General features: G+C 41.4%; 2 protein-coding genes across 3 annotated transcripts; both read right to left on the bottom strand.

The window, feature by feature from the left end:
• Positions 1 to 18,923: 18,923 nt before the first annotated feature.
• Positions 18,924 to 65,733, bottom strand: LOC140726737 (interleukin-1 receptor type 1-like). The gene is made up of 11 exons (XM_073043511.1): positions 65,659 to 65,733; positions 55,927 to 55,994; positions 48,170 to 48,416; positions 47,612 to 47,792; positions 36,567 to 36,735; positions 35,833 to 35,895; positions 34,114 to 34,243; positions 30,907 to 31,055; positions 29,049 to 29,192; positions 25,499 to 25,666; positions 18,924 to 19,752 (listed from the first exon to the last, which is right to left on the bottom strand). Exons 2-11 carry the CDS (start codon positions 55,985 to 55,987, stop codon positions 19,406 to 19,408), a joined length of 1,659 nt encoding a protein of 552 aa, XP_072899612.1. The 5' UTR covers positions 55,988 to 55,994; positions 65,659 to 65,733; the 3' UTR covers positions 18,924 to 19,405.
• Positions 65,734 to 83,699: 17,966 nt separating this feature from the next.
• On the bottom strand, positions 83,700 to 143,679 carry LOC140726736 (interleukin-1 receptor type 1-like). 2 transcript variants are annotated; one of them, XM_073043510.1, is made up of 12 exons: positions 143,527 to 143,679; positions 118,667 to 118,739; positions 115,860 to 115,945; positions 110,890 to 111,154; positions 108,545 to 108,731; positions 97,862 to 98,036; positions 93,596 to 93,661; positions 89,887 to 90,016; positions 89,640 to 89,788; positions 87,429 to 87,572; positions 87,127 to 87,285; positions 83,700 to 84,638 (listed from the first exon to the last, which is right to left on the bottom strand). In XM_073043510.1, exons 3-12 carry the CDS (start codon positions 115,939 to 115,941, stop codon positions 84,262 to 84,264), a joined length of 1,734 nt encoding a protein of 577 aa, XP_072899611.1. In that variant the 5' UTR covers positions 115,942 to 115,945; positions 118,667 to 118,739; positions 143,527 to 143,679; the 3' UTR covers positions 83,700 to 84,261. The 2 variants fall into 2 exon arrangements, with proteins under 2 accessions (XP_072899611.1, XP_072899610.1); XM_073043509.1 differs by having other exon boundaries at positions 118,667 to 118,728; positions 143,527 to 143,677.
• Between the last annotated feature and the right edge of the window lie 500 nt (positions 143,680 to 144,179).

Raw genomic sequence — 144,179 nt, 5'->3', positions numbered from 1 at the left:
ACTGCATTCCTTTTCAACTGAATCAAATACCTCAGACTTTTTCTGAGCTCCATTACTAGGTTCAGTACCACGTGCATCCACATCTTGAACACACTCAAACGGGACATCTGCCTCTTCCCGGCTTTCAATACCCGTACCCTTTTCAAATTCTAAGTTCCCCTGATCCTCCCAGTTTCTCTCTGGGCAACTCCCTTCCGGAGTAAACTCAACCTCGCGGGCTGAAACAACCTCATCTGCCAACCCAGCAGACTTCTTCAAGGTAATGGCATCCTTTTCATCTAGGACTGCCCTCACTTCATTATTGGGAACACATTTAAAATTTTCAACTTCTTCAAACAGTTCTGCCAAACTAGACAGATCATCCATGTCCAACCCTGGACCTTTTAACAGCCTTATCTGTTTCTCATTTTTACTCCGTGCCTCTATAAATTTCTTCCTGGCTAAGGGCAGGACTATCTCCTTCCCTTACTCTTTTTCACCTTCCTATTCTCCGTTTTACCACCCTCTAACCCCTCTTGGTACAGGGTCGGTAAAAACGTCTCGGCCAAATCGATACTGGCCGGATTTAAACTGGTCTCATTCTCCGCTGCCTTTCTCGACATGCTGCGAGTGATCGCGCATGCGGGATAGATCTTGGAATCTAGGGGCGGGTCCTCAACACTTACAGGCTGGCTCGTTGGCTCCATGGCCGACCAAACGTCACCACCAGCTAAATCGTTACCCAGAAGGATGTCTACGTCAGTTCTCGGGAATTCGGATCGCACCCCTATTTCAACTCGTCCAGATACCAGCTCACAATTTATAATGATCCTATGCAAGGGCACCACTTCTGTCTCTTTTCCTATGCCTCTCAAAGCTACCTCTCCAGTCTTGCGACCAAAATTTAGTACCGTACTGCAAATCAATGACAGCTCAGCTCCTGTGTCTCTCCAGATCCGCACTGGAACTGGTATGTCTCCCTCTCACAGACACGGTTCCTTCTGAAATACATTTCTCAGGCCCCTCTCATATTCTGTCTACCTGGGGCTTTCGTGTTGATTTACTGATCACCACAATACATCCTGTAGGGACTGCTGCTCTCCCTTTTCCTGACTCCTTCCTCGGAGCAAGGCATTTAGATGCAATATGACCCACCTTTCCACAATTAAAACAGGTCAAGCCAGGACCTCTCCTGCCGTCTTGCCTTTCCTCCTCCTCAATCTTACCACTAGCTCCCAGCAGGATCTCTGGTAACTTTTATTTGAGGAAAACTTTGTCTTGTGGGTTAGGGCATATTCATCTACGAACCTAGCAAATTCGGAGATGGACTTATTTGGCTTCTCATTCAAATACATCCGGATATCATCCGAAACACAACCTTTAAATTCCTCAATCAGAATTAACTCCCTGAGACACCAAAAATCTTCTTCCACTATTTCTGCTGCACACCAGCGATCCAAGAGCATACCCTTCTCATAGGCAAACTCTGCATACGTCTGATTCCACCCTTTCTTTATATTTCTGAACTTTTGTCTATACGCTTCAGGTACCAATTCATAGGTCCGAAGAATGGCCTCCTTTACTTTCTCATAATTCTCAGACTCCTCCTCCTCCATGGACAACGCCGCATATGCCCGTTGTGCCTTCCCTTTTAACACACTTTGTAACAACGCCACCCACTGATCTTTGGGCCACTTCTGACTCACTGCCACCTTTTCAAAATGCAAGAAATAACTATCAACATCCGTCTCCTCAAACGGAGGTACTAACCTAAACTCTCTACTAACATTATATCTTTCCTCTCGGTCTGGCCCTTGAGCTCTTCACTCTTGCCTTAACTTCTCCATGTCCAAGTCATGTTGCCTCTGTTTCTCCTCCTCCTCATACTCCCTATCCTTTTCGGCTCTCTCCTTCTCTTTTTCCTTTTCGGCTCTTTCTTTCTCCTTTTCGACTCTTTCTTTTTCTTTTTCAGCTGTTTCCAGCTGTTTTAACTTAATTTCATGTTCCAACCTTAATTTCTCCAACTCTAACTGAGCCGTCCCACTGACTGGTACCTTTTCAGGGATATTTTCCAATACCTCAGCCGAAAACACATTCTTCACAATATAATACTGAGTTATGGCCCTCAGCACCTCCCGCTTTTTCATCGACAACCTCACCTCTGCGAGATTTAGTCCTTTCGCATTTTTTGATCAAGTCTGACTTTGTGGCCGCCTCTAGCGTCTCCAGAGTTGGGTTTTCTATAAATTCGTCAACGTCCACCTTTGCTGGTTTCCCGTCTGGTTACCCGCGCAACCAGACCCACGTTTGGACTTAAAAGCCCGATTTACTGGCCATCCAATTTGGTATCAAATCTCGAGACGAGGCCCCCAAGTTGTTACGAACCCCGTAACTGGGTCACTTACCAGCAAAGATAGAGAGGTCCGTTGAAGTCTGATGGTACTATTTTTAACAGTATTTGTTAGCAAAAATACACAAAAATAATATCAATGCAAATATACAGATAATATACGTCGCCAATACTAAATCTAAAAGTGCGGGTATAATAATAATCAATAAGAAATAAGCTCTATCGTTGTCTAGGGGATAATGTATTGTCCGATGGAAATATAAAGTTCACTCAGTTCATGCAGGCTGCAGCCTTTGGGGACCGCTGGGTTTGCAATGGTTGGAGAGAGAGAGAGTTTTGGGAGAAAAACTTGCCGGCTTTCCTTTTATGATTTCGATCCGTCAGGAGTCTCGTTGATGATGGCCATTCACTTGTGGCCTCTTCTTTAGCTAAACCGTTCTTCCGTGATGAGCCTGCCACCCTGGCAAGGGAGGACGCACATGAGCCCCACCGGCTTTTGCTATAAAACGCTGTCACTGGATTTCCAGCGTTTCTCCTGGTGCGTCTGAAGGGGGTGTTCCCCAGACCCCTCTTTTATCCTTACTCACGGGGTCTCAGATGTCAATCAGGTTGGGATGATGCAATCCCTCAACCAGCCCACTCTGGTCATCCCCTGAGGGGCTTCGATGAATAGTACAGTACTCAATACACAATTCCGTCTCCAAGAGACAATAGCCATTATCAGGGGTTTTGTTTCACTGAGGCCAGGACACATTCCAAACCTTGTGGATTCTGTGTGTCTCTCTCTCATTTCCTGGGTCCCAGACCCGAATTAATAGCGATCTTGCAATTCTCAAAAAGGAGGGGGCGACTTTGTACCCTTCGGCCCCTCAGAGTTGCGGCACATTCATAACAACATCGAGACTAAGTAGTGAACAGAGAGGAAGAATATCATAACTTACAGCGGGATCTGGACAATGGTAAATAGCAGAGTGAATTTAATGCAGACAAGTGCGAGATGTTGCCCTTTGGTAGGCCCATCCAGGGTAGGTCTTTCACTGAGAACAGTCGGCATTGAGGAGTGTGGTAGAACAAAGGGACCTGGGAATACAGGTCCATGATGAATTGAAAGTGGCGTCACAGGTAGACAGGGTCATAATGAAAGCTTTTGGCACATTGGCCTTCATAAATTAAAGTATTGAGTACAGGAGATGGGATGTTATGTGGAAGTTGTGTAAGAAGTTGGTGATGCCTAATTTGGTGCATTGTATGTAGTTTTGGTCACCTATGTATGGGAACATGTAAGTAAGGTTGAAAGAGTGGAGAGAAAATTTACAAGAATGTTGCTGTGTCTGGAGCACCTCTGTTATAAGGAAAGATTGAATGGTTAGGACTTTATTCCTTGGAGTGTAGAAGACTGAGCAGAGTTTTGGTAGAAGTATACAAAATTAATAGGGGGCCAGCTGGTGGTGTAGTGGCATCAGCACTGGACTTCAAGGCAGATGGTCTTGAGTTCAAACCCAGCCCAGTCCCAACCTGGGCAGCGGTAGTACCTGCGCGGAAGAAAGACCTGGCAATCTACTTCCATATCTGCCATGAAAACCCAATGGACCCTATGGTCAATGATGTCACGAAGAGCCAGACACGACTAAATGACTGAAGAACAATAGATAAGGTAAATACAAGCAGGCTTTTTCCACTGAGGTTGGGTGGGGCTACAACTGGAGGTCATGGCTTCAAGTCTGAAAGATGAATTGTTTAAGCGGAACACAAGGAGAAACTTTGGTAGGACCAAGTTTCATGAGGTCAGAGGTAATGAGCTTGTGGAATGAGCTGCCAGTGCGAGTGGTGCATATGAGCTGGATTTCAAAGTGTCAGAGTAGCTTGGATAGGCACATGGATGGTAGGGGTATGGAGGGCTGTGGTCCTGGTGCAGGTCGATGGGAGTAAGTTGTTTAAATGGTTTGGCATGAGCCAAATGGCTTGTTTCTGTGCTGTACTTTTAGACCATAAGATATAGGAGTAGAATTAGGCTATTTGGCCCACTGAGTCTACTCTGCCATTTCATCGTGGCTGATTCATTTCCCCTCTCAGCCCCAATCTCCTGTCTTCACCCCAAATCCCTTCATGCCCTGACTAATCAAGAATCCATCAACCTCTGCCGTAAATAGACCCAACGACTTGCCACAGCCGCCTGTGGCAATGAATTCCTATGACTCCTAACAGTAAAACTGCAAGAAATGAAATGCAGTGTTTGATTGCATCGCATTTCTCTCTGTCCTTAACTACACAAATACAGTGTGATCTTCATGATGTGCCATGTCTGCAGCATGTGGGAGCAGAGTGACCTCCAAACCTGCTTGTAGTAAGTGTTTGTTACTTGAGCAGCTTTGGCGGGGTTATTGAGCTGAAGACTGAGCTGCAAACACTGTGGCACATCGGAGGCTAAAAGGGTGCCAGGCTGCTTTGTCCCAAGTGGTGGTCAAACCCCATGGGATAGTGTTTTCTGAGTTAGTCAGTGGTTAAGGACAACTGACTAGCTTGAGTGTAAATGTAAGTGCTTTCCCCTTGATCTCCATTGACTTCAGTCTTGCCAGGATTCCTTGATATCAAACAGCATTTCATTGAGGGTGACCTTAAGGGCAGTTACTTGTTCCTCACCTCCAGAACTTAGCTTTATAGCCTGTGTTTGTGCGAAAAGCTTGATGAAGCCCGATGATGAAATGCTGAATGAGCATTGTTGAGGAGGTTACAGAAGATCGGGTGCTACTTAATGGAAGTGATAACAGCACAGTCCATCACTGAGGATAGACAGTGTGTCCTTCCCAGCTTATGAACACCTGATCTACGGACAGTCCATACATATGAAATCTTTTTGGGAGCCTGGTGGGGTGGATGTCACTGGCTTTTGTGGTGCAGTAGGTATTCTCTTCCGCCTGGGAACATGGTGCACAGACACATTTCTGACTTGCGAACCAGTCAGGTTATGAACCGGTCACAGTAACAGAAGGCTGCTGTAACCTGATGAGGACCTGTACATTTCTGCTTCTATTAATGATCCAAGGTGCCTCACAAATTTCCTGTTTGCTGCCGGTAAATCCAATCTGAGTCTACCTTATTTACAACAGAAGATGAATCGGGTGTGAAAATGTAACATCATCTTCACAAAAGCCATTTGGTGGTCATTTCTATTAAGGCTGTATTCTGCATTAATTGGTAGAGACAAACCAATGTGGTTTTCTGCTTATAGTACTCTTTCAGTTAATTTTCCATTGGAGATTGGAAAAAGGAGCAGGGTTCACTTCTTTAGAACAAAGCATAGCTAGCTGGGTTAGGTAGGTCCTTTCAAATCTTTGTTGCAAATAGATGATCATGAACACATTCTTGTAACATAATAGAAAGAACACAGCACTCTTTCTACAAGCCTCGTTTCAACTGGCTGGAGTGTTTATGGACATCTTTAAACTCTCATTTCAGCAGTCTGAAGTACCCAACTGCTTCAACCATACTGGTGTCCAAGAAGATTGTGGTGACCTGCTTCTTTCCAGGCCATGATGCAAACAGTTGGGATGCACTTCATTGTGCACCTATAGAAGTTTGTCAAAGCTTTAAATGACATGCAGACTCTATGCAAGTTATATAACAATTAACAATTACAGCATGGAAACAGGCCTTCTCGGCCCTTCTAATCCGCGCCGAAACTAGTTATTTAGAAACTAGATGTGCAGTCGTGCCTTCTTAGTGATGGCACTTGCATGCTGGCCCGAGAGAAGATCCACTGATATGATAACACCAAGGAATTTAAAGTTACTGATCCTGTCTACCACTGATCTCCAAATGAACACTGGCTCATAGACTCTGACTTCATCCTCCTGTGGAAGATAATCAGCTCTTGGGTTTTGCTGAAGTAATTTATCTTATTTTGCACTTTGGTTGTTTGTTGGTCTTTGTTCGTGTATTTCTTTATTTTCCTATAAATGTCTGAAAGAGAAGAAACCTCAAGGTATGACAATACATTTGTACATTGATAATTTCACTCTGACTTTCACAAAGAGTTCACTACATGGGAGATTCACCGGCTCTGATATCTGTACCTACCTCAGCACATTATATTTAACAGTAAACACAGGTCATCAACAGTTCAGGGAAACATTTAGAATGTCAGCATTTCATAGCTATATACATCAGGTCAGCACCTAAAAATATACATTCTGCATGTCAGCACTTCAAGAACACATTGAAATATGTTAGCATACCATCTAGAAATTATAGTAGGTCAGCACATCAGAAAAATATTATGGTGATTGGTGGTAGGATTATACTAGAGCTGGAGGCAATGGTAGAGAAGCTGGTGGGACTAAAGTTGAGGACCAAGGGAATTCTATTGTTATTCTGCCTGAAGAGAATGGTAGGATGGGGCAGGATCAGATCAGATGTGTGAGAAATGGAGGAAATACTTGTGAGACATCCATTAACTATGTCACATTTCAGAAGGAGAGTATTATAGAACTTCAAGAACAGAAGAACTCATCTTGAGAACAGATGCAGCAGAGATGGAGAAAGTAACGAAAATGAATTTCATCCATTCAGGTAGCAGTATTTTGAGGGAGTTGTGGGTGTCAGTGGTTTTAAGGGAAAATGTCAGTGGTAAGTCTGAAACAGAGAGAGTGAAATCTAGAAGGGAAGTGAAGTCTCAGAGAAACATGAGACTTCAAATCCTGAAGTCTGCAGCAACACACAAGGTCCAAATCCAGATAAATGGTCTCGGCCTGAAATATCAAGTGTTCATTTCTTTCCTGACCTGCTGTGTGCCTCTAGCACTTTGTAAGTGAAATGTCAGGCAAGGTCTGGATGAATTTATGGGTAGAGTGGTGGTTGATGGCGAGGGTGATATAGTGCAGGATGTAGTCATTCAATTTAGTGGAGGAAGAACTGAGGACTTAGGTGAGAATTGTCTAGGCAAAAGGACCATTCCACCGAACCAACAAAAAATCAGGATTATACAGGGCTCACATAAGTATCTACGGCAACCCCGAATAATCTGTAGAAAGTGGAGAGATCAAAAGAGATGGTGTTGAAGGGAAGGACAAGTTTTTGATGGTGACAACTCTGAGAGGGCAGCAGACTCTTGCTTTGTGTCTTGTCACACAGTGTGATACTTGTCAATTCTTGGAAAACCATCAATTTCTCCATTCCTAGGCCCTATGTTTCTGAGAACTCCACTTAATAGTTGTTTGCAGTTGAGCAAGACTTTGATAGAAGTCATTATTTTTTAATCAACCACTACATTATGTATGTAATAGTATCAGATAATACAATCAATCCAGTCACAAACATTGTCAACCAAAAATATTAATATTGATATAAATGTTACTTTAATCCTTTTGTACTTGATAATCTGGTAAAGATCTAAAAGCGACCTGGAAAATTGAATCAGCAAAGTTTTCATTTTGGAAGAACCAAACATTACAAGGAGCTACTATTTGGTGAACTATTTCATCATAGTGGAACTATCAATGATGGGAAGAGAACTTTAAAATAAACCTCCATTGTCATAATTGCTAATAGGAATAGAGGACAGCTGAGGAAAAAATCTATTCATCCAGGACTTGTAGGATGGAAAAAGTGAGTCAAAGAGAACGTTTTTTTGAATTTCAAAAGTACTTGGTTAGTTACATGAAGAGCTGTGCACTGCAGGATTATCTCTTTTCTGACTGAACATTAACAGTTGGCTAAAGGCCTCCTTTTTGTGTCATAACTGTCCAATATTATGATAGAACATAGAACAATAGACCACAGGAACAGGAAGAATCTTGCCCTTCAACATCATCTCATCACATTTGACCTATCAAGATGCAACACTTCACATTTGGCCAGGTTAAACTCCATCTGCCATTTCTCAGCTAAAATCGGCAATTGATCTATATCCTGCTGCATTTTTTGCCAGTTATTAACGTTATCTACAATACCATCTATCTTCATATCGTTTGCAAACTTACTAACCCACCTATCTACATTTTCATTCAGGATATGTATATACCTCACAAACAGCAGAGGTCCCAGTACAGATCCCTGAGGAACACCACTAATCACAGACCTCCAGCTAGAATAAGTCCCTTCAAACACTACTGTCTGTCTTCCATGAGCAAGCCTGTTTTGATTCCAAACAGCCAATTGACCATGGAGCCCTTACATCTTAATCTTTTGGATGAACCTCCCAGGAGGGACCTTGTCAAACGCCTTACAAAAATCCATGTAAACAACATCCACAGTACCTTCATTAATCTCACTCATCACCTCAACAGAAACCTCAATCAAGTTAGTAAGACAAGTCTTGCCCTGCACAAAGCTATGCTGGTTCTCCCAATGTAGGCCATTGTTTTCCAAATGCTCATAATTCCTACTCCTAACAATTCTCTCTAGTAACTTCAATTCCACTGACATGAAACTCACTAGTCTATTGTTTCCTGAATTACCACTGGTTCCCTTCTTCTATAATGGAACATTAGTTACTCACCAGTCCTCGGGGACTTAGCATGTGGCTAGAGATGTCAGAAAGATATTAGTCAAGGCCCAAATAATCTCTTCTTATGTCTCTCTTAATAACCTGAGGTATATCCAATCAGGCCTGGGATATCCACTTTAATGCTCTTTAGGAGACCCAACACAATCTCATCCTTTACTTTGAAATGTCCAAGCATATTAATACTTGACGCACTGATCTCCTTATTCTCCAAGTCCTTCTCCTTCATAAATACTGATGTATAGTACTCATTAAAGACTTCACCGACATCCTCCACGTCCAAAAAAATTCCCCTCCACCCTTTGTAATGAAACCTTTCATTAAATATGAAACTGATTTCCTTTCTACTTGGCCTAGATTTTCAGAATCAGTGACAGAATGAGAAATCAGTTTTTTATCACTGACATATCTCATGGAATTTATTGTTTTGTGACAGCTGTACAGTGCAATCCAAAGAATATACTATGAAATACAATAAGAAATATATGTTAAAATAGTAAAAAAAAAGTTCAGTATGTTACAAACCCTGTAACTGGGTCACTTACCAGCAAAGATGGAGACGTCCATTGAAGTCTGATGATACTATTTTTAACAGTATTTATTAGTAAAAATACACAAAAATAATATCAATGCAAATATACAGATAATATACGTCGTCAATACTAAATCTAAAAGTGCGGGTATAATAATAATCAATAAGAAATAAGCTCTATCATTGTCCAGGGGATAATGTATTGTCCGATGGAAATATATAGTTCACTCAGATCATGCAGGCTGCAGCCTGTGTTGCAATGGTTGGAGAGAGAGAGAGATTTGGAGAAAAACTTGCCAGCTTTCCTTTTATGATTTTGATCCGTCAGGAGTCTCGTTGTCGTGGCCGTTCAAGTGTGACCTCTCCTTTAGCTAAGCCGTTCTTCCGTGGTGAGCCCGCCACCCTGGCAAGGGAGGATGCACACGAGCCCCCACCGGCTTTTGCTATAAAATGCTGTCGTTGGATTTCCAGCGTTTCTCCTGGTGCATCTAAAGGGGTTGTTCCCCAGACCCTCTTTTATTCTTACTCACGGGGTCTCAGATGTCAATCAGGTTGGGATAATGCAATCCTTCAACCAGACCACTCTGGTTGTCCCCTGAGGGGTTTCAATGAATAGTACAGCACTCAATACACAATTCCATCTCCAAGAGACAATGGCAGTAATCAGTGGTTCCGTTTCGCTGAGGTCAGGACACATTCCAAACTTTGTGTATTCTGGATGTCTCTGTCTCATTTCCTGAGTCTCAGACCCGAAATAATAGCGATCTTGCGATTTTCAAAAAGGAGGGGTCAACTTTGTACCCTTCAGCCCCTCAGAGTTGCAGCACATTCATAACACTCCCTTCCTTCTAAGATTTTTGCCACAGGTAAAAATTAATTAATATAGAGTCTTACAGGGTTTCAGAATCTAACACAATACAAAAGAGTTTTTTTTCACTACAGTGTAATACAGTTATACATTCAATTCAGCATCTAAACAGTTAGCGATTACATTGTCACTGCCTTTAATATCTTAAGATCCTGTACCTTAATAAAATTCTTGTAGCATCAGACTCCAATTTAATAACCACCTATTTTTATTCCTTTTCTTCAGCAAATGAAAGTAAAGAGTTGTGATCTTAGTTTACGTGTATAGTACAAAAGTTCATGCAAATACTAATCTTTATTTTGCTTTCAAACTTAACAATCTTCCATGGGGCTGTCTTTATTAGTTACCTGCTTTGTCGAAATCCCTTAAAACTGGATCCTGTTATTTAATGTGGCATCCCGTCAACCCTCACCCCTTTTCCAGTTAACTCCCACGTGGTTAGCTTGTATACCAGTGTGGAATAGGCTTTTGCATGCTCCTTTCACAGGAGTTATTTTATCAACAATGTTTTCCAAACGTAGCCCATTGGCTGAATCTCCACACAATTCTTTATTTTTAAGCAAGTTGTTAGTTTTATCTTCAGGACCCTTCATTCTATTGGCTTTCAGTTTAAGATCTGCAAGCGATCCCTCTTTGTCCAAACAGCATTTCAAATTCTGCCTCTTCACAGCACACTCTTGAATAACAATAGCGCGGGGGGCACCTTTACATTCCAAATCAACCTGTAATTGATTCGCAGGCACCGTGTTAACAAGCCATTGTCCCTTCAGCCTGGTTACTGCTTCTGACACCAATCCAGACTTTAAATTTTCTTCATTCAATTCAGGAACTACACTTTTCCCTTTCCCTTCGATAATAATATTCACCTCACCACCTTTTTTCTCCTCACTAACTTTTAACACACCTTTGAACACAAACAACTGGGAATTCTCACTTCCCACTAGTACCAAGGTTAACCCTTTCTTCACTGAACCAAGTCCATCTGACCCACAAGGACTGCATTCCTTTTCAACTGAATCAAATACCTCAGACTTTTTCTGAATTCCATTACTAGGTTCAGTACCATGTGCATCCACATCTTGAACACACTCAAATGGGACATCTGCCTCTTCCAGGCTTTCAATACCCATCCCCTTTTCAAATTCTAAGTTCCCTTGATTCTCCCAGTTCCTCTCTGGGCAACTCCCTTCCGGAGTAAACTCAACCCCGCGGGCTGAAACAACCTCATCTGCCAACCCAGCAGACTTCTTCAAGGTAATGGCATCCTTTTCATCTAAGACTGCCCTCACTTCATTATTGGGAACACCTTTAAAATTTTCAACTTCTTCAAACAGTTCTGTCAAATCAGACAGATCATCCATGTCCAACCCTGGACCTTCTAACAGCCTTATCTGTTTCTCATTTTTACTCTGTGCCTCTATAAATTTCCTCCTGGCTAAGGGCAGGTCTACCTCCTCTCCCTTACTCTCTTTCACCTCCCTATTCTCCATTTTACCACCCTCTAACCCCTCTTGGTACAGGGTCGGTAAAAACATCTCGGCCAAATCAATACTGGCCTGATTTAAACTGGTCTCTTTCTCAGCTGCCTTTTCCGACATGCTGCGAGTGGTCGCGCATGCGGGATAGATCTTGGAATCTAGGGGTGGGTCCTCAACACTTACAGGCTGGCTCGGCAGCTCCATGGCCGACCAAACTTCACCACCAGCTAAATCGTTACCCAGAAGGAGGTCTACGTCAGTTCTCGGAAATTCTGATCGCACCCCTATTTCAACTGGTCCAGATACCAGCTCACAATTTATAATGATCCTATGTAAAGGCACAGCTTCTGTCCCTTTTCCTATGCCTCTCAAAGCTACCTCTCCCGTCTCGGGACCAAAATCTAGTACCGTACTGCGAATCAATGACAGCTCAGCTCCAATGTCTCTCCAGATCCGCACTGGAACTGGTGTGTCTCCCTCTTTCACAGACACGGTTCCTTCTGAAATAAATTTCTCAGGCCCCTCTCGTATTCTGTCTACCTGGGGCTTTCTCGTCGATTTACTGATCACCACAATACATCCTGCAGGGACTGTTGCTTTCCCTTTTCCTGTCTCCTTCCTCGGAGCAAGGCAATTAAATGCAATATGACCCACCTTTCCACAATTAAAACAGGTCAAGCCAGGACCTCTCCTGTCGTCTTGCCTTTCTCCTCATTTTTACCACTAGCTCCCGGCTGGATCTCTGCCTCAGCCGGCGGGCTTTCTCTAACATTCCCACGGTCTCTCTGGTAACTTTTATTCGAGGAAAACTTTGTCTTGTGGGTTAGGGCATATTCATCTGCGAACCTAGCAAATTCGGATATGGACTTAATCAGCTTCTCGTTCAAATACATCCGGATATCATCCAAAACACAACCTTTAAATTCCTGAATCAGAATTAACTCCCTGAGTAGCCAAAAATCCTCTTCCACTATTTCTGCTGCACACCAGCGATCCAAGAGCACACCCTTCTCATAGGCAAACTCTGCATACGTCTGATTCCATCCTTCCTTTAAATTTCTGAACTTTTGTCTCTAGGACTCAGGTACCAATTAGTAGGTCCGAAGAATGGCCTCCTTTACTTTCTCATAATTCTCAGACTCCTCCTCCATGGACAACGCCGCATATGCCCGTTGTGCCTTCCCTTTTAACACACTTTGTAACAACGCCACCCACTGATCTCTGGGCCACTTCTGACTCACTGCCACCTTTTCAAAATGCAAGAAATAACTATCAACATCCGTCTCCTTGAACGGAGGTACTAACCTAAACTCTCTACTAACATAATATCTTTCCTCTCGGTCTGGCCCTTGAGCTCTTCGCTCTTGCCTGAACTTCTCCATGTCCAACTCATGTTGCCTCTGTTTCTCCTTCTCCTCATACTCCCTCTCCTTTTCGGCTCTCTCCTTCTCTTTTTCGGCCCTCTCCTTCTCTTTTTCAGCTGCTTCCAGCTGTTTTAACTTAATTTCATGCTCCCTCTGCTTCTCAGTTCTTTCCTGCTCCTTTTCAGCTCTTTCCTTCTCCCTTTTCACCTCTAACTCCTTTAGCTGGAGCTCATGCTCCCTCTTCTTTTCTGCTCTTTCTTTTTCTTTTTTAGCTGCTTCCAGCTGTTTTAACTTAATTTCATGTTCCAACCTTAATTTCTCCAACTCTAACTGAGCCATCCCACTGGCTGGTACCTTTTCAGGGATATTTTCCAATACCTCAGCCGGAAACACACTCTTCACAATACTGAGTTATGGCCCTCCGCACTTCCCGCTTTTTCATCGACAACCTCACCTCTGCGAGGTTTAGTCCTTACACAATATTTATCAAGTCCGACTTTGTGGCAGCCTCTAGTGCCTCCAGATAGATAGATAGATAGATACTTTATTCATCCCCATGGGGAAATCCAACTTTTTTTTCCAATGTCCCATACACTTGTTGTAGCAAAACTAATTACATACAATACTTAACTCAGTAAAAAATATGATATGCATCTAAATCACTATCTCAAAAAGCATTAATAATAGCTTTTAAAAAGTTCTTAAGTCCTGGCGGTAGAATTGTAAAGCCTAATGGCATTGGGGAGTATTGACCTCTTCATCCTGTCTGAGGATTTTCTATAAATTCGTCTTTGCTGGTTTCCCGTCTGGTTACCCGCGCAACCAGATCCAAGTTTGGACTTAAAAGCCGGATTTACTGGCCCTCCAATTTGGTATCAAATCTCAAGACGAGGCCCCACATTGTTACGAACCCCGTAACTGGGTCACTTACCAGCAAAGATAGAGACATCCGTTGAAGTCTGATGATACTATTTTTAACAGTATTTATTAGTAAAAATACACAAAAATAGTATCAATGCAAATATACAGATAATATACGTCGTCAATACTAAATCTAAAAGTGCGGGTATAATAATAATCAATAAGAAATAAGCTCTATCGTTGTCTAGGGGATAATGTATTGTCCGATGGAAATATATAGTTCACTCAGATCATGCAGGCTGCAGCCTGTGTTGCAATGGTTGGAGAGAGAGAGAGATTTGGAGAAAAACTTGCCAGCTTTCCTTTTATGATTTTGATCCGTCAGGAGTCTCGTTGTCGTGGCCGTTCAAGTGTGACCTCTCCTTTAGCTAAGCCGTTCTTCCGTGGTGAGCCCGCCACCCTGGCAAGGGAGGATGCACACGAGCCCCCACCGGCTTTTGCTATAAAATGCTGTCGTTGGATTTCCAGCGTTTCTCCTGGTGCATCTAAAGGGGTTGTTCCCCAGACCCTTTTATCCTTACTCACAGGGTCTCAGATGTCAATCAGGTTGGGATGATGCAATCCCTCAACCAGACCACTCTGGTTGTTCCCTGAGGGGTTTCAATGAATAGTACAGTACTCAATACACAATTCCGTCTCCAAGAGACGATAGCCGTTATCAGTGGTTCCGTTTCGCTGAGGTCAGGACACATTCCAAACCTTGTGTATTCTGGACGTCTCTCTCTCATTTCCTGGGTCTCAGACCTGAAATAATAGCGATCTTGCGATTCTCAAAAAGGAGGGGGCGACTTTGTACCCTGCGGCCCCTCAGAGTTGCTTCACATTCATAACAAGTAAGAGAGTCAGAACAGTTAGTAGAGAGGTTGTGGAGACAGATGTTGGTAAGACCTCAGACAAAGTCAGCAAACAAAAGGTTTAGCCTAGTACGACTAGCATCCTGAGCTGCATATATTTCAATACAAGCAGTATCATAGGAAAGGAGGATGAGCACAGGGCATGGATCTACACCAGGAATTATGATATTGTAGCCATTAGTGAGACTTGGTTGCAGGAAGGACAGGACTGGCAGTTCAATATTCTGGTGTTCCATTGCTTTAGACATAACAGAGCAGGAGGGATTAAAGGAGAGGGGTGGCATTGCTAGTCAGGGAAAATGTCACAGCAGTGCTCCATCAAGACAGACTGGAGAACTCGACTACTGAAGCATTATGGGTGGAACTGAGAAATAAAGAAGGTATGACCATGCTAATGGAGCTATATTACAGACCAACCAACAGTTCTAGGGATTTAGAGGAACAAATTTGTAGAGAGATCACAGACTGTTGCAAGAAACACGAGGTTGTCTAATAGGTGATTTTAAACTTCCACATATTGACTGGGAATCCCAGACTGCAAAAGAACAAGATGGGATAGAATTTGTCAAATGTGGTCAGGGAAGTTTCCTTAATCAGCACATAGAAGTCCCAATGAGAGAATGTGTGATACTGGATCTGCTATTAGGGAATAAGATAGGACAGGTGACAGAAATTTGTTATGGGGAACACATTGCATCTAATGACCACAATGCCACCTTTTTTCCTAAAAGTAAATATGCAAAAATATGAGACTGATCAATAGGTTGAGATTCTAAATTAGAGAAAAGCCATTTTTGATGTATCAGAAAGGATCTGGCAAGTTTGGATTGGGAAGGGTCATTTTCTGGCAAAGGTGTGGCAGGCCTTCAAAAGCAAAATTTCGAGAGTATAAAGCTTATATGTGCCTGTCAGAATAAAAGGTAAAGATAACAAGTGTAGGAAACCTTGGTATTCAAGAGATATTGAGGTCCTGGTTAAAAGAAAAAAAAGGAGGTGCATAGCAGGTATAGGCAGATAGGAACAAATGAAGTGCTTATGGAGTACAAGAAATGCAAGAAAACACTTGAGAAAGAAATCAAGAGGGCTAAGAGAAGGCATGAAGTTGCCCTGGCAGACAAGGTGAAGGAGAATCCTAAACAATTCTACTGATACGTTAAGAGCAAAAGGATTGTAAGTGTCAAAATTGGTCCTCTGGAAGACCAGAATGGTAATCCAGGTGGACCCTGTACAGATTACAGAGGAGGGGGTATCTGCTACCTTGAGGAAAATCAGGGTGGATAAATCACCAGGGCCTGACAAGGTGTTCCCTCGGACCCTGTGGGAGCCAAGTGCAGAAGCTGCTGAGGCCCTAGCAGAGATATTTAAGCCCTCCTTAGCGACAGGAGAAGTACCAGAGGATTGGAAGACAGCTAATATTCTTCTTCTGTTTAAGAAACTTTCAAAACATAAACCAGGAAATTATAGCCTGGCAAATCTGACATCAGTAGTGGGAAAGTTATTGGTAGTTATTCTAAGGGACTGGATATATTAAGTATTTGGATAGACATGGACTGATTAAGGACTGTCGACATGGCTTTGTGCATGGTAGGTTATGTCTACCAATATTATAGAGTTTTTTGAGGAAGTTACCAGGAAAGTGGATGAAGGCAAGGCAGGATGTTGTCTGCATGAACTTTAGCAAGGTATTTGGCAAGGTCCCACATGGAGGTTGCTTAAGAAGATTCAGTCACTCTGCATTCAAGATGAGGTAGTAAATTGATTAGACATTGGCTTTGTGGGAGAAGCCAGAGAGTGGTAATAAATGGCTGCGTCTCTGACTAGATGCCTGTGATTAGTGGAGTGCCACAGGGATTGGTGCTAGGTCTGATTTTTTGTCATCTGTATCAAAGATATGGCTGATAAAGTGGTTAACTGGATCAGCAAATTTACTGATTTGGTGTCATTCTTTACCAGAAGAGACATGCTAGCCCTTCTACCTATCTTCCTATCGCTCCAATACAATGTGTAACCTTGGACATTTAGCTCCCAACTACAACATCGTACCTGACAATCTGTAATAACGCAACAAGATCATCCACCGTATTTTGTATACTCCATGCACTGAGGTATAACACTTTGAGTACGTACTCTATTTGTTACCCTTTTTGATTTTGCTTCTCTAATGCACTGATACTCACCCTGCCAGCTGCTTTTGTGTCCTATCATCTGCCTACCCTTCCTGACAGTCTGACTGCACACTATCTTTGCTTTTTTACCATCCATCCCATTCTGAGCCCAAACACTCCCAACAGCTCTAACAAACCTGCCCACGAGAATATTGGTACCCCTCAGGTTCAGGTGCAACCCATCACTTTTGTACAGGTCATACCTTTTCCCAGAAGAGATCCCAATGATCCAAGAACCTGAAGCCCTGTGCATTGCACCAGCTTCTCAACCATGCACTAATTTGCCAAATCATCTTTTTTCTACCCTCATTGGCATGTGGCACAGTCAATAACACAGAAATTACTATCCAGTTAGTCCTGCTTCTCAGCTTTCTGCCTAGCTCTCCAAATTCTCTTTTCAGGACCTCTTTGCTTTTACTTCCTATGTAATTTGTACCAACATGTTTTAAAACATCTTGCTGCTCTCCCTCCCTCTCCAAAATACTGCCAATGTGATCCGAGACGTCCCTGACCCTGGCACTTAGGAAGCAGCATACCATTCGGTTGTCCCATTCATATCCACAGAATCTCCTGTCTGTTCCCCTCACTATGGAGTCCTCAATCACTACCACTCACCTCTTCTCATCTCTTTCCCTTCTTCACCATGGATCTATGTTCAATGCCAGTAATCTGGTTTCTATGGCATTCCCCTGGGAGGTCATCCCCCATAACCGTATCCAAAATGGTATACTTATTGAGGGGAATGGCCACAGTTGTGCTCTGTGCTGTCTATTCATATTTCCATTTCTCCTGACAGAAACCAAGCTACTCGTCTCCTGCAACTTTGGGGTCACTACTTCCCTGTACCCGATCGATTATCTCCTCACTCTCCTGTACAAGCCAAAGGTCATCCAGCTACAGCTCCAGATCCCCAACATGGTTTTCAAGGAGCTGCAGCTGGATGCACTTCATGCAGATATAGTTCTCTCTGGATCTCCCTGGACTCCAACATCCAGCATGAAGTACACACAATGGCCATTTACTACACTAGGTACAGTAAGAGAGAAAAAAAGGAACCTTAACAGAAGCTTACCCAGACCCAATGACTCTTCTGAGCTGAAGCATCCTTTGAACTAAAGCCTGACACCTCTACTCTCACCATTGGCCTCCTCCCAACAATGGCCACCCTGCTTGTCCCTTCTGTACTTTTAAACAAGTGTTGCCGACCTGCGAGAAACCTCGTTGCTGTGACCTGTTCCTGCCACTGATTGGGCTGTCGGAATGTCTCCTCCTTGTTTCTGTTATTAACTTATAACACTTGCACAAATAGAGTCGGTCAAAACTGTGAAGAAATCAGCCGGTAGTCACCACTTCATTTCTGGTCATGTGGATACTATAGGGAGAGTGCAGAGTAGATTTACAGGGATGCTGCCTGGATTGGAGGGCGTACCTTATGAGAATAGGTTGAGTGAACTTGACTTCCTCCTTGGAGTGACAGTGGATGAGAGGTGACCTGATAGAGGTGTATAAGATGAAGAGGGCCTTAAAATCGTGAGGATAGACAGAGGCTTTTTCCCAAGACTGAAATGGCTAACATGAGGGGGCATAGTTTTAAGGTGCTTGGAAATAGGTAGCAAGGGGATGTCAGGAGTAAGTTTTTCCACATAAAGAATGGTGTGAGCATGGAATGCACGGCTAGCAGTGGATACAATAGGGTTTTCTTAGAGCCTCTTAGATAGGTACATGGAGCTTTGAGAAATAGAGGGCTATGTGCTAGGGAAATTCTAGGCAGTTTCTAGAGTAGGTTACATGGTCAGCACAACATTGTGGGCCAAAGGGCCTGTAACATGCTGTAGATTTCTATGTTCTATGTTCTAGTCAATGCAGAGGATCTCTCAAACTATATTTTATAAAATAAAACTAAAACCAAGAACTTTTACATAATTTTAGTTTAGACTGAAAGAATCAATGGTTATATCATAAACAAGATCTTGAAGAATTGAAATGCAATGATAGTGGCCAAACTTTTCAATTTACATATCCTTGCTACAAATATATGGGACACTGCACACAGAGTCCACAGATCTGGAATCATTAATGTCACCAGACTAGAAAATAACAGGACAGGTGCAAGTCTTTTTCCAACAAATGGCTCTGATGGGTAAGGATCCCCATTAAAAATCCAACTGACAAATGTTTACCTTTCCATATGTCATCATAACAATGTAGAGAAGGACAGTTTAAAAACTGCAAAAAATGCATAAATCCTATCTCCAAAGTTAATGTAACACTGTTGGAAATTGGGAACATTAGAAGTTGCAAACACTGAAGTCCATATCAGTTCAATTAGTAGGGCATAAAACTAAGAATAAAACACAGACTGTGTTTTTCCTTCATTTTGTGCCTTGTAGAATCAAACAGATCCAGCCAGCGTCTTCTTTCTTGCTGGCATTTTGTATCTCACTTGCTTCCAAAATCTCGAGCAAACTGCATCAAGTTTATTTGTTTCATCTGATTTCCATTTAACGGTACCATTTCTTTGAATGAGGTGTCTTATGGATTCTGGAAAGCCACTCAAGCATTCAAATTTCTCAAACTCAATTAGAATTACTTTAATTTCATTCTCAATTAAAGCCTTATATAATCCAATTTGGCGTTCAAATCCAGAGTATGCCTGGTCATCAGCTGAAGTCATTTGAGTCAAAATGATAATCAGTCTCCTGCTGCTCCGTATATTATTTTCAATCACTTCAGTTGCAGCTGTAAATATAAAACATAGATAAAAGTTATTATAAAAGACTATGAGCTTCAAGTGAACAGATTGTTACTTGACGGTACACAGAATCTATCGGGGAAACTTGACCCTTTTCATCATAATGGTTCTAAATTCCCATGGGCGATAAATTGTCCAATCAATTTTGATACAACATGTGGGTTATGACCAAAGAAAAATGGCTGGAGTTGCTTAGAACTTTCATGCAAGGTTGTTTATTAGCTGCGTCAAAAAACTAACTTGCAAAAATGAGTGAAAATAGCAAAAAAAACTGCTAATATTTACAAAACGATATCTACTGAAAGACACCAATTATAGCTATGTAGTATTTTGCCCAGTGTGAACAACTGGCAGCTCAATCTCTCTGCCTAACAAGCATATTACAAAATAAACAGATCTACCTTAAATACAGTGTACAAACAACATTTACACATCTCCATTACTAAAGAAATGGAATATTCCACCGTGTATGGCAGGAAAGGCACCATAAATCCATATGCTTTAGCGCCCATTGAAGTGCATACACTCAGCACAACAGCAGCAGAATAACAAGGGGGGGAGGGAGCGAGAGAGAGAGAGAGAGAGTGTGTGTGTGTACAATGTGTGTTTACTGAACACTCTCCGTCAGAAGTTTCCCACGCCTTACTTCATCCTTCACTATTCCACAAAAATGGAATGACGCGCAGGTGAATTGAAGTCACAGTCAAAACAGACATCACAGGCGTCCCTTACAACATGAACTGACTGACCTGTTCTCCACTCAGTTCCTACATCTCTTCTTGTAGTCTAACCGACTGTGTTCTGTGGTACAACAGAAGGGTCTGAAATGGTTAATAACTTTTATTTTGTTACTTTAGTACAGATTGAGAAGGAACTGAAATGGTCTCTCTCGCTCCACTTTAAGCAGTGAACTGCTACTGGCAAAGGCACATTCCCCTTCCTCCAGTTCATTCCACTTCATCAATCAGCCGCTGCAGTTTGCAGACATCAGAGAAATGACACCCATCATCTATTTCGATGCATGTTTTATGCCAATTTTGGAGTTATCTTTTGGATGCTAATATTCAGTGTTCTTCCAGTTCTTTCTCTTACCAACTGCTGCAAGTTAATTAAATGTTCTTTGGGATATAACCAGCTTGGTCAGTGGAGTTGCTTGATCAGCAGAAACTTTCTTCACGTCAATTCTAACTCAGAAAGTATTCCATGCCCTGTTTATTCAACACAGGTGAACATTGACTCACCAGCTAAGGAAAAACTATGTGATTTCTGTGTGATGGAAGATTTAAGAGAGAAGAGTTCTACAACTGCAAGTACACAAATCACCAAAAGTAACAAAACCAATCAAGAAGTCCCTGTTTTTAAAAAAGGCAAGCAAGGTTCCAAGTGCAATTTCTAGAATTGAAAAGTAACATTTTATTTGTGACAAGGCTTGCATGGAGTACCATGATCACTGTTCTCAAAAATTTAAAGGCATTGATGATAATGGAAAAATAGATTCATGGAAATAATATCAGAATGTTATATTTGCAAGAAGAATCAGATCGGGGCTATTTCCTCAAAAAAAAGCTGAGGGAATAACTTAACGCATCTTCCCTCAGTTTCTTCTTCTGACTTTCAATGGTGGTTGGCAGTCCAACAAAAGGTCTATTACCACCACCAGCTGGAGTGGAATGGCGTGTGGAGAATTGGTAAATCGTCTAAAACCCGTACCAATTCTTTATCAAATTAATATTAAATTATTTCTAAAAGCCCTATAGATTGTAACTAATGAATGACAATATTGTGAATGAAATTTAAGTTACTTCCATAACTTAAAAGTTTTTAAATGAAAACTAAGAAATCCCAAAGACTGTAGTGAAACCTGCATCTGATTTCTTTCAACCTAATATGCTTCACACTGTAACAGAACATGTTCAACTGTTTCATAGTGATAGCAAGACATACACAACCCAGAGTGGTGTTTTCCAACAAGATACAAAGAATAATTAAGCATAGTCTGGCCAGATCAATGTAAACCCTTCCCTTCTTGTTTTATCCCCTTCTCCCATCAAGCCAACAGTTCTATGTATTCTGTAAAGGTGTCTCCCTTATGCCCATTATCCCACAAGTCTTGCCCTTAATTCTTAACCCCACCCCTTTGCTTCTGATTTGCTAAGTGGAAGGTCTATTTCCACAGCTGAACTTTTAACAGCTTTTTTTTTGCTAAACAATTAACCTGGTCATCCCCCTCAACAGCTCTACATGCAAGAATCCTTAAGAAATAGACACGTAAACCAATAATTTGAATATGAATTGAAGTTTGAAGAGCTTCCAGCGGTAAATCTGACCAACTGCTAGGCCTACCTGTTTTAAGTCTCATCAAAACAGCAAAAGAATTTGAACAACTTACAACTCAGCAAGGACAAATTTCCTCCACCCACTGCAAGTTCAAAATGAAGGCATTAAGTCTGCTCTATATACTGATACACGATTAGTAAGATGTTTCTTTATTGTTACCTGTAATTAGAGAATCATAGAGCACCACAGCACAGAAACAGGCCCTTCAGCCCTTTTAGTCTATGCTGAACTATTATTCTACTTAGTCCCATCAACCCACAGCTGGATCATAGCCCTCCAACACCTCCTATCCATGTACCAATCAAAGCTTCTCTTAAATGTTGCAGTCAATCCCATATCCACCGCCTCTGCTGGCAGCTCATTCCACACTTGCACCACCGTTGGAGTGAAGAGGTTCTGCCTCATTCTGCCTTTAAGTATTTCACGTTTCACCCGTACCCTATGGCCTCTAGTTTAGTCTCTCACAACCTCAGTGAAATACCTGCTTTAAAGGAGACCCTTCTGCATGGTTCTTAGGTATGATGGTACATCAAAGCATTTACATAGCACCCTTCATTCAGGCACAAAACAGCAACACTCTTTGAAGGAAATGAGAGGAGCCAAAGGAGAAATTATTAAGAGTGAGGACAAGTTCCACTAGACAGAGGAGAGTGGTGGTGGAGGGGAGCTGGTTGGGTCTGGTTATGAGTTGGAAATGAGGGGCAAGCGACACCTGACAGCTGGGTGGAGACTGGGAGGAGCCTGCATGTGCAGATCCAACCAGAAGTCGTCTGCCAGAAGAAGAGGGATCTCCCAGTGGCCATCCATTTAAATTCCACTTCCTATTCCCATGCCGATATGTCAATCCGTGGCCTCCTTCACTGTCGTAATGAGCCCACACGCAGGTTGGAGGAACAACACCTTATATTCTGTCTGGGTAGCCTCCAACCTGATGACATGAGCATCAATTTCTCAAACTTCTGGGAATGCCCCCCCTTCTTCACCATTCCCCATTTCACCTTACCTCTTTGCCTGCCCATTGCCTCACTCTCATGTTCCTCCCCCCCTTTCTTCCATGCTCTCCCATCAGACTCCCCTTCTCCAGCCTGTATCTCTCTCACCAGTCAACTTCCCTGCTCCTTACTTCATCCCTCCCCATCCCGGTTTCAACTATCACCTTGTATTTCTCTCTCCCTGCCTCCACCTTTTAAATCTACTCCTCATCTTTTTTCTCTAGTCCCGCCGAAGGGTCTCAGCCGAAACATTAACTGTAGGTTTTTCCATAGATGCCGCCTGGCCTGCTGAGTTCCTGCAGCATTTTGTGTGGGTTGCTTGGATTTCCAGCGTCTGTAGATTTTCTCTTGTTTGTGATTCCCTATAGGAAGTCCTTCGTCAACTTGAGCACACAAGCCAGAAGCAGTGGGAAACCATTGACCACATGCTCACTGCTCTCAATTAACTCTCAATCTTGATACAGCAATCCCACACCAGTCTACCCCCTCCCTCACAACCCTAGATTCCGGTGCCCCAACACTTCGGCAGATCCTCAATCCAATGCTACTCTTCCCGTTCCAGTGCATCTTACCAAGAGCACCTGTATGTTATAGACCAAGCCAAGATTGCCTTTAATATTCCTCTCTAGACTGAATGAGCTCTTAACTAGATTACCACTAAATGGGACAATGTACCTACCATTTGCAATCAGTATGAGGGTTTCACCGCTGAGATCCACCAGGTTTCCAACTATTTGGGAAGTGGATGAGAGGCAGTGGATCGGATTCTTCTCCTGCATCAAGGTTCACGCTCCGTGCTGGATTACACCACGAAATTCAAGACCCTCACAGCGGGGTTTGGCTGGAATGTGGAAGCACTGCTAGCCTATTAACTTAACAGCTTCTTGGAGTGCTTGAAATATTTGCTGTCTACCCAGGAGATGCCCACCAACCTCGAAAGTTTCGTCACTCTGGCCCTCTGTGTTGATGAGTGTCTTATGGAATGACCTGCGAGATCATCAGCCAGAACTTCAGTTTTTCCCAGAACCATTGGAGGCTGCAAGACCCCCTCAGCAATTCAGTTAGGGAGAGCTCCCTTATTCCCCCAAGGGCATGAGTGTCAGTGGAGAAACAACTTGTGCGCTTACTGTGGAGCAGCTGAACACCCACGCATCAAATACTCACGGCGCCCAGGAAAACGGCGCCACCAGATAGAGACAAGGGGCCTTCAATCTGGTAAGGTTCCCCTAGTCCCTCTTTCCAGCACCATAGACAAACACACTCCCCCTGTCCTCCTCCACACCCTGACAGCTCTACACACAGGGACCTCTGGTGGATTTCCAACACAGCAGGCGACTTTCTGGACCTGACTCTGTGTGCAGCTCGGACTCCCTACCGAGCCTATCCCTCAACCCCTTCAGCATCACAGCTATTGATGAGTGTCCCTTGGGAATCCCAGAAGGTCAGTATGTACGCACAGCAGTGTCTGAAAGGACTATGTGATATTGACAGATAACCAATTTTAACTCTGCTTCATGACAGAAAAATATTGGCAAGGCCAATAACGATAATTGTATCAATAGATTAGATAGTTTGAAGTCTCTTTGAAGTTATTTCAAACAGTGTATTCAGTGCAGCAGCCTAGAAATTTAAATACAAATGCAACAGGAATCCACAAACCTCCAAATATGAGGTAATGGCATCTGACTAAAGGATGCAGTGAGGAGAATGTAAACAGGCAACTCAACGACAATTATCCAACTAATGACAAAAAAATTGAAGTACAAAATAGTGCATTAAGAAATTGTTCTTTATGTATATTTCTGAAATAGATATGAATAAAGTTTAAAGAAGTTTATGCACCTTTCTAAATTCAATACACTGATAATTCTGAGCACATATAAAAAAGGCAATTGAACTGTTACTACTGTATATATCCAGAAATAGAGAATACCAGACAGAAAAAGATAGAAGCAAACAATACAGAGCTTTGCACATTCAACACTCTGAGGACCTGACCCAAGTCAAGTTGTTTAAAATAAGTGAAACATTCAAGATCTAGGGCTTCTGAGGGAAATCTGCCCAATATTTTTTTCTATTCAGTTCATCACTGTGTAACCTGTGTGTTATATTTTGAAGAGGATGCAGTTGACTTGATTGGTCTGTCCCACATCACTTTAATCATTTTACTGTGATTTAAGCAATCAGTGCTATTTGTAGATTTAGATAAATAGGTTTTAGTACAATGTAAATTTAAATCAAAGTTTCTATTTTTCATTGTTATTTTGATTCAGTTAATGGCTAGAATACATTTTTCTTTAATACAACTGACTAGAAAGAAAACCTGACAACATTCTCTTCCTTACAAGTAAAATTCAGATACTTTAACTACATTGTTAGTCATTCCCAATGTTAGGTTTCTTACCCTGGCCGGGGAGATCATCTCTGCCATAAATAAACAGTTTGTATCCATATTTTTCTTCAAGTACTTTTGGTAAAATGTGAACAGCAAAGTACTTTGCTTTATAGTTTTCTTTTTGACCTTTGCTCGCAGATCTGGGATAGATTACATATGCGTCAAACTTCTTACCATCTGTAGGGGTATGAGCAAGCAGAGAACAGAGGGATTTAAGATTAAGATTAGTTTTATTTGTCACATGCACATCGAAACATAAAATGAGATGTATCATTTGATACAAATCAGATCAGCAAGCATTGTGCTGAGCAGCCTACAACTCACCAGCCCTAACCATACATCTTTGGAATGTGGGAGGAAAGCAGAGTCCCCAGAGGAAACCCATACAGTCACAGGGAGACGTACAAACTCCTTTGGAATGTGGGAGGAAAGCAGAGTCCCCAGAGGAAACCCATGCGGTCACAGGGAGACGTACAAACTCCTTTGGAATGTGGGAGGAAAGCAGAGTCCCCAGAGGAAACCCAGACAGTCACAGGGAGAAGTACAAACTCCTTACAAACACTGATGGGATCTCGAACCCCAATCTTACAGCGAGAACAGCAAAGCAATGCACTATCTGCCATACTACTGTGCTGCCCCCTGTAGACCATGTACCTGTAATGTGCAGTTCAAATTGACATCATGGTCACCACAGACATTGTGAGCTGAAAGATTTTATCCTGGATTGCTCTATGTTCGATGTACAATAAGTCAAAATTTATATAAAACTACTTATTCTATATTATCCTAAACTCAGGCTATACTAGCCATTGAATAAACGAATCAGTGATGTTAGACACAAATGAGTTAGTCCCTAAACCCAAGTGATATTGTATAATTGGAGCAAAAGAAAAGAACAGTTGCTGCAAATCTAAAACTAAAGCAGAGAAAGCTGAAAACACTCAGCAGGTCGCGCAGCATGAGTGCAGAGAGAAACTGAATCAACAACTTGGGATCAAGCCTTTTCAGCAAAAGTACAGAAGTGAGAAAATGAGCATTTTGTTAATTGCTTGTGTGATGCCCTGCCTGGTTCATATCTTTACTGTTATGCTGTAGGTATTTCATTTAGCAGCCCTGTTCTTCTGTCAGCCTGTTTGGGTTATTGTTGAAGATAAGGGATGATGTGCAAAGTGTGCCATCAATTAGCGGGAGGTTTTTCTAGGTGAGGGACAATAAGGTTGGTCTTGAGCTTTTGTTCAAGAGGAGATGAAGAGAGGAGACGCTGGGGAGAACCGGACATAGCATACGATCTGATGGTAGGCCCGTTTGTTCGAGATGGATTGCGAGTGATGTTCCAAAGGTGATGCGGGTGTTCACGCTGACTGAGGGCCCAGCACACGACTGACAGAAGTTCAAGATGAGCTCCAACTTGTGCACATTTGACTGTTTAATTAAAATGGGCCCTTTTCTTTTTGTTATTCTTTACTAACCCTTTAGTTAAGATTCATAAATACAATTCCTTTAATCGTATGCAGTGTACTGTCTGTTATTTGTGGCATTAATTTGTAACAGGGTAGCAAATTACACAGCTTCCACACAAACCGGGGTTTGGGTTGGGACGAGTTGTCTCAATCTCACGAGTTTGGCAGGACTTGAGAGTGTCTTCCCTAGACTTACACAGCCAAGGAAAGTGGCTGTTTCATTTGATTAACATGCTAATTTGAGGTGCTGTTCCTTGAGCTTACATTGGGCATCACTGGAGCAAAAAGGAAGCAATAGACAGCAAAGTCAGTGGAAATAGGATGGAGACTTAAAGTGACAAGCACTTGAATTGTGAAGGTTGCCGTCATCCCAACTGCCACCCACCCCCATTGAGTGAAGGTGCTCTGGAAAGTATTCACTAAATCTCTAGTTCCTCCAATGAAATAAATGCAATATTTTTATATTAAACATAGTATGAGTGAAATGCTGGCCATAAAGTAGATATAACTGAGACTACATAACATCGTGTAATATGGCATGATACTTAATATGCAGAATTTATGTTTATTACCATTATGTTTAATGTTAAGGTTAGATCAGCGTTTTCATAAAGAAACCTACCTGAAGTGATTATATTCATTTACATGAAGAGAGTACTGGTATCAAGACCAGCACGTGTTTCAGTATGTAGTGATGAATCACCCTTTTGATCTACTGCAGGCTTTTTGATTAAAATAATCCCATCATGCTGCTTGGTTCCACAGTCACTTTTCCACACCTTCTATGATATTTAGACTAACTTGTTTCTGTTTTTCTGTTCTGATGAAGAGACCCAGACCTGAAACAATTACTGCTTGTCATGCCTGAGATATACTTGGCCTGCTGAGGTATTCAAGTATTTCAGATTCAGATTCAGTTTATTGTCATTTATAAACCACAAATACAATGCAGTTTAAAAATGAGACAATGTTCTCCGGAATGATATCACGAAAAAGCACAAAACAGACCACACAAGAAAAACCCCATAACATTTGGTAATCCCCAATCCAGAGTCCGGAGAGGCTGCTGCGTATCGATATCGCACTACCATCTTAGCATGTTTCCCGGAAAGGAACTACAAACCCAACAGACAAACCTAAAGCTACAAGACCTACACAAAATCACAAAGTTACATATAGTTTCAACAGTGCAGACAATACTATAATTGATAAAAGACTAACTGACAAAGACCACATAATTATAACACATAGTTTCAACAGTGCAAAGCAATACCGTAATCTGATAAAGAGCAGTCCATGGCACGGTTTAAAAGAAAGGTCTCAAAGTCCCGACAGCCCATCATCTCACGCAGACGGTAGAAGGAAGAAAAACTCTTCCTGCCATGAACCTCCAGCGCCGCAGCTTGCCGATACAGCACTCTGGGAGATCCGACCACAGCCAACTCCGAGTCCGTCCGAAAACTTCAAGCCTCTGACCAGTCCTCCGACACCGAGCACCATCTCTGCCAAGCGCTTTGACCCCGGCCGCCAAGCAACAGGCAAAGCCAAGGATTCGGGGCCTTCCTCCAGGAGGTTTTTCCGATCGCACAGTAGCAGCGGCAGCGAAACAGGCATTTCAAAAGTTTCACCAAATGTTCCTCCGTGCTTCACACGTCAGTCTCCATCAAATCAGGATTGTACACGGCCCCTACTTACAGATAACAGATATTCATTCCTGGAGTGGCCGCTGCGTGCTGCGTCGCGCCGCCATCTTGCATAGATGTTTTTACTCCATATCTGGCTGGGGAACTGTGTTCACGGAAATGGAGTGATAATTCCCCGACTATTTTGTTGGTTCCCTGGTAAGAAGCTGGGAGACGAGCTAACAATCCGTTCACATAAAAAATTAATATAGTTATAAAATAACCAATGGATAATCTACTGGATATAACTGAATGGAAAAGATAGGAATGTCAATAAAATGGTAGTAGTAAAGGGAAACAGCATGATATTCTGTGTTAGATGTATAATGCCTCTTAATTTCTCATACTTATGACATTTTCACTGTTTAAAATCTGAAGTGAACAAAGAAGGTAAATAAAAAATAATATTGTACTTACCATTAATGACTTTATGGGATTCAAATGAATCTCTGTACCAAAGGACAATATCAACCTTGAAAATAACATATACTGTTGCACAGGCTAGAAACCCAAATATCAGTGGAATTAAGATTTTAATTGCATCAGATATCCAATCTGCTGCTAGAAAAAGAAAGAAAGAATTTAACTGTCAGAGTATTTGAATAATACATTAAATTTCCTTACTTGGGCCAGAGACTAAGAAAGCTGTTTAGCCTAATATCAGTAAATAGAAAACTTCCAGCCTATTGTATAGGATGTGATGGAATTAGACAAAGTCACTATGGATTTACGAAAGGGAAATCATGTTTGGAAAATTCAGAGTTTTTTGGGGAAGTAAAGGAGAACGTGATGGTACATTTGAATTATCAAAAATCCTTTGAATAAATCTCAAGTACGATGATAGTGTATGAAATAAAATCATGTTGGATCGGGGGTAAAATACTTGCTTGGACTGACAATTAGTTGACAGATAGAAAGTAAGGAAATACACATCTATAATCACCTTCTAGTGAGGTTCGGCAAAGATAACTAATTAAACTATTTAAAAGATATGCCAAAGAATCGGATAACAGAACAGGAAGTAACATTTCTAAGTTTTCTAACAGTACAACTGAGGTGGAATTGTAAATCATAAGAAGATGCAAAGAGGTTTCAGGTACATAGATTTGTTGAATGGGTGAACAAATATTTGAAATATAAAGCCTACTTTGCGTGTGGGTTGATGATGATAGATTAGGAACTGTTGATGTGGAAAATCTGGGTGTCAATTTACATCTTTACATCAAACATTGAAATTAAACGTGCAAGTTAAGCACGCAATCAGTGTATTGGTCTTGATTGCAACGTTTTCAGTACAGAAGTGAGCAAGTTGCTACAATATTCAGGATTCTGGTGAGAGATAACTAGCTACAAATGTAGTTGCTATCGTAACATAAAGCAGGAACAACCTGCTCGGAGAAACAAGATATACCACCAGCTAATCTATTTTAATGATAGTGATGATGATTAAAAACAGTTAGGATGCCTTCCTGCTCATTTTCAAGTGGTGGCATGGAATATTTTACAGACGCCCCACTAGAAACAGCAGCACTTCTGATAATGCACCATTGTATGATTTATCACCCTAGTTAACAGGCTCAGATTTCTGGAGCAGAACTTAACCTAATGAATTCTGACTCAAAAGGCGCCAGCCAGAATTGAGCAATGCAGAGACACGCTAGGACTACTTTTGATTGATGTAACAGGTTCTGGATGGGATTGAATATAGAGGAAATCTAGTTACGCAAAACAAACCAATTCAGCAACAGAGATGCTGCCACTGACTCATTTGTCAATGCTGGTTTAACAGAAAAGGATCAATACTAACAATAGGAATTCAGCATTGAGCAATGTGCAGAGAATGTACTCCTTCAGAATACTTAAAGAAGCTTCAAAATAATACATGGAGAGAATTGAATAAAATTCAGCTAATCAATAAAGCTATCCAAAAAATTCCATGTTACTTCAATTACTTCAGTCACCACTTCAACTTAATGTCTTTTTAACAATAATTGATTTTGGCAAGACACTGAGGACATAAGATAAGCCAAATAGAACAACAGACACGGTTGACGTTTGTTTCACAAGCAAAAATGAATTAAATTCCTTTTGAGTTAATAGAGTATCTGTTTTTGGACCACTCAACAGATATTAATCTCTACGCAAGAAGCTCTCAATAAATAAAAGCAGACCTTAATAGTGTCCCAAGACTTAAATGTCACATATGCAAATACTATTTGCTTCATTCATTAACAAAATATTGCAAATTATTCTTATTTTAAAAGAAAGTTCTTACATTGGCGTGAAATTTTTACAAAAGCCCCTCTCTTTCCTTGTAGATTGCTTGCAAAACAATCAAATTTTGTTTGAAAGTCTTCTTCAGTGATCTTGGAAATAAACAGGGTTCTCATCACAACTACCTCATGACCAGTTCCTTCTTTACGGCTGTGAAAACAATACAATTAAAGTAAGGATTTTGTCAAGGCAAATTACAACTTCCCTTTGCTGTTAGGAAACCCAACTAATCTAACTTTTGGTGTTTGTTGTTTTAAAAATAACATTGTATTTGAATTGCAATGTTACCTTTGAATTGTTCTACACAGTACATGAAAACTACAGCAAACGGTCAAGACAGTAGAAAAGATCGTTAGCTGCAATCTACCATCACTGTACATGTCCAGGACAAAGAAATTGGCAGGCAGAATCAATGTGGACAATACCCACCCAGCAAACTACTTTTTCCAGTAGCTCCCTTCCAGAAAGCACTCTCAGCCTATTAAAACAAATTTTTCACTCTCTGAAAAGTTTCTTCCCCCCCAGGCAGTTCATCTGATTAACCATTCTAGCTTCCCTTCCCTCCCTCAACACCCCTTTATCTATTATCTCAGTCACTACACCGCATTATAAACACTTTAAACCACTTTTTATAATGCTGCTTATGTTGTAAATACATGCTGGTATTTATGCACATTTTATTCCATGTCTGTACTGCTAACTTTATTTTTATATAACTCTTTATTCTGTATAACTGTTGAATATTATTATTTTCCATTGCAAGTGGTGCCAACACACAACAGCAATTTCCGAATATATCTGAATTTATATGGCAAATAATGTTGATCTTCTCCTTCATAAGTTGATGGGATGGTGTAGAAGGCATGTGGAATGTTGGCTTACACTGGTCAGGTTCGAGAGTTGGAATATAATGTTGCAAATTTACTGAACGCTGGTTGTGCTGCATTTGGAGTATGATGTGCTTTACTGGTTACACACGAAAGGAAGGATCCAACTGTACTGGAGAGAGTGCAGAACAGAACTACTAGGATGTTGCCTGGGTTGAGGACCTTAGTTAAAGGGGGAGTCTGTGTGGGCAGAATTTGTTTTCCCTTGAGTGGAGGAGGCTGAGAGATGGACATAAATAGGGTAGATGGTTCAAATCTTTTCCACATTGCAGGGATATCAAAAACCGGAGAGCATAGGTTTATGGAGATGGGTAAGAGTTTTAAAAGGGATCTGAGGATAAAGGTTTTTTTTACATGGAAATGTTTTGATATCTGGAATGCACTGCCAGAAGAAGTGGTGAAATAAGATATGGATACATTTAAGAGGCATTTCAACTGACACATAAATAATCAATCTGTAAAAGGATATAGACATGATCTGGGTAAATAGGATTAATGTAGACAGGTAAAAAGATCAGCATGGAGGCATTGGGCCATGAGGCCTATTTCGGCGCTGTACAGTTCCCTGACTGTATGACTCTAAACAAAATAGAATTTCAGCTGATGCAATAAAACAGTAGTTTTAACCGCTAATACATTCTCAGGATGCCTAAAGATGCCAAGATGAAAGTGGTAACCTGCCTCAATAACTATCATCCAGTAGTACTTACATCATCCATTGTGATGAAGTAAGTTGAAAGGTTGCTCAGGAAGTATATCAACTCCTGCCTGGGGAGCAACTGGGATCTGCTCCAATTTACCTGTGATCACAACAGGTCAACAGCAGGTGCCATTTCGTGATCTCTTCAATCAACTCTGGAATAATTACACAGTGAAGATGCTTGCACCAGGTTGCTCTTCATTGATTACACCTCAGCATTTAACACTATCACCCTCTCAAGACTAATCAATAAGCTCCTAGACCTTGGCCTTGGCACCTTCTTGTGCAACTGGATCCTCAATTTCCTCAGTTGCAGACCTCAGTTAGTACAGATTGGCGACTCAACTCCTCCACAATCACCATCAGCACAGGTGCAGCACAAGACTATGTCACTTTATACTTATGACTATGAGGCAACATTCAGGTCCAATACCATATTTAAATTAGTTGGACAGTGTCATATTACAGGATCTGTCCTGGCTATTTAAAAGAAAGCATGGCAGCATCTCTACTTTATTAGCAGTTTGCACAGATTTGGCATATCATCAAAAACTTTGACAAACTTCTATGAATGCACAGTGGAGAGTATCCTAACTTATTGCAACATGGCCTAAAATGGAAACACCAGTGCCCAAGGCGGATTAGTCTACAAAAAATTGATGGATACAGACCAGTTCATCATATGAAAAGCCCTCCCCACCACTAAGCACATCTAGAATGTGCAATACCACAGGGATGCCGCATCCATCTTCAAGAACCACCACCATCTAGGCCATGCTCTCTTCTCACTGCTACCATCGAGAAGGAGGCACAGGAGGTTTAGGTTCCATACATCAGTTTCAGCAATAGTTATTCACATTGAACCGGCAGGCTCCTGAACCACAGTAGACAACTTCATTCACCACAAAACTGATCATTGAACACAACCAACGTGCTCTCTTTCGAGAGCTTTACAACTGTATTGTTTATTTTTTTTATTCTCTATTTGCACAGTTTGTATTCTTTTGCAGATTGGTTTCTTGTCAGTCTTTGTTTCAGTGCAGTCATTCATGGGTTCTATTGTATTTCTTTGCTCTTCTGTGAATGACTACAAGAAAACAAACCTTGGGGTATATGGTGACATAGACATACTTTGATAATAAATTTACTTTGAATTTCAAATTATTTTTAATGTCTGCCTGCCAAGATAGAACTGTGTTTACACTTTAAACTGGAATGTTTCCTAAAGGCACTGCCCTGTACATGACACATCCAGAGGGTGAAGGGAAGCACAACTTTCCAAGGCTCTGATTGCCAATTCAAGCCAAAAGATCATCTCAACTTCCAGCAGGGCAATCCAACCTCTGTTGTCTCTTAGATCCCATTTAGACGTAGCCCTGCCTGGAAACTCTATCTGTATGGCTAAGGAGAGAAAAGAACCTTAATTATTTATTTGGCATTAATTTATACCTTTTTATTACTTTGTTGCATGAATGGATACAGGAGAAATCAATCAGAGTATGGCATAAATTCAGCAATGTATTTTTATGATAAGGAAATGAATAGACAAATATTTTAAAATGTTTTGGTATCCACTTTCATCAAACTTTCATATTAGCCAACTATTGAAAGTTAAACTCACAATATATGCCCTTGCTTAATTCTGGATTCATCTGTGGGAATCTTCATCGTATTCACTCGCCAGAAAAGCTTAGTAAATTGCAGTCTACCAGATCCCAAATAAGCTTCACAGGTCACTTCCAGCTCTGAACCTGTACAACAAATCATAAAACCAAACAGTATGAAGGAAAATAACTCAGAAAAGCATTTTCCAGTTTCAGCTTTAAGAGGTAACTCCCAAATATCACTGCATGTGTGATATTTCTTCGGTAAGTTTGCTAAAACTGCAAGTTTTATCAATAATATCTTAAGGATATGATGGTAAAAATTTTGACAATTACTTTTGGATGATGAAAACAACATAAGTTTAATTAATCACATACTAATGCAGATTAATAAATGCTATTACTTAAACAGTTGCCATCAATAATCTTTTTTCTTAAATACGAAATTGACACCTAAAATTGCAAATTATGCAGTACTAAAGTGATTGTTTCTGAAGACAACACCTACATTGCAATTTCAGTATAGGATACACAATTAATAGTTAATTCCTTTTAAATATTTACCAGCTGCCACTTTGGACTTTTTAAAGCCATGAGTTTAAATACTTCCAACCAGGTTGGGTAGCCTTTTTATGCCATAACTTCACAGGCTACTTCCATTTTATCAATAATTCAATGATTTTCAAGAGGGAATTAGAGCAATACACTGTGTAAGAAAAAAAAATCAAGGTACAGAGAAGGGGCCCATTGGGTAGGATTATGGCTGATTTATACTTGTGCATACTGGCGATGCCACAGCCTACGCTGTAACCCTGATTTCCACTTCTGCGTCGCTCGATGCCGTAGCGAGCATGCGTGGGTGTGCGCCAAAATGCTACTTGGCGGTGAGGTTTCTATGCCACTGTGCTGAGTTTCTTCGTGAGAGACATGGACGAGGAAATGCATTCAAACATTTTCGCATGTCGGCAGGTAGATTTGACGATTTGGTTCATCTATTTCGCACCGGTGTACGCGCAGCCTACAGACATGGCGGAGAAGAAGCAACCGGAAATGCGTAGGAGGAACTGTGATGCTACCAAGCGGACCAATCACAGTTGTTGCGGTCTGCATCGCCGCGACACGTGAGTAACTTTTCTGCAGAGGTGAACGTCACCATACGGCGTCGATGCGACGCACAAGTATAAATCAGCCTTTAGGGAGTTGTTCTGGTGAAGAGCTAACATAGATATGATGGGTCAAATAGTTTCTTCTTGTATTACAGCGATTGGATAATTCTATAATTTATTTCCCGTTTATTATTTTTGTTTATCCTGTATGGCCTCCAAAAGTTGTCACTTGGAGTGACCAAAGTTTAACTGTTAAACGACAATGTTGTTCAAAGTTATAAGTTACAGTGTAATACAACATTGACCACAAGCCCTTCAGCCACACTCATGCATGCTGACCAAAGTGCCCATCCAAGTTAGTTCCGTTTGCCATTGATTTGTATGTATTCCTCCAAGCATTTCCCCTCCATGTCGACTGTCTTTTAAATAGTATTATTTTATGAGAGTGTAGTATTACCCTACACAGATGATCAGATACTGTTGTTGGTTTTTTTGTTGTATTTTAATCAAATTATCTCTGGGGTGAAAAGTTAGTGATTTTTTTATAATCAGTTTTAAAATTTATGTAGAAGCACCGTAAGGAATATTTGTTACAAAAAAAAATCACTGAGAATAAACTTATTTTCTTACCAAGCCTTGCTTCAATTGTATTATTTTTCGGACTTATCAAGTCTGGATATATCACTTTAACTGCTGAAATAACCAATTCGAAATGTTAGGATCATGGTCTGAAATGTACAACATAAATCCTCAGATGTACAGAGCAAGCCATAAAAGATCTAGATAAGGCACAAATTTAATTTACAATATAGGCTATGGATCATTCTTCTGCTTATAAAGATTTTTTGGAATCACGCATCCTCAGATCTGTCTACATTTTAATCCATCTACAAGTGCACTGTGCTCTTTCTCATAAGTTTAGATAAGTATATAAATATTGTTCATTACTTTAGGGTACATATGTGGAATCTTAAAATACAAGTCTTAGGAATTGGGCACTAACACAAAGACATTGAATATAGTGCGCAAGGCACATAATTAACAGGAAACAAAAAATAGCTATACAACTAGTTACACACCTTCCGAGTTATACGCCCATGAGGTTTGGAAAGTAAATTGATAGCTTTCTATTAAGTGAACTCATCCATATGATAAATCATTTCATGTGCCATATTTTTCTTCAATTCTCTCATGCCATTCTATACTTAAGTGCAGGCATTGTCCTTATATGCTTAACAATAAAAGTTCTCATCCCAAATATTTACAAATATTTCCTAAATATTGAGACCCTGGGGGTCTCAAATTGAAAATGTGTGTGTTTTGCATGACTGGATGAAGAGTTGTAAGTTTAACAATTGACTTACGACTTATTTTCAATTCTGTTGTCTTTGTTACTTTATACTTCCTGCCAAGGTAAACAAATTCAAGTTCACATGTGTACATTCCATCATCTTCTTGGCTTGCATCTTTAATGAGCAGTTTTTCAGAAAGACTGTAGTAGTTCTGATCGTCAATTTTAATAGGATTACAATCCTGAAGAAGGAATCAATACTTAAAATATATATTGCCCCTTTTTTTCCAGTATCCAAAACTCATTTTGGTCTGCAACTTTTATATTCCAGTTCACATGCAACATGCTGACAATGGGATTTTAAGCCATTTAATCAGCAAAACATTAAGCTTATAGCAAAGTTTTCAAATTATTATCATTTACAAACTAGTCAAAATGATGATGAAACAGATATTTAAAAATATTCCAATTAGAAAGTTCATATTTATAGAATCAGAAAAGAACCTAATAGCAGAGAAAATAAGCAGAGCCTCCCTCCTGTGGAATACAGTTCATCATCTATGTTAGAGTGGGCAGGCCTTACTGAGAACAGGCAGAAGCAAACAGAGCTGAGTCGTTTGGATTCGTTTCGTTGATTGTAGAATTTAAGCTTAAGAAGTTAGAGCCAAAGGTATAATGAGCACAGGTAGGATGATTGTTAACGCAGTGGAATGCTTCTTCTATAAAATGAAGGACTGCAAGATACCTAACAGTTTCCCTGATGACCACAACTGCAGGAAGTGCACCCACCCTCAGCTCCTGACCAACCAGGCCAAGGAACTGGAGCTGGAGCTAGATTTACCCAGGAGCATCCGGGAGGCTAAAAAACTGAGACTTTTACCGAGGGTGACTCTGCACCCAAAAGTGCAGGCTTCAGATACTAGATGGGTGACCACCAGGTGGAGTAAGGTGAGTAAGCAGTTGGTGTAGGGTTACCTGTGCTCGATCTCCTCAGTAACAAGTATAACCCTTTGGATATTACTAGGGGTATGACCTATCAGGGCACAACAGCAGCAGCCTGGCAGGTAACGTTGTGACTGGCTGTGAGTTTCAGCAGGGAAGGGTAAAGTCAGCTAGAGCAATAGAGATACTAATGCTGCTCCACTGTTGGAGAAAGGCTCTAAGAATAAACCAGGGCATTAAAGGCCGTTGAGCTTCATATCAGTAGTAGGAAAGTTATTGGAAGGTATGCTAAGGAAGAAGATATATGAGTATTTGATTAGACTGAGACTGATTAGGAGTAGTTGGCATAGCTTTGTGCATGGTAGGTCATGTTTAACCAATCGTAGAGTTTTTCAAGGAAATTACCAGGGAAGTTGAAAAAGGCAAGTTAGTGGATGCTATCAACATGGACTTCAGCAAGACATTTGACAAGTTTCTGCATAGGAGTTGGACAAGAAGGTTCAGTTGCTTGGCATTCAAGATGAGGTGGTCAATTGGCTTTGTGGGAGAAGACAGAGAGTGGTAGTAGGTCATTGCCACTCTGACTGGAGGCCTATGACTAGTGGTGTGCTGCAGGGATTGGTGCTGGGTCCATTGTTGTTGTCATTTATATCAACAATCTGGACGGTAATGTGGTTAACTGTTTCAGCAAATTGGCAGATGACACCAAGATTGCGGGAGAAGTGGACAGTGAGGAAGACTATCAAAGCTTGCAATGGGATCTGGGCCGGCGGAATAAAGGGCTGAGAAATGGCAGATGGAATTTAATGCAGGCAAGTGTAAAGTGTTGCACTTTGGGAGGACCAACCAGAGTGAATGGTAGGGCTCTGAGGAGTTTGGTAGAACAAAAGGATCCGGGAATACAGGTCCATAATTCACTGAAAGTGGCATCACAGGTAGACTGAGTCGTAAAGAAAGCTTTTGGCACCTTGACCTTCATAAACAATGTATTGAGTACAGGAGCTGGGATACTATTTTGATGTTGTATAAGACATTAGCGAGGCCTAATTTGAAGTAATGTGTGCAGTTTTGGCCACCTACCTACAGAAAAGATGTAAAGAAGATCGAAAGAATACAGAGAAAGTTTACAAGGATGTTGCCAGGATTGGAGGAACTAAGCTACAAGGGAAGATTAAATAGGTTAGAACTTTATTCTCTAGGATATAAAAGATTGAGGGGAAATTTGATAAATGTACATGAAATTATGAGAGGTATAAATAGGGTAAATGCAAGCAGGCTTTTTCCACTGAGGTTGGATGAGACTACAATTAGAGGTTATGGGTTAAGGGTGAATGGTGAAATGTTTAAGGCAAATATGAGGGGAAACTTCTTCGCTCAGAGGGCAGTAAGAATGTGGAACAAGTCGCCAGTGGAAGTGCTGGGTGCAAATTTGATTTCATCGTTTAAGAGAAGTTTGGATAAGTACATGGATGAGAGGGGTATGGAGAGCTATAGTCAGGTGCAGATCCATGGGACTGGGCAGTCTCAATGGTTCAGCAATGGGCCAAGTAGCCTGTTGCTGTGCTGTAGTTTTATATGACTATGACTCTAAGGCTCGATAGTTAGGGGAAGAGACGGGAGATGTTGCAGACACAAAAGAGACACCAGAATGATATGTTACTTCCCAGATGCTAGGAACAAGTATTTCTCAGAGCAGTTGCAGAATATTCTCCAGAGGGTGAGCAGCTAGAGGTTGTGGTGAACATTGGCACCAGTGACATAGGTAGAAATGGGGAAGAGGTCCTGCACAGTGTGTATAGGGAGTTAGCAAAGCAGCAGAAGAGCAGGATCTTCTTGTAATCTCCTGATTATTCCCATTACCATTTTCTAATCAGGGCAGGAATAAGATGATAGCATGGATGAATTAATGGCTCAGGAAGTGGTGCAGGGAGTAGGGCTTCAGATTTCTGGATCATTGGGATCCTTTCTGGGGAAGGTATGACCTGTACAAAAAGGATGGGTTACACCTGAACCTGAGGGGACAGGTTCTCTAGAGCTTCTGGAGAGAGTTTAAACAAGTTTGGCAGAAGGATGGTAACTGGAATGATAGGACTGAGGATGGAGCAGTTGGTGTACAAATAGCTGGAGGTGTGTAGAGAGTCAATGAGGAAGGACAGGCAGGTAAAGGGCAAAATCGCAGATGGTGGGATGATTTAAATTGTAACATGGGGGCAAAATCAAAAAGGATGATGAATACAGGACTGGAGGTGTCTAATTTGAATGAACACTGTATACAGAATAAGGTAGATGATCCTGTAGCAAAATAAACAATTAACAGACATGACTGTGGGCATCACTTAGTCATGGCTGAGAAAAGATCATAGTTGGGAGCTTAACATCCAAGGATCCACGTTGTATCAAAAAGTATGCGGGGTGGGATTGCTCTGTTGGTAAAAAAAAATGAAATTAAATCCTTAGAAAGAGGTGACATAGGATTGGAAAATGTATAATCCTTGTGGGTAGAGCTAAGGAACTGCAGGGGTTAAAAGACCCTGTTGGGAGTTAAATACAAACCTCCAAACAGTAGCCAGGATGTAGGATATAAATGTCAAAAGGACAATGTTACAATAGTCATGAGGGATTTCAATATGCAGGTAGGTAGGGAAAATCAGGTTGGTGCTTGATCCCAATAAATGGAATTTGCAGATTGCCTATGAGATGGCTTTTTAGAGCAGCTTGTGGTTGAGCCCACTTGGGGAAAGGCAATTCTGGATTGGGTATTGTGTAAAGAACCAGATTTGATTAGAGACCCTAAGGAACCCCTCGTGATCATAATATAATAGAATTCACCCTGCAGTTTAAGATGGAGAATACAAAAATCAGGGGCATCAGTATTACAGTAGAGTGAAGGGAATTACAGAGGCATGAGAGAGGAGCTGGCCAAAATTGATTTGAAGGGGTCACTATCATAGATGATAGCAGAACAGCAATGGCTGGATTTTTTGGGAGCATTTCAGAAGGCATGTGATAGATACATTTCAAAGATGAAGAAGTAGTCTAAAGGGAGGATGAGCCAATAGTGGCTGACAGGGGAAGTCGAAGGCAGTATAAAAGCAAAAGAGAATGCATATAATATACAAAAATTAGTGGGAAGTTAGAGAAATAAGAACATTTGCAATCCAACAGAAGGCAATGAGAAAAGCCATAAGGACAAAAAAGATGAAATAGGAAAGTAAGCTAGCTAATAGTATAATAGAGAATACCAGAAGTTTTCAGATCTATGAAGAGTATAAAGGCAGATGAGAGTGGGTATCGGAACACTGGAAATGATGCTGAAGAGGTGGCAATAAGGCCATTAGCCATAGGGGCAGAATTCGGCCATTTGGCCCATCGAGTCTGCTTTGCATTTCAAGCATGGTTCAGCCCCACTCCCAGTCTTCTCCCCAGAACCCTCGAAACCATGGCCAATCAAAAACTTATCAAGCTGCACCTTAAATACACCCAACATCTTCTCAGCCACTGACGTCAGGCTAACTGATCTATAATTTCCTTCCTGCTGCCTTCCTCCTTTCTTAAAGAGTGAAGTAACATTTGCAATTTTTCCGTCCTCTGGGACCCTGCCAGAGTCCAATGATTCTTGAAAGATCATTACTAATGCCTCCACACTCTCTATTGCTGCTTCTTTCAAAACCCTAGGATGCAGTTCTTCTGATCCGGGTAACTAATGTGACTTTAGGTCGTTCAGCTTTTTGAGCACCTTCTCCCTTCAACAGTAACTGCACCCACTTCTCTTCCCTCACACCCTTCAACACCTGGCACACTGCTAGTCTCTTCCACAGTGAAGACCGATGCAAAATACACATTTAGTTCAACTACCATCTCCTTGTCCCCCATTAGTATTTCTCCAGCCTCATTTACTAGTGGTCCTATAATCCACTGTCATCTCTCTTTTATTTTCTTTATATATTTGAAAAGCATTTCCAATCCAGCTTAATATTATTTCAGCAGTTCCCTCCTAATGATTTTTTCAGTTACTTTCTGTAGGCTTTTAAAAGCTTCCTAATCTTCTACCTTCCCGCTAACTTTTGCTTTGTTGTATGCTTTCCCTTTTGCTTTTATATTTGCCTTGACGTCGCTTGTCAGCTACGGTTGTACTATTTTGTCATTAGAGTATTACTTTGTTTTTGGAATACATCTATCCTGCACCTTCCTCACTTTTCCCAGAAACACACGCCATTACTCCAATTCACCCTGGCCAACTCCTTTTTCATACCACTGTAATTTCCATTACTCCACTGAAATACTGCTACATCAGACTTTACTTTCTCCCTATCAAATCTCAAGCTGAACTCCATCATATTGTGATCACTGCCTCCCAAGGGTTCTTTTACCTTCAGCTCCTTAATTGCCTCTGGATCATTACATAACACCCAATCCAGTATAGCTGATCCCCTAGTAGGCTCAACAACAAACTGCTCTAAAAAGCTATCTTGCAGGCATTCTTCAAATTCATTCTCTTGAAATCCATTACCAACTTGATATTCCCAATTTACCTCCATGTTAAAATCTCCCATGACTGTCGTAGCACTGCCCTTTTGACACAACTTTTCTATTTCCCATTGTAATCTGTAGTCCTCATCCCAGCTACTGTTTGGAGGCCTGTATAAAACTGCTTTCAGGGTCCTTTTACCCTTGTGGTTTCTTAACTCAACTCACAAGGATTCAACATCTTCCAAACCTATGTCAAATCTTTCTAATGATTTGATGCCATTCTTTACTAGCAGCACCATGCAAGCCCTCTGCCTGTCTTCCTATCCCCCAATACAACGTGTATCCTCGGACATTTAACTCCCAACTACAACCATCCTCTAGCGATGATTCAGTGATGGCCAAACCATCATACCCAACAGTCTATAGAAGTGCAACAAGATCATCCACCTTATTTCTTACATTCCATGCACTGAGATATAACACTTTGAGTACTGTATTTGCTACCCTTTTTGATTCTGCATCCCTAATGCACTGATCCTCACCCTGCTGGCTGCAATTTTGTCCTATCCTCAAACTTTCCTGACAGTCTGACTGCATGCTATCTTTGCTTTTTTACCATCTGTCCTATCCTGAAGTCCCTTCATTCCAGTTCCCATCCCTCTGCCAAGTTAGTTTAAACCCTACCCAACAGTTCTAACAAACCTCTCCACAAGAATATTGGTCCCCCTCTGGTTCACGTGCAACCCGTCCCTTCTGTGCAGGTCACCCCTCCCCCAGAAAATATCCCAGTGATCCAAGAACCTGAAGCCCTGTACCAGTTTCTCAGCCACACATCTGCCAAATAATGTGGGACAAAGAAATAGTGGACAAACTGAATAAGCATTTTGCATCTGTCTTCACTGTGGGGGACACAAGCAGTGTGCTAGAAACTCAAGAGAGTCAGGGAGCATAAGTGAGTGTAGTTGCTATTACTAAGGAGAAGGTGATGCACCATCAATAACTCACGCTGAGACTTAGGAAGTGAGATATCGGCTTTTATTGACTGGAAGAATAAACAGCACTACATCCTGGGTAAAATGAGGGAGAGCAGCAGCCCACAGTCGCCTTTATACAGGGGTCTGTGGGAGGAGCCACAGGAGCAGTCAGCAGGGTCTGTGGGAGGAGCCACAGGAGCAGTCAGACAGGTATATCTAGTTCACCACAGAAGGTACTCAAGAGGCTGAAATGTCTGAAGGTAGCCAGTTCACCTGGACCAGATGGAATGCACCCCAGGGTGGCTGAAGAGATTGTGGAGTCATTAGTAATGAACTTCCAAAAATCATTGGATTCTGAAATGGTTCCAGAGGACTGTAAAATTGTAAATATCACTCCAATTTTTAAAGAAGAGGAGAAGGCAGTAAAAAGGAAATTATATGCCAGTTAGCCTGACTTCAGTAGTTCAGAAGATGTTGGAGTCCTTTACTAAGGATAAAGTTTCAGGGTACTTGGATAATGAAGAACAAAGTCAGCATGGTTTCCTCAGGGGAAATGTTGCCTGACAAATCTGCTGGAATTCTTTGTGGAATTTACAGGCAAGATAAACAAAGTTGAGTCAGTGAGTAGTGTTTACCTGGATTTTCAGAAGGCCTTTGACAAGGAGATGCATGAGGCTGCTTAACAAGATAAAAGCCCACAGAATGACAGGAAAGAATCTATCCTGGATAGAAGATTGGCTGATTGGCAGGAGGCACGGAGTGAGAGTAAAGGGGGCCTTTTCTGATTGGCTGCTAGTGACTAGTTGTGTTCCAAAGGGTTCAACGTTGGAACTGCTTCTTTGTCAATGATTTGTATGATGGCTTGTCACCAAACTTGTTGAAAGATACAAGGATTGGTGGAAGGCTGGGTAGTGTTGAAGAAGCAGGGTGTATGCAAAAATACTTAGACAGTTTGGGAGAACGGGCAAAGAAATGGCAGATGGAATATAGTGCAGGAAAGTGTATGGTCTTGCACTTTGGTAGAATGGATAAAGGTGCAGCATATTTTCTAAATGGGGAGAGAATTTAAAAATCAGAGGTGCAAAGGGACTTGACAGTCCTCGTGCAGGATCCCTTAAAGGTTAACTTTCACGCTACGTCAGTGGTAAGGAAGACAAATGTAATGTAATGTTAGCATTCATTTCGAGAGGTCAAGAATATAAGAGCAAGGATGTAATGCTGGTCAGACCATACTTGGAATATTGTAAGCGGATTTGGGCTCATATTCTAAGAAGAGACGTGCTGCCATTGGAGTTTAGAGGAGGTTCACAAGAATGATTCTGGGAACAAAAGGTTTAATATGTGAGGTGTGTTTGAAGACTCTCACTGTACTTTCTGGAGTTTAGAAGATTGAGTGGAGGGGAGATCTCATTGAAACCTATCGATTATTGAAAGGCCTAGCTAGAGTGGATATGGAGAGGATGTTTCCTATACTGGGGGAGTCTAGGACCAGAAGTCACAGTCTCAGAATAGAGGGACATCCATTTAGAACAGAGATGAGGAAGAATTTCTTTGGACAGAGGATGATGAAACTGTGGAATTCACTGCCAAGGACGGCAGTGAATTGGACAGTGTTGAGTCCAAGTTACTGAGTATATTTAAAGGCTCTTGATTAGTCAGGTTGTTAAGAAGTCAGGAGAATGGAATTGAGACAGATAATAAATCAGTCATGATGAAATGCTGGAGCACACTGGATGGACCAAATGGCCTAATTTTGCTCCTATGTTTTATGGTCTTATCATTTGGTACAAATTTGTGTTCTAACCATTCTGGGGTGTTGTTTACTGGAACAACGACTATTGTATTTTACACCCAAAAAAATCAGTATAATGACAGAAAATACTTCCACTTAAAGAATTAAAGGGATTTTATGAAATATTGAAGAAGAAAATGCTCTGCTTTGTTTTAAGGGCAGCAATGGCTGCACCACTGCTTTGTTTGTGGACATCTGCAGGAATCAACAGGCAGCCATTTGTCTCTGAGTAGCCAACCACTTCACCTGCTTACAGAAGGGAATAAACTGCTGAAGGAGAATGGCTCAAGATAATGCAGGCATGGCAGTTCTGACAAAGTTCTGAAATGTCAGCTTTGTTTTTCTTCCTACCGATGTGGCCTGCAGAGAATTTCTAGCACTTTCAGTTTCTATTTTAGATTTCCAGCATTTTTTATTTCACCCATCTGCAGGAAATCATCAGCACCATTAAATGTAGGAGCCTTGTCGTTCAGCCTGCTCCCAGGTTTGCTGAAAGTGTTTTGTACAGCAGCTCTTGCAGCCTGTTATCCAATTGATACTTAAGTGTTCAGCCAACTGAAAAACGCAGCATATGTCACCTATGGATATTTAAATGGCTTGGAATCGTAGATAAGAAGGCCTATTTTAATTTTAACAGGCATGAAGCAGAGCATATCTACCTAAATCAGCAAGCACCAGACCTTGTACCACTGGAGTGATAGTCTAGAATTGCTGAGGTAACATTCTTCTGAGCATGTCTGTATAAATCTACATTACAGCAAAACTGATTGCTCTGACTGTGCGTGTGGGTGCTGCTGTATTGTTGAAAGATCAGCACCCTTTTAGCATCATGGCTAACCACATAAGCAACATGATTGACCTTCCAATCACACTGAGCTCAAGCTGCCATTTTTCCCTGTGCTCAAACTGCTTCCAAATATCCCTGCTGATCAGATGTTAAAAATAATAATTACCGGTATTAATTTTAAAAAGTAATAAGTTTAACATCAAAGAAACAGTAATTAAACAACATAAATATATATCAACTCCAGAAGAAGAAGAACTACCTAAACTTAACTTAACTTACAAGTGAATATCTAGAATGCCATTCAAGTGAACAGGTCCACAATGGATATACACGTTGTGGCTGGCGTAAAGCTGAGGGTTGAGATACAAAGAGTATCCCGCTCCACCATTAAGGAATTTACTGACCACCTCTGAATTCAGTGGTGTGGCCATGGGAAGAGCCAGAGGTCAATAAAGTGCCTCCAGCATGTCATCAACCTCCACTCTGCAGAGTGCAGACACAGAGACCAAAAATATGCTGCCTTTAGCAGCCACTAGCACTGCAAGTGTATTCTGGCCTAACAACTCTATTCCTTCCAAAACTTCCTTCAAAGTTTATTAAGGATATAAACAACACAGTTCCTGTGATCAATCTTTTTCCTCAGCATCACTTTGAAGGACTGTACGAAGCTGAAATATTTATGGTGAATTCACATTCTCTGCTATTCATCGTCCAGTCACTACTAATTTCAGTTGGAGAGAGCTGGGGAAACTCTGGGAAAATCCCCAAATATTTCATTGAAATATTCTTAATAAAGTATCATGTTTCCAAACCACCGATTATTTTTGTGTTTTAACCCTTCCACTGCCTGCAAAGCCTTTCCATTAACATTCTATCCCTTGCCTATGTTTTTCACTCCGCAGATACTGCCTGGCTTCTTGGGTTTTTCCTCATATTCTTACGAGGGCTGATTGATAAGTTTGTGGCCTAAGGTGGAAGGAGTCAATTTTAGAAAACCTAACACATTTATTTTTCAACATAGTCCCCTCCTACATTTATACACTTAGTCCAGCAGTCGTGGAGCATACGGATCTCGGACCTCCATAAAGAGTCCACAGATGGGTGATTGATAAGTTTGTAAGGGTAGAAGGAGATGAGTTATACAGCTCTCGTTACATGCACATGCAGGTCAACTCATTGAGTGATTATGCAGAAAGTTTGAAGTTAATAACTCATCAGGGGTGATTGATAAGTTAGTGGCCTAAGGTAGAAGGAGATGAGTTATACAGCTCTCGTTACATGCTCATGCAGGTCAACTCATTGAGTGATTATGCAGGAAGTTTGAAGTTAATAACTCATCAGGGGTGATTGATAAGTTTGTGGCCTAAGGTAGAAGGAGATGAGTTATTAACTCATTTACAGTGACAATGCTTTTATAAAACATTTTAGATTAAGGGTAAAGGTATCACAAGGAAAATTTAGCACTCTATCATCTTATTTATGGGAATATATGAGATTCATGACCAAGAAGAAACTGAATTTTATTTCATACAATATAATTACATAAAACTAAGGACGACAAATAATCTTGAGAATCTTTTCTACTTGATTCTCCATATATATTGAAAACCAAGAACTCTCTGGAACAAAGTAAAGAAAGCATGCTTGGGTAACTTCAAAGACCATAACAGTATACTATTTTTTCTTTCATTATAAGCATAATCAGATTGTTTTAGAAAATGTTAAAATGCCAAAATAATTAAACACATGGAGACAAGTCAGTTTATAAATTGGATTCATTTGTTGTTTCGTCAACAGGCATAATTTGTAAATTATGAATAAACAAACCTACTCATGTGATCTCATTCACCATTCTAACTTACTTAGTGGTTACAGCCATGAATACAGTCTGCCACACTTCAACACTCCTTGCCAATGCTTATAGTATATAACCACAAGTCACACACATTTTGAAAGAGAAAAATCAACTGTCAAATTATTGTCCCATTCTGGCTACACTTGTACTTGCAATGGTCTGTGTCAGCTGCACAATCTTGCCAAGTACACCACATAGTTCCGTGAAATCAGTTTGTGGTTTCAACAATGAATCTGTGATATTGAATGTTTTAGAAGCATTCATTTTTTTCCATTTTAGCTTTGCATTTTGTACTAACCTTGTACCACTGTAGATCAAAAGGTTTCTGTGAAAATTCAGCTAAACCAGTACAGTAAACATATACAGAAGCAGGTGGTTCTTCCAAAGTTGGTTGGAGGCAATCATGATGAAAGCACTGGTTTGGAGGCAGTTCAAGTACTCGTATTTGAATAATCTCCTTTATACAAAAAGTTTTATTCCTGTAATATCAATATTGATCATAACAAATTAATAAAATCTTGATAAAAATCTACACTGCTCCCCTCAAATATCAATGGCATTAAAATAATCCAAACACCACCCATTTCATTAAGAACCTGAGTGGCCATAAGAAATGATACTATAGTTCTATGACACATGTCTCATCTCCAGACTTTCCAAAGCTTTCCCAGCATTAACAAAGCACACATCAAGAGTACAATGAACTCATTCAGCATTCTGTATTCATTCAACCATTTTTAGGTACTTACTTGTACAACATTGATCATTACTAATGCAGATTAAGGCAATTGTCTTTAGTTCCGTAACTTAACAATTCAGTTTGTGTCTTACTCATATGCAGAAAAAAAGAACTTACCTCAAGTAACAGGCGTAATTCCCAGAATCTGTTACCAATGCAGGCAAAAACCAAAGAGAAATGCCTTTTAAATGAACACGCTGTCCTTGATCAGTGGTTATAATCTCAAAACCATTCTTGTAGCATTGAAATACAAGGGGATCATTATTTTTTACTTTTAGTAATTCATCATCAAAACATTTTAATGTAGATGCCTCCTGTTGAAGAATGGTTTTTTGTATTTTATTGTTCAAATTAGTGCAGTTATCTGAAAATGTAGAAAGAAAACCATTTTTAATTTGGGAAAATGGGTGTAATATTCTGTTTCATTCAAAATTAGTTAATTATGACTTTAATCAGAAAATATATATTGAGAAGATAGAGTCAGCCTGGTTTCAGAAAAGTACCTATGTCAGAGAAATTAACCTAGAAGGTATAATTCTCCCACTCCCTAATAATACTCTGTTCAGGAAGACTATTTCTACTCAATAATTAGAATATTTTTTTCAGATATTTACAGACGATGCAGCCCAGAACCTCTGGGGGAATTGGTAGCTTCCTTACCCAGGTCAATCTTGTTACAATGATGAACTAATAATAAATGTCAAGTAGAAAATATTATATGCAAATAAATGTTGATGAATTGCAGAATTTCTGTACTAGGCAGGTAGCTTTCAAGTTGCTCTTTACCCTCACAACTTTCATGCTCAATAATCATATGTATAACTGGAACAGAATGTGGAATGGTGCTGAGGAAGGGGAAGACAAAACTTATATTTGTGCAACTTCTGTGGATGATCAACATGCCTAAGAAGTTTTCTTGTCTGCAGGCTGTACAGATGTTTCTGGCCTACAGTCTACAAGTGCAGAAGTTCTCAAGTGTGACCTGGGATTAATTGGTGTCGGTCATCTCCACTGAAGGCCCCATACAGGGCTGACAGCTACAATAACTTTCAATTTATAGAAGCAGATAGTGGAAACCCAGAATATAAACAACAACAGCCATGAATGAATGGCAGAGCAGACTTCATTTTTCATTTTTAGAATCTTTTTATTAGAACAGACTTGATCGGCTGAATGGCCTAATTCTGCTCCTATTTCCTATGGCTGTAATATTTAATGTGTTAAATATCCAAAATAGATAAGACAGCTTCTATACTGAGAGAGAAGCCATTGCTTCAGAACTTTGAGAACTCAGCAAAATTCGTGGAAGGGGAAGTATAGTTAACATAACAGATCCTCAAATATTCAACATAACTAGATTGGTGAGTGGTCACGGATCTAATGCTTTAATATAACAACAACAGAACACCTGAAATATGAAGTCATGAGGACAGGAAAGGAGAACAGGCCCTGGTAAAGAGGTGTCACATCAGTTAGGGCTTGGTGGACCAGGAGTGTAGCTATGGAGCAATGCACCCTCTAAAGTGTATACAGGTGCACTGGTGCACAAAGAAATTGAAACTGCGCACAAAAGATTGTCACCCTCTAGCTCATTGGCATGCTGAGTATATTTCATGATCACACACATTCACCTTTTCCGGCTTCTGTTGCAGACAGTGTTGACAACGTGGAGTTTGCAATGATTTTAGAACTGGCTTACTTATACTGTTTTTAATTGAAGAAATTATTGATTCACTGTGTCGAATTCCAAAGAAGCAAAGGGTGTGAAGTGCAAAAGAGCTGCTAGTTCATTTAAAACAGAATGGCTTATTATCTGTAGAGTGGCTTCAGGTTTACTTCCACTTAAAAATTCAGTGTGCACATGTTGTTGTCACAGGACAAAAAAATTACACAAGATTTTTGTGAACACAAGTCATTATAAATTAGAGGAAACATTCCTGCAGGCTCATCTCAGGAACTTGGGGGAGGGAGGAGATTTGTGTTGGTGCATAAAATGGTTAACACCTTTCCATTTGCTGAAAGTGTGTTTTAATTGTATAGCACAGCAATAAATTGTACTGCAAGGTCCCGTATTTGGTTACTCTTCAGACTGCATTCCTGATACAACTTTCAAAATGTAAAAATGTTCCTTGGTAAAAATTGTTACCAACTATACAACCTATAGTTGAGTGGGGGTTTTCAATATGAAAAGTATCTCATCAGTATCATTAGAATCACTTTTGATGCCAAGTCACAGAAGAAGCCATGACAAATGACCAAACCCATTGTCAAAATGGTGTGTTGTGAGGAATATAATAAATGTGATGTAGAAGTAGGGAAATAGAGAGAAATTTCAGTTTATGAAGTGTCGAACCTGAAAGTACAGCCATTTACATTAATAAATGTGCAGTTACCAGAAGGAACCAAGTGCAGAGGTACCACAGGCTTGTAAGGCTGGAGGAGGCTACAGAGATACTACGGGATATGAAGGCATGCAGGTACAATCAGATTGAAACCCTCTGTAGATCAGATAAAAACAGAACTGAAATGGAATATGGACTGGGTTAAATATATGCAATGAAATTTTGGAAGGTTTATGTAGACAGAAAGATGAGAGCCTGGCCTGTAGAATATTGGAACTGTTTTTCCTTCCACTGATGCTGTCAGACCTGCCGAGTGTTTCCAGTGTTCTCTGCTTTTATTTCAGATTTCTAGCATCTGCAGTGTTTTGATTTTCTCTTGCTCTTGGACTGTCAAGCCTGGAGATATAAAATAGTGTGGCTGTGGTCTTCAGCTACAGCTGAGGTTTGATCAATGCCAGGTACACTGCCTTGTTCATTAAAGGTTCAAAGATTTGTTCATTATCAAAGAATGTATCCATATACAACTCTGAAATTTGTCTTCTCCAGCTAGCCACGAAACAAAGAAAGAAAATGAAAGTTATTCAGAGAGAAAAATCAGACCCTACACCCCTCATAAAAAAGAATGGCCTCTCGATCATCAACCTCCAAATCCCCTCCCCGGTAAAAAATGGATCAAGAACATCAACCCTAAACACCCTCCCCTGCACAACAAAATGGAAAGAAATGGGTGAAAAAAAAACACAGAATATAAAAGCTGCTGTAGTTAGAAGTTCTCAAGTTAACTGCCACATCAGCCCAACCTGAGAGAGTGAGCAGGAAACTGAGTTTATGACAGGCACTGGCTTCAAACATCCCTGTGTTAGGTTGGAGGAAATTTCCTCTCATCTGCTTTTAGATCTTCAACAAGAACTAAGGAATCCATAGATCTAGTGATGAAATAGAGCTGAGAATCATTAGCTAGTTTGCAGAATGAGTTATATTTGTGTTAATGATTGTATGAATACTGTCAGAGGACCTGCCAGAGAATGAGCCAGGTACAACAACACTTAAAAGATATTTGAATCATTCCATTGATAGCAAAAGATTTAGAGGTATATGGGCCAAATGTGGATAAATAGGACTGGCTTACATGGACATCTTGGCCAGCGTGAACTGGTTGGGACATAGAGCTTGTTTCTGTGTGGTACTACTCTGTGATCATGAAGGTATAGAATAGAAGGGGAATGAGGATATTGTGGCGACCCACTTTCTGCGCAGGCGAACCGGCTCACGAATAGCCAGCGCGCAGGGAGAGACTTTGGTAATGCACCTCTGACGTCATTTCCACCCGGAGAGGGCGGGCGCTAGGGATTGAAATCCCAGCTCTGCGAAGTTTGAATAAACTAGTCTCGAAACGACTTACCGATTGCGTGTCGTTATTTCAGCGCTGTGTGTAGCACATCACTACATTGGTGACCCCAACGGTCCAAACGGGATTTGGACCAAAGATGACTGACTCTTCATCTGTTCACGCAGTTTCGCTACAACTGCCAACTTTCTGGACGCTGCGACCACGCGTATGGGTTAGCCAAGCAGAAGCCCAGTTCCAGATTCAGCAGATATCCTCTGATTCCATGCGTTACTACCACATGGTGAGCGCCCTTGACCAGGAGACGGCCGCCCAGGTTGCGGATTTCATACAGTCGCCCCCGGAAGAAGGCAAATATGAAGCATTCAAGGCGCTGCTCATTGGGACCTTTGGCCTCTCACGGCATGAGCGGGGTGCCCGCCTGCTTCACCTGGACGGTTTGGGAGACAGACTGCCATCAGCATTGATGAACGAGATGCTGTCCCTGGCTGACGGACACAAGCCCTGTCTCATTTTCGAGCAAGCGTTCCTAGAACAACTGCCCGAGGACATACATCTGCTGCTGGCCGACGCAGATTTCAGCAACCCCTGGAAGGTGGCGGCCCGGGCAGACGTGCTGTGGAAAGCCAAGAGGGAGAGCGTGGCGTCCGTTGGTCAGATTACCAGGCCATGCGCCCAACAGCAGACCAGACCAGGCCCGGCAGGGGGGCACACACAACACAGAGGCAAGAGTGAGGAGGCCAGTGAACAGTGGTGTTTCTACCACCAGCGATGGGGCACAAAAGCCCGCCGTTGTCACCCGCCCTGCCAGGGCCAGGGCCAGCTGCCGCTAATGACTATGGCGGCTGGTCACCAGGACTGCCTCTTGTACGTCTGGGACAAACAGTCGGGACGCCGCTTCTTGGTCGACACTGGAGCGGAGATCAGCGTCTTGCCCCCGACGGGGTACGACACCCGCAACAGGAAGCCAGGACCCACCCTGAGGGCTGCAAACGGCAGCACGATACGGACCTACGGCACCCGCACAGTGCAGCTGCAGATCGACGCCAGCCAGTTCACGTGGGACTTCACACTGGCCGCCGTGGCCCAACCACTCCTGGGGGCGGACTTCTTGCGAGCTCACAGCCTGCTGGTCGACTTGCAAGGGAAAAGACTGGTACATGCCAAGACTTTCCAGACGTTCTCCCTGGGTGAAGCCCAGTTGCCGGCCCCACACCTGGACTCCATCACGCTGTCGGACAACAAATTCACCAGAATCCTGGTGGGCTTCCCATCGATTCTGACACCGCAGTTCACGGCGGCCATGCCCAGACACGGGGTACAGCACCACATTCCGACCCAGGCACCACCCCTCCACGCCTGCGCACAAAGGCTCCCCCCGGAAAAGCCTGGTGAAGGAGAAATTCAAGCGGATGGAGGAATTGGGGATCATACGGCGGTCCAACAGCCCATGGGCCTCCCCCCTGCACATGGTGCCCAAAGCAACAGGGGGCTGGAGATCAAGCGGCGACTACCGCAGGCTGAACGAGGCTACAACACCGGACCGCTACCCTGTGCCGCACATTCAGGACTTTGCAGCAAACCTGCACAGCGCACGGATCTTCTCCAAGGTGGACCTCGTCTGGGGATACCATCAAATCCCGATGCATCCGGACGACGTCCCCAAAACGGCACTCATCACCCCGTTCGGCCTTTTTGAGTTCCTCCGCATGCCGTTCGGCCTAAAGAATGCCGCACAGACGTTTCAGCGGTTAATGGACGCGGTGGGACGCGACCTGGACTTCGCTTTCATCTATTTGGATGACATCCTCATAGCCAGCAACAGTGATCAGGAGCATCTGTCCCACCTCCGTCAACTCTACGCCCGACTGAGTGAATACGGCCTGACAATCAACCTGGCCAAATGCCAGTTCGGGCTCGACACCATCGACTTCCTGGGCCACAGGATTACTAAAGACGGGGCAACCCCTCTGCCCGCTAAGGTAGACGCAGTCCGCCATTTCCCCCAACCCAACACAATCAAAGGCCTTCAGGAATTCGTGGGTATGGTAAACTTCTACCACCGCTTCCTCCCTTCAGCTGCCCGGATCATGCGCCCCCGTTCCCCTTGCTGTCCGGTCCGGGCAAGGACATTACCTGGGACGAGGAGTCCGCCGCCGCTTTCATTCAAACGAAGGATGCCTTGGCGAACGCCGCGATGCTAGTGCACCCCAGAATGGACGTCCCTACTGCCCTCACAGTGGACGCATCTAACACGGCAGTCGGTGGGGTACTGGAGCAGCTCATCGCGGGCCGCTGGCAACCCCTGGCGTTTTTCAGCAAACACCTGCGACCACCCGAGCTCAAATACAGTGCTTTTGACCGGGAGCTGCTGGCGCTATACCTGGCAATCCGGCATTTCAGGTACTTCTTAGAAGGCAGGCCCTTCACCGCGTTCACGGACCACAAACCGTTGACCTTCGCCTTCACGAAGGTGTCCAATCCCTGGTCGGCTCGCCAGCAGCGACATCTGTCCTACATCTCGGAGTACACGACGGACATCCAGCATGTCTCGGGAAAGGACAACGTCGTGGCAGACGCACTCTCCAGACCAGCTGTCCAGGCCCTGTCCCTGGGGGTGGACTATGCAGCACTGGCGGAGGCGCAGCAGGCAGACAACGAGATGCCCAGCTACAGGACCGCAGTCTCGGGTTTGCAGCTGCAGGACTTTCTCGTAGGCCCAGGTGAGAGGACCCTCCTGTGCGACGTGGCTACCGGCCAACCTCGCCCCATCGTCCCGGCAGCCTGGAGGCGGCGGGTTTTCGACTCCATACACAGTTTGGTGCACCTATCTATCAGGACAACTGTCCGGCTGGTCTCCAGCAAGTTTGCGTGGCACGGACTTCGCAAGCAGGTTAGTGAATGGGCCAGAACGTGCGCGCAGTGCCAAACAGCCAAGGTGCAGCGGCACACTTACGCCCCGCCACAGCAGTTTGAACCCACCCACCGGAGGTTCGACCACATTCACGTGGATATCGTGGGCCCCCTACCAGTGTCCCGAGGAGCGCGGTACCTCCTAACTATGGTAGACCGGTTCACGAGGTGGCCAGAGGCGGTCCTGCTCACCGACACATCTGCCGATTCCTGCGCCTGAGCACTGATTGCAACCTGGGTAGCACGCTTCGGGGTACCGGCCCACATTACCTCCGACAGAGGCGCCCAGTTCACCTCCAGCCTGTGGTCGGCTGTGGCCAGCCTGTTGGGAACACAGCTGCACCACACAACTGCCTACCACCCACAGTCGAACGGACTAGTGGAACACTTCCACCACCACTTGAAGTCGGCTCTCATGGCCCGCCTGCGAGGAGCTAACTGGGCGGACGAGCTTCCCTGGGTCCTACTCGGCGTCCACATGGCGCCCAAAGACGATCTGCACGCTTCGTTGGCCGAGTTGGTTTACGGCGCGCCCCTGGTCGTTCCCGGGAGAGTTCATACCAGCCCCAAGGGGGCAAGAGGAAGAACCCGCAGCAGTCCTGGACAGACTACGTGAAAGGCTCGGCAACCTGGCCCTCGTACCAACTTCACATCATGGACGGACCCCGGCCCATGTACCCAAAGACCTGCAAAACTGTAAGTTTGTGTTTGTACAAAGGGGTGGACACCGGGCGCCGCTACAGTGGCCGTATGAGGGGCCATTCAGGGTGATCAACAACAACGGGTCCACGTACGTTCTGGACATTGGGGGGAAAGAGGAGGTTTTCACGGTGGACCGACTCAAAGCAGCCCATGTGGACGGCGCAGCCGGTCGAGGTTCAGGCACCGCGGCACAGAGGCAGACCTCCCAAACAGAGGCTGATCCAGACTGTGGACATTGGGGGGTGTATTGCCGGTTCTGGGGGTGGGGTTATGTGGCAACCCATTTTCTGCGCAGGTGAACCAGCTCACAAATAGCCAGCGCGCGGGGGGAGACTTTGGTAATGCACCTCTGACGTCATTTCCGCCCGGAGATGGCGGGCGCTAGGGATTAAATGCCAGCGCCGCGAAGTTTGAATAAACTAGTCTCCAAACGACTTACCGACTGCGTGTCGTTATTTCAGCGCTGTGTGTAGCACTTCGCTACAACATACCCTTTGGGATGTTCCAGAGGGGCAATATAATTTTATTCGTCAGTAATTCAAGTTAAACTGTTCTATTGAACAACTTACCTGGTTCAGTTTCAATTTGATGGATCAGTGCAGCAATAATTATTGACAGTAAAGTTGCCATTCCACTTCTGTAAAAAGGAGAAAATCTTTAAATCTCTATGTCTTTCTAAATCACATATTATACATAAAAAGTAACAAAGTATGGCAGTACTTTAATAAAACTACTGCACATTTTATTAATGCAATCCTTCTGCTAGCATGGTAAATGAAATTTTCAAATTAAAATGGATACAAGCTATTTTTTTTTACCTGAAGCACAGGACAATGTAAAACATAAAATACCTTTGCATATCTTGATTATAGAATATGTATCAATAATTAACTATTTCTCACAATACTTAAACTGAACTTTTCATCTGTTCTATTCTAAGGATTATTCTAATTACAGACAATTCTCAGCAAGCTTCTGATCTGAACTGTTATTATCACTCTGCAGATATGATCTGAAGTTGCTAAATCCATAATTTTCTGTTCAGTAAATTTTATTGCTTAATAATTGCAACCCTTAAAGGGGACATTTGGTTTCTAGAATTTGCAACTTTTCCATTATCCCTTTCTACTCCAGCTTTGACTGAACTGTCCGGTTGGCAGAAAACAATGTGGCTTCAGCTGATCTAGCACAGCTCACAGACAAGCTGCCACAACCAAATCCTGACCTGACTACCAATTGCAAACTCCATATATCACTCCTACCACCTTGACCAACTGGTCCTCCATCCTCATGATAACTGTGGCCAGACCTGCAGCAGAAATGAGGAGTGGAACATGCGCAGACAAACTTAGCCATCTTACTTTGCTTATCACAAGATTAAAAAGGCACAGGATAGCTAAACCAACAGAACTGGAGACCTAGAAGACCACTCATCAGAGCCATGATTTGATTAAAGCTTACTTTAGTTCTCTCTCTCTGGCTATCCATCCTATAGGATGATGATGGCTCCTTTCAGTCAGTTAGTGGGGTTTGATATGTGCATCCTGGAGTGGCACTGCTTGCCACGTACTTGCCAGGTGAGGCCTGGGCGGCAGCAGGGGCAGAAGCTCTGTTGTGGCGCTTCCTGTGCCTTTCCTCTGTTGCCTCCATGAGCTTGTTCTCAGCAGCGTCCACACCTCTTCTGATGGTGTCCCTCCACTGTGAGCGATCTTGAGCCAGATCCTCCCATGTTGATGGGGCAATGTCAGCTTTCTTGAGGCTTCAGTGCAGAACATCCTTGTACCGTAGTCGCTGGCCTCCTCGTTTTCGGGTACCACTGGACAGTTGGCCGCACAAGCTGTCCTTGGGCAGTCTTCTGTCAGGCATTCTGACATCATGTCCTGCCCAGCGCAGGTGGGCTGACATCACCAAGGTTGAAACTGCTGGCATTCCGGCTCGAGAGAAGACCTCAGTATTGGAGACCTTGTCTTGCCAGGTGATCTTCATCAGAGAACGTAGGTGACACTGCTGCAGGTGGTCAGGCTGGCGTAAGTGACTCTGAAATGGGCACCACGTCTCACATCTGTAGAGCAAGGCTGATATGACAACGGCCCTGTATACCTTGTACTTGGTGGCCAACCTGATGTTCTGTGACCAAACTCAATCTTTCAGCTGACCAAAGGCAAAGCAGGCTTTTCTGCTTCTTGACTCAATCTCTACATCCAGAGAAGCTGAGGATGTTATTACGCTGCCCAGGTAGCAAAACTTGTTGACAGCATTGAGACGAGTGTCATCAATGAGGACAGTTGGTTCTTCGTAGCTTGAGCCAGGAGCCGGTTGGTACAAAACTTCCATTTTTTTCAGGCTGATTGTCAGTCCGAAGCTTTTGGCCATACAGGCAAAGCGACTGGTGATCTCCTGTAAGTCTTCGAGAGAGTGGGCATCCAGTGCACAGTCATCAGCAAACTGTAGCTCATACGCCACAATGTCCCTGACTTTTGTTTCTGCTCTCAGTCTTGTGAGGTTGAGGAGCCGCCATCAACCCTTGTTTGTAGGAAGACCCCTGACTTCAGGTCTGATGTGGCATCCTGAAGAACAGCAGCGAAGAATAGTCCAAACAGAGTAGGAGCCAAAACACAACCCTGTTTTACGCCATTGCTGATGGGAAATGGGTCTGACAACTCACCACACATGTTGATGCGGCCTTCCATGCCTTCGTGGAACTGACGGACGATGTTGGTTAGGCGTGGGGGGCAACCGAATTTTGGTAGGAGCTTCCACAGGCCATCTCTACCAATAGTGTCAAAACTTTGGTTAGATCAACAAACGTGACATAGAGACTTCTCTGCTGTTCAACACATTTCTCTTGGAGCTGCCTCAGTGAGAAGATCATGTCCACTGTACTATGGCCTCTTCGAAAACCACACTGGCTTTCTGGAAGGATGTTGTCACTGATGTTGGACCCCGAACGTCTAAGGATGATCTTCGCGAGGCATTTTCCCACAACTGACAGAAGAGAGATACCACGGTGATTGTTGCAGTCTCTCTTGTCTCCCTTGTTCTTGTAGATGGTAACAACTGATGCGTCTTTGAAATCTTGTGGTAGTTCTGCAGCTCCCCAGAACTTTGTGAACAGCTGGTGCAGGCATGATGTCAGTGTGTTACCACCATACTGGTAGATCTCAGCTGCAATAACGTCAGACCCTGGTGCTTTGTTGGGTTTTAGCTGTTTGATGGCTTTGATGACCTCGTGAAGAGTAGGGGGAGCATCTAGCTCGAGCAGTATGGGTCGAGGGTGTACTCTGCCCTGTGCTTCATCGATGATGGTTCCTGGTCTGTTCAGCAGCTCGTGGAAGTGTTCTTGCCGTCTCTTCACGTGCGCTGACGTCTCAGTGAAGATGGATGTACTGACCTTGCTCAGGAGTTGTGAGATGCCTTGTTTTGATGGACCATACACAACCTCGATTGCTTCATAGGAGCTTCTTGAGTCATTACAGTCAGCGAAGGCTTGTAACTCCTTGGCCTTGTTCGCCCACCACTGGTCCTTCACAGCTCTGAGCTGCCTCTGCAAAGCTGATTTTGCACTCAAAAAGGCACGTTTATTGGAACTTGACTTTGGGTGTCGAAGAAGAGCCTGGTGTGCAGCTGCCTTAGCTCTTAGAAGGTTTTGCACAGATTGGTTGCTCTCATCAAACCAGTCCTGATGTTTGCGTTTGGCTTTCCCCAAAGTGTCCTGGGCAGTGCTGTAGACCGTTTCTTTGAAGGTATTCCAGTGCTCAGTAATATCGTCTGGTAGATTCTCAACCAGTCTGCTTAGAGCAGTTTCCATTGAGGATTTCAGGGTGTCAGCACACTCACGGTGTTTCAATTTGATGGTGTTCAGCTTTTTGGGTGGCTTGGCAGCATTCAGTCTGCGTGCAGGTTTGATCGATAGACAGAGATCCGACCACACCATTTGATGATCAGTTGAGCACTCAGCTCCATGCTTAACTCTGGTGATACGAATGTCAGAGATGTCTCGTTGTCGGGTGATGACATAGTCAATGAGATGCCAGCTTTTAGATCGTGGATGCATCCATGTGCATTTGAGCTTGTCTGGCAATCTGAACAGTGTGTTAGTAATGCACAGTTTGAATTCTGTGCACATCGAGAGGAGCAGTAGACTGTTACCGTTACTGCTGCCAACCCCTTGGCGTCCAATCACACCAGGCCACACAGTGGACTCCTTGCCAACCCGAGCATTAAAGTCTCCCAGCAACAGCAGCTTATCGGAAGTTGCCACGCTACTGATGGTGGTTTTCAGCTCACTGTAGAATGCCTCCTTGACTTCGCTGGGATTAGTCAGAGTTGGGGCGTAAACGATGACTATGGTGAGGTGGCGCTTTCCTTGCAGAGGTGTACGCAAGGTCTGGATTTGGCCATTTACAGCAACAGGCAGGGTTGGTAGCTTTGCTGCAAGGCAGTGCTTGATAGCCAAGCACACACCAGATTCTCTTCGTTCTTCTTCGTGCCTGGCGGACCAGAAATATGTATACCCTCCTTTCTCTTCACAAAGCGCGCCCTCTTCAGTGAGTCGGGATTCCTGGAGAGCCGCAATGTCCACGTTGTAGTCCTTGAGTGCACGAGCAACAAGTGCAGAGCGTCTCTCTGGGCGATCAGAGTTAGCTCTGTCCAGCAGAGTTCATATGTTCCATGAGGTGACAATCAGATTCTGCTTGTGATTCTTACCGCTAGAGTTGCACGACCCGCCAGCCGCGGCAGACTGGCCAGGTTGGTGTGAGCAGGCTTTGTTTGAGCCACCTTTTCTAGGCCCTTCCCTACTTGTAGGGTGAGCAGTGCCTCCCTAACAGGACTGCTCAGACGCAGAGGGTGCTGCCTCACCGGATCTCCGCTCTGTAATCCGTGTGCGACCACTCTCCCCCTGCCGCCTGCATGCAGACTTGTGACCACGGCTCCCAGCTGGTCAAGCCTACCGCTTCGCCACTTGTCCGTCGCTACAGGACCAGGGTGTGTGAGGATACCACACTCCTCAGAAAGGAACAGCGTGTGCATGAATGGATTTTAGGTGAGTAGGGGGCTGCACAGGTCCAGACCCACCCTCTTGACATCCCCTCCCAGATCCAGCGGCACAGTGGGGTCGGAGACGGCTGGGGGAAGTTCTATTGCAGTGAATGGCCAGACCAAGCTCCAATGCGAGGGATGCCTTTTCCGCGCTTCACGGCACGTGCTTGCTAGATGGCTGTTGACCCTACGAGAGGGTTCATTTGCCCTTTGACAGGTCTTGTTTTTCGTCCTGCAGGGTGTCTAGCCACCCTCCTCAGCAGGCAAGCCTGGTGGGGGAGCCGGTTTAGTGGCCAACTACCCGACCATGCGACAAGTACATGGTACCAGTAACACTCAGATGAGTGACCTGACTTTAGTTATGGAACCAACAGATTATGGCCAGAAGTGGAATTGTTTCACACAAATGCTGATCACACAGGAAAAGTTATGTCAGAAGAGGCTGATCACATGCTTTCTCACTTCAGCTTGCTTTAAGAGTGCTGAATAAGCTGATCCATTCCAAATGTATTCCAAATAAGAAGAAATTTTCAAAGGGAAGGAGGACACTACCGTGGCTGACAAGTGAAGTCAGAGCCAAAATAAAAGCAAGAGGGCAAACAAGGAAGCCAGAGCTAGTGGGAAGATAAGGGATTGGGGAGCTTTTAAAAACTTACAGAAGGAAACGAAAAGATGAATTATGAGAGGTTGCTGGTGACTGATAACAATGCTTTTAGTATGTTCTTTGATAAGTATATCAAGGGTAAAAGAGTCGAGTGTAGATTATAGGACCAATGATGCTGGAGATATTGTAATGAGAAATGCAGAGATGGCAGAGGAACTGAATATATATTTTACATCATTCTTCATAGTGGAAGACATCTGCAGTATATTCGACAGTGTCAGGGAAGTGAAGTTTTAGTGCAGTGAAAATTACGACTGAGAAGGTGCTCAGGAAGTTTAATGGTCTGAGGATGGATAAATCTCCTGGACCTGATGGAATGCACCCTTGGGTTCTGAAGGAAGTAGCTGGAGAGATTGCGGAGGCATTAACGATGATCTTTAAAGAACTGATAGATTATGGCATTGTACCGGATGAATGGAAAATTGCAAATGTTACGCCGCTATTTAAGAAGGGTGGGAGGCAGCAGAAAGGAAACTACTATAGACCTGTTAGCCTGACATCAATGGTGGGGAAGTTGTTGGAATCGATTGTTAGGGATGAGATTATGGAATACCTGGAGGCACATGACAAGATAGACCAAAGCCAGCATGGTTTCCTGAAAGGAAAATCCTGCCTGACAAACCTACTGCAATTCTTTGAGGAAATTACAAGCAGGGTAGACAAAGGAGATGCAGTAGATGTGGTGTACTTGGATTTTCAGAAGGCCTTTGACAAGCTGCCGCATATGAGGCTGTTTAGCAAGATAAAAGCCCATGGAATTACAGGGAAATTACTAGCATGGGTGGAGCATTGTCTGGTTGGCAGAAAACAGAGTGGGAATAAAGGGATCCTATTCTGGCTGGCTGCCAGTTATCAGTGGAGTTCCGCAGGGGTCGATGTTGGGTTCGCTGCTTTTTATGGTGTATGTCAATGAATTGGACTACGGTATTAATGGATTTGTGGCTAAATTTGCCAATGATACAAAGATAGGTGGAGGAGCGGGTAGTGTTGGGGAAACAGAGAGCCTGCAGAGAGACTTAGATAGTTCAGCGGAATGGGCAAAGAAGGTGCAAATTAAATACAATGTTAGAAAGTGTATAGTCATACATTTTGGTGGAAGAAATAAATGGGCAGACTATTATTTAGATGGGGAGAGAATTCAAAATGCAGAGATGCAAAGAGACTTGGGAGTCCTTGTGCAGGGTACCATAAAGGTTAACTCCAGGTTGAGTTGGTGGTGAAGCAGGCGAATACAATGCTGGCATTCATTTCTAGAGGTATAGAATATAAGAGCAGGGTTGTGATGTGATGTCACAGGGAGAACATACAAATTTCATACAGACAGCTGCAGGATTTACCAGGATATGGAATGTTTCAGTTATGAGGAAAAACTGGATTAATGACAGTAAATACTGAGAGTTTTGCTACAATTTTCCTGCAAAAACCATGTCAATTATTTGATTACTCTATGTTTAATTCTCATTTGTAAAAATCCCACACAATGAATAATGTAAAGTATCATAAATTTTAACATCTCCCTGAACAAAATATGGCATCAAAATAAAAAGCAAATTGCACCATTTTGTCGACCGCTGTGTGCATACATCTTGTTCTGGACACATCATCAGTGATGTTCCTGGAATCATCGGGTGTTTCGGGTCTTTCAACATCATACACCCTCCTCCAGGTGACCCAGCCGGGGCTGATCGGACCCCAGCTTGCGTCCAGATGGCTAGCTACACATGACTCCATGGCTCCCCTCTCTTGAGCCACAGCCACCTTGAGGCCCTCTCTGCCACATCGGTGGTACTGCGGATGGCTCTCCTCTTCCTCTCTCCCTCGATGCCCAAATTGCTGTAGGCTCTGGCTAAGGTGTTTAATTCTCATTTATAAAAATCCCACACTCAATGAAGAATGTAAAGTATCATAAATTTTAACATCTTCCTGAACAAAATATGGCATCAAAATAAAAAGCAAATTGCACCATTTTGTAGACCTAATTATCTTCTGTTTAAAATAATTACTTAATTTCTTTGCCCTTGTCCAACATGTTGCAATAAGGTCATAAAGTCAAAGTCAAAATTGTCACAAACTCAGTATGTGTATGCACTGATACAATCAAATAACTTCCTTGCAGCAACACCTTAGACACATAGCATCAGATATACAATATGCACAAGAAAGATATAAAGTATCCGTAAATTAGACCCAATTTTACAAGAATGAGCACAGTTAGAACAAATTCTTACTTTGAAACAGTCCCTGTGTCAAAGGCAAATCGACACAAGGTACCACGAATTCAATAAAACCATAAAACAAGTGATATTTTGTCAAACCTCACTTTTTATTCATGGCATGCTATGGGCGAAGGTATAGACTGATCTTCCAAAGAGACAGTCCGGACACTACACTCCCCCAGAAGCACAATTCCTAGCAATTTATAACAGCAATCATTACAGGAAATATTATAATTACGTGAGTTAATACAGTTTTAGAATAGTTCTGATCACATGTTAATATACAATTAGATGTAAAATCATTATTGGTAGTTATAAATATTTCTGCCAAGACTAGCATGGATACAACCTAAGTTCCTCATATTGACACCTCCCCCTGACACTTCCCCATCTCTTGAACGTTCTGTCCCATATTTAGTTGTTCCTTGAGATGCCCCTTCAGTCATTCTATACCCATATTTAGTTATGCTCAGCACTTTTAGAGAACAATGCCTGGTGCATCACCTGTTGCCGGGTAGAGTTTCTTTCTGACTGCTCAATAACATAAGGCACCTATAAGACAATTGATCATAAACTAATCATACCCCTTAATCTATTCCCCCATCTACCTAAGTTTTCCTTTCCCTTCATCACCTGTTGTATTTTCCTTTTCTCAAAAACAGATTTCACACAGCTATAAATTCACAAACACTGACATAAAACAGGAAATTCTCTGATATTATGATAATAATAATCTGTTCATAAGATTTAATGAGAATTACTCTGAGAATTAATCTGCTCGTCTTCTTGAAAATATCATCAGGGGATCTTATACTTGGCAGGAAGAGCAAACGAAGGTCTGATTTAACTTCACACCTGACAAAAGAATTCCTCTGGCAATGCGACACTGTCCCGACATTGCACTCTCTTACAAAGAACTTTCTGGATGAAGATTGTGCTCTTATTTTGCCATCTTGAATGAAGAACCATTTTGCATAGGGATAAGAGTGCAACCAAGTAAAGTAAAGTTGCACCCAGTAGATTATCTACTGCAGGATAGGGACTGTCTAACTCCAAAGCAAAATTCAGGACAGAAGAGAGGATACATTAGAAGCATCCAGTGTCCTTTTTGCACCTACATCCGCCTCTTCTGCAGTAGTACTTTGTTCAGTTCTTGCACGATGCACGGTTTACTTTTCACCATATGAACATGAACTGTCAATAGTTCTCAGCATTTGGTATAGATAAATATAATCAGCATTATAGACGTGCTAGGTGCTGGGAGATAATATTTTTAAAAATCGGCTGTTTCCTACTGATTTTTATAACCACGTTACTTTCCAAAGCAAAGGTGAGATTATTAGCTCTAAAGTGGACACTAGATTCCCCTATACAGTTGAGGCTAGTGTGACACAAGGTCCGACAAAGAGAAAGTCTACCATGTTCCATTGGGAATTTGGCAGGTACAACAAATCTTTCTTAAGTTTTGCACAGTAAAGTCATTTTACAGTCATTAATGCACTGAAAGAAGATGCAGACATTCTAGCACATTTCCCTTTGCCTCTTTTGTTGAATTTCGTATTTGCTAGTCCTATGTTAAGCTAAGATAATTTTGGGGGTTTGCTCTATATTCATTTACAGTTTTATGCAGTAAGTCTGGTATTAATATTTTCTGTCTCATCCCATTTAACTTGGTCTCACCCAAACATGGAAACTAATACTCGCTGACTTATCTACCTGCTCGTCAAACCTGAAATTGAATTTCATCATATTATGGTCACTGTTAAACTCATTCATTACACTATCATCATTCCTGTAATGGCACCACTTTTTTTGCTGTTCATTCCATCTGTAGAATCTTTTTATTGCATACCAGTAACCTTAACACATCAACACCTACTTTTCAGAAGTATTCCTCAGCAGGACCAAACTTGCACTCTCATTGAACTTTGTAAGTAAAAAGAGATGCATTTTATTGCCATTGTGAAACTATGCCACTGAAATGTGGGATTCACGTGTGCACCAACACTTCCCAAAATCCTAGCTGCTCCTAACATCATAAATTGGCATTTTCCAGTTAAAGGAATTCCAGCTAAAATGAGACCACAAATATTACAGGCACAGTTTTTGAATATTAATCTACAAACATCATGTCAGTATTTTACACTTGCCGCTTTACATAAGCCAAACATTAGAGCTGATTGAGATTATTTCACATGCAAGTTGTTTCACAATGAACTGTTAATGTACCAACTCATTTTAACATTTTTATTTAGAAGTGCAAATCACACAACACACCAGTAAGTCCAGGTTCTGAAATTAATTTATATTCTAATGTGGATTAAACATAATAGAATTGACTTTACTTGATCCTACAGACATGTAAGTTGATCACAGCTCACCTGGTATGGAGCCCAATCCTCGGTATTATTTCCCAAGGACATTATAGTCACGAAGTTCACTCATTTAGCATCAAGAGTATTAATGCTGATATTGCTATGAACCACCAACAGAAAACTGTTTCTCAGTCTGTAGAGATAAGATGTGCTCTAGATAAAGCTGCGGATGTGTCAGAGCAATTAATAAAGAAGGAGCTAAATTCAACACATAAGTACCTTTGTACACCGTGTGAAGTAAAACTTAAGCTTAATATTTAGACATTTCCAAATTCCTGAGCTTGAAGAGCCCTTTTTAGGTCAAAACAAAACACCAAAATTTGAACATATTAACAACTCTTTTATATGTTTAAAACATTAACACATAGAGAGATTGGTGGTTATGTGCAACATCATCAGATAACATAAAATGCTTATTTAGCCTGATTTATTCAGATAAGAAGGAAGCAATTATTATCTGAAAAGACAAGCCTCGATTCTAAATTGATTAAAGAGTTTACCAGAACTACAGTACGGACATCTATTTTTCACCAGAGAGGCTTATTCAACTGTCCACACTTACTAATTGCCTTCACTTGCACTGCCCTCAGAGCAAGTACTCAGAGAAACCCAGAATTCGGAGAAGTGTTTCTCTCAAGTACTCCAGTATTACATCTATTACATCTCAAAGCCATGCCAGTTGGTGGGTTAAATAATTATTGTAAATTTTCTCTAGTGTAGTTGGTGACAGGAAAATCAGAGGGGAACGAAAGGACATGGATATCTAATGGATATACAAGTATGCTAACAGCAAGGAAATAAGAAGGACAGTGGGTGGAAGATGAAGATTCCATCACAAGGTATAGAGAGACTGACTGGAAAAAAATTACAAGTAGGGGCCCTCCTTGTTCTCATCTGTACTTTCCAAGATGGCAACACTGAGTGTAGCAATATGGTTCTCTGTCAGAGTGAGCAAAAGGTTTTCAAAAACATACAAGAAGTGGTAGGGACCATTAAGCCCTTTATGCACCAACGTTAAGGACATTTCTCTTCAATAAACCGATTACTGGAATCCATGACAACAAGGGCTAAAGTGAATTTTAGAAAACTATTAGTTTCACAGAACAGTGTCAGATCATGAAACCTTCCATCAAGGACAGCAGAAAATAGAATCCATCATCATTCCAAAATTAACCAAAAATATTGAAATACTACCGTTTGAAAAGAGCAAATGAAACTTCTGGAGCGAACTTACAGAAAGACATAAGACCATAAGACTTAGGAGCAGAATTAGACTATACAGCCCATCAAGTCTGCTCCACCATTCCATCATGGCTGATTCATTATCCATCTCAGCCTCATACTCCTGCCTTCTCACCGTAACCTTACACACTCTGACTAACCAAGAACCTTTCAACCTCCACAGCTGAACATTGCAATGAATTCTGCAGATTCACCATCCTCTGGCTAAAGAAATTCCTCCTTTGTTCTAAAGAGACATCCGTCCATTCAGAGTCTGTTCCCACTGTTTTTAGGAAACATCCCCTCTGCATCCACTGTACATCCAGACAGGCCTTTCAATATTGAATAGGTTTCAATGAGTTCACCCTCATTCGTCTGAACTTCGGCAAGTACTGGCCTGGAGACATCAAATGCTCCTCATGTATTAACTCTTTCATTCCTGGAATCATTCTCGTGAACCACCTCTGGAGCTTCTCCAATGCCAGCATATCTTTTCTTCAATAGAAACATAGAAAACTTACAGCATAATACAGGCCCTTCAGCCCACAAAGCTGTGCCAAACATTACATTCTTTAGAAATTACCTAGGGTTACCCATAGCCCTCCATTTTTCTAAGCTCCAGGGACCTATACAGGAGTCTCTTAAAAGACCGTATCGCATCTGCCTCCACCATCGTTGCCAGCAACCCATTCCAAGCATTCACGACACTGCATAAAAAACTTACCCTTGACATCCCCTCCGTACCTACTTCCAAGCACCTTAAAACTGTGCCCTCTCATGTTAGCTATTTCAGCCCTGGGAAAAAGCCTCTGACTATTCACATGATCAATGCCTCTCATCATCTATACACATTTATCAGGTCACCTCTCATCCTACGCCGCTCCAAGGAGAAAAGGCCGAGTTCACTCAACCTATTCTCATAAGGCATGCCCCCAAATCCAGGAAACATCTTTGTGAATCTCCTCTGCACCCTTTCTATAGATTCCACATCCTTCCTATAGTAAGGTGACCAGAACTGAGCACAGTACTCCAAGTGGGGTCTGACCAGGGTCCAATACAGCTGTAACATTACTTTTCGGCTCCTAAACGCAAACCCATGATTGATGAAGACCAGTGCACCATATGCCTTCTTAACCACACAGTCAACCTGTGCAGCAGCTTTGAGTGTCCTATGGACTCGAAACCCCAAGATCCCTCTGATCCTCCACACTGCCAAGAGTCTTACAATTAATACTACATTCTGCCATATTTGACCAACCAAAATGAACCACCTCACACTTATCTGGATTGAACTCCATCTGCCATTTCTCAGCCCAGTTTTGCATTCTATCAATGTCCCGTTGTAACCTCTGACAGCCCTTCACACTATCCACAACACCCCCCAACCTTTGTGTCATCAGCAAATTTACTAACCCATCCCTCCACTGCCTCATCCAGGTCATTTAAAAAAATCACAAAGAGAAGGGGTCCCAGAACAGATCCCTGAGACACACCACTGGTCACCGTCCTCCATGCAGAACATGACCCGTCTACAACCACTCTTTGCCTTCTGTGAGCAAGCCAGTTTTGGATCCACAAAACAAGGTCCCCTTGGATCCCATGCCTCCTTACTTTCTCAATAAGCCTTATATGGGGTACCTTATCAAATGCCTTGCTGAAATCCACACACACTACATCTACAGCTCTATCTTCAACAATGTGTTTAGTCACATCATCAAAAAATTCCATCAGGCTTGCTTTTGTCAAAGCCATGCCGACTGTTCCTAAACATATTATGCCTCTCCAAATGTTCATAAATCCTGCCTCTCAGGATCTTTTCCATTAACTTACCAACCAATGAAGTAAGACTCGCTGGTCTATAATTTCCTGGGCTATCTCTACTCCCTTTCTTGAATAAGGGAACAACATCTGTAACCCTCCAATCCTCCAGAACCTCTCCAGTCCCCAATGATCACTGCCAGAGGCTCGGCGATCTCCTCTCTCGCCTCCCACAGTAGCCTGGGGTACATCTGATCCCAGAGATTTATCCAACTTGATGCTTTCCAAAAGCTCCAGCACATCGCCTTTCTTAATGTTTATATAAGCTTTTCAATCCACTGTAAGTCATCCCTACAATCACCAAGATCCTTCTCTGTAGTGAATACTGAAGCAAAGTATTCATTAAGTACCTCTGTTATCTCCTCCAGTTCCATACACACTTTTCCACTATCACACATGATTGGTCCTATTCCCTCATGTCTTATCCTCTTGCTCTTCACATACTTGTAGAATGCCTGGGGGTTTTCCTTACTCCTGCCCGCCAAGGCCTTCTCATAGCCCCTTTCGCCTCTCCTGATTTCATTCTTCAGCTCCTTCCTGCTAGCCTTATAATCTTCTAGATCACTGTCATTAGCTAGTTTTTTTGAACCTTTTGTAAGCTCTTCTTCCCTTCTTGACTAGATTTTCAACAGCCTTTGTACACATGGTTCCTGTACTCTACCATCCTTTCCCTGTCTCACTGGAATGTACCTATGCAGAACTCCACACAAACATCCCCTGAACATTTTCCACATTTCTGCTGTACATTTCCTGAGAATATCTGTTCCCAATTATGCTTCTAAGTTTCTGCCTGATAGCTTCATAGTTCCCCTTACTCCAGTTAAATGCTTTCCTAACTTGTCTGTTCCTATCCCTCTCCAATCCCATGGTAAAGGAGATAGAATTGTGATCACTATCTCCAAAATTCTCTCCCACTGAGAGACCTGACACCTGACCAGGTTAATTTCCCAATACCTGATAGGGAAATTGGATACCAGGTATCTCTGGTGAGACCACACTTAGAGTATTGGGTTCAATTCTGGTCACCTCGTTATAGGAAGGATGTGGAAGCTATGGAGAGGGTGCAGAGGAGATTTACCAGGATGTTGCCTGGTTTGGAGAACAAGTCATATGAAGCAATGTTAGCAGAACTGGGACTTTTCTCTTTGGAGCATAGAAGAATGAGAGGGGAATTGATAGAGGTCTACAAGATTATAAGAGGCATAGAAAGGGTGGACAGTCAGTACCTTTTTCCCAGGGCACCAATAGCAAACACCAGAGGGCATATGTACAAAATTAAGGGAGGGAAGTTTAGGGGAGACATCAGGGGTAAGTTTTTTTTAAACAGGGTGTTGTGAGTGGCTGGAATGACTTACCAGGGATGGTGGTGGAGTATTAGGGGTATTTAAGAGCCTCTTGGACAGGCTCATGGATGAAAGAAAAATGGAGGGTTATGGGGTAGTGTGAGTTTAGTACTTTTTTTTAAGGATTATATGGGTCGGCACAACATGGAGGGCTGAAGGGCCTGTACTGTGCTGTAGCGTTCTATGGTTCAGATCAAGTACAGCCTCTCCTCTTGTAGGCGTATCTACATACTGTGTCAGGAAACCTTCCTGAACACGCCTAACAAATTCCACCCCATCTAAAACCCTTGCTCTAGGAAGATGCCAATCAATTTTGGGGAAATTAAAATCTCCCACCACAACAACCCTGTTATTATTACACCTTTCCAGAAGCTGTCTCCCTATCTGCTTCTCAATGTACCTGTTACTGTTGGGTGGCCTATAAAAAATACCCAGTAGAGTTATTGACCCTTCCTGTTTCTAACTTTCACCCACAGAGACTCAGTAGACAATCCCTCCATGACTTCCTCCTTTTCTGCAGCTGTGAAACTATCTCTGATCAGCAGTGCCCAAAAGGAGCCCAAAACTGGTCACAATGTGATCTGACCAATGCCAAATAAAACCTCAGCATCACATCCTTGCTCTTATATTCTAGACCTGTCAAAATGATTGCCAATGTTACATTTATGTTCCTTACCACTGACTCAACCTGACAGTTAACCTTAAAGAAAACCTACACATGGTCTCCCATATCACTTAGCATCTCAGTTTTTTAAAATTTTCTCCTCATTTAGAACACAGTCTGCACCTTCTTTTCATTCTGCTGAAGTGCATGACTATACACTTCCCTACAATATATTCCATCTGCCACTTCTTTAATCATTCTCCCATTCTGTCCAGTTCCTTCTGCAGACTTCCTGTTTCCTCGGCACTACCTGCTCCTCCAACAATCTTTGTATCATCTACAAACTTGGCCACAAAACCATCAATTTTGTCATCCATATTGTTGTGAAAAGAAGCAGACCAAATACTGATGCCTGCGGAACACCACTCGTCACCAGCAGCCAAGCAGAATAGGCCCCTATGTTCTGACTCTCTACCTCCTGCCGATTTTCTATCCATACTATAATCTTCCCTGTAATACCATGGGCTATTATCTTCTTAAGCAGCCTTATGTGAGGCACCTTGTCAAAGGCCCTCTGAAAACCCAAGAAAACAACATCCACTGACACTCCATTGTCTATCCTGCTTATTATTTCCTCAAAGAATTTCAACAGGTTTGTCAGACTTCCCCTTAAGAAAACCATGCCAACTTTGGTCTACAGTATCCAAGTAACCTGAAACCTCATCCTTAATAGAAGACTCCAACATCTTTCCAACCACTGAAGTCAGGCTAACTAGCCTATAGCTTCTTTTCTTCTGCCTCTCTCCCTTCTTAAAGAATGGAGTGACATATTTTCCAGTCATCTGGAACCTTTCCAGAATCTAGTGGTTCTTGAAAGATCATTACTAATGCCGCTCAGCTATCTCTTTCTGACCTCTGGGGTGTAGTCCACTTGATCCAAGTGACTTACCTACCTTTGGACCTTTCAGCTTCTCAAGTACCTTCTCCTTGTTTATATCAACTCCAATACCTCCTGCTCCCTGATACTCTCGAATTTCTGGCATACTGCTGTTGTCTTCCACCGTCTGATCTAAAATACTTATAAGGGTCTCTGCCCGAAATGTCAACTGTACTCTTTTCCATAGATGCTGCCTGGCCTGCTGAGTTCCTCCAGCATTTAGTGTGTGTGTTACTTATTAAGTTCATCCGCTATTTCTTTGCCTCCCATTACTACATCTCCAGTGGTTCGATATCCATTTTTCTCTCTTTGACTTTTTATATATCTGAAATATCTTTTGGTATCCTGTTTGATATCATTGGGTAGCTAAACTTTATATTTCATGTTTTTCTGCTTATATTTTTTTTTAGATGCCTTCTGTTGGTTTTTAAAAGCTTACCAATCCTCTAACTTCCCACTAATTTTTGCAATATTTGATGCCCTCTCTTTTGCTTTTATGCTGTCTTTGACTTCCATTGTCAGCCATGGTTGTCTCATCCTCCTTTTAGAATACTTCGTCTTTGGGATGTATCTATCCTGCACCTTCTGAGTTGTCCCAGAAACTTCAGCCATTGCTGGTCTAACATCATCCCTGCTGGTGTACCCCTCCAATCAACTTTGACAAGCTCCTCCCTCATGCCCTGTAATACTGATGCATCCGACTTTTTCTTCTCCCTCTCAAACTGCAGGGTGAATTCTATCATATTATGAGCATTGCCTCCTAAGGATTCCATTACTCTAAGCTTGCTAATCGGTTCTGGTTCATTACACAACACCCAATCCAAACTTGCCTAGTTGGTTCAATCACAAGCTGCTTTAAAAAAGCCACCTCACAGGTTTTCTTCAAATTCCTTCTATTGGGATTCAGCACCAACCTGATTTTCCAAATTGACCTGTAAGGCAAGTTCCTTAGGGTTGTTATAGCCAGGGGGTGATATATCACTCCCTATTAAATGCTCCCCAGTGGTATCTGCCTCAAATAGCTTCTGTCAACCAAGTTCAGCTCCTGGCCTTCACAAATGGCTTAGCTACCAAGCCCGGCGGAACCATTTCTACTGACAGCAGAAGGGGCAAAGGTAGGTTACTGGTGCCTTAAAACCAGCTGCTTTGGGCAGATGGGCACATCAGCCATGGTTGACAGCTTACCTAGGAGAAGGAAATCTCTGATCTCAAACCTCCGCTGCTTTGCAGCTATACCCACTCATGGGGAAGGCTTTGGGAGTAAACCGTGATGGAAAATTTCGGAGCTGGAGTCCATAAGGTGGTCCTACATTGAGATCAATGCTGAACATTAACTCCTGTGATGCTGCTGGTACCAAACTGTGTTGGTCTCAGCTGTTCCTTTGGGTTCATCAGATGTGTGGGGAGGGGGATCTTGCTACAATGGCAACAACTTGCTCTCCATATCGTACTGCCCAGACTTGTGTAGCTACACAGCTAGGTTGCAATATCCATGGTCAACTGACTAACAGAGGCTACCACCTTAATTGTATATTGAAATCCCCAATAAATATTATAACATTTCCCTTATTTCATGTCTTTTCTATTTCCAGTAGAAATTTATATCCCACGTTCTGCCTATTGTTCAGGGTCTGCATATAACTTCCACCAGAGTATTTTTACCCTTGCAGTTTCTTAACTCAACCCGCAAGGACATGACATCTTCTGATTCTATGTCCTTACTTACTTAACTTTATTGTCACCTGTTACGTTCCCCAGTAACCGGGTGACTTACCAGCAAAGATAGATAGGTCCGCTGAAGCCTGGTGCTACTATTTTCAAACATTTTTATTTATAAAGGGACACAAACGTATGGTTAATACAAAACATTCAGATCATATATGTCGTCACAACTCAATCTAAAGCACAGGTATAGTAATAATCAATCAGAAATAAGCTCTATCGTTGTCTAGGGGTAATGTAGATATATATTGTTTGCTGGATATCTAAAAGTCTTTTGCGGTCACTGCAGTTCCACCAGCTGCCGTCGGTTGTGGTGTCGCGTTGGTGCACTTTTGTTAGAAAGAGAGAGAGAGATGGGATGAAACAGTTACCCGACAGGTTTTCCAACCTGTAGAAGTTCGTCGGAAGTCTCGTTGGGGAATGGACTCTCATCTGTGGCCTCCCCTGTAGCTAGGCCATTCTTCCGTGGTGAGGTCGCCAATCCCAGGCAAGGAAAAGATGCACACGAACCCCACCACCGGCTGTCGCTATCAAAACGCTGTCGCAGGATTTCTAGCGTGTCTTCTGGTGCGTCTGAGGCCCCGCCTCGGCAGCCCACCTTTTATCTGGACTGGCAGGGTTGTAGATGTCCATCAGGGTGGGGGGACGAGGCAATCCTTCCCCCATCACCCACCTCACATTGCCCTGAGAGTTTGCACGTAGGCCAGTTCCTTATTCCACAAAAGTGTCTCCCAGGACAATGGCTATGTCCAAGGCTTTTGTCTGACTGAGCGGCCAGCCCACATTCCACACCGTAAGGCTCTCTCTCTCTTGCGATTCTCACAAAGGAGGGGGCTGGGGTCATGACACACCAAACAATTGATACTAGAGCGTACAATCATCACAGCGATATTTGATTCTGCGCTTCGTGCTCCCTGGAGTACAAATCGAAGTATAATAAAAATTTAAATTATAAATCATAATTAGAAAATAGGAAAGGGAAAGTAAGGTAGTGCAAGTCAGGTCCGGATATTTGGAAGGTACAGCCCAGATCCGGGTCAGGATCCATTCAGCAGTTCAGCAGTCTTATCAGTCACCTCTTTCTAAAGATTATCAACAGAGCTACCCCGCCCTTTCTGCCTACCCTCCTGTCCTTTCACTACAGGAAGCCAGAACTAGTGCAATGTGCTAGCCAAACATGTTGTTTAAATTATGTTTATCCTGTGCTTTTGTAACTCTGCTGACAATGTTGTTGTGAATGAATATCCTAGACTGCCTTGTGCCAAGCTGCAGTATACAGTCAACACATAACAAGATGCTGGAGGCATTCCGTATTTTGGGTCTGTTGCTTGGATTTCCAGCATCTGCAGATTTTCTCTTGTTTGCAGCATACAGCATTGTGTTTCAAAGCATCACAGGCTGTTTCCATCCTACTGTGATTAAACAGCAAAAAAAATTCTGTTCTTGTGTTAATTTCACATAATATCATTAAACATTTCCCTTCCAGTCCTAGTACAGAATCCTAATGTGTGGGGAAAAAGATAGAGCAATTGTCTATTGTGCAATACCCAGTGTTGCTGCAGTGGTACTGGGAGTTTAGTGGTTAGCACAAAGCTTCAGAATGCAGGTGACATAGGTTTAATTCCTGCTGGTGCCTGTAAGGAGTTTGTATGTTCCTTGTAGTTACACCATGTAAGGGCTCATTCATGCACTTGCAACTTCTCTCTGTATTTTGCTACAGATTGCTGAGGTTGACCAACAGTGCAGGTGGCTGCTGCAGGGTCACCATCATTTTGGGCAAAATGCATTATTATTTCTCCACTTAGCTTCTGTGTTAGCCCCAAAGAAATTAATCACCAATTCGGCTGCTGTCCTGTGGTGGGTGGGGGGGGGGGGGGGGCATGGCGCATGGCTTATTCAGACTGTTGTAAGTCATTGTGATTGGATAGTTTTGAAACTGCCGCTGCTTTTTCCATTGGTTAGCTGCCTAGTGTCCAGTTTCAAATATCCTGGGTATATGGAGAGCACACGAGGGAGGTTCTCCCTCTTCTTCCTTTGTTTAAGGCAAGCAGTGCATATAACCATTGGGAAAGTATGTTCTACACACAACTTATCTAAGTATGTTTGCTGAATATTCAGCTTTGTAGTTTCTGTAACCTGGGGAACATGACTGTTTGGTCAAATTTTTACTGTTTGTAAATAAATGATGAATATACTTATTTGCAGTCCGTATTTTCTGTCTCTCTTGTCAGACCCGTGTACCCGATTCAATGTTACAGTTGCAGGTTAGGTGTCGGAAGAAGGGCAGGTAGACCTGGGATGTCAAAGGAGGTGGAGGAGAAGAGCATTTATCAAATGTGTTCTGAAAATGCAAAGAGACTACATCCACTGTATTTCTCTTATCTGTTCTACCAGTTATATTCTCTGATATTGTTGATTTGTGTTAACATTTTCTGAATGCCCTTTGTAATACTCTAGCATTTTACAAATACTGACATTTGGCTAATTGGTCTCTATTCTTTTTTTAAAAAATAGTGGAGTTACATTTACTGCCTTCCAATCTGTACAAATTGTTTTGTTAGACTATAAAATTTTAGAAAAAGATAACCAATCCATTCATTATTGCATGGCCACTTATTTTAAAACTTCCAGATGCAGATTTATTGGCATTAACCCATAATTTATTCAGCACATTGTTTTGACATACTAGTTTTCGTTAATTCTTTGTTTTCGTTAGACTCATAAGCCCTTATAGTTTTGATAAGTTATTTTAGAACACAGAACATAGATTGCAGCACCTTCAGCCCACAATGTTGTGCCGACCCTCAAACCCTGCCTCCCATATAACCCCCCACCTTAAATTTCTCCATATACCTGTCTAGTAGTCTCTTAAACTTCACTAGTGTATCTGCCTCCACCACTGACTCAGGCAGTGCATTCCACGCACCAACCACTCTCTGAGTTAAAACCTTCCTCTAATATCCCCCTTGAACTTCCCTCCCCTTACCTTAAAGCCACGTCCTCATGTACTGAGCAGTGGTGCCCTGGGGAAGAGGCGCTGGCTGTCCACTCTGTCTATTCCTCTTAATATCTTGTACACCTCTATCATGTCTCCTCTCATCCTCCTCCTCTCCAAAGAGTAAAGCCCTAGCTCCCTTAATCTCTGATCATAATCCATACTCTCTAAACCAGGCAGCATCCTGGTAAATCTCCTCTGTACCCTTTCCAATGCTTCCACATCCTTCCTATAGTGAGGCAACCAGAACTGGACACAGTACTCCAAGTGTGGCCTAACTAGAGTTTTATAGAGCTGCATCATTACATTGCGTCTCTTAAACTCTATCCCTCGACTTATGAAAGCTAACATCCCATAAGCTTTCTTAACTACCCTATCTACCTGTGAGGCAACTTTCAGGGATCTGTGGACATGTACCCCCAGATCCCTCTGCTCCTCCACACTACCAAGTATCCTGCCATTTACTTTGTACTCTGCCTTGGAGTTTGTCCTTCCAAAGTGTACCACCTCACACTTCTCCGGGTTGAACTCCATCTGCCACTTCTCAGCCCACTTCCGCAACCTATCAATGTCTCTCTGCAATCTTTGACAACCCTCTACACTATCTACAACACCACCAACCTTTGTGTCATCTGCAAACTTGCCAACCCACCCTTCTACCCCCACATCCAGGTCATTAATAAAAATCATGAAAAGTAGAGGTCCCAGAACAGATCCTTGTGGGACACCACTAGTCACAACCCTCCAATCTGAATGTACTCCCTCCACCACAACCTTCTGCAGGCAAGCCAATTCTGAATCCACCTGGCCAAACTTCCCTGGATCCCCTGCCTACTGACTTTCTGAATAAGCCTACCATGTGGAACCTTGTCAAATGCTTTACTAAAATCCATGTAGATCACATCCACTGCACTACCCTCATCTTTATGCCTGGTCACCTCGTCAAAGAACTCTATCAGGCTTGTTAGGCACGATCTGCCCTTCACAAAGCCATGCTGACTGTCCCTGATCAGACCATGATTCTCCAAATACCCACAGATCCTATCTCTAAGTATCTTTTCCAACAGCTTTTCCACCACAGACATAAGGCTCACTGGTCTATAATTACCTGGACTATCCCTACTAAATTTTTTGAACAAGGGGACAACATTCGCCTCCCTCAAATCCTCTGGTACCATTCCCGTGGACAACAAGGACAAAAGATCCTAGCCAGAGGCTCATAAATCTCTGCCCTTGCCTCGTGGAGCAGCCTGGGGAATATTCCGTCAGGCCCCGGGGACTTATCTGTCCTAATGTATTTTAACAACTCCACCTCCTCTCCCTTAATATCAACATGCTCCAGAACATCAACCACACTCATATTATCCTCACCGTCATCAAGTTCCCTCTCAGTGGTGAATACCGAAGAGGAGTATTCATTGAGGACCTCGCTCACTTCCACATTCTCCAGGCACATCTTCCCACTTTTATCTCTAATCGGTCCTACCTTCACTCCTGTCATCCTTTTGTTCTTCACATAATTGAAGAATGCCTTAGGGTTTTCCTTTACCTTACTCACCAAGGCCTTCTCATGCCCCCTTCTTGCTCTTCTCAGCCCCTTCTTAAGCTCCTTTCTTGCTACCCTATATTCAATAGACCCATCTGATCCTTGCTTCCTAAACCTCATGTATGCTGCCTTCTTCCACCTGACTAGATTTTCCACTTCACTTGTCACCCATGGTTCCTTCACCCTACCATTCTTTATCTTCCTCACTGGGACAAATTTATCCCTAACATCCTGCAAGAGATCCTTAAACATCGACCACATGTCCATAGTATACTTCCCTGCAAAAACATCATCCCAATTCACACCAGCAAGTTCTAGCCTTATAGCCTCATAATTTGCCCTTCCCCAATTAAAAATTTTCCTGTCATCTCTGATTCTATCCTTTTCCATGATAATGCTAAAGGCCAGGGAGTGGTGATCACTGTCCCCCAGATGCTCACCCACTGACAAATCTGTGACCTGACCCTGTTCGTTATCTAATACTAGATCTAGTATGACATTCCCCCTATTCGGCCTGTCAACATACTGTGACAGGAATCCATCCTGGACACAGTTAACAAACTCTGCCCCATCTAAACCCTTGGAACTAATCAAGTGCCAATCAATATTAGGGAAGTTAAAGTCACCCATGATAACAACCCTGTTACTTTTGCACCTTTCCAAAATCTGCCTCCCAATCTGCTCCTCGGTATCTCTGCTGCTACCTGGGGGCCTATAGAATACCCCCAGTAGAGTAACTGCTCCCTTCCTGTTCCTGACTTCCACCCATACTGACTCAAAAGAGGATCCTGCTACATTACCCACCCTTTCTGTAGCTGTAATAGTATCCCTGACCAGTAATGCCACCCCTACTCCTTTTTCCCCTCTCTCTATCCCTTTTAAAGCACTGAAATCCAGGAATATTGAGAATCCCTTCCTGCCCTGGTGCCAGCCAAGTCTCCGTAATGGCCACTACATCATAATTCCATATATGTATCCAAGCTCTCAGTTCATCACCTTTGTTCCTGATGCTTCTTGCATTGAAGTACACACACTTTAGCCCTTCTACCTTACTACCTTTACACCCTTTATTCTGCTTCTCTTTCCTCAAAGCCTCTCTATGTGTTAGATCTGGCTTTACTCCATGCACTTCTTTCACTGCTCTATCGCTCCTCTTTTTGATTTTGATTCTTTTTTTTTGTGAATATAGAACCAAAGTGTTGGCTTAGTTCTTCTGCTATTTCTTTGTTCCACATTTAAAGTTCTGTTCACGTCTGTAAGATGTTGACTGTTCAGCAACTGAACTAGGTTAGGAAGCTCTCTACACAACTTTTAATTAATTGAAACTCATACTTTATTGCCTCTGCACAAACAACAATGTAACTATGTTAACCCTAGGCCAACAACTTAGAACATGAATTCTACTGTTCCCTCTGAACAAATACTTACTCAGACCACACTTCCAACTTATACGGTAACACCAAAATAGGGAATCTCTGTTGCTTAGACTATCTATCCTTCTTTCTCCCAGTCCCTGATATGTGGGCTCTTTGTATCTTTGTATACAAGATATTAAGAGGAATAGACAGAGAGGACAGCCAGCGCCTCTTCACCAGGGCACCACTGCTCAGTACAAGAGGACATGGCTTTAAGGTAAGGGGAGGGAAGTTCAAGGGGGATATTAGAGGAAGGTTTTTCACTCAGAGAGTAGTTGGTGCATGGAATGCACTGCCTGAGTCAGTGGTGGAGGCAGATACACTAGTGAAATTTAAGAGACTACTAGACAGGTAAATGGAGGAATTTAAGGTGGGGAGGGTATATGGGGGGCAGGGTATTTAGTATTAGCACTGGCAAATTAGGATGATATTTAGGTAATGGTTTTAGATTTCAAATAAAAAACTTGTATCATTTAGTACGTTATATTCCAGTACTATTTCCTCAGCCAAATCTGCACCATTTTCTTTCAGTACTATGATAAACTGAACCATTTGTAAGTGTGCCTTTATAAATGTTAACTTTTCCCCTTCAGTAGGGTTAGTATTTTGTGCATTACTCTAAGTGCAAATGAAGATTTATTTCTTTGAATAATGCCTTCTCTATCAAAGATACTAATAGTGTGGTGAACTGCAAGGTCTCACTACATATCTACGTGGTCTTACCTGATGGGCGGGAGGACACGGTCTCCGTCCGCGACCTGGCGCCCGCAGGAGCAGCAGACCACTACCCCGAACACTCCACGGTAACAATGAACCCTGTACCCGAGGTGACACCGCGCACACCGAGCCCTACACAGACTCCTCATGATACTCCTATACCGGGCGTCTCGCACGCGCATGAGGGATCACTGACGCCTAGTGGGCTGACACCTCCAGTTAGGCCGGAACCAGCACAATCACCGTCTCCAGTGCAATCACCACTGGCACCTGTGCAATCACAGCCGGTACTACGTAGATCGCAGCGACAGATTCGACCACCTGATAGACTTAACCTGTATATATACTTGTAAGAAACTTTGCCCCATGGGGACTCTCTTTTAAAACAAGGGGGGGGGGTGAAGGGTGAATGTGGTGAACTACATATACCTGTCTGGACACGCCCCCCCGCTGACTGCTCCTGTGGCTCTTCCCACGGACCCCGGTATAAAGGTGATTGGAGCCTGAGCCTTGGTCTCAGTCTCCAGGATGTAGCATGGTGGTCAATTGCTGCTTGTTCTTTCTTCCAGCCAATAAAAGCCTATATCTCACCTCACGTCTCGGAGAGTTATTGATGGTGCTTAGCTATAGAGACTAAACATAATGATACATTAACAGGTCTTAAAATTAATAGTCCAATTTTCAATTGTGCTGCAAGAATGGCCCTCGATAGTGCAATCCTTTTGCTGTAACCATTATAAATGGATCTCTGCCAATTTCTTAGATTTTGTACCATCATTTTCTCTTTTGTGCTGGTCACACAAGTAGCAGCTATTTAGTCATCACATTTTAAAACGAGATCGGAACTCTACAGTGTACAAGTACAACATAAAACCTTTGGTCCAATGAGAAAGATTCTTCCTAATGAGAGCCTTGTTGTACCTTGGTTGCCAATCGGCTTTCCACATCTGTTGGGACAAAATTTATTTTTCATTGGTGGAAGGAGAACCAAACACTTTTATCTGCTTTGGGTGCCATGACAACAGGTGCCTCTCAATCATTTGCAGTCTTGCCCAACAGGACTTGTTTTTCAATTTCAATCAGCTGTTCATCACTAAAATACTGGTCTAGTCCTGTTTTACATTAAGTTGGTGATCATCTTAATGCATATGTGAGCCTTGTGCCCTTAATATTAATGAATGAATCCTAGATTCCTTGCAATTGTTGTGGAATATATACTAATTACTCCCTGTAATTGTTTCAGTCATTCTTTCCCAAATATAGCTTTTTTTTGTATATTTTCCTGCAATAAATCCTTTTAACTTCCACTTTCTGACCAATATGAGAAGCTACAAAATGCTCCATCCTTGAATTTTTAGTATCTTACCACAATATGCCTGTGAATTTTTGAATGACGTTTTGCAGAACATTCCAGCTGACCAACATGTTCATGATCGAACAGTTAACGCATTTCAGGCACATCATCAGCCTTAATGTCACTCAAGACTCTATATGTTCTTTTTGTTATCAGTGTTTATCTTATATCGAGAACCAATCTGGCTGCATGCGTGTGTATGAGATATGTCATTCTCTTCACCATGAAAACATTCCAGTGCTTTGAACTGGCACATTGGAGGCAGCTTTTCTCAGCAGCCTTGCATTTGGCACTGTTTCATACTACTTGGGCTTAATGTTAGACTTCATCACTATGTTTAACAGCATATTGCTCCAGCACTAACTCTCCACAGTAACCAAAATTCTTTGGTATATCTAGAAGCCATTTCCATCGGTGTGTCTCCTTTGAATCCACACTCAAATGCTGGATCTAGTGTTTCTATAATTTTGATTATTCTGCAACATTTGTTTTAGGATAGTGACAAAATTGAAATATAGCAGCAAGCAGAAGATTTTTCAACTGGCCTTGCCTTCCCCACAACCTTCAATCACCAATAGTCTTGTTGGCCTTAGTTAGCTGGTACTGAATTTGTAAACGTCTACATTCTCTGAAGATGTTGGATTGTAGTGATTTCATCACCTCATCCAACTTCTGTCTTGCATGATACCTTACCTGCTAAAGATGCCAGAAAGTTTGAGCACAACTTCATTAGTAAAGTGCTTTCTGATGGCATCTTAAAGTTCCATTTTGACTGGACAATTTTTGAGCTTCTGTCTCCATTTCGACAATGTATTTTGCCTGAAAAAAAACTCACTCCTTCCAGTCTACCAAGGAACTGAAAGAGTCTCTGAGCTTTATCATAGGTTCCCAATGCATCTGGGTTTGGTCTGTGCTGCTTTCATGCACCATTCCCACTTCAAAAGTTGCAAGACTTAACTGAATGATCCTCCATACAGTATAAACCTTAGTTCTCCAGCATGCGAGTCTAAACTCAACTCGCAGACCTTCCACACAGAATTTAATAGAATTCAACTTACCACTGAATATACAACCGCACAATGCCTTCAAAGACAGTCAGCCTTAGTTCTTCTGGAGTCCATCCTCAACACAAGAACTCAACACTATCATCCAGCAAATACAGAGGGCTCCAAAATTGTTTTAGGTTTGTCATCGCTTGTTCTTTAGATACCATTCATGCAAATGATAATGCATGCATCATCAAATACACCTAGAGCAATAGTACATCTACGCAGATATGTTACAACTACACACAGGTAGTATTAGATTATAACCATAAAAGGCTAAAGTGAGTTTGAGATCACACAGACCAAAATAAATATTTCCTTGTAGGACATCTATTTGTGTCACAGCTACAAATATAAACAGGGGAAAAAGCCAAGGAATATGCAATCTGACTGCCTTTAAGCAATAGTGGCCTCCTTACTTGAAAGTGGAAAATACACTTGTTTCATCTGCTGTATTATGTTGGTGATGACTAACATTTATTAAACAGCAACTTTGGGAGAAGAGAAAACAATTACAGCCCATGAACTGAAAGATTGCACTACCTTGTCAGCTGTTACCTAGCTGAAGAAAGAAATTGATGGTAAAATATTGCCCATTTCTTAGTGTGCCAGCAGGCTCCACTGGATTCAAATTCTGGATTTGAAAGGTTGTGAGGGTGGGGATTCCTCAATGGTTATTGTCCTTTTTTACTTCCCATATCATGCATTTCTCACATGCTGGATCAGCTACAGGCAAAAGGGCAACTGAGCCAATTAGGAAACAGGTTGTAAAACTACATATTGGATAAAGTCAAAACTCATGCCTAGACCACAATCTCATCCAGTCTAAGAATCCAGCTCAATAGCAGCAAGTAAGCTTCATTTCACAGAGTATACCAACTGTTATAGATCCACCAAACCAAAAATGAGGAACATCTCAGACATCGCACCACTCCCATTGGGATGAGCAAATCATATGGAGGAGGCAATAATACTTCATAGATTAATTCAGGGCACAGATGCTAGGGAATGCAGCAAAGGAGTCTGTAATTTAGTGGTTGAGGTTGCTGGTCAAATTTCTAGCAGCTTTCCAGGGAGTGCAAATCAAAAAGATTTATAGAAGCACTCAACTCACTTCTGCATGCTAATGCAAACAAGTCTGAAAGTATGGAAGCGTAGAGGTGTAGTCCATTCAACCCAACTCATCTCATCACCAAGCAAGTTAGTTGACTCTTATTTATCTTTGACACTTTTATGATGCATTGTTTTTTGTTTAAAACTTCCAATATTTTAATCTATCGTTTAGTGTACAGCATACTGATAATAAAGAACAAAATGTGCAGCCAAACCTAATGATACACCATTTTATTTCATATAAATGAGCCCTGTACTGTAGTTTTGCATTATGAACTTCTAGTAATTCCACTAGGTGCTTTTTAAGATTTGCGTAAGATGCTAAATACACAAAATTCTATAATATATTCTCCTATAAAACAGAAGGAAACTCCAAACAAAATGGATTTGAAGTTTACTTAAAGACCCATCCATGAGTACATATACAATCTTATGAATCTGCTTTTAATCTTTATTCACCTTTAGAGAAAATTACACAGACAGTATATTTGTGTATAATTTTTGGAGACTTTGTTAATTTCAATATGAAATAGATTTTGTGGAGTTTTAAAATGAAAATATCTATTAACTTTCAAAATACTACTACACCACAGAGAAAACATTCTGAAAAAAAAAAATCAAAGGACTTAAATTTCCATGCAGCTCATATGTTGCAAATTGGAATTCAACCAACCATACAGTTCGTCAAGGAAAAGTCAGGGAAGACAAATCCCTAGTATTTGGTATTACATTTTTCTGCAGTTTACAATAGTCTCTACAGTAGTAACCTTACATATCTTTACAACAACACAGATTGAGGTACATTTGGCACACTTTTAACATGTTCTATATTTTTCCCAGACCAGGAAGATCTTGCTGGCATATTATACCTTACTTGTTTCCAAAATTTTGTGTTTGAAGAAGATTTTGTTGTCCACTTATTGCTTTTCCACTTAATGGTTCCCTTCTTTTGTATAATATGTCTCATTGATTCAGAAAAGTCACTATAATCCTCGTGATAATCCATCTCAATCAGAATAACTTTCATTTGATCGTACAGCAATGCATCATGCAATCCAACTTGCTGTTCAAACAGTGATTTATCAAAAGACTTTGCCATTAAAATAATCAGTCTTCTGCTTTCTTTGATGTTATTTTTTACTTGCTCAGCGAATGCTAAAAAGCGGAGAAAGACATAAAAATTAACATATAATTGGCCTTTCAGTAAAACTACTGAATCCTGCTAGAGTACACAGTTTAGGTGGACAATTTGTTTGTATACAAAGAGAAGACATCCACAATTCCATGCATAATCATACACATTTTGAACTCGATATTCCACCACCCCCCAACCACAATCTTTGAGAAACTGCTCCTACGTCTCTTTCAGTGCTCTTTAGCAAAGGGCAATTTGACTTTTGTAAAACAAAAGCAACTTTTTCTTCAATCACTTCTTCCCTAATTACTTCTTTATCTCTGCTTATAACCAGCAAACTCCATCCTAATGCCACTCGCATAACCATTAAGCTATAATTCTTTAAAGACAATGGCCTTGTGATTAAACAAGATCAGAAATGAGCCAGGAATGTGGAAGCAACTATTCTGCCTTGATTCCATTAAATCAAATGGATAACACAAGGAACTCTCATGTTACAGCTGTTCTGGTTACAGAAATTGGCTCCTACAGAATTCAAAAATCAGTACTCAAATATTTGAGATATGGTATAAAATTCTCTCACAGAATTTCTGTGGAACAAAGTGAATAAATCAACACAAAAATCTATTAACTTTTCAACCCCCATTTCCTGACATGTGATATAGCTTATCTTTTTTAGGAACACAACTCTCACAGCTCCCAACCAACCCCAGAAAGCAGGAGTCGCCCAATCTTTCATAACACAGGAGCAGGTAAAGGTGACTGAACTCATTTGTGGCTTCCTCTCTGACCTCAAAGATCTCCATTGCTTCAGGATTCACTTCATCCATCTAATCTCATGCTGCACCACATTCACAAAACATTGATGCTGTATTTATTATTGGTTATTTTCCATAGGACTTTTTAATATAAATAATAGAAGAAAGGGACTGGATTGGAATAGTGCCACAATTACGGTATATGAAGTTGGTCAATAATTTTCTGTTCATGAACTGGTGTGGACTTTGCCTGATTATTTTGATTTTTTATCTCTGCCCTGCTATAACATCTTTAATAATAGTCCCTATTTTCCTGTGACAGATAATTTTCTAGTACCAGGTCATCTCTGCAGAAATAATTTGCATCAATGCTATTTTCTTAAGCACTCTACTGAGATATTGCACAAGTGAATGTTTCCATAGATCTTTGGCAATGGAAGATATTTGTACACTTCTTACAAACTGCTTTGGCTAATCCAGTAGGACAAATTGCTTGACATCAACATGCTCAGCTCATCATTGCCCAGTAATTTACCTAAACAAGCTATATAGCTAAAAGATCATTAGTATTCTTCAATAGCCGTCTCATTTCTTGACTCACAAAGCCTTTCCACCTCTTTGAACACAAAGATTGGGAATGTAATAGAATATTACCCATCTACCAGAGTGAATTGAACCAAGAAGTTCAACACCATCAAACAGACATTAATCAGAATGATTATCAAAAATCTGCAGATGCAGGAAATCTGAAATAAAAACAGGATATTCGAGAAGCACTCAGCATGTCAGACAGCAATAGAAGAATGGCTGACTAGAACGGGGCAAAGTGTGGGAATAAAGGGGACATTTACTGGTGACCTGCCATCAACTAGTAGCGTTCCACAGAGGCTGGATTTGAGATCCTTCTTTTCAGGTTATATGTCAATGATTTGGACAATGGATTGATGGTTTTGTGGCCAAGTTTGCAGACGATACAGAGTTAGCTGGAGGGCCAGGTAGTGTTGAGGAAGCAGGGAGCTTTAAAAACAGGTAATACAGAAAGGCCTAGACAGATTAAGAGATTGGGCAAAGAAGTAAGCAATAGAATGTATGTAGGGAAGTGTATGGTCATGCACTTTGGTAGAAGGAATAAAGGCACAGACTATCTTCTACATGGGGAGAAAATTCAGAAATCAGAGGTGCAAAGGGACTTCGTACTTCTCCTGCAGGATTCCCTGAAGGTTACTTCATTGATGTGATTGGAATCCCAAAACATCATCTTAAAAATCCATTCCCTCTACCTCTAATATGTTTATCGTGTGCACTCGAACAACTCACCAAGACTTTTCTAACAGTAACTCTTAAAAACTGCAATGGCCATTATCTAGAAAAGCAAGGGCAGTGCACACACTATTTACACATTCTCCCTAAGACAAACATTATTATGAACTGGAAATGGTGATCATTTCTGGGTGAAAATTTTTGCACTTCTTCACATTAGCAGAATGATTATACTTCACCATTTAGACTGCAGGAGACAAAAGCAGCAACTCACCATTACAGTCTCAAAAGCAATGAGGGTACAGCAACAAAGATTGAGCTTGAGAACTACGCCTACAGCAATCACATGCATAAATATATAATTACAGTGTGCTCTCCCTGGCTGTGTATCAACTATTTCTATTGCACTAGTCAATTAAATTATGCCCGTATTCAGAAAATCTATGTTTATATGATTGTCAATACAACAGGCAAAGACTTGCAGTCTTACCTTCTCCAGGAAGATCATCTCTGCCGGGTATGAACAACCTGTACCCACACTGCAATTCCAAAACACTTGGCAATATATTCATAACAAAGAGAAGTGTATCAGGATTGCATGATGAATTACTTTGTGGATAGATTATGTAAGCATCATATCTCTTGCCATCTGAAAGCAAAACAAGCACAAGGTAATTTCATAGAATGTACTACAGCAAGCCACTTGAAATTGTTCGACTTAATGTGTAATCAAATTGAACTGCAATTGACACGACACATACACGTCTGAACAAAAAGGAAGCTTGCACTTACCATTCTGAGCACCACCTACAGCAAAATTATCACGAAAGCACAGGATAATATCAATCTTGAAACTCTTGTAGGTGCAAATGCAGATGAGTAAAACACAGGCAAACACACCAAATGTTGCTACTATCTCCCTTGTAAAATCTGGAGCTGAACGTAAACAACAAAAGTGACATTCAGCAAAATTGAAGAACTAAGAAATTTTATAGGTTGTTATGCATTTTAATTGTTATTACTAGTGAAAAGGAGAGAACAATGAACATTTTAAAATATAATTCTGCAAAATGTAAAGATAAACATTGAGCCGAATCTCCCCGATTTCTTGCACTAACTAATCAGTTTCTGTGGTTTGACATTTAAAATCATTGAACATCAATAATGCGTACCTTAAAATAATTTCCAACGAGTTACCAAAGCAACCAAAGAAGATTAGTTCACTATACACTGGCTTGTAAAAACAATTCTAAAACTGGTTTATATTATCATAAGAATGAAAATAACCATTAGTACTTCTTTAAATTTATCTAAATTGATGTTCAGGGTCAAAATATATCCAATGACTTTTTTAAAATGCCATTTATTCTCAAATGCAATGCGAACCATGCCTGATATAAATAAGAAAACTTATTTTGCAATGGTTATCAAATACTTCAATGTAAAAAAATGAAAAAAACATAAGAAATTAAAGAGAAGAGAATTAAATAAAATATTCAAAAGAAAATGTTGGTAAGCCAAATGTGGGAGGCCATGTAGGTGTTTGAGGTTTGGTGAAAAAAGGTACGTTAAGAAAAAATTGAAATGGAACAAATGCTGCAACGTCAGCTGTACTCTGAGTGTCTGCAATGAGAAAAGTGGAGCCAGTGACAAAGGATATCAAGTTTATGGCTGCAACAAAGTGGCTTTCAATTGAAGAAAACATTGTCTTGGGGAAGATATGTTAACTACACTGAGGTGACCATAAAGTGGACAGAAGAAGAAAGGTGGTCACTAGCATTTAGTAGAGTATCTGGATGGAGATCTCAAAGTCAAACTTTTAAGTACATTTAAGCATAGGCTTAATGGAAAACTTATTTGCAGCAGCATCACATGCAAATAAAGTCAAGCGGGGAACGATTAAGTGCCAAGTCAAAATTCTGTCTTACAGAAGTTTTCTAAAGGGGCACAGCAAGGGGTAAAGTTTGAGGGAAGAAATTTCAGTGAGTGGGTTTTATATACCCAAAGCCAAAACATCAAATCTTAAAAAGAAAGGATACAAATAAAGTTGGATATTAAGTGAAAACAAATTAAATGGTTTGACAAATATCAGGACATCACAAAATTCATCAGAAATCTCTTAGACTTGAAGTATGTGCATATGCATCCATAGATCCATATAATCCATAGATAACATACATTTAATTATATTTTTGGCTTGAAATTTGATTACAAATGCATGATGAACCTTCTCTGCTCAGTGGCCCATCAATGTTCTGCTCATGTGCTTAGCAATGAAAACTCCCAAAGCACAAAACCCAAAGCTTTCAGTTTTGGGAGGTTGGAATTTTAATCAAAAGTAACTGGGTACTGGTGGAGGGGGGGGGGGGGGGGGGAGTTTAGAGATCTGGGTGAGTAATGGGATGAGAGCAGTATGGAAATCTCATTGGTGGACAGTATCAGGAGTGCATTATGAGCTTAGATGGCTGGTGGTAAAAGACATACCCAAGACACTTTCAGGTGAGTAATTAAATTATTGAAAGAGATCTTACTGCGAAACTTCTCTGTCAGTGGCTTATGGACCATGTAGGCTACTACAATGATCAAAGAAGCATCAAGCATGCTGGGTATATTACTGAATGTCACTGTGAAGTCCAGTATTGCCTGTGCAATATGCATCCATAGAATGGGATTTATGGACTTTGTAATTCACACAGTATCTTCCCACCTTTCTGTTTTCAAAGTAATTTTATTGCAATGCAAGTAAAAATATGCAATCCATTTTCAATGCCTTTTCTTTTAAAGTTGACTCAAAACTCCTGACAAAAAGCATATGAGCTGAGCTGAAATCAAAATCAAAGAATTTTCTAGAAATATACAAGTATATCACAATCAATCAGAACTGCACTAACATATTAAAATATATTGACAACATGGTCAGACAGGAATCAAACACTTTGTATCAGAAATAGTAAATGTCCTTTAGAAGTTATTTTGTTTTAAATATTGTAACGAATTACTTGCCTGTTTTTCTAAACTTAATAGTTGCAAATTGATTTCCCAATCCATTTGTCGCAACACATTTAAATACCTTGTCATAATACTCTTCTTTAAAATTTGTTAAAATTATATTAACTTGATAATAGTTGCCTTTGTCTTCACTAATCCAATGACTGGAAAAAATAGTTACAAAATAATGTCAGTTACAGTTAAACTTTGCTGACACTCAATTACGTGTTGATTTAAGCCCAAAAAAATCAGAAATCCATACCTTTCTTCACAGCGGACTGAGTTGTTCAAATAGTCTTCAATAAATACGTCATTTATTAGCCAATATACAAGTGTTACGGGAGGATCACAATATCCTGTGTATGCTACACATGTTAAATTCACATTTGAACCTGCATGAATAACATGCAAATGTACTTATTCACCACACTGTCATAAAATTAGAATTTAAGCATTTAGCCAAAATAAAAATACATGTTATTCAAATAAACTTTCTGTTAGGAAAAAATAATTTCACTGACCAAAGTGAAGAATTCTACATTTTGCAAGTATGCTGCTAGAACTTGTATCAGAAAATATAAGTTAAAAAAAAATAAGAATTCAGCCTTTTAAACTTGGATCAATGTCCTGATGAAGGGTCTCAGGCCAAGACATTCACTGTTTACGCTTTTCCATTGATGTTGCCTAGCCTGCTAAGTTTCTCCAGCATTTTATGTGAGTTCCTTGGATGAGATGCTAGTGATAACAGAAACAAGCAGACTACATGATTTTGCTTGAATGTAATCTATAAAACACCAATATTATACACAAAAAAAAATTCCTTAGCACTATTTGCCAACTAATAAAAAGTCTTATTTATACATCGCCTTTGATCCTGTAACATCACCAGGAACATCACAAAAACAGGTTCAAATAAAGCAGGTCTGATGACTAAATGTGTGGAGTCATTGAGTAATACAGCTTAGAAACAGGCCCTCAGTGAACTGGTCTATGCTGACCACAGCATCCTTCCCACTAGTCCCAGTTGCCCACACTTGTCCAAGCCCCTCCCCTCCAAATACCTATCCAAATGCCTACTGAATATTGAAACGCACTGCCTTGACCACTTCCTCTGGCAGCTCCTCCCATGTAAACACTACCCTAGCTGTAACAAAGTTATATCTCAAATCCAAGATTCAAAGTACATTTATTATCAAAATATGTATACAGAATAGAACTCTGAGATTCGTCCTCCCGCAGGAGGTCATGAAACAAAGAAACGCCATGGAACCCGTTCAAGAAAATATTAAACACCCAACACGCTAAAAAAAAAACAAATTGCACAAGTCTCTTTTAAATCTCTCCCCCTCTTATCTTGTATCTGTAGCCCCTCTTTTGCTCTTCCTAATTCTGGAGAATAGACATATCCTTATCCATAGCCATAATGATTTATAAACTTCTATGAGTCACCACCCCACCCCCCCCCATTTTCTTGCGCCTCAGGGAATCAAGACGCAGTGCGGCTAACCTCTCTATAACTCAGGCAGCACCCGCACTGACTTGACAATGTCTTTCCTGTAAATGTAAATGGTACTCCAAATACAGCCTCATCAACAACTTATACAACTGCAACATGATGTCCCTACTCCTAACCTCAATGCCCTGACTGATGAAGGTCAACATGCTGAAGGCATTCTTCACCACTGTCTACTTGAGTAACTACTTTCAACGAACTGTGCACTCGTACTACAGATCCCTCTGTTCCACAACAGTCATCAGTGACCTGCCACTCACAGTACGTCCCATCCTAGTGTGACTCTCCAAAGTGCACCACCTCATACTTATCTAAGATTAAATCCAACTGCCACTCCTCAAGTCATTTCCCTAACTGTTCAAGACCTGTTTGTAATTCACTGTAAGCTGCTTCACTAGGAAGAAGATAGTATTGTTGTGTCTGACTACAACCGAGCCACACAGAAGCTGTAACCATGAAACTTAGTTTTTACATACACAGCAAACCTCCAGGAGATAGTCCAGGAGAAGCAAATATAATCTCACTCACTTGACATGATGTTTTATACTTCTTTAACACAAAGATTACAATAAATTATTAACTGCTGCTATGATCGCCTACTTAACATTTTGAATATAGTCATACAAACTACTGCATTACATATTTACAATGGTAGGACATTCCAACTAGCAGAACTGCTTTGAATATTCAATCCTGTTCTAAAAGCACAAATAGAAACTCCAGACCTCCAAAATCTGTTCCTTTTATTAGAGATGAGGGATGGCTCCATCAATATACAACTAACCTCAAGGTTAAAAGACAAAACAAATCTGTCCTGAACTGTGGTTAAAGGGGCAGAAATACATCGTTAACAATGTGCTAAAGCAGGAACATTCATTTACTGTTTTTCCCAGTGTAATTTGAATGGGTCAGAAGCAGAACATCACACACCCAGTTACTGGTTTCACCAGCCACAAAGTATCAGTTGGAAGTTAAAATCATAGACAGGTTTGCAATTTAGTTAATCCATGATTGCAAACCATAACTTCATAATCTAAAAATGATTTCTACAAACATTTAGTATCATTAGCAAACTTGCTAATTGTGCTATGTACATCCACGTCAAGGTTGGATGTGTTCAGAGACGTTCTTTTGCAAACCACTGTTGTAACATGGTTATTCTGCGTTTCTGATACCTTGGACCAGTCTGGCCGTTCTCCTCTGCCCTCTCATTAACACCCACAGAACAATGCTCAATTAATTTTTTTTTTTACTTTTGGCACCATTCTTTCTAAACTCTAGACTGTTGTGCATGAAAATCCCAGGAGATCAGCATTTTCTGATAAACCATCCCACATGGCACCAAAAATCATTCCATGGTCAAAGTCACTTAGATCACATCACACTTCTCCCGTCAGCACTGCAATCACATTGTCTTCAGCAATCATAACAAAGCTCTCTTCTATTCTGCTGTTTGGTCAGAACAACACCTGAACCAATTGACCATGTTTACATGCCTTTACGCAATTGCTGCTACATGATTGGCTGATTAGATATTTGCATTAATAAGCTGCTATACAAGTGTTCCTAATAAATTGACCACCGAGTGTTCAGTAAATTTTGGCTCAGTTAATCATGGCAGCCACTTATTTGGGGCAACTCATACTGAACAAAACTAATCGAGAAAATAGCCAGGATTCCCTTAATTTATTTGGGACACTGCTGCTTAATTAGGGCAGGAGACTGTCGCTGAATAGTTTCTAACTAGTGTCAGACGTGTGCGCTTATGCGGCTGTTAGACACTACACCATGCTTAGTGAACAGTTTTTTTTCAAATAACATCAGTTGTGTATGCTTGTGCTCAAAAAGCAGTGATCTTTGTCACTGATGGTTGGTGGGAAATATGCCGCAGGACAATTCCGAAAACTGTTCTGTTCACTGCGGTTTCAAGCATTCAGGCTTGGAGATGCCAGAAACGGCTGGGAGTGAAAATGAAACAATTTCATTACTTCAACAAGTTAGGAACTACAAAAAACTTAAAGGTATCAACCATCATCTTGAATGTTAACATTAAGATGAAGATTTGCAGGATAAAGTCGTCTGAAGTATTTTACGAAGGCAGTCCATTATTTACACTCTGTATTTGCGCTGACTTTATTCATTTACAGTCAATCAAAAGAACACGGATGTGTAAACTGGATGAGTTCCACTGTCAGTAACTGTTAGGAACTATTACAGAGTTTTATAATACTATAGTAGTATTGGTCGTGTTCTAATTTGTTCTGTATTTCATTTAAATACATAGTTTGTTACGGTAGTTTACCATTTTTATACCTTTTTAACTATTTTCATGAAACTTTGGCTAATTGGGCCCAAGTGTGCTAGTCCTGATGTGTCCTAATTAACCGGAATCCATTGTACAGTATAACCAAAACACGTCACACGAGTAGCCTTACCCCTTTTGACGAAAAAAACTTACCAGGTGGAATTTCAGTTATACCACTTATAGGATGTGCGATTTGTGGAACTACACTATTTTTACAGCCTGTGAAAATAACAATATATTCAGTGAGTAAAGTATTACACAGATTTTTTATGAATATTATAATTACATACATAGAAGAACAATGTTAAAGTGTAGCTGCTAATATTTCTGCTTCCATAAAAAAAAGGTCACAAACTACATTCAGGTTAATAGAAGTCACTCTCAAATGATAAACCAATAGATAGTGTACTGTTTGTTAAACAATCAAATTGCTGGACTACAAACATCCCAGCACATTCTAAACCATTTATACATTCAAAGAATTTACCAACATCTTTTTTAAAAGTAACTTTTAAACTATTAACTTCATTGGATTCTTAACATTACCATTTAAAACAATGGGAAGACCATGAAAGATCTCCGGTCAAGATGGCAGTGAGCTGTGGTCTCCATTAAGGTTGTGGCTCAGAGAGTTCTTCTTTAGGTTTGCAAAGATGGTTTTCATGGCAGCGCAGGAATCAGGAGACAGTTTAGAGATTAGGGTCAGGGATGAGGGGAGTCAGTGTATAGAGGCAGTAAATGAAGAGTCGGGAGAAGGAGCCAGAGTCTAGATTGCGGCACTCCTCAATGGAAAGCCAGTGATCCCTGCAGATGTACATTGGGTCAGCAGGTGCTGAGATGAAGACCAGCGACCTCTGTGGACAACTGCAGGGTCCTCCATTATTGGTGAGTCCAGTGGTCGATTCCGAAGTTGAAGTCACAGGCCTGAATATTGAAGGCCAATGTCGGCATGTCCAGTCCAGACAAAGGACAATCTCCTAGTCGCCGAGTCCAGAAGTCAAGTCTGGATAGTTGAAGCCCCTGGGTCGGAGGCCCAATATCTGGAAGTCCAGGCTAGGAGTGGAGATTTGAGATCCAGAAGCAGCCTGTCCTGGGTTTTGGAGGGGGCGGGGGGGGCAGCGTGTGAGTGAGAAAGAGTGTGTATGTGTGCGCGCGTGAGTGAGAGTGAGAGTGAGAGTGAGAGTGAGAGTGAGAGTGAGAGTGAGAGTGAGAGTGAGAGTGAGAGTGAGAGTGAGAGTGAGAGTGAGAGTGAGAGTGAGAGTGAGAGTGAGAGTGAGAGTGAGAGTGAGAGAGAGAGAGAGAGAGAGAGAGAGAGAGAGAGAGAGAGAGAGAGAGAGAGATTGAGATTGTTTTGCAGTTATTGTTTTGTTTTCTTGTATTGTTCTTGCCTGAACATCCTGGGAAAGCTATGCTGGTGCCAGAATATGATGACACTAGCAGGCTGACACCTGCACGTACTTGGGCTGTGTTAGGTTGGTTGGTAATGCAAAGAATGTGTTTCACTGTATGTTTAGATATACATGTGATAAATAAATGAATCTAAATCTGAGGCCAGTTAGAGTCATAGAGCACTATAGTACAGAAATAGGCCTTTTGGCCCATCTAGTCCATGCTGAACTATTATTTTGCTTAGCCTCATTAATCTACACCTGGAACCCTCCATACCCCTCCCATCCATGTATATGTTCAAACTTCTCTTAAATCTTGAAACTGAAAAACATCCACCACTTCATTAGCAGCTTGTTCCACACTGTCACCATCCTCTAAGTGAAGAAGTCTCCCTCCTGTTCCTCTAAAATTTCACCTAACATCCTTAACCCATGACCTCTAGTTCTAGTCCCACCCAACCTCAGTGGAAAAAGCCTGCTATACCACTCATAATTACAAATACCTCCATCAAATCTACCCTCATTATCCTATACTCCAGAGAATAAAATCCTAACCCCAACTCTTTCGGCTCCATGAATAGCTGACCAAGCTGATCTTCACAAAGACCAATTTTATCCCTTGCTATCCTTTTGCTCTTAATATATCTGTAGCATCCCTTGGGATTCTCTTTTAGCTGGTCTGCCATAGCCATCTTGTGTCTTCTTTGAGCCCTGCTGATTTCCCTCTTTTTTTATTCCCAAGTACCTCAGTTGTTTCTCACTGCCTATACCTGGTGTCACCTACTTCTTCTTCTTAACCAAGGCTTCAGTATCCCTTGAAAACCAAGGTTCCCTAAACCTACTAGCCTTGCTTTTTATTCTAAAAGGAACATACAAGCTCTGCATGCTCAAATTTTCACCTTTGAAGGCTTCCCACTTACCAAGCATGCATTTACCAGAAAACAACGTCTCAATTCTCACTTGCCAGATCCTTTCAGATACCATCAGAATTGGTCTTTCTCCAATTTAGAATCTCAACCCGAGGGCCAGACCTATTCCTCTCCATAATTATCTTGAAACTAATGGAATTATGATCACTAAATCCAAAGTGTTCCCCTACATACAATTCTGTCACTAATAGGCAATTCCATAATAGGACAGCATGTATCACATTCTCTCTAGCTGGGACTTCTAAACATTGACTAAGACTCAGTGTGTCAGAGAACTGAACACATTGAACAAACTTTATCAAATCCAGCTTTCACGGTTTGGAAGTCGCAGTCAATAAGTGCAAAGTTAAAATCACCTATCACAACTTTGTTTTTTTCTAATAGTCTGCCATTTCTCTGCAAATTTGCTACTCTAAGTCCCACTGACTATTGGGTCTTACATAATTCCATTAACATGGTCTTTCTTATTCCTCCATTCCACCCATATAGCCTCAGTAGTTGAGCTCTCTAGTCTGTCTAATGCCATCACTACTATAACATTTTTTCTGACTAGTAATGCCACCCGTCACCTTTAATCCCTCCTGCTCTATCATGTCCAAAACAATGGAACCTCAGTTTGTTGAACTGTCAGTCCTGCCCCTCCTGCAACCATAATCTCACACTCCAAGCACATACGCCTTACCTTCAAAACTCTTTGCATTGTAATGGACACAGCTTAGAATGTTATTCCCTGCATGCTTGGTCATTGATTCCTGACTTTGTATGTAGGCTTAACAACATCCTTCCCCACAACCACTCCACTAGCTGACCTGGCACTCAAGATCCCATCCTCCCACAACTCCAGTTTAAAACCTGGAACAGCACTAGCAAACCTTCCCACAAGGATATTGCTCCTCTTCCATTTCAGGTCCAAATTGTACAGGTGGAGCCTGTACCATCTGTACAGGTCCCACCTTCCCTGGGTCAGAGCCCAATGATCCAAATTCTGAAGGTCTCCCTGCTGACAAAGTCTTTAGCATGAGTTAAACTGCATTACTTTACTATTTCTGGCCTCACTAGTATGTGGCATGGATAGCAATCTTGCGATCACAACCCTGGAGATCCTGTCCTTTAACTTAGCACCCAATTCCCTGAACTCACTTTACAGGACCTCACCACCCTTCCTAACCTATGCCGTTGGTACCGAAGTGTTTTTCTCCTTCCCATTTCAGAATGCTATAAACTTGATCCAAGATGTCCCTGATCCTGACACCTGGGAGGCAACATACCATTTGGGAATCTCATTCTTATCCTTAGAACTTCCTGTCTGTTCCCCTAACCATTGAATCATGGTCTCCACCACTTGCCTTTTCTCTTCCATTCCAAGGCACAGAGCCAGACTTACTCCAGAGACCGACCGCTGCTGCTTTCCTCTGTTAAGTCACCTCCCCCACCCAGTAGTATCCATAGGGGTATACTTGTTATGGAGAACACCCACAGGGATAGCCTGCTGATCTTCTTTCCCATTCTGACGGTTACCCAATTACCTTTATTCTGCACATTAGGTACAACTACCTCTCTGTATCACCTGTCAATCCCACAGCATCCTGAATGATCCAGATTTCATCTAGCTCAGCTTAAATCTATTTTCTTTTTACTGGCTTTTACGAAGTTCCTAATGCCAGCAATGCCTTTCCAAATCTTGCTCCCACAAGGCACAACCCACTGGCTCCTGGCAATCTAGGGCACACAGAACATCCCAATAGCCTTTTCAAATCTACTTTCTAAGTTTAGCAAAGTCTAACCATACAACAAAAAAAAATCACTTGTCTAAATCTTGTTAACTAAAAAAAAATCAAGACAAAATTGAAACATTTTTAGATGCATCAGGACTGAGTGTGGAAGGAGACAGTATAAAGATCTTATTTTTTTTAAAAGATATTTCACTTAAATTGAATGCTGTTGAATTTGGCTCCATGTCTAACACGACAATGATGACTACAGGTAAATTATTTGTCTCCCTTGTTAATAATTTGCTTTAAAACTGTTGCATCTGAATTCTATATGATTATTTATAATAATAAACAATTACACCAGTATTCTTCAAAAATATGATTTCATACCCTTAGTATCGAAGTCAATGGTTCTCGATGTTGCATATTGTAAACCATTATGTATAAATTTTAGCTCACAAACATAGATTCCTTCATCTGATCGATCCACGTTTTTTATAGTCAAGTGCAAATCTCTCTTGTGGTAGTGATACTTTACACCATTGTAGGAAATAGGCTTGCAGTCCTAAAAACAAAACAATATACAATTAAGTTGAAGTTTATTATCATTCAACCGTATGCATGTATACTGTCAAATAAAACAATGTTCCGCCAGACCAAGGTGCACAACACAAAACATGCAACTACATACTAAGTACATTCTATTCTATATTATGGAGTCATAGAGTAATGTTGCACGGATACAGAACCTTTGGCCATATGAGTCCTTGCTGATACGATGCCCATAAAACAAGTCCCAATCTCTCACATTCAGCTCATTGCCCTCTAAGTCTCACTCCTCTATGTACGTATCCAAGTGCTTCTCAAATAATACGATTGTATGTGCCAACCTCTGTATGAAAAGGTTATCCATAAGACATAGGAGCAGAATTAGGCCATCTGGTGCATCAAGTCTGCTCCGCCATTCAATCATGGCAGATCCTTCTTTTTTCTCCTCCTCAACCCCAGTTCCCGGCCTTCTCCCTGTAACCTTTGATGCCATGTCCAATCAAGAACATATCGATCTCAAGCCTTAAATACACCTAATAACCTGGCCTCCACAGCTGCATGTGGCAACAAATTCCACAAATTCACCACCCTTTGGCTAAAGAAATTTCTGTTTTGGAAGGGTGCCCCTCTATCCTGAGGCTGTGTCATCTTGTCCTAGACTCTCCCACCATGGGAAACATCCTTTCCACATCTACTCTGTCTAGGCCTTTCAACATTCAAAAGATTTCAATGAGATCCCCCCCCCCCCCCCACCCCATCCTTCTGAATTCCAGTGAGTACAGACCCAGAGCCATCAAACATTCCTCATGTGATAACCCTTTCATTCCTGGAATCAACATTGTGAACCTCCTCTGGACTCTCTCCAATACCAGCACATCTTTTCTAAGATGAGGGGCCCAAAACTGTTTACAATACTCAAGGTGAGACCTCACCAGTGCCTTATAAAGCCTCAGCATCATATCCTTGTTCTTGTATTCTAGACCTCTTGAAATCACACAAGAAAGAAGAAAGGAATAAAGTAAAAGACTCCTCTGGTTTCCACCAGGGTAACAAACAGCATGCTAAAATCACTCCTTATCAACGCAAGCTATTTCCTGAGTGATAAGTACAGAAATTACACAAGCATAAACACGTTCACAAAATTTGTTGTGAATTTATTCCCTTTATATCTTTCTGCTCTCACCCAAAATCTGCATCTACTAGCTTTGGACACACCTACTCTAGGGAAAAGACCATTCCCATTCACCTTATCTATGCCTCAGTAATTTAAATATTTATATAAATTTTCTTCTCATTCTTTTTGTTCCAAAGAATAAAGACTTTGCCTGACCAATCTCTCCCTACAACTTAAACAACATTCTCATATATCTGCTTCCTACCTCTGTGCTAGCTTTGAATCTACCAAAATACTCCAGAAGGTTAGACAAGCATGACTTTCCAAGCACAAAGCCAAGCAGAGTCCTCCTAATCAGACTCCATCTATCCAAATGCTGGTCGATCCCATCTCTCAGAATTCCATACAGTAACTTCCACACTACTGTAGTTCCCTGGTTTGGCCATGTTACCGTTCATAAACAACTGAATAAATTAGCCACCTTACAGTTTTTGTGAACTTCACCAGTGGCTAATAATGAAGCAAGTATCTCAGCAAGGGCATCCACAATTTCTTTGCTAGTCTCCCACAAAATATCAGGATGCACTTGGTCAAGTTCTGGGGATTTATCCACATTAATATACCTCCTCCCTGCCGATATGAATTCCTCCAAAACACCTCCACTTGTTTCGCTTGAGTAACCATGATTTCCTCCTCAGTAAATGGATATTCTAATGAATATTTAAGGAGAAATATTTGTTACAGATTTCACCCATCTCCTGAAGCTAGAGATAATGGGCCCTGTTGATCTACAAGGGGACCTGCTCTCTCCCTAGGCACCTTTTTACTCTTTATATAGCCACCTCTTGGGATTTTCTTTAGCTTTACCCATCAGTTCCATCTCATTCCCCCGCATTGCCTTCCTGATTTCCTTCTTAAGAGTATTCTAAATTTTATAATCAGCAAAGGATTCACTTGTCACCAGCTACCTTAGCTATTGTACGCTTCCTTCTGTTTCTTGACCAGAGCCTCAATATCACCTGTCAATCAAGGTTCCCCAAACTTGCCAGACTTGCCCCTCACCTGAATAGGAAACTGCTGCTCATGGACTTTTGATATCACACTTTTAAAAGCTTCCCAATTACTATTTGTTTCCTTCTCTTCAAATAGCCTCACCCAATCAACTTTTGGTAGATACCCCAAAATTAGCCCTGCTCCAGTTAGGATGCTAACCAGTGGGTCAGTCCTATCCTTTTCCATCACTATGCTAAAACTGATAGAATTACAGTCACTGGTGCCAAACGTTCTAACAGATTGCCATTTATTTTACTTGCTCTACTTAATTCCTTGATGTTGCACCCTCCTGAATCGGGCCTTTTATATATTAAGTCAGGAAACTTCCCTGGACATTTCACAAATTCCACTCCTTCCAGGCCCTTAAATCTCTGAGTAGTTCAGTTAATACTGGGGAAATTAAAATCTACCACTGATTAAGCCCTAATAGTCTTACAACTATAAGCAATTTCTCTACCCTCAATGGCTCACTGACTACTTAGGGACTATAATACAGCCCCACTAGAGTGACCTTCCCCTTCTTGTTTCTAAGTTCTGCACATATGGTCTCACTGGACATCCCCAAGCATGTCACCTCTAAGTACTGCTATCATGTCTTCCCTTATCAAAAAGGCAACCCTCCCCCACTAGATATCTGTACCTGTCACACCTGTAGCATCTGTATTGTGCAATACTGAGCTGCCAGTCCTGCCCTTCTCTCAGCCATGTTTCTGTTATGGCTATAACATTACAGTTCTCAGGGCCAATCCATGCTGAGTTCATCCAGCTTACCCATTAAATAAACCATGCGCATTAAAGTTCAACTGGGAATTTCTTTACCTATCTTTACTGCCCTCTGCCTATCCTGATCCTAAACTTGCTCTTGCTGGCAAATGTTTTATAGCATGATTTGTTCCTATTCAAAGTCAGATCCCTTAACAAGCAAGCTTCCTAGCAAGGATTTTGGCCCATCGCTCAGAGGCAACCTGAGATACAGGTCATTTCAATCCCAGATTAGATCCCAATGCGCCAAGAACCTGAATCCCAGCCTCCTGCACCAGCTCCTCAGCCATGAATTCGCCTGGCCCATCCTTCTATTTCTGACCTTGCCAGCACATGGCGCCGCGAGTAATCCAGAGATCACTACCCTCAAGGTCCCACATCTTACTGAACCCATAATCAGAATCGGGTTTATTATCACTGGCAAATGTTGTGATACTTGTTATTTTGCAACAGCAGTGGAGTGAAATATTAATTAAAAATTAATATTACTATTTAAAAATGTAATATATAGTACAAAGGAACAGTGAGGTAGTAGTCATAGAGAATTCAGAAATCTGCTGCAAGAGGGGAAGAAGCTATTCCTAAAATGTAGAGTGTGGGTGTTCAGGCTCCTGTACCTCCACCCCAATGATAGTAATGAGAAGAGGGCATCTCCCAGGTGCTGAGAGTCCTTCCATCATGCTGACACCATCTTGATGCACCGCCTTCTGAAGACGTCTTTGATGGTGGTATGTTGGGCAGCTGATGGAGCTAGCTGAGTCTACAAGTCTCTGTAGCGTCTTTCAACCCTGCACCCTGGAGCCTCCATAACAGCCTATGATGCAGCCAGTCAGAATGCTCTCCACCATGTATTTGTAGAAATTTGCTAGAGTCTTTGATGATGTACTAAATCACCTTAAACACCTACTAATGAAATAGAACCCCTGGCATGCTTTCTTTGTAACTGCATCAGTGTGTTGGGCCCAGGATAGATCTTCTGAGATCAGAAACTTGAAGCTGCTCACCCTTTCCACTGCTGATCCCTCAATGAGGACTGGTATATGTTCTCCTAGCCTTCCCTCCCCAATTTCTGCAATCAATTCCTTGGTGGTCTTAACATTGATTGCAAGGTTGTTGTTGTGTCGACTCAACCAGCAAATCACACTCCTATACACCTCCTTGTTGTCATCTGAGATGCTGCCAACACCAGTAGTGTCATTGGTAAATGTATAGTTGGGATTTGAACTTTGCCTAGCCATACAGTCTTGAGTGTAGACAGAGTGGAGCAATGGACCAAGCGAGGAGATGTTATTACTCATCTGCAATGATTGTGGGCTCCTGATGAAGAAGTCAAGGATCCAGTTGCAGAGGGACGTCTTTATACTCATTCTGCAGGACCTCATCTCTTATTCTTCCATTTGTTCTAACAGGTTCCAAGACTGCTGGCTGTTCACCTTCCCACTCAAGTACTTCCTGCAGCCACCTAGATATCCTTTACCCTGGTACCCAGGAGACAACACACCATCTTGACTTCTCTTTTGTGGTCACAGAATTTCCTGTCTTTGCACTCTCTATTGAGTCTCCTCTTACTATTGCTCTGTCTGAATGCACCCTTTCCCTCTGAGACTCACAGCCAAGGATCTTATAGCCTACGTTTTACAGCTGGAGAAGAAAACTGGTGGGTCCTATATACTTACACACTGATATGCTTAAAAGCTTTCAGCAGCTTAAAGGCAACTCAAGAAAAACTGCAGCAAGCATGTGCTATAAAGCCCAGTCAATAATGGCAGAAAAATCAATAGAATGTATGACAGCTCCTAGCTGCACAGATGAGGCATTGAATACAATGAAGTCAGTATTTTAGCACAGTATTGCCACCTGTAGGGGCCACAGTGCAGCTACAACATCAGCACAAAGACAACATGATCACACAGTGAAAATCAACCCATGGCAGATGCTTAAAATATTAAATAAAAACAGAACACCCAACAAATCTAAGAGAGAAGAATAGGAGTTACTCTTTTAGGTCAAACAAATGTCCTTTTCCCATTTTCCACCTCTGATAAAAAAAATTAGTGATCTGAAATATTAATTGTTGTTTCTCTTGCCTTGTGATCTCAGAATAAGCTTTACTAACTCTAAGGCAAAAAGGGCCAAATTCAACTTTAAAGAACTTAACAAACTTCACTTCCCAAATGAATTGTTATTTAATAACTTAACGATGCTCACTAAATTGTGTGTGGCTGTTTAACACTACCAATATATCTAACACTATCACTCAATCAATCATGCAGGAACAGCTTCCTCACCTCCGTCATCAGATTTCTGTGGTCCATGAATACTATCTCATTATTTCATTTTTATTGCACTACTTATTTTTTTGTGTTTTATAGTCATTTTTATGCTTTGCATTGTACTTCTACCACTAAAAAACAAATTTCACATTACCTAATAGAGATAATAAACTTGACTGATTCAACCGCAAAAATTCAGATCAGATCTTTAAGTACATCCCCCCACTGTTTCATCTGATACACAAACAGTATATTTGGTCCATGCTTCCTTCAATATACTAATTTTGTTCATTGTGCGATTACCTGAATGTGACTACATTATGCAGAAGTAGTAATCATTCTTTTTTGCATTAATTATAAAGGGCAAAAACAGTCAACAATAGAGAGAGACTGGTCATAAAAAATGCAGCCAAACCTTCATTTCCTCATTTGTGGAAACTAACTCTCAGGTCAAAAAAATATTAAAAGGAGTTGGAAGCATAGAAATTGGAATGGAGAGACCTGCAAACATTATCATTCCCAGTTAATTTTACTTACCATTACATAACATTCCTATTACTCCCTGGTAGCAAAGCAAACATTCCACATACTTTACCACCAATATTTCCTCCAATCCTATAATCCTCCAATGTATGGAACACCTTTGTGCATAATTAAGAAGGATCAGGAACAATGATTTTCTGTTTGTTACCTCAATCCAAAGTTGCACAAGCCAAATGCTAAAATGTACAGGACAGCAAGTTGTACATAATGTGTTATGCTATGTTAATCCTCTGTTCCTACTTGGAAAAGAGGATAAACTTGGAGTTCTTCTTTTATAATGTGTTATCAGGTTTGGCAGCAATCACCTACTGATTGGAAATGCAAAACAACTTTACAAGATTTGCAGGAAAATTTTAGGAACAGCCTCTTTCCTCCTTCCTTTAGATTTCTGGAGAATGAAGCCATGAATGCTACCTCACTATTCTTGCTTTTATTTTGCATTACATAATTTTTAATATAGATTTCTTCTTATCATTTATAAAATATTTTATGTATTGCACTCCACTGCTACCACAAAATAACAAATTTCATGGCATGCCAGTGATAATAAAATTAATTCTGATCCTGAAATATTTTTAAAAAATAAACAAAATCCTTATATTCAATAAAGAGTCTATTCATGAAAATGTTACTTTCCATTTCAGTGCAATATCAAACTAGAAATGACATCTGCTCAGATTCAATACATCATGCAGCTTATTTTAAATACAGGGTTCTGATGACTTATTAGATGAGTTCAACCTATGGTGCTATTCAACAAATGGTCACAGTACCCTCCTGTGGAAAGGTGACCTGAATAACTTGCCAAGGTTTTGGCACATCCAATACATTTTGCTAGAAAGTATTAATGTGAGAATCTGATTAGATCAGTTTGTACTTAGCTAATATTTGTCTTCACAACTACTCTGTAGCAATAAACAGTATAATGATTCACACTCACACCCCAGTATAACTTCCAGTATAATGTTAGAACATCTGTTAAAAGCAAACACAACCGTATTTCTTGCCATCCTGCTTCTATTAAAGACTCCATTTCATTCGATCAGCTTCCCCTCTTCCAGATAATCTGTTACAAAAACTCAACCTTCTCCACCAGTGCTTTTTGCTGTAGCCTTCCTTCACCATTGTTGACAGGGTTTATGAAAATACTTGCCTCACTTCAGCTCTCAATGTCAACATACACAGACGTGGGTAGTGTTTCAGCTTCATCCTTCCATGTGCAAAAATCACACATTTGTAGATTTGAGTCACAGAGTACTATAGCACAGAAACCAGTCGACAGCCCATCTAGTCCATGCCAACCTGATCTTCAACCTAGTTCTATCTACATGCAGCTGGATCATATTCCTCAAAATCCCTCTTATTCATGTACCTATCCAAACTAAATATTACAATTGAACCTGCATCCACCACTTCTTTTGGCAGTTTGTTCAACACTCACTCATTCCACTCCTCTTTGTTCAACTGCATGTTTCAGAGCACAACCATTCACCGTGCAAGTCGTACCCTGTTTTATCATCCCAAAATGCAACACCTCACTCTTATCTCCATTAAATTCCATCTGCCACTTTTCAACCCATTTTCCCAGCAAGGCAATATCTCGCTGGAAGCTTTGATAGCCTTCCTCACATCCACTATGCCCCATATCTAGGTGTTACCATATTTGCTGATCCAGTTTTCCATATTATCTTCTAAATCATTAATATAGATGATAAACAATGGACCCACCACCAATCCCTGCAGCACACCACTAGTCACAGATGTCTAGTTAGAGAGACAACCATCTACTACCACACTCTGATTTCTGCTACTAAACCAAACTGAATTCATTTGGTTACTTAATCCTGAATGCCAAGCAACTTAACCTTCTGGACCCACCTGCCATGGGGGCTTTGTCAAAGGCCTTGCTAAAATCCATGTAGCCAATGACCACCACCTTTACGTCATCAACCTTCATGATAACCTCCTCAAAAACACTCTTTGATTGGTTAGACATGACCTACAATGCAGAAAGCCATGCTTATTCAGGCCCGATCTATGTCCTTTAAAATACCTTCCAATAATTTATCCACATCTGAAGGCCCATGATTTCTCAGCTCATTATTAGACCCTTTCTTGAATAACAGAACAAAATCCACCAGTTCTCCAGCACCTCACCCATAGAGTTAGGAATTCTCTTTATGAGTGTTTAATGTACAGGCCAATTTTTCTCTACTCAAGGAGGCCATTAAGTACATCTACCTGCATAAAAAACTTCTGGAGGTCTTCCATAAGGGAAGTCATTGTCTTGACCTTAACCATTGGAAAGATCATCAGCGGGTGAAAACACTCAAAGCTGGCACATATGTACAGCTATACACTAGAAACCAACTAGTTTGCACTCCTTTTCTCATCCCTATGTATACTATTGTATAGCAGAATGAAACAAACACCTTGTAACCAATCAAGGCAAATGGCAAAAAGAACAGTAAAGGGGACTTAATGTTGTGTTACTTGAATAGAGCCATAGAGACATAGAGTACTACAGCACAGAAACAAGCCCTCCAGCCATCTCGTCTGTGCTGAACTATTATTTTGCTTTGTCCGATCAACTTGCACCTGGACCATACTAGAGCCCTCCACACCCTTCCCATCCATATACCTATCCAAATTTCTCTTAAAAGTCGAAACCAAACCCGCATCTATCACTTCCACTGGCAGCTTGTTCCACACTTTCACCACTCTGAGTGAAGAAATTCTCAATCACGTTCCCCTTAAACAGTTCAGCTTTCATCCTTAACCATTGACCTCTGGTTCCAGTGTCTCACCATACCTCAATGGAAAAAGCCTGCTTGCATTTTCTCTATCTATACCACTCATAATTTTGTATACCTCTATCAAATCTTCCCCTCATTCTCTTACTCTCTAGGGTAGTGGTCGCCAACCCGTCGATCGCGATCGACTGGTCAATCTTTGAGAATTACCCAGTAGATCCCGAAAAAAAAAAGAAAAATAAATACACAAATACTGTTGAGAGACTGTTTCCGGGTTGCAGGGTTTTATTTCCGTTCTTTCTGCCCAGTGCGCATGCGTGTAGCTCCCCCACACTACACAGTGTACTTCAGTGGTCCCCAACCACTGGGCCACGAGGAAACGATATGGGTCAGCTGCACTTTTCCTCATTCCCTGTCAAGCCCACTGTTGAACTTGAACCCACGCGAGGACATCAGTCGCCTAAACGCAATGATACCCTCACGCGGCCGGCGAGAAGTGCCGTTGATACTGGCCTGCAGCATGGACAGATGGGTGCTGCCTCTGAACCTGTTTAGCACACCCAATGTTTGTGGGGAACCCAGTGCTAAAATATTCGCAGACAACCTAATCCAGGTTCAGGGTTTCGTAATTAGAGCAGCTACCTCGCTGCGATCTACTAAAAGTCATCCCTCAAGCCAAACTTTTGCCGGCCGATAGATCCTACAAGGGAGTTGGGCACGTGCCGTCACAGTCCTCGTTCAGTCGGTCGCTCTCTCCAGACTGCGACCGCCGCGGCCCCGGCACAGGGACCTCCAGCCCTTACCTTGTCCTCTCACCCCTCCCACAACCAGCTGCACCTGGCCAAGGCGGCTGGCAGCGGGCAGGCGGGAGGCTGGAGTTCGGGCCTAGAGGCTCTCTAATGAGGCAATGAAGCCCTCAAAATGCTTCTGCACCTTGAGCCCAAGCACCCTGCACTTAAAGACAAACCCGTTGAGTTTTTTTTCCAGCGGAAAAAACATGAGCAAGCGGGACAGAAGCTAAGTGCCGAGAGCCACGAAAACTAAATTGTGGAATAGACGGGACATAAGGAACCTGCTTCAAGTATCACTGTATTCTGGTCATGATTAACACCACCCCCACCCCCCCCCCCCCCGACCCCCGTCGGCCGGTCCACAAGAATACTGTCAATATTAAACCGGTCCGCGGTGCGAAAAAAGAGTGGTGACCCCTGGTGTACATATGTTATTTCTACTTCCGGGTTGCGGGGTTTTACTTCCGTTTTTTTTTCTGCCCCAGTGCGCATGTGTGTAACTAATCGATCTGGGGTCGATCTTGCCTTTCTCTAAGGCTGAGGTAGGGGATCTTGGGCTTATAAAGGTTGGTGACCACTACTCTAGGGAATGAAGTCCAAACCTATTCAATTTTTCCCTATAACTCAGGTCCTCAAGTGCTGGCAACATTGTCGTAAATTTTATTTGCGCTCTTTCAATCTTATTGACATCTTCCCTGTAGGTAGGTGACCAGAACTGCACACAATACCTCAAATTAGGTCTCAACAAAGGCTTATACGACTTCAACATTAAAATTCCTGTATTCAATACATTGATTTATGAAGGCAATGCGCCAAAAGCATTTTTTTACAGACCTATCTACCTGTGATGCCGTTTTATGTGAGGGAATTATGTATCTTTCTGCCTAGGTCCCTCTGTTCTATCACAATCCTCAGTATCCTAGTGTTCACCGTGTAAGTGCTTCTCTGGTTTGTCCTTCCAGAATGCAAAAACTCACACTTGACCATATTAAATTCCATCTGTCATTTTTCCAGTTAGTCCAGATCCTGCTGCAAGCTTTGGTAGCCTTCCATACAAGCTTTGTTTGGAAAGTAAGAACATGGTGAACATAAGCTTGGGTAATTTTCTGGTCCCATTTTATCACCGTGTTCTTCATCAGATTGAAGGAGTACATATATAAATTATTCTAAATGATATACAATTTCAATCAGTAAACTATGTTACAAGTTAATCATCCACATTAGGAATCACTTACCTTGTACCACTGTAGTGCCAAATCTTCATTTGAACCTGCATACCCTTCGATATCAGGACAAAACATCCTTTTAGCTGTTCCCCTATGAGACGACGACCCATAGAAATTACTGTTCTGTGGGCATGATGCACTGACAGGCTTGTTAACTTGAACTGAAATTGCCCTTTTGACACAAAATGTAGGATACCTGTAAGCACACATCTCGGTGTTAGAAATGTTCCTGAATATAAAACTCCCAAATCAAAATGTTAATTGATTTCAATGCAAAAGCATTCAAATTGAATAACTGAAGGAGAAAACATAAAAAGGCTGTTTTCGGATTGGAGGAGCAACACTTCATATTCTGTCTCCAACTGGATGGCATGAACATCGACTTTGCCAGATTCTGGTAACTTTCCCACACCCCTTCCTCTCTTCTTCAATTCTCCATTCTGGCTCTCCTCATATATCTTCTCCTCACTTGCCTATCACCTTCCCCCAGTTCCCCTCCTTCTTCCCTTCTGCCCATGGTACACACTCCTCTTCTATCAGATTGCTTCTTGTCCTGCCTTTGACCTTTTCTACCAATCATCTCCCAGCTTCTTACTTCATTTCCACACTCCCCACTCCCCACTCCCCTGGCTTTATCTATCACCTTCTAGCTTATACTCCTTCCACTTCTCCCACCGTCTTATTCTGTCTTCTCCTCCCTTCCTTTCTAGTCCTGATCAAAGGTCTCAGCCGGAAGCATAGACTGATTATTCATTTCCATGGATGCTGCTTGACTTGCTGTGTTCCTCCAGCATTTTGTGTGTGTTGCTCTGGATTTCCAACATCTGCAAAATCTCTTGTGATTATGAAGAGACTCCATTTATTTTTCAACAAGAAACCAACAGCAAGAACTGATAAAACTGTAGCCAGAATATTCTATATTGGCTGAAGTCCTATGCTTTGAAGTCTCTCCCACCTGAAATGCCCCAATTTTCTGAGGATCTACCCAATGGCTTTAGCAGAACAGCCACTACAAAGGGGTTATGTCAATGATTTGGACTATAGGATTAATGGATTTGTGGCTAAATTTGCCAATGATACAAAGATAGGTGGAGGAGTGGGTAGTGTTGAGGAAACAGAGAGCCTGCAGAGAAACGTAGATAGTTTAGGGGAATGTGTAAAGCAGTGGCAAATGAAATACAAAGTTGGAAAGTATATGGTCATGCGCTTTGGTGGAAGAAATGAACGGACGGACTATTACTTAGATGGGGACAGAATTCAAAATGCAGAGATGCAAAGGGACTTGGGAGTCCTTGTGCAAGATACCCTAAAGGTTAACTCCAGGTTTAGTCGCTGGTGAAGAAGGCAATGTTGGCATTCATTTCTAGAGGTATAGAATATAAGAGCAGGGATGTGATGTTGAGGCTCTATAAGGCACTCGTGAGACCACACTTAAGAGTATTGTGTGTAGTTTTGGGCTCCTTATTTTAGAAAGTATATACTGACTTTGGAGAGGGTTCAGAGAATGATTCCAGGAATGAAAGGGTTACCGTATGAGGAACATCTGGCAGCTTTTGGGCTGTATTCCCTGGAGTTCCAGAGAATGAGGGGGGGATCTCATAGAAACATTCCAAATGTTAAAAGGCCTGAACAGATTAGATAAGGTAAAGTTATTTCCCATGGCAGGGGATTCTGGGACGAGAGGGCATGACTTCAGGATTGAAGGACGTCCTTTTAGAACTGAGATCCGAAGAAATTACTTCAGTTAGAGAGTGGTAAATCTGTGGAATTTGTTGCCACGAGTGGCTATGGAGGCCATGTATTTGGGTGCATTTAAGGCAGTGATAGATGGGTTCTTGATTGGCCAGGGCATCAAAGCCTATGGGGAGAAGATAGGGGACTGGGAATGACTGGAAGAATTGGATCATCCCATGATTGAATGGTGGAGCAGACTTAATAGGCCGAATGGCCTACTTCAGCTCCTATATCTTATGGTCTTATGGACATTCTCCAATTGTAATGGACCAATCTCAACCTCTTTTGTGGATTCTCCTATATATTGATGTCAGAAAAACAAAGAATAACTTGACAGTTGACAATGTTGACTTGCAAATAAGCTGATTACTCAATTATTGAATTTGTAGACAACCATTCTTTTTAAATACGAAATATAGAACAAACTTAAAAACTCAGTAAAAATGAAAAAGTATTATGCACAAAATAATTCTACTAATACAAATGATAAAGTAAATTAAAATTGGAAATTTAGTAAAATTATAATGGATTAATAATTCTACTCTTACTTATTAGTTTAGAACTGTCCAGCATCGCTTGGTCTGGGTATTCTTATGTGAATAATGACTTTGCAACCTTACCACACAAAACAAATATAGAGATCAGTATCTCCACTTAATACAGGAAGAAGCCAAAGAGAATCATCTTCTGCATGTATCCTCTGTGTCTTGTCTGTTGTTATTAGTTCTGATGTTTTGTTGCGGTACCACGTAATACTGATATTCTTAGCTGCAATCTTGAACCCTTCAGGACGTAAATATTCTGAATCAGGGCATTTAAAAGTTAGTGCTTCCCCTTCCAGAACATAGTGGCGGTCCAAATAAATCCCTTTGTCTTGGCATGATTCTAGAAACAAAAAAAAACAAAGAAAGCACAGGATCTATACAATGATAATCATAAGAGATTCTGCAGATTCTGGAAATCCAGAGCAACACACATAAAATGCTAGAGGAACTTAATAGGTCAGGCAGCATCTATGGAAGTTGACAATTTGAGCCAAGACCCTTCATCACGACTGGAAAGGAGGTGGGAAGATGCCAGAATAAAACAGTGGGGGGAGTGAAAGGAGGACAAACTAGAAGGTGATAGATAGGTGATGCCAGGTGATTAGGAAAGGTAAAGGTCTGGAAAGGAAGGGATGTGATAGGAGAGTGAACCATGGGACAATGAGGAGGAGGAGGTGGTGGTGGAGGGGATAGGCAGGTGAGACAAGAAGGTAAGAGGCCAGAGTACGGAATAGAAACAAGGGGGGGGGGGGCGGTAAAAAAGAGAGAAAAAAATTACCGCAGGTTGAAATCGATGTTCATGCCATCAGGTTGGAGGCTACCTAGACGGAATATGAGGTGTTGCTCCTCTAACCAGAGAATGGCCTCATTGTTGCAGAAGAAGCAGCCATGGACCAACATGTCAGAGTAGGAATGGGCACAGGAATCCAAATGGCTGGCCTCCGGTAAGTGTCACTTGTGGCGGATGGAGCTGAGGTACTCAGCTAAGCAGTCCCCCAATTTACATTGGGTCTCATCAATATAGACAAGTCCGCATCTCTCCAGAGCAGGTAGAGAAACAAAGTGGGGTGTCAAAGAAGAGGAGGGTTGTTGACTGGAGAAGTGGTCATCAGTGCAGGGTGGGAGCTCTTGCCAAAGAAATGGGCTCGGAGAAAGAGGTGACAGAAGAAGAGCTCAGTGTCGTGGCAGATGTGGAACTCAATGAAGTTCAGGGACAAAGGTAAGGCCCTTGCTGAGGACTGAACATTTTAGCTCAAAGAGGGGACGGTAGAAGGGAATGGTGAAGTGATGTACAGTACAGTAATACTGTACAGTAATAATTTGTATGAAATTAAAAACAAAGTAGAAATATATATCCTGGGACAACCAATCTAATTAATATGGCCCAGATTTTGTAGTCAACAACGATGACATTTTTTGACCTTGAGGGGCCCAATTACATTGCAACTTTACAAAACATACAGGCCTTTTCCTTAATTAAAATCATGGCCATCCAAACTTCAATCAATTATGTAAAATCATTTTAAGTTCATCCAATAAAATATATCAAAAAGAAGCCAATACAGTTTTGAAGGCTTTACAATACAATTCCTGCATTCTGTTGCCTGACACATACATTATCCCTTTGGTCATTAAGGCAATACATTCTTTCCTAGGCTGTCCTTTTGCTCCTGATTACAGCTATAGAAAATGTTGTAATTCACTTTAATCCTGCGTGGCAAGGATATTCCATGATCCCCTACATCCCTACTGATTTATTTCTTTCTTAAATACTAAAATTATGATAAAACAAACAAAAGTCACCACAAGGAATAATAACACTGACTGCATATAACATAACTTATTTATTAAATACTTTGAAATCTTTTTCAAAAGAGATCTCTTTTAAATACGTCAAAAATTTGAATGACAAAATTGATGGCTTTTTGGCCAAGTTTGCAGATGATATAATGATAGGTGGAGGGGCAGGTAGTGTTGAGGAAGCAGGGGTTGTGTAGAAGGACTCAGACCGACTGGTGAATGAGCAAAGAACTGGCAGGTGAAATATAGAGTGGGAGGTGTATGGTCATGCACTTCATTAATAGGAATAAAGGTGTAGACTATTTTCTAAACACGGAGAAAATTCAGAAAACTGAGGTGCAAAGGGACTTGGGAGTCCCTGTGCAGGATTACCTAAAAGATAACTTACAGGTTGAGTCAACGCCAAGGAAGGCATGTGCAATGTTAACATACATTTTAAGATGCCTAGAATATCAGAACAAGGATGCAATACTGAGGCAACATAAGGCAATGGTCAGACCACACTTGGAGTATTGTGAGCAGTTTTGGGCCTCCGATCTAAGAAAAGCTATGCTGGCATTAGAGAGGGTCCAGAGTAGGTTCATGAGAATGATCACGGGAATGAAAGGGTTAACATATGAGGAGTATTTGATGGCTCTGGGCCTGTACTCATTGGAGTTCAGAAGAATGAGGGGGATTTCATTGAAACCAATCAAATATTGAAAGGCCTAGCTAGAGTGAATGTGGAGAGGATATTTCCTATAGTGGGTGAGTCGAGGACCAGACGGCACAGCGTCAGAATCGAGGGGCATCCATTTTGAAGAGGTGAGGAGGGTGGTGAATTTGGAATTTATTGCCACATTAGAAAGGAGATACAGGAGCCTCAAGATATACACTCGATACTTTAGGAATAGTTTTTTCGCCTCCGTTATCAGATTTCTGAACAATCCATAAACACTACCTCACCACTGCTCTTTCACACTATTTATTTTATTCTTATTGTAATTTATAGTAACAACAAATTTCATGACATACATCACTGATTATAAAATTGATTCTGAAAATTTACAGATGAGGTAATTAAGTGATGCACGTAGGTCAGGACTCTAAAATTCTCTGCACTTTTTCAATTGAATATTTTTACTATCACATATAATCAGAAAGTGTCAAGCATGAGGATAATCAACTTAAGGCTTTCTGGATTAGCATTTAGTTTAACCATTTATAACCCTGATGCATGGAGATTAGTGCAGCACAGTCGTACCCTGTGGCTCATAATGTGCTTTCTTATAAACCTACTTTACAATCAATCCAACCATTCTCTCTTACACAACACATAACCCTTAGCTTTTTTTTTAAACAAACATGTGCCTATCCAACAGTCTCCTAAATATCCCTTCTACATTAGCCAGCAATTCCAGCAGTGCATTCCAGGAACCTTCCAAGCTGTGTTAAAAAAAGCTACCTCTGACATTTCCTCAAACTTTCCTCCATTCACCTTAAACTAATGTCCTATAGTTAGTGCTGCCCTGGTAAAAACATGTTCACTGTTCAATCTGTCTATGTCTTTCAGAATCTCATACACCTCTATCAAGTCACCTTTCTTCCTCCTTAGCTCCAAAGAGAAAAGCCCTAATTCATTCAACTATTCCTCATAAGACATGCTCTCTAATCCAGGTAGCATCCTGATAAATCTCTTCTATGCATTCACTAAAAATTCTAAATCCTTCCTATAATGAGGCAACCAGAAATGAACAAAATATACCTTCATAACCACTCTATCAATTTGCACAACAACTTTGAGTGATCACGGACTTGGACTCCAAGATCTCTGTTTTTCCATACTATTAAAATCTGCCATTAACCTTGTACTACATCTTCCAGCTGGATCTTTCAAAGTGTATCACTTCTCCATCCTCCCTACTTCCAGTTGTAACCTATGATAACCTTCTATGCTATCCACAACTCCCAACCTTTGTCCCATCTGCAATCTCACTAACCTTCCCTTCCACGTCCTCACTGGAATTCAACCATTCTCTCTTACACAACACATAATCCTTAGCTTTTTCTTTTATAATCATGTGCCTATCCAATAGGATATTATCCAATAACCACATCCTATCCAGAAACCCATGCAAATGTTCCCTCAACAACTTTCACGTTACTGCTGTGCATTTCCTTAAGAACATCTCTTCCCAATTTATGCCCCCAAAGTTTTTGCCTAATACATCATATTTATCCCACTCCAATGCAATACTTTCCTCTATATCTGCCTCTAAGCTTATCCATGAATGTTCTAAAGGTCAGCGAGTTATGGTCACTGTTCCAAAATGCTCACCCACTGACAGATATGCCACTGGACAGGTTCACTGCCTAGTACTGTACTTGATCTAGTATAGTCTCTTCTCTAATTGGCCTGTCCACGTACTGTGTCAGGAATCCTTGCAGGACATGCCTAATTAGTGCAACCATTTTGCACTAAGAAGGTGCCTATCAATACTAGGGAAGTTGAAGTCACCTATGACAATAACCCTGTTATTTTTGCACCTTTCCAAAAATCTGCCTATTTATATTTTCTTCCATGTCCTCACTGCTGCTGGGTGGCCTATACAATATTCTCAATAAAGTAATTGCTCCCCAGCTGTTCCTCTCACTCAGAGACTTCAGATATATATAACAATTAAACATGAACATAAAGATCTGTAATCAACTGAAACCTATAGCTCCTATCTACCTAAACCATATGCATTTCAGTGCCTGTATTTGTTCTTTGTTTAATTAAGAACTAAGAACACAAACAGCAAGAAGCTTTTCCATTCTGCATCACTTTGTATCTCCTTGCTTTATTAGATGCAGTGCATACTTAGTTTGTATCACAAGGTGAGATTGTAAAAGTGGTCATACCGCATAAAAGGACCTGCTGATGATACAAGCCATAATAATTTTTGATCTGTATTTACCTTTACAATTTAATAAACACTACACATCTGACCAGCCATAGTTTAAGAAATCAACCAATGACTGTTGAAGTAGAATTTATTTTTTAAAAACACAACCTGCAAGACAAGTTTCCAATCACAACACACAGGGCTGCAGGCACTTGATACCCAACAAGTCATTGAGTTCTTAGTTCATATCACACACACATTTAATTAAAACAGAGAAGAGTTTAGAATTTGATTTTTCTGTGTTTAGAAATCTAATTACTCTGGAAAGTCAAATTTATTTACATAACATATTATCTTTTACAACATGATTCCATTTACCTAGAGTTGAATTGAATTGTAGAGGGAAAGCCAATGTAAACAGGAGAAATGCAAAGAGAAGAACAGGAACTGAAGCAGTCATTTTCCTGTAATATAGAAAATTTAGAAACCAATTATTAGAAAATATTCATAAAAATTCTCATATTCTTCAACTCTCTACAGTTCCTAATGAGAAGTTCAATCTACTAATGATGATAAAAACCAGAAAAAAAAAGGTGGGGGGAATCTAATATAGCAGTTTCTACATTCCCCTGCACAAAATCTTGCTCCATCCCAAAGTTTCCATTCAACTGAACGGGGGCTTCTTTTGTCACATTTACCCATAATCAAGCAAAATCGGAGCAGTTTCAAACAGAATCTGATGCAGTAGTTAAAATCAATTATAGAAGTCAGAACTGCATAAAATGTATCATCCTCCCAAGAGTGATTTAATGCTTAAAACACTGTATAAAATGCAGGTTGACAGGATGTAAAAGTGAAGCAATTACTTTGTAATTATTTGTAAAGAATGGAAGAATGTGTATGCCACTGGTTAAATTAGCAATGGAATTAGATGGTGATTAGTCTTCTTGAACCAACCAACCACGCCAACCCCCCCCCCCCCCCCCACCATCTTGCACGTGACATATGAACACACTTGTATACTGTAGTGTTCCTGGTAAAGGTTCAGTGGAGAGAACCAGCTACACCAAAAGGTTAGCGAAGGTCAGGGCAGTGAGAGACTTGGAGGGAAACTTGCAAGTGGTAGTATTCCTATTCCCATTGGACTAGTCTAGGCAAGTGGCTGTAGTACACACGTCAGCCATAGACTGCTGATTGTGGAGGAAATGAATTTTTTGGAAGTGAGTGGGTATCAGTCAAGTAGGATGTTTTTGAGTCTCAAGCGTTGTGAGAGCTGCACTCTTCCAGAAAAAGGGAGAAGAATGAGTCACACTCCACACTTAACTTATAATCTGTAAATACGGGAAGATTTTGGGAGGTGAGGAAGTGAGATATTCACAGCACTGTTGTTGCATGAATGAAGTCACTGGAGAGAAGTACTGGTAGGTATGAAGCAGCCTCTTTATTCGATAAAGTAAATTACAGCAGGCACCATATTGAGATGCTTTCAGTGGAAGTGTCTTGCTGGCCCACCCTACTTGATATTTTATGTATTGAACATCAATGGACAATTCCATATTTACAATGCATACACAATGCTTTCTCTGGATCTAATCACAAATTTCACATCTCCCAATTTGTACCCACACCACAGACATCTAAATGAATTTTAATCAGGTTTGTCTGGTCTGTGATTTAAAGCTGTTAGGAACCGACTGTTCTGTGCTGCATTTTAAATTAGATCTACAGCCTAGATTCAGATTTGAAGATTGGTGGCTGAAGTCATTTGCTAGATATTCTAAACCCAAAAGTCACTCTAACAGCACGAATACCCTCATTTGACACTTCCATAAAGCAGTGTTTGTGGGTATTCCAATTAAATTTCTGATCAACAGCAATCTCCCTCAATAAAATGTTGACTATCATGAGCAGTCAGTCTCTCTAGGTGGGGATAGTCACTGTTTGGGACTGTTGTGACACAAACATCACTTGTAATTTATCAGCCCTGATTCTTACTCCATGCAAGCACTTGCTTTGGAGTTAAGAATACAATTGAACAGTACGCAATCATCAAAGAACAGCCTCTTTCCTGATACAGTGGGAAGTAGTTAATCTTAGGAAACCATCCCGAGGAATTCCTGCAGCAATATTCTGGGACTGAGATAATTAACCAATAACAACCATTACCATCCTCATTTGTGTGGGTTATGGCTTCGCAATTCCCCTGGATTCCCATTGACATCAGATTTTCCAAACTTCAATTTTGCCTGAAGTGTTTTACTCAGCTAAATGCTACCTTTATACAGTAGATCTGACAAACTCCAAATCTAGGATTAATGAGCATATTTGATGTGTAAATGCCATCCAATACCCTCCTCTCTTTCCTTCAGTTTCATAAAACACCTGTATCCTGGAGCATTATTTTGCTAATCCTGTCCCTCCCTTTGCCATGTTTCCATTATGGCCATAGTATCCTACCCCTGCATATCTATCCATGTCCTGAATTCATCTGTCATATCTGTCAGGCCGCTTTATTGAAATAAATGTAATTTAATCCAGTAGACTTTCCTTGTCTCTGCTGTTTGCTCAACATGCTGTTGCTGACTTCTGCATCACTTTCCAGCCTCTCATTTATCAACCCATTCCCCATACTCTCTGCAATCCGGTTTAATAACCCCACCAATAGCACAAGCAAATCTCCTTGCCAAGATATTGGCCCTTTCCAGTTCAGGGCCTGGTTCTCTAGTCAGATAAAATGGATGCTTGTCCTTATAGTCAACCTCATTATAATCTTATACCTTATTGTCTCCTTGCACTGCACTTTCTTTGTAGCTGGTGCATGTTACTCTGCACTTGGTTATTGTCTTATTCTCTGCACTTGGTTATTGTCTTATTGCACTGTGTAATGAATTAGTCTGTATAAACAGTATAACCATCTAACCTAATAACAAGTATGCAAAACAAGCCTTTCATTGTACCTCAGTGAATGGGTCAATAATAAAACAATTCCGTCTCCGTTTTATATAGGTCACCTCTGCCCCAAAAGAGATCCCTATGGCCCAAAACTTCAAATCCCTGTCCCCGCTACAATTATTTTGTTCTCACATCATATTCCAGCTCAAGTCACTCGAGGAGAAAAGAGAGTTAGGGAAAAAAAGTACTCACCATTTCTGACAACAGTATAAACAATTCAAAAAATCACTTACTATTCCTTCTCCGGGGGACGTCACGTGATGACGTAGGATCAAGACGTGGATATCCAGCTCTCCTGTAAAAAAACTAATAAATTAATGTTTAAGTGAAAAAAAGTTAGTAAATATTTTCTAAAAACTATGTCTAAACTACTCAGGACTTTCCTTAGATATGCCTCCTAAACAGACAAAGAAGAAAATTTCTACTTTGAAGATAGTATAAGTTGAGCCAGCCACCATGAAGAAGCCTCAGACTCAAGTGCATCTTACCTCCAGTGATACAGAACAGGAATCGGCGGCAACATCAAAAGTCTCCCAGAAGGAACAACAGGAACTGCGCGTGCACGCAGGAAGGGGCATGCACAAACATGAGCAATTTGAACTACAAATCCCAGCTACGATTGGAAGTGGAAGTGAAAATGAACCCGAGGTGGATTCGGATTCTCTGGAACATACAGATGAAGATGAGGAGGTAAAAGAGGAACAACAGGAAGAGATTGGAGGTGGAAGATATTCTGGAGTCATAAGAGAAGCTTTGGCGCAAATAATGCATGAATTAAAAGAATTAAAAACATTAAAAATAATACAAGATACTAAAAATATGAAGGCAATGGTGATTTGATAAAATGGTGAAAAAACAGGAGAAAATGGACAAGAAAGTTAAAAAGCTGGAAGAAATAACGGGAGACACTATTGAGAGAGTGAATAAAATGGAAGATAATATTCTTGCCTGGACATCAGAAAGAAAACAACTGTTGGAAAAAATAGACATGCTTGAAAATTTTAGTAGACAAAATAATATTAAAATTGTTGGTCTTAAAGAAGGGATAGAGGGAGAGGATCCAATAAAAACTTTTCAAAAATGGATCCCGGAAAATTTGGAAATGGAAGAGGGAACCCAGTTGATTGAAATTGAAAGGGTCCACAGAGCCTTAAGATCAAAACCCCAAGCTGATCAAAACTAACGACCAATCTTGATAAAATGATTAAGATATCAAGATAAAGAAAAGATCCTGAAGGCGGCTGCCCAATATGCCAGAAAGAAAAATGAGCCATTGATGATAGAAGGGAAAGCAGTTCTTTTCTATCCTGATATAAGTTATGACCTTTTGAAGAGAAAGAAGGAAATTAACCCAGCGAAAAAAGTTTTATGGGAAAAGGGGTATAAATTTATATTGCGCCACCCAGCAACACTGATAATTTTTTTGGATGATGGAAAAAGAAGATTTTTTTTACTGATCATCGGGATGCAGAGGAGTTTGCACAAGAACTCCCAAATATTCACTAGACACAGTAAAGATTTAAAAGTGGAACTGATTAAAGATGAAGACGGGGTGACTGAAGTGAGTTGATGGACATTAAGGACAGAAGAATATTTAAATATACTTTTAATTATATGATACAGGGGGAGAAAGGTAAAAATTTGAGAAATATTAATCGAGAGTAGTCATATTATTTTTTCTTATCTTATATATACTTTTTTCATGTTACGGGGAGCTGGGGGAACTTCAGATCGATCGCTACGGGATTCACGTGTGTAATCATGGCGTTTGCCATGATCCGCACAACAGAGGGGGGTAATGTTTTTTTCATTCATAACATTAGCAGGGGTTTTTTTTTGTTTCTTTTTCTTTATAATCTATTTTTCTTTTATCTTTCTTTCGTTGCCTGGATGATCAGAGAGGAGACACATAGCAACATGGAGAATTTTAAAATAATTCCCCAAGGTACTATGAAAGTTGAAATATTATGTATTATTATAGACTGGAGTAACCCCGTTAAAAATGATGACTAATTTACTGAATTTTTAAAGTTTTAATGTTAATGGGCTTAATGGACTGGTGAAAAGAAAAATAATTTTAACATATATTAAGAAAATGAAAATAGATATAGCTTTTATACAAGAAACACATTTAACAGAGATAGAACATCAGAAATTAAAGAGAGATTGGGTCGGAAATGTTATAGCAGCTTCATTTAATTCAAAAGCGAGGGGAGTTGCAATTTTGGTCAACAAAACTTTACCAATTAAAATACAAAATGTATTAATTGATTCTGTGGGAAGATATGTAATTATACATTGTCAAATCTTTTCAGAACTATGGACTCTTATGAATATTTATGCACCAAATGAAAACGATGTAAAATTTATACAGGAGGCTTTTTTGAATTTGGCTGATGCACACGATAAAATATTAATAGGTGGAGACTTTAACTTTTGTCTAGACCCAGTTTTAGATAGGTCAACAAAGGTTGTTACAAAACCAAAAGTAGCAAAATTAACTTTATCATTGATGTAAGATTTAAATTTGATTGATATATGGAGAAGAATTAACCCAAGAGAAAGAGATTATTCATTTTATTCAAATAGACATAAAACTTATTCAAGGATAGATCTTTTCTTATTATCAGCAAATACTCAAGACAGAGTGAAAAATATGGAATATAAAGCAAGAATATTGTCAGATCATTCCCCCTTGATAATGACAATGATAATGATGGATAAGGAGGAATCGATTTACAGAAGGAGATTTAATTCAATATTATTAAAACGTCAAGATTATTGTGATCTTAAGAAAAAACAGATTCAGTTTTTTTTTTAGATACAAACTCACATTCAGTTGATGATAAATTTATATTATGGGAAGCGATGAAGGCATATTTGAGAGGCCAGATAATAAGTTATACTTCTAAAATTAAGAAGGAATATATGGTAGAAATAGATCAATTGGAAAAAGAGATTACAAAATTAGAAAAAGAATCTCAAAGATACATAACAGAAGAAAAATAAAGACAACTTGTTAATAAGAAGCTACAATATAACACACTTCAGACATACCGAACAAAAAAAGCAATTATGAGAACTAAACAGAGATATTATGAACTAGGTGAAAGATCACACAAGATTCTTGCTTGGCAGTTAAAAACAGACCAGGCTTCCAAAACGATAAATACAATTAGAACAAGTGTAAATAAAATTACTTATAAACCTTTAGAAATCAATGAAACTTTTAAAAAATTTTATTCTGAATTGTATCAATCAGAATCACAAAATGATATTGTTGAGATAGAAAGGTTTTTATAGATTGGAATGGGATTTTTTATTTAAGGTATTGGAAAAATATGGATTAGGACTATCTTTTATAAAATGGATTAAAACCTTAAATACTAACCCCAAAGCTAAAGTGGTGACAAATGGCCAAATTTCAACATCATTTCAGTTAACAAGGTCAACTAGACAAGGTTGTCCATTATCACCTGCTTTATTTGCATTGGCGATAGAACCATTAGCTGAATTAATTAGAACTGACTCAGATATTATGGGTTTCAGAGTTAATCAGGAGGAATATAAGATTAACTTATTTGCTGATGATGTTCTGATTTATCTAACTAACCCATTACATTCGTTGCGTAAATTATCTTCTAGATTGGAAGAATATGGGAAAATATCAGGGTACAAAATAAATTGGGATAAAAGTGAAATTCTACCCCTTACTAAAGGAGATTATAGTCAATGTCGATTAATAACTCAATTTAGATGGCCGATAAATGGTATAAAGTATTTAGGTATAAGAGTTGATGATGATATAAAGAATTTATATAAATTAAATTATTTGACATTATTGAAAAAAATTCAAGAGGATCTTGATAAATGGATGATGTTACCAATAACATTAATAGGTAGAGTCAATGCTGTAAAAATGAATATATTCCCTAGATTACAATATTTATTCCAAACATTACCAATACAAATACTGCAGAAATTTTTTCAAGAGTTAAATAAATGTGTGAGGAAATTCCTTTGGAAAGGTAAGATGTCAAGAATATCGTTGGAAAAATTGACATGGAAATTTGACCTAGGAGGGTTACAATTACCAAATTTAAAGAATTATTACAAAGCAAATCAACTTAGATTTATTGCATCTTTTTTTGATGAAGATAAACCAGCATGGATTAGAATAGAATTAGACAAAATAGGAGAAAATATACCAGAAGATTTTATATATAAATGGGAATCTAAATGGATACGGGAAAAGATAGAATCTCCTACACTAAAACATTTGATTGATTTATGGAATAAGATAAATGTTGATGATGAGATAAAGAAATCTTTATTAGCAAAGAGACCTTTAATTCAAAATAAACTTATCCCTTTTACAATGGATAATCAACTTTTATATAACTGGTTTCACAAAGGGATTAGATAATATAGGAGACTGTTTTGAAGGAGGTATATTAATGTCATTTGATCAATTAAAGAATAAATATAAAATATCAAATAACACTCATTTCTGTTATTTCCAATTAAGGGCTTATTTAAGAGATAAACTGGGTCAAACAATATTATTGCTGAAACCTAATGAAATAGAAACTTCAATTCATAAAGGAAAAATTAAATTTATTTCTGGTATGTATAATTTGATTCAAAAACAGGCAATTAAACAAAGAATTCATAAGTCAAGACAAAAATGGGAAACTGATTTGAATATTAAAATTGATGAAACAAGTTGGTCAAGATTATGTCTTGACAGTATGGCAAATACAATAAATGTATGACTAAGATTAGTACAATATAACTTTTTACATCAAATATATATTACACTGTAGCAGTGTGCTACAAGCAGCGCTAAAATAACGACACGGAGTCGGTAAACTGCAGTCAAAGATAAAGTTTATTCCAACTTCACAGCCTTGCTTTAAAGCCTCTCTCTCCCGCCGGATGCCTCAAGAGGCACGTACTGAAAACCCCCTCAGGCTTTCTCCCTTTGTTGCGGACCTAGCCTTTGTGCCTGCACGCTGGCTAATTGTCAGCCGGTTCGAGTGTGCTAGTAATTGGGTCGCCACATAACCCCCCCCCAGAACCGGCGATACACCCCCCGATGTCCACAGTCTGGGCCGGACCCTGTTTGGGAGGTCGGCCTCTGCGCCGCGGTGCCGGAAACTCGACCAGTTGCACCAAGTCCACATGGGCCGGTTTGAGTCGGTCCACCGTGAAAACCTCCTCTCTCCCCCCAACGTCCAGCACGAACGTGGACCTGTTGTTTCTGATCACCGTAAACGGCCCCTCGTAGGGCCGTTGCAGCGGTGGCCGATGCCCGCCCCGTCGTACAAACACAAACTTACAGTTCTGCAGGTCTTTGGGTACGCAGGTCGGGTGCTGCCTATGCTGCGAAGTGGGTATGGGGGCCAGGGCACCGAGCCTCTCGCGTAGTCTGCCCAGAACTGCTGCGGGTTCCTCCTCTTGCCCCCTTGGGGCTGGTATGAACTCCCCGGGAATGACCAGGGGTGCGCCGTACACCAACTCGGCCGACAAAGCGTGCAGATCGTCTTTGGGCGCCGTGCAGATGCCGAGTAGGACGCAGGGAAGCTCGTCCGCCCAGTAAGCTCCTCGCAGGCGGGCCATGAGAGCCGACTTCAGGTGACGGTGGAAACGCTCCACCAGTCCGTTCGACTGTGGGTGGTAGGCAGTGGTGTGGTGCAGCTGAGTCCCCAACAGGCTGGCCATCGCTGACCACAGGCTGGAGGTAAACTGGGCGCCTCTGTCGGAGGTAATGTGGGCCGGTACACCAAAGCGGGACACCCAGGTGGCGATCAGTGCCCGGGCGCAAGATTCGGAGGTGGTGTCGGTGAGCGGGACCGCCTCTGGCCATCTTGTGAACCGGTCCACGATAGTCAGGAGGTGCCGCGCTCTGCGCGACACTGGCAGGGGGCCCATGATATCCACATGAATGTGGTCGAAACGCCGGTGGGCGGGGTGGAACTGCTGCAGCGGGGCCTTGGTGTGTCGCTGCACCTTGGCCGTCTGGCAGTGCATGCACGTTCTGGCCCATTCACGGACCTGCTTGCGGAGTCCGTGCCAAACAAACCTGCTGGAGACCATCCGGACGGTAGTGCGGATGGAGGGGTGCGCCAAGTTATGAATAGAGTCAAAAACACGTCGTCACCAAGGTGGCGGGACGACGGGACAGGGCTGGCCGGTGGCGATGTCACAGAGTAGGGTCCTCTCACCTGGGCCTACGGGGAGGTCCTGGAGCTGCAAACCGGAGACTGCGGTCCTGTAACTCGGGATCTCCTCATCTGCCTGCTGTGCCTCTGCCAGCGCCCCAAAGTCTACCCCTTGGGAAAGGGCGTGAATGTTAGGGTGAGAGAGCGCATCCGCCACGACATTGTCCTCACCCGAGACGTGCCGGACGTCCGTCGTGTATTCAGAGATGTAGGACAGATGGCGCTGCTGGCAGGACGACCAGGGATCGGACACCTTTGTGAACGTAAAGGTAAGCGGTTTGTGGTCCGTGAACGCGGTGAAGGGCCTACCTTCTAAGAAGTACCTGAAATGCCGGATTGCCAGGTATAGCGCCAGCAGCTCCCGGTCAAAAGCACTGTATTTGAGCTCGGGTGGCTGCAGGTGTTTGCTGAAAAACGCCAGGGGTTGCCAGCGGCCCGCGATGAGCTGCTCCAGAACCCCACCGACTGCCGTATTAGATGCGTCCACTGTGAGGGCGGTAGGGACATCCATTCTGGGGTGCACTAGCATCGCGGCGTTCGCCAAGGCATCCTTCGTTTGAATGAAAGCGGCGGCGGACTCCTCGTCCCAGGTAATGTCCTTGCCCGGACCGGACAGCAAGGGGAACGGGGGCGCATGATCCGGGCAGCTGAAGGGAGGAAGCGGTGGTAGAAATTGACCATACCTACGAATTCCTGAAGGCCTTTGATCGTGGTGGGTCGGGGGAAATGGCAGACCGCATCTACCTTAGCGGGCAGAGGGGTTGCTCCGTCTGTGGTAGTCCTGTGGCCCAGGAAGTCAATGGTGTCGAGCCCGAACTGGCATTTGGCCAGGTTGATTGTTAGACTGTAGTCACTCAGCCGGGCGTAGAGTTGTCGGAGGTGGGACAGATGCTCCTGACGGCTGCTGCTGGCTATGAGGATGTCGTCCAAATAGATGAATGCGAAGTCCGGGTCGCATCCCACCGCGTCCATCAACCGCTGGAACGTCTGTGCGGCATTCTTCAGGCCGAACGGCATATGGAGGAACTCAAAAAGGCCGAACAGGGTGATGAGAGCCGTTTTGGGGACGTCGTCCGGATGCATCGGGATTTGATGGTATCCGCGGATGAGGTCTACCTTGGAGAAGATCCGTGCGCCGTGCAGGTTTGCTGCAAAGTCCTGAATGTGCGGCACAGGGTAGCAGTCCGGTGTTGTAGCCTCGTTCAGCCTGCGGTAGTCGCCGCACGGTCTCCAGCCCCCTGTCGTTTTGGGCACCATGTGCAGGGGGGAGGCCCATGGGCTGTCAGACCACCGGATGATCCCCAATTCCTCCATCCTCTTGAACTCCTCCTTCGCCAGTCGGAGCTTGTCCGGGGGAAGCCGCCGAGCACGGGCGTGGAGGGGTGGTCCCTGGGTCGGGATGTGGTGCTGTACGCCGTGTCGGGGCATAGCTGCCGCGAACTGCGGTGCCAGAACCGATGGGAAATCCGCCAGGACCCTGGTGAAGTCGTTGTCGGACAGCGTGATGGAGCCGAGGTGAGGGGCTGGCAACTGGGCTGCACCCAGGGAGAACGTCTGAAAGGTCTCAGCGTGAACCAGTCTCTTCCTGGGCAGGTCGACCAGTAGGCTGTGAGCCCGCAAGAAATCCGCACCCAGAAGCGGTTGGGCTACGTCGGCCAGTGTGAAGTCCCACGTGAACTGGCTGGAGCCGAACCGTAGCTGCACCGGACGGGTGCCATAGGTCCTTATTGTGCTGCCGTTCGTGGCCTGCAGGGGGGGACCCGGCGCCCTGCTGCAGGTGTCGTAACTCGTCGGAGGTAAGACGCTGATCTCAGCACCGGTGTCAACCAAAAACCGGCATCCCGACCTGCTGTCCCACACATACAGGAGGCTATCCCGATGGCCAGCCGCCGTAGCCATCAGCGTCGGCTGGCCCTGGCGTTTCCCGGGAACTGGCAGGGCGGGCAACAACGGTGGGCTTCTGTGCCCCACCGCTGGTGGTAGAAACACCATTGCTCGTTGGGCTCCACACCCTGGCCTCTCGGTTTAGCGGGCTCTGCAGCCGGGCCTGGACTGGAGCATGGCCGGGTGATCAGTGAGATGGACGCCCCACTCCCCTTCTTGGCGTTCCACAGCAAGTCCGCCCGGGCTGCCACCTTCCGGGGGTCGCTGAAATCCGCGTCGGACAGCAGCAGGCGTATGTCCTCGGGCAGCTGCTCCAGGAATGCCTGCTCAAACATGAGGCAGGGTGTGTGTCCGTCGGCCAGAGACAACATCTCATTCATTAAAGCTGATGGAGGCCTGTCTCCCAAGCCATCCAGGTGCAGTAAACGGGCAGCTCGCTCGCGGCGGGAGAACTCGAAAGTCCTTATGAGCAGGGCTTTGAATTCCATGTACTTGCCGTCCACCGGGGGAGACTGTACGAACTCCGCGACCTGGGCCGCTGTGTCCTGGTCGAGAGAGCTCACCACGTAGTAGTAACGGGTGTCCTCTGAGGTTATCTGCCGAACGTGGAATTGGGCTTCTGCTTGCTGAAACCATAGGTGAGGTTGCAGCGTCCAGAAGCTTGGCAGTTTCAAGGAAACCGCATGAACAGATGCGGCGTCGTTCATCTCCGGTCCAAAAACGTTTGGACCGTCGGGGTCACCAATTGTAGCGGTGTGCTACACGCAGCGCTAAAATAACGACACAGAGTCGGTAAACTGCAGTCAAAGATAAAGTTTATTCCAACTTCACAGCCTTGCTTTAAAGCCTCTCTCTCCCGCCGGATGCCTCAAGAGACACGTACTGAAAACCCCCTCAGGCTTTCTCCCTTTGTTGCGGACCTAGCCTTTGTGCCTGCACGCTGACTAATTGTCAGCCGGTTCGAGTGTGCTAGTAATTGGGTCGCCACAACACCACAAAAAATAAATAGATTAAACTCAAATTTATCTGATCAATGTTTTCGATGTAATCAAGAAATTGGTACTTTTTTTACACTCTACTTGGTCTTGTTCTAAAATTCAACCTTTTTGGACAAATTTAAGAGTTTTACCGGAATAAATTATTGGAATACAACTTCCACACAATCCAATATTATTTTTACTAGGCGATATTGAAGGGATAAAATCAAAATCCAAATTGAATAAATATCAGAAAGAATTCATAAAAACTGCATTGGCAGTAGACAAAAAGGCTATTGCAGTTACTTGGAAATCGGATTCATACTTAAGTATAGATCGTTGGAAGAATGAAATTTTTAGCTGCATTCCACTTGAAAAAATTACTTACAATTTGAGATATAAATATGAAATATTTCTGAAAATTTGGCGCCCTTATTTACAAAAAATAGGATTAAATATATAGGTGCTCCGAAGATAAAATTATTGGTTATTTGGGGAAATAATAGCTTTAATATGTATATTTATTTATGAACTCCATGGAGCATGTGGGGATCTTCCGATATCCAGGCATTCTTTCTTTTTTCTTCTTCTTTTCTATAGGGATATGTTAGGGGGGAGGGGTTAAGAGGAGAGGGGGAAGGGTTGATAAATAAAAAAAATTTTTAAAAAACTATTCCTTCTCCATCCTAATTACTAAGCATTCCACACGAAGCAAGATTTTAAGGAGAGGCAGAGATGGTAGTTGTGGATGAGAGCTGGATCCGAGATGTCTCTTTTAGGCCCCCAGCACCTCTCAGGTCTGAATCCTTCCCAGTCCACGAGGTACTGTCAAACCCCTTGAACAGTATGCATCCAAAACTCTATTCACTGTGAAGACCTGTTCCCCCTCTATAAACCTGGGTGGCAATGGGGCTGATGGTGGTGGGGCTAAGGTGCTAGTGCAGACAGGTTTTAATTTAGAAATGTGGAAGATAGAATTGAGCTTTAGAGTCTTGGGGAGCATCAAGGTTTACTTTCCTCAGGGTTTCAAAGGGTCCAGTGAACTTGGGATTCCACTCAGAGAGGCAAATCATGAGTGGACAGCCAGACTTGATGCTCAAGCTGTAAAGCATGTCCCTAGCTTCTCTTTTGCTTCACCTTTGTGTCCGCTTTCTAGGTAGAGCAGTAAAATCTTTCTTGCCCTAATCCATCTTTGTTTGCAGCATTGTTTGAGATTTTTGGCTGCAGGGACCCCAACCTCGGCCTCTTGTTCCAGAAAGAGAGGTGGAGGATAAACACTTTGGCATTCGAACAGTGATGTCCTGTGTGCCGAATGCTGTAAGGCGTTGTGGGTGACCTCTGCCCTCATCAAATGGCCATACCAATTGTCTGGTCTTTCCAAAGTTAGGCATCTTAGGGTACGTTCCAAATCTTGGTTGGTCCGCTCCATCTGGCTGGTGAAACCCAGAGGAAAGGCTTGCTGTTGCCCCTGTAAGTTTACAGAACACCCTCCCGAAATGTGATGTAAATTGTGGACCATGATCCGAAACAAAGTCCACTGGGAATCTGTAGATCCTGGAGACCTGGTCCAGGACAACCTCTGTGGTCTCCACCACAGAAGGTAACTTCTTCAAGAAATGAACATGCAGGCTTTTGAAAATTGATCGACAGCTACCACAATGATCGACTTCCCCTTGGATGGTGGGAGTCCCGTGACAAACTCCATGGAGATGTGTGCCCAAGGTCTTGCAGGAACAAGTAGGGAGTGGAGGAGCCCTTGACGTTGGATACATGGTTCCTTGTTCTAGGTGCACACCTTGCATGCCTGCAGGTACTGCCGAACCTCTTTCGTCATTCTGGGCCACTAATACCTCCTCTTTGAAACTCGAGGGTCCTGGTAATCCCTGGGTGTGCAGTCATTCTCAACAAATGTCCCCACTGATGTATCTAGGACCAGATGAAACTTGGGACAAACAGCCTACCCAGAGGACCATTCTTAGGAATCGCCCCTTGCACTATAGGTCAAGATGAATTCAAAGTGGTTAAAGAACAAAGCCCATCTGGCCTGCCTGGAATTCAGCCTCTTGGTCTCCTGAACATAAGCCAGGTTCTTGTGGTTAGTCCAAACGAAAAAACCCCTCTAGCCACTGCTGCCATTCCTCCAAGGCTGACTTAAAACTGCAAGAAGCTCCTAAATCCGGATGTCATACTTCCTCTCTGCTGGGGGTATCCACCTGGAGAAGAATGCACATGGGTGCAGTCTGCCATCCGAAGATGGCCATCAGGACAAGACGGCACCCACTCCGACGTCTGATGTGTCCACTTTCATGATGAAGGGGTCTGGGATAGGAGAAACCAAAATGGAAGCTGGAGTGAAAGTTTTCCCTCTCACCTTATCTCCTTGCCTGCCCATCACCTTCCTCTGGTGCTCCTTCCCCCTTTTCTTTCTTCCATGAGCTTCTGTCCTCTTCTAACAGACTCCCCCTTCCCCACCCCTGTATCTCTTTCACCAATCAACATCTGAGCTCTTTAACTTCATCCCTCCCCTTCAGGTTTTACCTAACTCCTTGTGTTTCTCTCTCCCCTCCCACCACCTTTTAAAACTACTCCTCATCTGTTCTTCTCCAGTCCTGATGAAGGGTCTCAGCCCGAAATTTCGACTGTACTCTTTTCTATAGCTGCTGCCTGGCCTGCTGAGTTCCTCTAGCATTTTGTGTATGCTGCTTGGATTTCCAGCATCTGCAAATCTTCTCTTGTTTGTGATTTTTCAGAGACGCTATCTTTTTGTCTTCGCCTTCGTTGATTTTCATTGGTTTGCTTCTTAGCTCTTCACTTGGTCTTGCTTAGTATTTGTACATGTGTTAAAAACTTTAAAATGAACCATCATTAAGAATTAAGACTCCTCACCATTCTTGACCCCGAAAAGAACCCCAAGGATCAGAAAAAATAACAAGAGATCCTGCCCCCTATACTCCACATACCTTAGCTGAGGGAAACATCCTCCTTCTACCTCGTTGTTGAAACCTCTAAGAACAGTGTAAATTTTAACAAGGTTAGTCACCATTCATCTAAAGAATAGAGACAACCTACTCAATCTGCCGTCCTATTACCGACACACCATCACAGGAAACTCCAGGAAGATAAAGACTATGGTGTGGATGTGCACTAAATTATCGCATTCTTCAAAGTTGTGGCTTACACTGTGTTCTCACCACACCCAAAACGTTAAGCGGTATTGAATTGTCAAAACAGTGTAATGAAACTATTAAACACTTTTTAATGGATGTGAGATAAATGATGCTAAGTTAAAAAGATAAAGAAGCCACAAAATAGAATACCTCTTGCACAATATCTTAGCAAAGGCAATGCCACAGTTGATGGTAAAAGATCACACTGAAAAACTGCATTTGTACAGCACATTTAATAATGAAAAAAATCTCAGTATCTGCATTACAACAGACATGTATAATCTTTGTTCAATAATAAGTAAGGAAACAGCTTTATTACTAATTAATGACTATTCTCTTAGCTTAGTCTTCAAAACAAAATGTTATCCTCCTTGCTACCAGACGAAAGAACTTGGACACAGTTCAATTGTCAATTAACAAAACTGTAGCATAAAATAGTGTACTACAGCTTTCAATGGATTTGAAAGAATCTGTCAATTATTAACACAACAATAGCCGGATAGTTGCAAGAATTTACTCTCGTACTTTCATAAAATTTGATATACTGAAGCAATCATCATACTCGGCCTTACAGGACTGAAAACAATAAATCACTGACAAGATTTGAAAATATTCTCATTTTTACCTTTGATTTGCAAAGGAAGTCTGTGGAAGGTATGACTCTGAATTTTGTTCTAATTGGTAGTGAAAATATTAAAAATAGACAAGACACAAAACTAGAACAAAGCAAATCTGCTGAGCATGGTAACAAATTCTGTGGTAACACGGCAAGATCATAACAACAAATGACCTTTTTGCACCTCTTCATTTCCATTCTGCTTTCCAGTCACTATACAAGCTTTCAAAAATGTAGGTCATTTGTAATACCAGTTAAGCAATGGAACATAGGAATACAAGTAGGTCATTTGGCTCCTTGAGCCTGTTTCCCCCACGCCTGGCTGGTCTGTAACCATACAAGTTCAAGTTTAGCTGACATTTAACCATACACTTGTATACAACTAAACAAAACAGTATTCCTCCAGGCCAAGGTACAAAACAAAGGTTCAAAGGTTCAAGCATTATCTATTGTCAAAGTATATAACTCTGAAATTCATCAGTTCTAAGGGTAGCCACGAAACCAAGAAAAGAAAGGTACGATCATCAATTCTCAAATCCCACCTCCCCGCAAAAAAAATACAAACAAAAATAGAACAGGCACATCAAACCCAATTTCCTCCTTCCACACAAAAAAAAACAAAACGGATCAAGCACATCAACCCCCAAATCCCCCTGCCAAAATAAAACAAGATCAGGTGAAATACACAGAATATCAAAACTAAAAGATTGAAAAAGAAGATTCTGTACTCCAAAGTCCACTTCCAAAATGCAGGAAAAAACGTGGGCAACACTCCCCAGGTGCAGCAGCAGGCTCTCCTCTCTACAGTATAGAGAAACTGACCAAATGGCAAGCAGCCGGTGCCCACCCTCTGCACTCGCTTCGATGTCTCAATATCCCTCGCCACTTTAATCGGCAAACAATGGGAGACTTAATTGGTGAAATGGAGCCAAACATCGGCTTGCGACTCCACCACCCCGCCCCCCACCTGCAGCCTGCCCATTGCGAGGTTCTGCCACACTGCCTCTGCCTCCCAGAATTCTCTCAGAGACTGCACAGCGCTAAGGCACCCTAACGATCTCCAGACAGCAAAACACAGGCTCCAACAGTTCCAGAATCACATCAAGATGAGAAACAATGGTAAAAGACATACGGGAAGTGAAAAAGATGCTTTCATGATCTATCCAGAAGATGTCAACCAAGGGAGTGATGTATGCAGGCACCAACTTGACCAGATCTCTATTTTTCATAACACAGTACATAAATAACACACAGCACATATAGTTACGATAGCACATACAGTCACAAAATAATATTAGTAGAAATCGCTAAGTACCATGGCCTGAAGATTGATAGAGCATTGGATGTTCTCCTGGAGCCATGTTTCCGCAACAAGTATGCAGCAGTTTCTCATCTCACACTCACTCAGCCGCAGACATGGGAAGCCCAGTGGAGCAAATACTGGAGAGCAGCACCTAAGGGACAGTCAACCTGCAGGGGTAACCCCCAACCCAGCATGGATTCTAGCACACCTGTAATGCTCTGTTCTCTCCCACTCTACCTCAAGCACCTCCTCTCCTGGGTGGTTGTAACAGGTGACTCTGCGACATGAGAGGCTGGTTAGCAAAACAACCAAGGCCAAGCATCTCCCCCAGCCTGTGGTCTCACCAATGAACCGGACTTGCAGTATTCTACATTACCAACATCAGGATCTTGCAATCAAAAAACTACCTTTATCTGCCCTATTCCATAGCACAGTTCCTTAGCTTAACAAAAATCTAACAATCAGACATACAAAATTAATGGCTATATAAGCATAAATAGCCATGTAGAGCTGTTCCAAAAGTCTATCATCCTTCATGTGCAGAGATGTTTTTTTAACCTACTCCTGAAAGACAAGGCTCTTGTTTTTATGTTAAGACTTATCATCTAGATGCCCTAGCCAACAGAAATAGATCCTCCCATTTGCTTTAAATTCTTCTAAGTACAGTGGATTCTGGCTAATTGGAACATAGCGGGACCAGTACATCCTGGACCAATTAAGCGGCTGCTTCAATTAGCAGCTGTTTCATGATAATAGTTTAAAAGGTATAACTATTTATTTACCATTTATTTCAGTAACAAATTATGTATTTAAATGAAATGCAGAACAATTAGAACATTACCAATATTACAATAGTATTGTAAAGCTGTGCATTGGTTCCTAACATTTATCGACAGAGGAATTCATTTAGTGTACAATGCCATGTGACTGTAAATGAATACCATCAGTGCAGACACCTAGTGCAGATAATGGACTGCCTTCATACAATGCTTTCGAAAATTGCATCTTCTAAATCTTCATTTTCATTGTAACATTGAAGATGATTGTTGACACCTTCAAATTCTTTGTAGTTCCTAACTTGTCAAAGTAGTGAAATAATTTCATTTTCACGCCCAGCCATTTCTGGCATCTCCAAGCCTGAATGCTTGAAATGGCAGTGAGTAAAATTCTGAATTATCTTACTGCTTATATCTCCCCAGCTATCAGTGATAAAAATCATTGATTTTTGATGACAATCACATGCAACTTATGTTATTTAAAACTGCTCTAAGCATGGTGTAGTTTCTATCTGCCACACAAGTGCACGTGACTGACAATAGTTAGAAACTGTTCGACAACAGACCCATCCCAATTAAGTGGCATAGTGTCCCAAAGAGACAAAGGAAATCCAAGCTATTTTCTCAATTAGTTTTTGTTCTTTAAGAGTTGTCCCAAATAAGTGGCTGTCCTGATTAAATGATGGGTCAATTAACTGGAATCAACCGTTTCTTAAAAAAAACCGAATCCATACTCAACCTACCAAGTTCTGGAGAGTGAAACTTGAATTTGCATATTAATTCATCATAAATTTAAATACTTCATGTTAAGATTAAATCAAATTTCCAAAATAAAAAATATCATAAATTAAAAATAACATTTGCAAGTTCTGAATCATTGTCAATATTAGTTTCTGTTAATGTTACAATTCTGATAACACATTCCACACTCTTCTTAGTGTCAAGATTTGATACTAGATTTAGTACATCGATTTTGATATCCTTGTACCTATTTAAATGCACTCTTTTTACAGTGCTTGTAATTTATTGTTTGTTTTCATATAGAATATCAGAACAGTAGGCTATCCAACCTCAAAACTAATTCTGCCAATCAGTGAAACCGTGTCTGAACCAGTTCTGAAGACTCACCCCACATTCGTTAGTAACTTTGGTTGATGGATTTCTGTCAGTCTTAGACTTAGACATTAAAAAACATCTAACATAAATACACGAGTTCTAAATGTCCAAATTTATGAGTAGCCTATTAGAGGGCAGTAAAAATATGTTGATGATTGGGGAGGGGGACAGGAAGGGATGACAGCTGGAATTACATACCACGTAACAGAAATCTTGCAAGTTTCAGCAGCTAGATTGGAAGCAAAGCTTTTCGTGTGATCAGAATATGAACTGACCAATAAAACAAAAATTAAATTTAAGAACTAAAAATGTTGAGGTGTAAAGTGGAAAACATATATTGCACTAATAATTTGCATTTAATTGTGTTTGTAAAACTTTGTCTGTTGTAAAGTTAATGACAGGATTATTTTGACATAGATGACAATTCAGTCTTCTGGGCAGTTGAATCTAAAACTAATTTCAAATAAATCATAAGTAATAATCCTATACTGCTGTTTTGTCAGCTGATGAATATTAGGGCATTATAAATTCCAGCATTAGTGCCATTTAAACATGGCTGGATATGTGTGTGTCTGGTTATTATGTGACTGACATAAACAAAGTTTCACTTAAGTGACCACCAGTATTGATTTGGTTTGCCATTATAGCCCTCCACCTATGACCATTGTGCAGCTACTGTCAAACACCACCATTATACCTACACACTTCCGTTTTCTGCAAGACAAAGCAAAAGTCTGGACCGGACAATCATGTACTTACAAATTATGCTTTCAACTCAATGAATCTTCATTGGAGAAATTTGAAATGGAACCACTTCTGCAAATGTGGTCACGCACTGCTTTCCTGTTAAATAACTGCATTATGCAGACTAAGCACGAGAACTCCTCCAGCATATCTGATCTCCCTTAGTTCATTACCTTTTAGTCTTCTACATAGTTTTTTTTCTAAAATGGACACAGTTACTGATTCACATTTAGTGAGCTAAATGTTATAATGTTTCCTTTATCAAGCTTGCATGATGTATAGGTTTTTGAGCCAAAACAAACATGGACTTCCTTTCCCCCTGCATTGAATGTTCTCACTCTCCAAAGATCAATTTTAAACAGACTGCATCATAGGTAAAGTATAAGAGCAAAACGTGCTAAGACTCTAGTGGGTAAGAGTATGCATCTATCTGCTATGTTGATGATGTGGTATCCTATTGAACAAAATACTTCCTTCAATAAAAGAATGCGATGGAATTGTGGAAAAATACAGATGCCTTCCCATCTTGGTATTTAACATCTTGCTGTAGCATTTCAACTATGGATGTTAGTGGGAAACTGTGTACATATATACTCTGGATTCTGCTTAACTAGGTCACATCGGGACTGGTACATTTTGGCCCAATTAAGCAGCTGTCCCAACTAGACAAAGTTTCATGGAAATAGTTAAAATGTATATTTAAAAAAACTACCATTTAACTGAGTAACCATCGATGCATTTAAATGAAATACAGGACAAATCAGAACACTGCCAATTCTTATACAGTACTATAACTATGTATTAGTTCATAATAAATATCCACAGAGAAATTCATCTGCCCTGTTCTTTTGATTGACTGTAAATGAACAAAATCAGCACAGACATACCTAGTGCAGATAATGATCAGCTTTCATTCAATATTTTAGACAATTACATCCCCCAATCTTAATTTTCATTGTAACATTCAAGATGATTGTTGACACCTTCATAATTCCTAACTTTTTGAAGCTGTGAAATAGTTTCATTTTCACTCACGGCTGTTTCTGGCATCTCCAAGCCTGAGTGCTTAAAACTGCAGCGAGGAAAACAACTCTGAATGGTCTTACTGATTATTTCTCGCCAACTATCAGTGATAAAATTCATTGCATTTTGAACAGAAACACACACAACTTGCACTTTTTAAAAACTTATCACTCTAAACACCATGTAGTGTCTAACAGCCATGCAACTTCACATGGCCAACACTAGTTAGAAAGTATTCGTAACTGTCTCCTTCCTCTATTAAACAACTATTTTCTCAATTTAGTATTTGTTCTTTAAGAGTTGACCCAAATAAGTGACAGTCCTGATTAACTGATGGCCCAATTATCCAGAATCCACTGGATAACCAATATTGTACTGGATAAATTGGGTTTTGTATTTAAAGTATATATTATACTCCAAAAATTAGGCAGCAGAATGATAAGCTACTGTCTCTGGAAATGGGCTTTTTATACTGATTCCCAGTTTTCCACTTAAGAATGACTATTATAAGTAAATTGAGATAACCAAATAAATCATTTAATACTCCCACTGGTGTAAATTATTCAAATTAACTATGAAAATAATTACGTAAGAACCTTTAACAAAAAACTTATGAGTAGTGCTGAAGAAAATTAATCTGAGAATGCAATTTGAGAAATTTTTCTAGCTTGCATATTCAATGGAATCATCCAAAATCTGGAAGTGATCAGTTGCTGATCCATCTCATTCAAATGAATTAATTAATTAAAAAATTGATTGTAATAAGTAGCTTTGGGACAATTCCTTTCCGTTTAAGAATTTATGATGTTTGTGTGGTGATTCTGTCTGTATGACACTGATGCGTCAAACCCTTTGCAACTAGTGTAGGATCACCACAACCATCAGGCAGCTGCAACAGGAGATACCACTGCTACCAAAAGGCAGCTAAAGGAACAGCAGTTTCCATTTATGTTTATATGTGGGTGCGACACTTAAAACTATTATCTTCTTAGTGACTTGAAAGTTCTGCAATAGAGCCAGTTTGATAATTATAAAACAAAATAATTGAAATATAGAATAAGCTTCTATTTTCCAATGTAGTATTTACAAAAATTGAAATACTGTATATAAATTATAAACACCATTGAACAAATGTAAAAACATAGGAGATAAATCCTAATTGCTGCCAAAAATTACTAGCTATTATTGGCCCAAGTCAATGTTAGCAAATAGCACAATTACCACAAAATCTGCACTATCTGTGAGGTGGTTACCTTTCACATATTTAACATAAATGTTATCTATACATCTAACCATCCTGATTTTAACAGATATTTCTGAATGTACTTACGTTTTGGAAACATTTTACAGAAGACAGTCATATGAAATTGATGTGGGATTGAACTTTCATTTTTAATGTACTTTCCCTTCACATATTTATTCTCATGACATACACTCAATAAGCCGATGTCTTTCCATTATGCTAGTTTAAAAAACAATCCCATCTGTCTATTCCCTCATTGTTTTCCTGAAATCTATTCCATCATACATAGCCATCAACTCTACACCCAATTCTCAAACCACCCTGCTGTACTGGGGGTAACTTACAGTAGGCCATTCATCTACTAACCATCACATATTTAGCATGTGGAAGGAAACAAAACAAATGTGGGGAAACCCACATGGCCACTGGAAGAATATGAAAAACTGCACAACTTGTGGTTAGGATTGAACTGCAGTTTCTGTAGTTAAGGCAGCACCTCCACTTTCTGTACCAGTATCACTTAGCATACAGGGCCGCCAGCCAGAAAAAGCCACAGGATGCATAAATAGGAACAATTTTCTAGTACATACCTAGATCATAAGATATGGGAGCTAAATTAGGCTATTTGGCCCATTAAGTCTGCTCCACCATTTCATCATGGCTGATTCAATTTTCCTCTCAGCCCTATTCTCCTGCCTTCCCTCCATATCCCTTCATGCCCTGACCAATCAAGAATCTATCAACCACTGCCTTAAATATACCAGTGACTTGGCTTCCACAGCTGCCTGTGGCAAAGAATTCCACATATTCACTACTTTCTGACAAAAAAAATCCTCATCTGTGTTCTAAGGCTGCGTCCTCTGATCTTAAGACTCTCCCATATAGGAAACATCCTCTCCAAACATCCACTCTATCGAGGCCTTTCACCAATCAATTGGTTTCAATGAGGTCACCCCTCATTCTTCTGAATTCTAGTGAATACAGGCCCAGAGCCATCAAACGCTCTTCATACAAAAGCTATATTTCTAAGAACAAGGTTCTCTTAACTACAGTACCATGTCAGTATTATGCTGCTTTTATGGTCAAAAGTTACAGTATATTCAAATAATTTATATCATCAATTACCCCAAAAAGATAACACAATTTAGTTCAAGTACTATCACTCTCTTCAGCTATTATTCTGTTAACAACTGCATACTCAAAAAGGCCAACAAAACACGAACAGTTTAAGAATGTAAGGAAAATGACCAGAGTAGGTCATACATGCTCTGAAATTGGCACGTTTTAACTGGATTATGTTTGTCATTCACTCAATCCCACTTTCCTGCTTAATGCCTATCTCCGCTGAGAGCTTCATGTCAAAAAAATCTATCAAACACAAGCCTAACTCTGTCATCTCTAAACTCCATAGATTAGAGAATTCTAAAAACTCAGCCCTTAATATCCATAAGTTCCCAAAGTGTGGACTCTATTTGGGAGAAATGCAAGAGTAAATATTAAAATTTGTATCTGTTGAATGATTAAGATGTTGAAGCAGTTTTCTGTAACTTACTTGATTTTAGTAAACAGTTCTACTAATTTACTAAATCTAGCCAATTAGGTAAATTGTAATCCCATTGAGGGAAGACAGTTTATTAAAATGGTTAGTTTTTTTATTGTTTTCTCATAAACCCTGGATACTGATAGTAGTAGATAGGTGGAGCTATTCATCAATTGAAAAGGCAGTTCACACTTTCACTCTCTCCTAGCCTTAAATCAAATTGGTGAGTCAGGCAGCATCTGTGGAGTGAGATGAACAGACAAGATTTATGTGGGAGTCTCTTTATCTGGACTCATTTGTTTTATTGCTCTAGATTCTAGCATCTGCTTCCCATGTTTCCTGAAATATCTAGTATCCTTTTTGTGTAACAGTACAGATTAAAACCAGTTCCTCTTGGCTATGTTGCTTTTTGCCTGCCCACTCAATGTCCATGCCCCTTGCCTGCTATCCTGCATAGTAAAGAGAAAAATCCCTGAGAACTGGTCAGGAATTCTCTAATAGAGGAGGACAGTAATACGGTACAAAACAAGAGATGCAAATTAATCGAGCTAGCTCATTCTACAGCTTCTGCAAAATTTTGCCAGTTCTTATGACTTGTTTCAATGGCTAAAGTTTTGTTGATGCAGCAAACAAGAACATATTGGAGAAATATCAGGAAGGAAACAAGCTGTTATTACTTAACAGCAATAAGACCATATTGATTCCACTTCACTTTTTAATTGCTTTAAATGTAGACTCACAGGTGTTCTCTTATTTTCTTTAGGAACTTGAGACAAACTAAAGAATGTTATAGTGCAATGTTTAATTACGGTCTGCATGACATCATAAAAAAGATTATTAACTTGTAATATCATGTCTATCTTCTCTCCCCACCCCCACCCCCACCTGGAGCATTGCAAGAATCATCAACCTCTGCCTTATATTTCCATAAAGACTTGGCCTCTACAGCTGCCTGTGGCAAAGAATTCCACAGATTCACCACTCTCTGACTAAAAAAATTCCTCATCTGTATCCTAAGGCTGCATCCTCTGGTCTTAGACTCTCCCATATAGGAAACATCCTCTCCACATCCACTCTATCAGATGAAAAAGGCAGAAAGAAGATTATTCAACCACAACACAAAGGCACATATTTGGCTTTTAATGTTGGCAGCTTTCCCATCTAGTTATATTCCAATAGCCTGTGAGAACTCTTTCTTGTTTACTCCAAAGAAACATAAGTTGCCATGCTTACAAATTATAATAAACATTCCTGCTTTTTCAGTTCATTTTTTAAAAATATTATAGAAGACCACATACAAATGTGTCCTTTAGAAGGGTGTATAAACAAACAGTTATAACCTGCTTACATTTATATAAAGTGGATACCATCCAATAGTTGGGGGATTATTAGGAAGAATATAAAACAAGAGTTATGCCTGGGTTTTAAGGTTACATTACAGAGTTAGTTATGGAAAATACTATTGTATTCCCCAGAATGTTTAGGCTCAAAGGGTCATCTGGATAATCTTGTCAAGTTGAAGGAGCACTGACAGAATAAAGAAATTATTTTTGCTGTTTGGAGTCTCAGACCCCAGAACAAAGGCTTGGAAGTCTGGTCTGCCAGACTTCTATACATGCAAGAACACCAGGAAGCTATTCCAAATTTGGAACTGTTCATCTTAAATCTGGAACTGAGAAGCTCCTGTTAACCCTTTATTTTAAAATACACAGGGAATAAACAGGCAAGACAAATCTAAATCAGCAATACTTCCAATGAATGGCAGAGGAGACTTGATAGATTGGCGCAAGTCTCTATCTGTGTTCCTATTCCAAAATTGGCAAAAGTCTTTTAAAAATGACATTTGTTTTTCAATGTTTGAGGCCAGTAGTCCACTTGAAATCATTTTAATTTGTAGTTATGTTACAATCAACATGGAAGGAGCAATTGCAGTCTTTGATTTGGAGATTATCACTCAACACTAAACTAATCTTTTGCTGAGAAATAATCATCCCATTTTTATAATAGTGAGAGAATTAAACAATATTTTATGATAAATGCTCTGCTGAAACAAAGAATGTATTGATACCATGGATTATAATACAAATACAGTACAACTCAGCTACCCACTTCCAGCACTCATAGACTGAGCAACATAGGGTTAACATCACATTCTGCCAGGGCACAAATCTGGCCTTTATAGCCTAGTTCCCATCATATCACCAGACTTCTCCTTTTCCTTATAGTCGACATAAAGAAAAATCCAGCAACTTCAGAGGTGTACAGCCATCCCTAAAGAAATGGTTTAACATTTCTGTAATTGTACAAAATATTGGTTATACTGCATTTAGAATACTGTGTACAATTCTGGTCATCATACTACAGAAAAGACATGGTATTCATAGGGAACGCTCAGAAGGGATACAGCAGGAGTTACCTGGGAATGGATGGCAGTAGTTATAAAGGAGAAAATGCAAAATCTTGGTTTATTCTCTCTGGAACATACACTCAGTAGCCACTTTATTTGAGTACCTCCTGTACCTAATAAAGCGCCCATTGAGTGTATATTTGTGGTCTCCTGTTGCTGTAGCTCATCCACTTCAAGGTTCAACATGTTGTGCATTCAGAGATGTTCTTCTGAGCACCGCTGTTGTAATGTATGGTTACTTGACTTACTGTCACCTTCCTGCCAGCTTGAACCAGTCTGTCCATTCTCCTGAGCTCTCTCATTAAAAAGGTGTTTCCATCCTCAGAACTACCACTCACTGGATTATCTTTTGTATTTTTGCACCATTCTCTGTAAACTCTAGAGACTGTTGTGCATGAAAATCCTAAGAGATCTGCAGTTTCTGAATACTGACACCACCCCAACAATCTGACACCAGCAAGTGAAAGTCACTTAGATCACATTTCGTCCCCATTCAATGCTTGATCTGAACAACAACTGAACTTCTTGACCATAGTGCATGCTTTGATGCATTGAGTTGCTGCCACATGATTGGCTGATTAGATATTTGCATTAACAAGCAGGTACAGGTGTTCTCAATAAAGTTCCTCTCAGTGTAGGAGGTGGAGGGATCACCTTACAATTGTTTTCAAAATTATGAGGGGCGTAGACAAAATAGAGTCAGATTCCAACCCCTCTCCTGCCCACAGGACAGAGGAGCACAAAATACTAGAGAATCAGTTTAAGATGAGAGGGGAGAAATTTAAAGGAGATCATTTTCATACAAAGGGTCCGAACAGTTCTAACTAGATGCCACTATTATAACATTAAAAAGCATATCAGCAGGTACATGGAGGGTAAATAGTAGAGGGATACAAGTCCAATAAAAGCATTTGTGATTAGCACATGGATAAACTGCAGAAATAAGATGTCAGTTCTGTGCTATACATTTCTATGATTCCATGAACATTCCAGCAGGAAAGCGGAAATCACCACTCATTGACCCTTAATGAAATGATAGAAATTAAACCTTTAAAAAAACCAAGGAATCTTAAAACAACACAGCTCCTTCTAAAAGCAGCAGATGAACATTAACAAAGTGGACATTAAGAAAAAAAATGACTGTCCAGATTATGAACTTTGCGCATGCTCCGATAGTGTGCTCCATCAGAGACTGAGATCCAACTCAGTTTACCCACGGTGGAAATATACAAGAGGCCTTACACTAAATTTCTGTATGACTAGTGGTCTCTGCTGGGGTAAACAATAGCACTCTTGCAATAAAGATCCAGGACAATATCCTTTAATCCTGTAAAGTATGGAACACTTACCATTTCTCAGGAGCCAAATCTCTTTGAAGGCAAAAGTAAATAATGAAATTTATCATCTCCTCCACTAACATTTAGAGCCTTTGTCATTTGATGAAAGGTGTCTTGGAAGATCAAAGCCACCAAACCAGGACTCTCCTGACACACAGGGTTGTAGTCACCCCCGCTCTCACATACCTGTCGCGAGGTTTCGAAAGAGTCAAAACACTACAAGCTTTATCACGGTAATTCCCATCACATACCAAGAGTGCTCTCAACGCTTCCTTAAAAATGCAACAATCGGTTTAACTCCTAGGGACCCGTGGATGCAGAGGATCTGGAAGGACAGCTTCGCCTGCACTTCTCAATTACTGATATAATTATTAGTTTTCCACATGGTAGCTGAACACGACCAGGACGGCACGGAGCATCTCGCATGGGCAGAGATTAACTGGAAGTGGAAGGGCGAGCACGTACACAACCATGTACCCTAGTGATACCACCCGGTCAGGTGACAGAACCTGGGAAAATCTACCAAAGGTTCAGACACCTCCGGACCTTCTCAACTTTTAAAATATTTAAAGTGAAAAGCGCCGAACTAAGCTGCCATTCCTGATTTTTTTTTATTTCTCTCATTCTCTTTCAGAAACTCCTCCTGTTCCCAATCCGTATCCCGGGGCGTGCTGTTAAAAACTCAACTTCCCCAGAAACTCCGGCCAACAGTTTCGAGCCCGAAATGTACACTTACCGTGTTCAGTCGGAACTGCCAGACGTAACTGGACCCCGTCACCCCGGGACCATCGCCGTGATGAACAGAGATGTCGCAAGTTTCTTTCCGGTACGTCAGCCACTGCGTCTCGCCTTTCGCAAGCGGCGAGCAGGAATTTCGCGCGCGGCCGGCTGCGGTCGCGTGGCACCGGAGCGCGAGTCTGTCACTGGGGTGTCCACCCACCCTTCCCCGACACAGCGCGGGCTCGCCACACACTTTGCCCGCGAGATTTCCGACACTCCCATTTGCATAACTTGTTTTTTCCCCGCAACGAAGAATTATGTACCACCCATTTTTTCCTACTAGTATAGTGAAGTAGGTAGTTTCAGCGATGTTCTGGAAAAGTTATCTCAAATAACTGATGTTTCCTTTGTACTTAAAACAGTTCTGTATCTAAGGGTGTTTAATTTTAAGGTCATTAGTCAGCACCTTTTCCACCATGGTTACTTACCATCTCTATACTAACATACACAAAATGACAGAAGATTTCCAGTGTCTCAATGTTCACCATTTCTCTATCCACTTTTTGACTTTGCTTGAACTGAATATTGGATACAAAGAGACTGCAGATGTTGGAATCTGGGACAACAAACTATATGCTGGAATAACTCAGTAGATTGATCAGCATCAGT

Source organism: Hemitrygon akajei, chromosome 4, assembly GCF_048418815.1.
Source record: "Hemitrygon akajei chromosome 4, sHemAka1.3, whole genome shotgun sequence".
In the NCBI taxonomy this organism is placed as follows: domain Eukaryota; kingdom Metazoa; phylum Chordata; class Chondrichthyes; order Myliobatiformes; family Dasyatidae; genus Hemitrygon; species Hemitrygon akajei.
The sequence above is the reverse complement of the archived record's forward strand: the minus strand, read 5'-3'. Positions and strand labels throughout refer to the sequence as shown.

Excerpts from the sequence above, each read along its gene's own strand:
- LOC140726737 (XM_073043511.1), bottom strand. The coding sequence starts at position 55,987 with ATGGCAACTTTACTGTCAATAATTATTGCTGCACTGATCCATCAAATT. Across the intron at positions 36,736-47,611 it reads TTGATCTACAGTGGTACAAG|GATTGTAATCCTATTAAAAT; the intron begins GTTAGTACAAAA and ends TTCCTTCTTCAG. Across the intron at positions 19,753-25,498 it reads AGATGATCTCCCCGGCCAGG|CTGCAACTGAAGTGATTGAA; the intron begins GTAAGAAACCTA and ends TTATATTTACAG.
- LOC140726736 (XM_073043510.1), bottom strand. The coding sequence starts at position 115,941 with ATGACTGCTTCAGTTCCTGTTCTTCTCTTTGCATTTCTCCTGTTTACA. Across the intron at positions 89,789-89,886 it reads TCAGTCCGCTGTGAAGAAAG|TCATTGGATTAGTGAAGACA; the intron begins GTATGGATTTCT and ends TATTTTTTCCAG. Across the intron at positions 87,573-89,639 it reads TATTAAGTTTAGAAAAACAG|CTCCAGATTTTACAAGGGAG; the intron begins GCAAGTAATTCG and ends GTTTACGTTCAG.